We start from the raw sequence: 124,160 nt of genomic DNA on the forward strand, positions 1-124,160 counted from the left end.
AAACAAAAAAAAAACAGCCCTTTTCAGGGCTACCCCAATACTCTAGAAAAGAAATAACGATCGATTTGCCAATGTGTGTAGGTAGAGTAGTGTGAAAATAAACACTAACTCTTTTTTTTTAAAATGTGAGGGTATGTGTTTGTGTGTTTGTGTTTGTAAGTGCTTAAGTAAGTTGGTATGGATAGTAGATTAAAATGATGTCTTTTTTTGGTGTTTGAGGTGTAGATTTGGGGTTAGATTGGATTGCTTTGCGTATGTAAATAGTCTATTGAAGTGATTTATAAAAAATTTTAAAATAGTGATGGGTAGCATAAAAAAAGTGAGTGAGTGTTTCTTTTAGGTCCGCGCGTTGTTTCTTTTGGTCATGATCTAGGTAAGATCAATTTTATGTTTCTTAGGGGATGTTTTCCTTCACGTCCGCGCTTTCACTATAAATTGAAACTCGCTGGGCAGTCTAGCTACCCTTGTTGATTGATCAATACCAAAAATGAACACGAGACTGTCTAAACTGTTGTAACTTCATGTGCATCTGGAATATGCCAGGCGCCTGTTGAATGAACTGGCCGCGGAAGCCATTGTGGAAGACGTAAGGATGAGAGAGGAGGAGGAAAGAAGAAATAAAGAAGAGGAGAGAAGATATAAAGAAGAAGAGGAAAGAAGATACAAAGAGGAGGAGAGAAGATACAAAGAAGAGGAGGAGGAAAAGGAGGGAAGAAGAAAAAATTTCAGAATCCCAGAAACCGAAAATTGGGATTCTGAAGCCACATATCCTGCCTCTGCTCTCTCCCCCCAAAAGGTAAAAAGTAACTGGGGGACAAGATGTGTATGTGGCGCCAGGCCTGGAAGGTGTCACCATTAACCAGGTGTCCATGAAGTTCCAAAAAGAAAACAGCCCTTTTCAGGGCTACCCAATACTCTAGAAAAGAAATAACGATCGATTTGCCAATGTGTGTAGGTAGAGTAGTGTGAATATAAACACTAACTCTTTATTAATAGTGGGAGTGTATGTGTTTGTGTGTTTGTGTTAGTAACTGTTCACGTAAGTTTGTGTGAATAGTAGATTATGGGTTTCTTAGAGTAGGTGGAGAGTATAGTTTGGGTTTTCTTATATGAAATGAGAAAAGTAGGGGATGTTTTCCTTCACGTCCGCGCGTTGCTGTTTCTTTGGTCATGATCTAGGTAAGATCAATTTTATGTTTTAGGGGGATGTTTTCCTTCACGTCCGCGCTTTCACTATAAGAACCCACAGTATTCGTCGTTCAAACCATTCTACAAAGAAGATGGCTTCTAACCAAATGGACAAAATACAAACATTGCAAGACGTTTTAGACAACTTAGGAATGATGGAACAGATGTTAATAAGACTCGTTGAAGACCATTATTCCTATAGTCCCCATCGTGTAAAGATGGAAATTAATAACTTAAAAAAGGTAAAGGACAAGATTAGTGGTGTCATGAAAGAGATAAAGGAGGAGAAGGAGGATGAAGAGGAAAGAATAAGAATAAGCAAATGGAACGAAAAAATTGAAAAAGAAGAAAATGAGAAGAGGAAGAAAGAAGAGGAGGAAGAGAAGAAGAAAGAAGAGCAGGAGAAAAAAAAAGAAAGAGAAGAAGAGAAAGAGTGTAGGAGACAAAATAAGAACTTGGTGGAGAAAAAGAAGAACTTAGAAGCAGAAGAAGAAGAAGAAAACCCAAAGGCCCTTTTCAGGGCCAGCCATATTTCTCGAAAAGAGATAGCCTTTCAATTGCCTACCCCTTTTTTAAATTTAAATTTAAATTTAAAAAAATTTAAAAAAAAAAAAATCCCATGTTCAATTCCCTTGAGGCTATAGTGGCCCAAGACTTTTTTCCCATATTCAATTCCCCTTGAGGCTATAGTGGCCCAAGACTATTTCCCATGTTAAATTCCCCTTGAGGCTATATTTGCCCACGATTTTTCTCCATGTTAAATTTCCATTGAGGCTATATTTGCCCAGGGGTCTCTGTAATGCTAATTCCCATTGAGGCTCTAGTGCCCCACCTTACTACTTATGTATTGAGTTACAATTGTTCGATAATGTGTTAAGTTACACCTGTTAGATATGCATTAAATTAAATCTGTCAGATGTGTATTAATTGACATTTGTTAAATACGTATTGAGTTAGACCTGAACCGCTCCGGTGGCCAAGCAGTTTGAGCATCCACCTTGGATGTGGGAGGTCATGGATTTGAACCCTGACCAAGTCATATCAAAGACTTATAAAAATGGTACTAATCACTGCCATTCTTAGCACTCTGCATTAAGAGGCTAGTGTTAGGACTGGTCGGCCTGGTGTCAGGATAATGTGACTGGTTGGGACATCTTGCTACATGTCTGCAGCGTGATGCCTCACTGCAAGACATCACTTTAAACTTCCACACTGTAGACATCATATCGATATATGACTGCAAAAATTGTTAAATCTATGTTGAAACAGATCACACACACAGTTACACCTGTTATATATGTAACGAGTTACACCTGTTATATTTGTATCTAGTTACACTTGTTAGATATGTATTGAATTACATCTGTTAGATACATACTGAGTTACAACCAACCATACTGTATAATATCATAATATTTCAACTGCTGAGTCTGAGGATCATCCATGAAATGAATTGGAATAATGTCAGGATTCATTCTTTAAATAGAGCAGTGATTTTACATTAAAGTAATTGTGACCATCTTTTGCTATCAAATAATGACTAATGTTGATGTTGGGGGCTTTGTATTGGCTATATCTTGCCAAGTACATGAGAAATATTTGCCTTTCTCAAAACACTCCGATGCAGCTGATTTGAGCCGGTCTGAGAAGCTGATTTGAGCTGGTCTGGGCAGGTATCCAACTCGCAACTGATGGTTTATGATTCCAATAATACACCAGATGAGCTACCATGGGCACCAAAAGCAGTAAGTATTTAAGCATTTAATTCTTTAAATAAAGAGCAAGTCTGCAAATAGAGTACGTCTGACATGCAAGTACAGTACGTCTGACATGCAAGTTGAGTACGTCTGACATGCAAGTACAGTACGTCTGACATGCACGTAGAGTACGTCTGACATGCAAGTACAGTACGTCTGACATATTAAAGTATTACTGACTACATTATGTACCTAACTACTGTCTACCTTACATACATGTACCAAACTGCCATACAGCAAGGCACTGCTAACTGTATGATGTACACAAACTGCCATACAGCAAGGCACTGCTAACTGTATGATGTACACAAACTGCCATACAGCTTGTTACCACAGACTATATTATTATGTTCTTTACTACCGTAACTACCAGATGTGCTACTGACTGCAATATGTCCCTAACTGCCATAGAGAACGGTACTGCCAACAGGATCATGGCTGCCGTATATTTAGTGAGATACTGCCGACTGCATCATGACTACCACCACATAGCGAGATAATGTCGACTGCATCATTACTACCACATAGCGAGATAATGTCGACTGCATCATTACTACCACATAGCGAGATAATGTCGACTGTATCATGACTACCACATAGCGAGATAATGTCGACTGCATCATGACTACCACATAGCGAGGTACTACCAACTGCATCATAACTACCACATAGCAAGGTACCACCAACTGCATCATGACTATCACATAGCGAGGTAGTACCCACTGCAACATATACCTAACTGCTGTATATCGAAGTACTGTCAACTGCATCGCATCCTAACTGATCATACAGTATGAATGATCAATTGGGTGAATGTACTAGTGGGTGGGAGCTGGGGGGGGGGGGGGCAGAGAAAATATAAATAGACCACCGATCGAATGTACAATAATGATATATCACCTCATTGTATGTGTTCATTCAATCTTATGAAATAATGACGTTTTAAAAAGGAAAAAATAATGCACAACAAAAGCTTTATAATGTATTCTTTCAATCCATATTAATACAAACATTTGATTTCAGTGACATGCAAAAATGAACCTTAAAACCCAACTCCTGCTCCACTACAGGCCAACACCTACTCAAATGACTTAGCACAGTGTACAGCACAAATTCAGCAATTTTAAAGCACTAACAAAAATCTCATGCAATTTATGTCATATTTAAATCCAATGATGCCAAAATCAGTTATATTTAAAAATAAAACTGCTAATGCAAATATAAAATAAGGACTGTGCTCATTTAGCGGACTGTGTATTTCTGACTTCCATAATGTAATTCATTAATCCGCACGAATACGATATTAACTAATAACTCGACAGAGATTCTCAATTCACTCTTAAATCATCCTTAATGCATGCTTCTATGTGGGGAAAATCATATATCTTGAGGCACAGTTTTCTTTGTCTACATGTATTTGAAACCAACTCCTAATATGAGTAATAAGTGTTCTGAAGTAAAGCCTGTAAAATCGTCTGAAATTCCATCAATAAAACAGTCTCCATATTTTTAGTTACAAACAGGATAAGCTCTCAAAAGATTCTTATAGTCAAAATTCGATTTTACATGATTAACATATATATATATATATATATACACACATACACACACATCCATTTCTGGACTGATTCCCATTTTGTAATCTTGTTTGTAACGAATACAATACCATAACTTAATACAAGATTAGCTTATTGCTGTTTATACTTGTTTATAAGAGGAGTTTAATAACAAACAACACAGACTCTGATATACTAGCATATAATGTGCTGGAAGATCAGGGTCAATGCCGATTGTTTTATCCATTACTCCTGAGAAGCTGCAGAGATTCAGATATGCTGGTGCATTATGTGATGTCATATCTGGGTTTGTGCAGCCTGAGGTTGCACTCATAAGCAATTACATATAATATGCAGAATGAAATGGCTTCGACTTAAGTTACTTTACTCATGGATGTTGAAAATTCTAAATAATTTGATTATTTTCTTTCAATATTTATAATTTTTGACAACAACATCCATAGTTCTACCATGCTATATCCTCAGTTGTAGTATTATGAAGGGTGTTATAATGAATCAGACCTATACTATAATAAAGGGTGATATAATGAATTAGACCTATACTGTAATAAAGGGTGTTATAATGAATTAGACCTATACTACAATGAAGTGTGCTATATTGAATCAGACCTATACTAATACGAAGGGTGTTATAATGAATCAGACCTATACTACAATGAAGGGTGTTATAATGAATCAGACCTATACTTACAATTTTTCCATATAAATTTAATCCAACTACAACTCCTTTGCCAGTAGCTACTTCTTCAATTTTGTACAAGTTTTATAACTGCAATTTTACCTTGAAACTTAATGTTTTCAATGTAACAAAGTAACAGAATAAAATACAAATCCACCTCAAAAGTCTAAAAAAATAATTGGTAAAATTGAAGATGAATAAGCTCCCACAACATGCGAACATAAAGCAACGTCATGCAAAAAGTTGGGTTTGAATATAAATATAAATTAGTTCATATAGAAATAAAAACTTAGATTAAAAGATCCATCAAAATATTTAATAATTTTACCCTAATTTTAATACCTAACAGTAGCATATTGTATGTGCTAAGATCCACCCATCCATCACATGTACATACTTCATAACAAGGTTCAGTTCTAAAAATGTATTGATACAAAACTGGCAAACAAAATTAGGAACAGGAAACTCTCCCCACCCCCAATGTTTACATCCTACAAGATAAAAGTAAACCGGTAAATCTGTTATAATTAATTAAAATGTATATTCATCAAAATATACAGATTAAAATGTAAACCCCTGAAAATACAGACAAAACATTTCATATAAATCATGTTCATTTAAAAAGTCCAATTTTTTTATGGCGATAGGTACAGTTTTATAAGTTTTCTTATTGAGTTCATATACAAAATGTTTGTTATCACTGGTTGTTAAGTCAGTACACTCAACAAAAAATGTGTTCCACTGTCACTGAACACTGGCATGGTATGCATTCTGATGTTCACCCTTCAGGAGATTTGCAGGAAGCAGGCAGGTACCCTAGATCATGCAACACCACCTCATCTATGCAATTTGTTCGATATGATGAAGGATGCCACTCTCCAGTGTTGAATGTTCTGAAGCATGTTTGTTTAATTTTGATTCTACTTATTTGGCAAAGTATATGGCAACATGCCAATGTATGCATCTTAAGTCAGCATATGCAATCTTCCATTGAAGAATTTGGCTCCATGGCAGGATTATCTGCCCTTTATTACCCAAATACCAATCTGACTAAGCAGCCAATAGTATGGAATACCTTTCTATATTTTATGAGCAAATTATTTTTCTGTAAGACTTGGGATATTGTTGGGTTGTTAAATTAATGGTTTTAGAGGCTTTTGGTGTGAAATGGGATATTTGTATATCATTTTACGAGGCATTCAGTGTCAAAGGGACATCGTTGGGTTGTTACATTAATCAGTTTACAAGGCTTTTGGTGACGAAAGGGACATTGATGACATGGCTTTGATTGTGGTAAGGGATATTGTTGGGTTGTTAATCATTGTACATGGTTTTGATTGTGGTAAGGGATATTGTTGGGTTGTTAATCATTGTACAAGGCTTTTATTGTGGTAAGGGATATTGTTGGGTTGTTAATCATTGTACAAGGCTTTGATTGTGGTAAGGGATATTGTTGGGTTGTTAATCATTGTATAAGGCTTTCATTGTGGTAATGGATATTGTTGGGTTGTTAATCATTGTACAAGGCATTCACTGTGGTAAGGGATATGGTTGGGTTGTTAATCATTGTACAAGGCTTTGACTGTGGTAAGGGATAGTGTTGGGTTGTTAATCATTGTATAAGGCTTTCATTGTGGTAAGGGATAGTGTTGGGTTGTTAATCATTGTACAAGGCGTTCATTGTGGTATGGGATATTGTTGGGTTGACAAATTAATGGTTTTATGAGGCTTAATTAATTACAAGGTTTTCAGTGTGGATAAGGATATTGAAATGGTGGTGAAATTGGTTTTTGTAAGGAACTTCAAAGATTTATGCATGGCTGCAATTTAGTACGGAAAAGATGGTTTTATCTTTTAACCAATGTGACAAAGTATTGTATGGTGCTCCATGGAAAGGAAGTTTCTCCCACATCTTGACCTTTGAAATGTGTATATCATGAATGTGATGATTTTAAGAGAATGTCAGGAATATGTGAATTACCTCTGCTTGGTATAGGGCTAACTCTCATGGCAAAGATCTGCCATAACTGGGTGTGGGGCAATTTACTTACCAATGTGGCAATGGATTTTTGCTGCTTTTACACGAGGATTAAACTTTACAGCAAACAGTGATAGATGATTTCTGAGAGTACAAAATTTTGTATATGGAGAAAAATAAAAAAATCGTGGAATACAATAATTCTGAGAGAAAGTGATGGTTCAGTTGCCTTAAAACAGATGCTCCCAAAATCCAGTCCATCACTATGTATCAGATCAGATATTTTCTGGTAAGGGGCCTTCCATTTAGTATGCATGCATGGAGGGTGGCGTTAACCCAAATGCATACGCTTGCATGGGGGGGGGGGACTGACAATGTACGTACGCATAGGAAATGGGGATGGGTGGTGAAACCTTGATAATAATGTGTCTAATACTTAACCTGTTCATCTGGGTTCAGTCAGCATTTGAATTTTAGCAGACACTAGACAAACTTTTTAAAGTTACACAGCTTATTTCTTTGATGCAGCCAGGCATTCAATGCCAGTTGATTGTTTTATTAAACATGTTATTATTATTAATCCTTGATTGTTTCTGCGTGGATTAAATATAGGTCATTCTATAGAATTCAGGGGGTGGGGTGCGTCAAGTGTATGTACACAGATGGAGGGTGTAAAAAAGTATGCATGTGTACAGGGAGGGATCAAGCTTTGCCAGATTTTTGCGTACATAATAAATGGATGTCCCGTAAGACTTGTGAGCTGATCAATACCTAATCAAGCCATTGCTCAGGTTAGATCTAAACTAAATTTATATGTAATGAGGACATTCTGGTATGCTTGTCAAATTGTCAACCTTAAAGTTTGTAAATCCTGGGCATTTTGACATATATCTTAGATATCTCTAATATATTAAATCTTGGAGATTTTGACACATACACCAGAGTAATATTAAATCTTGGACATTTTGGCATATATTCCAGAGGTATATAATATTAAATCCTGGGCATTTTGGCATATATCCAAGAGGTATGTAATATTAAATCCTGGGCATTTTGGCATATATTCCAGAAGTATGTAATATTAAATCCTGGTCATTTTGCCATGTATTACAGAAGTATGTAATATTAAATCCTGGGCATTTTGGCATATATCCAAGAGGTATGTAATATTAAATCCTGGGCATTTTGGCATATATTCCAGAAGTATGTAATATTAAATCCTGGGCTTTTGACATGTATCAAAGGGTAGGTAAAAAGAAGAAAATGTAATTTACAGCCAAAAAATGTCCTAAAATGATTAAAAGTATGGTATAAATAAATAAGAACTGCATACATGGTTTTTAAATGAATATGACAGCCAGTAAAAAGAATTAAGAATAAATAGGAGTCATGGACTGTTTATTTTGATAAATCTATAAAAATGGCATGACCTTCTAATTTAGATTCAGTAAACAATGAACATCTTTAGCATTCAAGCCTCCATTAAACTTTTATAATAACCCAGTACACATTTTATTCCCTGTACCATGCACACAAATATCAACAATTTCGAAGTAACAATCAATGATTTGAGTCCAAAATAAAAGTTTCATATTTTCTTATTATTGTTGATAAAAACCATGACATTTTTTTTTCCAGTCGGATTTTGACTTTGGATCAACCAATTATTCGATGATGTTGTGAGCATTCAGTTTGTACATTAACACCAGCAAATGTTATGAATACATAAAAGACAACTGTTTATATGGAATACAATCCAAGACTAAAATATATAACATTTATAAATGTACACCATGGCATTATAGTATACTGTATTTTCTATGTAGTTACATGTTTCTGAATAACACATTTTAAGATTAATAGCTACCATATACACTCACTTGTAAGTCACGTCCAACTGCAAACAAAATAGACATTGATCTGCAATGACATTATGTGCCTGCAGATCTGGGTTTATGTTGTTTGCTGTACTGATTACTCTTAACTGCATACACCCAGATCTGGCACATTATGTGACAGCAGATCAGGGTCTACAATGTTTTCAGTTGGACTGGACTTGTAATGAGTTTGTACTATACATTACGTTCCTTTGCAATAACCGATCAGATTGACCAATTGCACCCTGATATATCAAACAACCAAAGCTACTTCTATAAACCACACCTAACAAAATGTTAATTTCTTTAAATCATTGTGGAATATTATATGCAACAAAAATAGCATGTATGTATGTATGTATGTATGCATGTACGTACATATGTATGTATGTATGTGTGGCACATCAGCACAATCCTGACTATATGGTGCAGGTTAAATTCAAGTCTTCCAGAAGACTTCTAAAACATATAGGCAAAAGAGCATAAATATTATTGCAAATAGACTCAAACATTTTTGTCTTAATTTGAGATTATGGTTAGTTTATTTTCTGCATGTCGTTTCAAAGTTAACTGCTATGCAAGCCTGATGGAATTAACCATATCTGTGTACATTGTGATTATGGGTCTGTTTATTTACACGAGTTTATCTATGCCAACCCATAGCACTATTCCAACAAAAGTAAAATGCCTTCCACTTACAAAACATTCGCAATGCCAATTTTCGTATTTACAGAAAGCTTCTTTTCACAACAAGGATTATGTTCATGCCAATCCAGTAATACTACTATAAACTCAAATATCAACTTTGAGAAAATTCTTCCCCGATAGTCAAAATTAGCTTCAAAAATCAAATCCATTACTAACAGAATGTGTCTCAATTGCAGCATTCATCAAAGAATGGAAAAAGCTGCTAACATCAATCTACAACAATAATTTTCTTGTTAATTGCAACTACTTATGATCCGTCTTTCACTACCATTTAACTTTGCAACTGATGACCAGTAAAACAGAACAAAAAGAATCTTATATGTGGACTTGTGTATTATTTTTACCTGTATACTAATTGTTATGATCTTTTAAAGACATCCAACTCTTTCTCAGAAGTAGCTGAAATTATTTTTTATGTCCTATAGGTTATGTAGCCATGGTGGTTCAGTGGTTAGTGTGCCTGACTCACAACTGATAGGGTGCAGGTTCAAATCCCTCCAATGGACCAGACTTGGTCGGCTACCCTGGTGTGTCCTTGAGCAAGGCACTTTATTCCCATTGCCTTGGCACTAAATAACCTACTTTTATTTCTGTGCCATAAAGCTCCAAACCAAAATAAAACCAAACCTATTGGTTACACACAGAATAATACTGGTGTAAAAAACAAAAAATAAAACAGCTGTATTATCTCTTTTCTTGTTTGTTTTTATATCTAACACCTTGTTGCTAATCACTGCATGAATTGCTTTGCAAAGATAATCTCACCTACCCCTTTATTTTGGCTACTGATTATATAAAGGGTTCTTTTATCATTAGGACAGGTGTAATTTCATTACAAAACTATTAAGTGCATTCTACAAAGAAAAGTTAGAGACAGAATCCAACATCATACATTTGAAGAAAAAAACCTATATTAAAGGTCAAATATGGATTGCAACAATTTGTTAATTTTGTGATATTTTATATAAGCATCAGATATTTTGATATCTGGTTTGGCATGGAAAGATTGAAAATATAAAGGTTAAACAAAAGCCTAGTTGTGATTAAAACTGATATCACTATAATACTGGGACAAGACAAAACAATGATCCTTTTTGCAATAGTTTGTTTGCCAAGATAATCTTCCATTACAAGACAATGTGCATCCATACAATTTTCCAAGGCATAACTGACAGAGATTACACCAGGCTAAACTGTCTGACGTTTGCTGTAGAACACAATGACTTTGGATTAAACTGTGCTTTAAGATGTTTTATTTTTAATAACATATCTGATATTTACAAATATTTATCTCTTGGTTCCTAAAGGACACATTCCATCAAAAACTCGACTGGTGTAACCACATTACATAAAACTTTTTAATTCTGCTAGCCACTTTGCTCCGGCCACCCCATCCACCACTCTGTGATCACAACTGAGGGTGACAGACATCATTGTAGCTTGTCTGTATCTGAAAAATGAAAACAAATATGGAAACTGAATATGAATTTCTTTTATCAGTTTAAGTAGTTTTCACTACAACCATCTATTTGTTATTTCTTACTTAGCATCGATGTATGTCAGAAATTTTTTCTTTTAAAACTGTCCACATGCACTAATGTCATAACATAATAGCACAATTATGGTAAAAGCTTAACTGATGGTGTTCATAAGATACAATGTAATTCTGTGTATAAATCTCATTATTTTCCTTATCATACACTGTTGCACCTTTCTCACACTGGAGTTCAAAAGGGTGCAAGTAAACATCAGTAACTTGTCATACCAGGTATGCAGATATAACATGTCTGTATCATTTGCTACTTGTACTCTGTGTCATGTCTTTCAGGCATACCCACTAAATAATCAAAACACTTGATTTTAACATGTGGTTAATTCTGAAAGCTTCTCATTGATCAAGACCATTTTGTTCTTTGAAAGAATAGAAAGCAAGAAAATTGTTAAGAATGAAAGAATGTCTAACGTTTTCATGCTGAATACTTGTCATTGAAGGTAAGTATGTGAGGAGTCTGACAGAAATCCAAGTACTGCGTCAACTGGGAAAAAATGAATTCAGATTAATGATGACAACCATGGGAACTTTGCCTCAACATCTGCTACCAGTACTGGGAACACTTCTTTAACCAATCATGCTTAAAGAATACACAAACTAAATAAGCACAATGCTTACATTCACAATAAAAAGGTTGTCCAAATATAAAAAAATATGTTTTATTTCGTTAGCAATTGCACGGCAATGTAAAATAAAACACTGATGATTGGGTATACAATATTATTCCAATTCCAATGTATCAATACTGTACAAGTTTCTACACCACAGGTTTCTTAATGCAAGAGTAGAAAGGAATGAAATAATAAACTCATCACCATGATCAGAATTCCAGCCCACAAGCTTTGGTTGCATGTGTCAACCTTCTAGGCAAATCGGCTGTGGACACTCATTGGAACACATAATGTACACATGGATAAACAAAGCCAATCTTACAAACCATCTGCAATGCGACATATAGCAAGGAAAATGGATTGTCACTCCCATAAAACTAAATGTATCCAGTAATCTTACCCCTTATCACTTGATTCATCCACCACTAGCTGCTTCTCCGCTGATCCCACAGCAAGAATACAGGCCTGAAATTATACTCATGAGAATATAATCTGGAATCTTACTGATGAAAAGATTTTATCCGTTCAAGTATTCTCTCTCTCTCTCTCTCTTTGGCTCATGTTCTCAAAGCTGAAAATCAAATAAAATGTTGTTCAATAAATACATATTATAGTTTGTTGTTTAACGGATACATATCCTGAGCTGTTTTTAAAACATACATTCTGGGCTGTTGTTTAATAGATGCATATTCTGGGCTGCCATTTTATGCACACTTTCTTGGCTGTCATAATGGAATAATTTCAACCATCATGTTCAAAATCAAACTAAAATGAAACTTTGCTTCATAATTTGTACTCAGAATATTTCACTGCCATAATCTTCTGATCCCTGGGTCAACTGAGCCTAAGTTCTTCATCTTCATGGAGCAATATACGACAAGCAAAGAAGGTAAAGTTTAAAGGGTAACTTATTCCAATTAGTTTACTTTTTATAAAAACTTTCTAATCTACATCATGCATAAAAAAATGCAAGCAACTAAAGTTCAGAATGATTTTCTTTTAAAGTAATCAACAAGGCAGAATAAGAAAAATCAAAGGTTGTCAAGTTTCAACATATATTACAATGAACCTCACAACTCGTACTCATTATGTATTAGTACTTGAAAAGATGGACTGGTTCCATCAACTGTTCCCTGCTCTTTTCAATTTGCTCTGCAGAGACATTATCAAAAGAACTAGAAAATCACTATAAGGAGAGGATATTCATTAAGGGGCCATAACTCTTATAGAGACTTATGTGGAAAGCTGAAAATCCAGCTCATGTAAGGTGTCATCAATGTAGTATGTATCGAAACTTCGGCTTAAATACAACATTCCTTAGCAAATTTTGAAAGATATGAAAGTTATTTAGGGGTCATAACTCTTCCAATGTGGAACACTTGAAATTTAAATCACTAGGGTTTATCAAAATAAAGCTGTATGCCAATTATTTTGTTGAAATCCAGCTAAGCTTAGGAAAGATGGCTGGAGATCATGCTCACTCAAGGTTTCATCAATCTGAAGCTACATGCCAAATCTGGTTAAAATCAACAGTGAGATTATCCGACCGAAAACAAACATGTCAGCAGGATGAGCAACCAGGGGTCAATAATTCTTATAAAGTATAACATTTATCAAACAGAAGCTGACAAAATGAACGGCACATCGTGAGCTATCAGACAATCCATGCATCAAACTTTGAATGGTTTCTGAGTTATGAAAGAATATGGAGAAGCATTTCTACAATTGTTCTTCCACAAAGATTTAATGAAGTACCTTCTATTGGTAAAAGTGATCATTTAATCATTTTACCACACCTTCTGTTGGTAACGGTGATTATTTAATCATTTTACCAGACCTTCTATTGGTAAAAGTGATCATTTAATCATTTTACCAGACCTTCTGTTGGTAACAGTGATCATATAATCATTTTACCAGACCTTCTGATGGTAACAGTGATTATTTAATCATTTTACCTGACCCATATATGGTAAAGCTTTCATGCAGTGATGTGAAAGTATGATTGAATGAGGGGGTGTTCTTTATACAAAGGTCTCACTATATCTATTCCACCAATTACTAAAACTATGCAAATGGTGTATAATATAAACCCTACTACTACCAATATACCATTTGGGCACATTCACATACCTTTGGTGGGTTGATAACAGCTGAGAATGACTTGATTCCATACATTCCTAGGTTAGATATTGTAAATGTGCTTCCCTGAAAAGAAAAGACGGATCAATGTATTAAAATAACATTGCAATAACAAAAGAACACTATGAAATGTAATATAACAGATTTTTGCTGAATGTAACTTTCAACAACTACATGATGATTCACACATTACTTGTGATAAGACTGGTAAATGGTCCTTTGGAATTTCAAGCATGAGAGAACCCAGTGGTTGATCAGAACTGACTAAAATGACAACTTATATTTTGCTGCAATTCAGTATTCATCAATAAACCATGAATATTTTATACTTCATACTGGTACGAGGCCAAACAAAACTACCTGGATCAATTTAGAAAACAAAGTATTCATGTACACACTTATTCTGTACATTCATGTATTCACATACACCAATGACTACCACAACCTTATTCTGTACATTAATGAATTCATGTACACCACTCTAACTACGACAACCTTATTCTGTACATTAATGAATTCATGTACAACACTCTGATTACCACAACCTTATTCTGTACATTAATGCATTCATGTACAACACTCTGATTACCACAACCTTATTCTGTACATTAATGAATTCATGTGCACCACTGACTACCAAAATTATATTTGTACACTAGTTCTTCTTGTTTAGAACCTACAAATACATATGCACAATTGCCGGCTAGTAAAACAAAATCAATAAAGATACTGAATTGAGGGATGCATATTGACAAGAACCCCAAGCTGGTCACAGACTACTCACCATGCTTAAATCAACAAATTAAATAAAATATATCAGCAACAAGCCAAGTAATCTATTTTAAAGGATGCTGATAAATTGAAGTGAACTTGGATAAAGTCATTTTAATGATCTTATATTTCTTGCATGGACAACCAATATTTCTGATCAGACTGCATGACCTTTATAATCCATGTTGCTGGGATGCTATCACATAAATATGCTAAAAACCTTCAAGCAGACATTTAGATGCTGCTCAAAGATTTTTCTATTTTAGTTGTGGTGGCAATATTTTATGCCTAGGTGTGCTAAAAAGGAACACACGAAATCAGAATTTGTATATATGTATCTATGCTATCTTTCAAATGTAACATCTTACATACATTAAAAAGTTTGGACAAGATGCTGATGATAAATTTATATATTCTTATAACCACAATGACATGCATGACAACATATTGATATGGATAAACCAATGAAAAGTAACTATCAAATAATATGTTTACACTCTAATATGGACTGCTGAAAATGGTAATGTTAAAAAAGATCTGTATCCCATCTTTTGTAATTACATCTACTCTTTGCAGACATACTACCTTCATGTGGAAGACGATTTTCTTCTCTTGCCTTTTCAGCTAGTGTCATAACATCATAATTGGTTGATAAAAGGCCCTGAAATTTAAATTAATTATGGTTTAAATGCTTGCTATTTCCAAGTAGGTATGTCAGCTAGTGTCACAACATCATAATTTATCGATGAAAGGCCCTGGACTTTAAAAGAATTATGGTGTAACTGTGAGCTGTATTGATGACATTTACCTTCACAAATTCAGCCTTTCAATACAGCAAAAGAACCGATCTCCATATTCTTATCACTATCAATCACTATGAAATTTAAAAGAATTAATGGTGTAACTGCTTGCTATTTTCAAGTAAGTCTGTCTCTGAGTGCTAGTAGCAGGACTCTTTAAATGTCTATGAATTTTGCTATATTCCTTGTAACAGTACATAATGTCTATGATCAAAGTCTTATTGTTTTGTTTGTACCAATACATAACGTCTGTGTATCTAGCAATATTCATTGTAACAATACATAACGTCTGTGGATCTAGCAATATTCATTGTAACAATACATAATGTCAATGACCAAAGTCTTACTGTTTTGTTTGTACCAATACATACCATCTGTGTATCTAGCAATATTCATTATAACAATACATAATGTATGTGGATCTAACAATATTCCTTGTAACAATACATAATGTCAAATGTTGTTTCTTATGCATTATTAGAACTCAGATCAGCTCCATTTTCATCCAGCACCAACAACATATAAGAAGTCTTCCGGTGAAAATCCTATGATATTATAACTTTTCTGTTCGGGAGGAGCAGCTAATACATGATTTTCAATATGGCTGCCATGTTAGCCCTGCTGGACGTCATATCTACACCTTTTCCAGCTGTGAGCAACCATACATGATAAAACGTCTTTTAACAAAATCACATGTTGATATTATCATTGATTCAGAAGAGTAGCAATATCAAGCTTTTCAGGATGGACACTATTGTGGCCATATTAGACATCAGACTGACACCATTTTCATTTAGGACTAACAAGACGATGGAATGAATGTGTGTGTAAAGTTTCATGGCAATTCTACAAGTAGTTTAAGAGAAGTAATGATAAGAAACTAGTGCTAGCGGATGGATGAATGATGCATGACAGATAAAAGATCATCCCATAAGCTTTACATGTTTAAGCACAGTTGAGATAAAAACCTACAAGTGCTGAATGTTGACACAGTCATATTGTTGACCAAAAGAGTTGCAAAACAGTAAGGAGTGACAATATCTTAGTGTTAATCAATTTTGTTGTCAATGAAGAATATGTTTTAAAAAAAGGAAATTCACGATTACTTAAAGAAATGAATAATTACTCAAAGAAATGAATAATTACTCAAAGAAATGCATAACTGCTCAAAGAAATGGATAATTAGTCAAAGAAATGCATGATTACTTAAAGAAATGGATAATTACTCAAAGAAATGGATAACTGCTCAAAAATATATAACTGCACAGAGAAATGGAGGATTACTTGAAGAAATGCATAATTACTAAACAAAAGGCATGATTGAAGCAATATAGATGCTTTATTCATAAATCAAGAAAGAGTTCTAATTGCAGCCATGAAAGCTTTACTGGCAGCACAATGTGACAGTTCCAAATTATGTGATACTATAAAAAATATGTCCATACTGAGAATTTACAATGGGAGGAATATTTTTAAAATGTATTTCCTTGAAGAAAAAGACTTATAAGTTACAAGATTATGTTTATGTTCTAATGATGACCGTACAAAATAATTCTTTATATTTCTGTATTTCATTAAAGTTCATAAAAAAGGTTCTGAATCTGTACTAATAGATAATGAGTAGACACATGTGTTGCTTTGGTAATGATACATGCAAACTCATTGGTAACTTGTACTGTTTTTCTCTGCTGTGTGTAATTCATCTTTGCTGCTACCTTCATTAAAATGCCTTCTCTGAGTCAGAATACATTAACACAAGAATACCATCTTTCAAGACAGTCTTCCCATGCAGTGGTTTTTAATCCAGGCCTGACCTTTTAAGGCAGTCTTCCCATGCTGTGGTCTTTAATCCAGGCCTGATCTTTCAAGACAGTCTTCCCATACATTGGTCTTTATCCTCGTCTGATCTTTCAAGACAGACTCCCATGCAGTGGTCCTTAATCCAGACCTGATCTTTCAAGGCAGACTCCCATGCAGTGGTCTTTAATCCAGGCCTGATCTTTCAAGGCAGTCTTCCCACACAGTGGTCTTTAATCCAGGCCTGATCTTTCAAGGCAGTCTTCCCATACAGTGGTCTTTAATCCAGGCCTGACCTTTCAAGATAGTCTTCCCAAGCAGTTGTCATCAAAGTTAGATTCTAATGACTTAATTTTCAGGGAACTCATTATGACACAAGAAATTAAGTCACAGTGACACAAATTAACTGCCACAAGTTCATCTCAAGATGCAACCAAACTGCAAGTTTGGTTTCATTGAGAGATGCAAGGGCCCACAAAGACTGGTTTTATTTAGTGGTCTGAAATATAGGCTTATCACAAAGCTGAGAGATGAATATACACTAAAACAGATGCACACTTTATATCTTATATATACACTGCAAGTTTGGTTTCAATAAATATATTGATACATGGGCTCATCAATCACCCACACGAAAACTTGTTTTTAAGTGTATTGAAATATAGGCTTATCAGAATGACAAAGCAGACCGACGAATGTACACAAAAACAGATGAACAATGTAAATTCTATATACACCTCCATTTGTTGAAGTGGCCACAAAACTTAAAATACCCAACCAGGACAGTACTCTTTTACTATAATGTATGTCATGGCTGGAGTATGGTCACTTCTCAAGTATGATAATATGGTAACTTATCAAGTATAAGACTATGTTCACTTATCAGTTATCAGGCTGGTCACTTTCAGATAAGAGATTATGGTCATTTATCAGGTATAAGACTATGGTCACTTATCAGTTATCAGACTGGTCACTATCAGATAAGAGATTATTGTCATTTATCAGGTATGAGACTATGACAATTCATACATAACCTTTGATAGGACAGGTATGTGGTCCTTTGAGATTTAAAAAATGAATATCCCTTAGGTGGATAGAGTTAGCAATTTATCAGGATTGACTAGAATGACAACTTCTCTTTTGCTGCAATTCCTTATTCAACAATAAAACTTAAATACCATAAACTTCATAATTCACGGATCGATTAAGAAAACATTCATGCATTCATGTATAGCATTATGACTAACTCAATCATATTCCTTACATTAATGTATTCATGTGCACTACTTGGACTACCACCATATTATTCTGTACATTAATGTATTCATGTGCACTACTTGAACTACCACCATATTATTCTGTACATTAATGTATTCATGTGCACTACTTGGACTACCACCATATTATCGTGTACATTAATGTATTCATGTACACCACTTGGACTACCACAACTGAATCCTGTACATTAATATATTCATGTACACTACTTGGACTACCACAACCTAATTCTGTACATTAATGTATTCATGTGCACTACATGGACTACCACCATATTATTCTCTACATTAATGTATTCATGTGCGCTACTTGGACTACCACAACCTAATTCTGTACATTAATGTATTCATGTGCACTACTTGGACTACCACAACCTAATTCTGTACATTAATGTATTCATGTGCACTACTTGGACTACCACAATCTTATTCTGTACATTAATGTATTCATGCGCACAATAGGACTACCACCATATTATTCTGTACATTAATGTATTCATGTGCACTACTTGGACTACCACAATCTTATTCTGTACATTAATGTATTCATGTGCACTATTTGGACTACCACCATATTATTCTGTACATTAATGTATTCATGTACACTACTTGAACTACCACCATATTATTCTGTACATTAATGTATTCATGTGCACTACTTGGACTACCACCATATTATCCTGTACATTAATGTATTCATGTGCACTACTTGGACTACCACAACCTAATTCTGTACATTAATGTATTCATGTGCACTACTTGGACTACCACCATATTATTCTGTACATTAAGGTATTCACGTGCACTACATGGACTACCACAATCGTATTCTGTACATTAATGTATTCATGTGCACTACTTGGACTACCACCATATTATTCTGTACATTAAGGTATTCATGTGCACTACTAGGACTACCACAATGTTATTCTGTACATTAATGTATTCATGTGCACTACTTGGACTACCACCATATTATTCTGTACATTAATATATTCATCTGCACTACTTGAACTACCACAATCTTATTCTGTACATTAATGTATTCATGTACACTATTTGGACTACCACCAGATTATTCTGTACATTAATGTATTCATGTACACTACTTTGACTACCACAACCTATTTCTGTACATTAACATATTCATGTTCACTACTTGGACTACCACAACTGAATTCTGTATATTAAAGCATTCATGTATACCACTTTGTCTACCATAATCTTAATCTTTACATCACAGCCTATTCTGCACAGAAGTTCTTTTTGTTCAGGACCTACAATTCATATACAGAATTTCCTGCTAGTACAAAATATCAACAAACATTAAATGAGAGATGCATTTGAACAAGAACCCCAAGCAGGTAATAGATTGCTCACCAGGCTTAAATCAGCTAATGAGGCAGAATGTATAAGCAGGTAATCTGTATTACAGGATGCTGTCTAATTTGATTAAATTCTGTTGGGTTTTTTTGGTGGGGGGGGGCTTTTGATATAAAGTCATTTTAACGATTTTATATTTCTTGCATGGACTGCCGTATTTTAGATAGAGAGGCATCATTTGCATAAACCTGAAAACCCAGGTTGCTGAGATCCTATCAATGTATTTTTAGTTGTCATGGGAAAAGTGTATGACCAGGTGTTCTGAAATGAACATGAACTTAGAATTTATCTAGATTATCTTTCAGATGTAAGAAGTTACATTCATTAAATTGCTCTCACAAGATGCTGATGATAAATACATTATATTTTCTGATCATCACATAGACATGACAACATACTGATAGAAAACAAAAAATAAATATAGCAATCAAATAACATGTCTATACTCTAGTACAGACTGATGACAAGGGTAGCATTGGAAAAGAAATGTATCTGACCTTTTAAATTTATATTTATTTCTTTCAGACATGCTACCTGAAATTCATGTGGAAGAAGTTTCCCCCTCTCTTGCCTTTTCAGCTAGTGTCACAACATCATACTTGATCGATGAAAGACCCTGAAATTTAATTGAACTATGGTGCAACTGATATGTTCAAGTAATTTCAACGTGGTGCAATCTATTAATGACATTTTCTTTCAAAAAATCTAATGTCTTTCAATACATCAAAAGAACTGGTCTCCATATTCCTATCACTATCAATCACTATGATGCTCTAAACTTACAATCAAGTTCTCACACCTATACTGTGATAATTATGTCAGAGTGTGGAAGCAGTGGGACTCAAGTCAAGAAAATCCAATTATGACTCAGAGTGCTTGAGGTGGGAATCCTTAAATATCTATGAATATAGCTATGTTATCTGGAACAACATATAATGTCAATGAATCTAGCTATATTATTTGTAGCAAGACATAATGTAAATGAATCAAGCCTTACTATCTCTACCAATGCATAATGTCTATGGATCTAACTATATTCATTGCAACAATATATGGTCTCAGATTTTGGCTGTTATCTAATATTTTAGATCAGATTGCCATCATTTTCTTTAAGCACAAACTAGATTTAAGAAGTCTTCTGGTGACAACACTATGTTGAAAGAGCGGTCCGCCTCTTGATTGCTCCCCCTCACCACCACCACCCAACCAGCAGCCACCCCCATTTGATGGCCAGAGACTCTTGGCACCAATAAGGTTCTTTTTAAAAGTACCCCTCAAGAACAGCCACAACTCTAACGCAACAAATGGCCAGCATATAAGTGCATAAATGTTAAATATACCCATCACAAGTGGCTACATTTCATTTTAATGTGTCCAGAACCACTATTTAATCCATATGGTAAGGCAAGTCATTGGATTATCTCTACCTATGTATGTTTCCCAATGGCAGGTTTTTGCTACTGGAAAAAGTGTTGGCTAAAAGTACATGTACCAATAAGATTAATTTTATATTATTATCCAATATTTACAAAAAATGGGCTCAACAAAGTTTTGATAGAGTTTTGGGCTTCACACATCTGTTGAGTTCTTCCATTTGATGATTACAACTGGACATTAATTATCAAGATCATAACATGGTCAACATTGGCTAAACTTACATTTTGTGGATTAACACACTGAGAGAAATTAACCCTCGACAAACAGGTATGAGATAAAGAAGAAAAAATCATGTGAGAGGTACATGTATCACTTTCTTAATAAGCATGACATTTCATTCGCTCTACACAAGTTTCATCTGCATCATTAAATTGCAGTACTGTACAATTAACTGCACATAAATAAATCATTACACGACTCGAACATGTAAAGAGAGACTTGTTAGTTTAGATGAAAAGTGAATGTTATTTGAATCAACATCGGGTGTGAGGGCTGGGGATGGTGAGCATGTGGTTGTCAAACAAATTTACATTGGTAAGACTCAAATGAACAACATCATAACAGATAAGGAGAAAATTCAGTAGCAGTGGGGAAATGGAATAAAAGGAAATTTTTCGAATTATCAAGAAATATATGTACCGAAATTTTAAATGAAGCTTTTGAATGGTTTTGCAATGTGTATGACAATACCCAGCTCCCATTTCACGCTTCAGTGAGGAATAATAACTATTACTGTAATGTTTGTTCAACTGAAGTCTATTCTTAAGATAGAAATAACCTTTTAATACTTAATGTTACTTTCAAAAGAAGCTATTTAAATGCTTTGAAGTTATTTGTAGCTTTCTTACTACATACATTCCAGATACTTTTCACAAAACTTTGGTCCCCCTATGGAAGGCCACCCATCTTATAAGGTCACTTTCCCTGTATGTGTATGAGAACACCCCACTCCCATTTCACGCTTCAGTAAGGAATATGAACTATTACTGTAATGTATGTTCACTTGAAGTCCATTCGGATAGAAATAACCTTTTAATACTAATGTTACTTTTAAATGAAGCTGTTAAATGCTTTGAAGTTTTATGGAACTTTCTTACTACATACACTACATATACGTTTCACAAAACTTTGGTCCTCTTCTGGAAAGGCCACCAATGTTGTAAGGCCACTTTCCCTGTGCATAACGGATGGCTATACAAAATAGAGACTCTACTGTATACATTCAGCATCAGCTATAACATAATTTCTAAGATGCCTGCCATGGTAGCCATACTGGATATCACATCTGCACCATAACAATTTATAATCAACTAAACATCATAAAAAGTCTTCAAGTGAAAATCCCATGTTAATATGATCGTCCATTCAAGATGGACACTATGGAGGCAATATTAGACATCGAACTGACATTTTCATTTAAGACCCAAACAACCATGGGATGAATGTGTATGTAAAGTTTCATGGTAATTCCCTAAATAAATGAAACTACAGTTGCTTCCCAGGTATGACAAAAGAAAATGTATTTATTTAAGACACGTTTACTTCAGTAGCATTGTGTCAATCAAAAATGATCTACCTATTTATCACTATAGACAACTGGAATTATCAAACTAGCTGGAGTGGCCACTGCAACTTTCACTTCTATTGTGTTAGACCTAATAAAAAAATAGTGATGATGGAGTTTTCTTCTGCTAAAATTCTGCACAATAATGAATTCCTATTACACATATGAATATTTTCCAAACTTTGAGGTTACATATCTTTATTCCAAAGATAGTGTGTGTGTGTGTGTGTGTGTGTGTGTGTGATTTGGATTTTTAACGTAGCTTTAACAATTTTTCAGTCATATCGCTACGATGTCTGCAGTGTGACAGTTTATAGTGACGTCTAGCACTGGGGCATCATGCCGCAGACATGTGGCATGATATCCCACCCAGTCACATTATCCTGACACCAGGCCGAACAGTCCTAACACTAACCTCCTAATGCTGAGCACCAAGCGAGTCAGGTGTTAGTACCATTTTTGTAAGTCTTTGGTATGACTCTGCCGGGGATTGAACCCACAACATCCCGCATCAGAGGTGGATGCTCTAACCACTAGGCCACTGGAGCAGTTATATTCCAAGGATAGGAGTTTCATCTAGATAATGAATGTCAAAATCATTTGCTATGGCAGGATGGATTTTGATATAAATATACTTCACTCGAGCCATATGAGTCATGAACTATGATAATCATCCAAATTTGACACTAATAAGAGAACTGGTCTGCAAGCCAGACTAATTAGTCTGATTGGACGTATGTTTGACACCCCTGATGTACATCATGCAAATAGTAAACTTAGGTAATGTCTCTATTATATTGTAATAACAGGATCCCCAAGTAGGCATAAAACCACTCAACTGGCTGACATTTGCCTGTTAAAAGTTTTATCTATACCATGTAAATAGTAAATTTATGTCAAGTCTCCCCTTAAAATGTAATAATAAGAGGCCCAAGTAGGCCTATGACCACTCCCCTGACTAACTTTGCCTCATAGCAAATGAACGAGAAGTTGGTGAAGAATGATTTTTAATTTTTTTGCTGCTGGTTATGTATGTAATGAAAAGAACTGTTTCAATGATTCTCTACTTATTTTCTCTTCATCCATGATTTGTTATTCAATACTGAAAGGCCACTGTGCCAAGAAGCTTAGAGTATGCCAGAATACATTCTCCAAATTGGTCAAATTCAGCTGGATAGTTTTGAGAAGTCATTTAAATGTTTCACTAATTTTAAAAATGGTGGCTATATCTGATGCATCATTTCTATAAACAGAAAGTTCAACATGCATGGATGCTTCCTATTAAAATTGATATGATTTGTATTGCAGTCATTTTGGAGAAGCAATGGCTGATTTGTATCAATCTGAAACATCTTCATGACAGAATGTTTTTTGTCAAATATCAGATTCTGTTAAGTAGTTTTTTAAATGTGATTTCAAGGTTTTTCCATTTTTTTATAATACCTGTCATATTTAATGGTGGATCTGCATCATTTGTTAAAATTTGACAGCGGTAAAAAAAAGATGATTCCAGTCCAATTTTATCAAATTCTGTTCAGTGGCTTTTGCTATCTTATTAGAAGGGCCCTGAGTGGCCGAGTGGTCTAAAGCGCTCTTCGTTACGGATCACTGCCATCGCACCTCTGTCTGTGGCGTTTCGAGTCTAAGATTCAGCCAATGTGGGCATGTGAGAAAGCTTGCCAGTAGCTTCTTGTGGGTCGGTGGTTCTTTCCGGGGTTTTCCAGGGTTCATCCTCCATCATTAATACTGGACGCCTTGTATAGCCTATCGTGTGCTGAAAAATGGCGTTAAACCCCACAACAACAACAACAAAAGCTATGTCATTAAAAGGTTGTTTATATTTAGTAATGGTCAGTATTTACTATTATTTGTAAAATTTCTGTTCAATGGTTATTGAGAAATCGTTAAATGGCTTTTATTTTTTATAGTAATGGCAGCTATATTAGATTGTGGATAGGCATCATTTTTATAATGTGGCTTAGTGACTTTTAAAAGGAAGTTTAAATAGCAAATGCTGACATACATTTCTTTGGAGGCAACAGAGAGTAGTTCCCAATGTTAATGTGATAGGGTAAATATTTTTGAAGAAATATAATTTATATTCTTTTTCTAAAATTCCTTTTCATAGATGAAAATGCATACTCATGCGTCTTAGTCCATCTTGTCATATAAGAATGCTTAATATGTACATACACTGACATGTGTCATAAATATTGGAATTCAAAGAATGCACTCTTATAATATATTACCTTCAGAAGCTATGTCGTTAGGATTACTTGCATGTTTCACCTCTCTATGAAGGACCCTTGTCCATAGAGGACAAGACTTTGCAATCTTTTTTTAATTAATTTTCCTTTAAAGACATTTGTCAGTATCTATACCCACTAGTTTACAATATCAAAGAAATCCGGTAATCTATAGCTGCATCTGTCATGTACTGTGTTACCTTCTGACATCATACTGCCAATAACAACTGGTAAAAAATTTACAATATGTGAATAAATTTATCAGGAACAGACAGAAATATATTTTTTATGTCTTTCAGGGCATGCTATATTCGAGGAAGAATTCCCCAATATTATTGTGGTCAGGCAATGCATTTCAGGCAATGCATTTGGTGACAAAAGGTAATGTGTATATGATGTTGGTCAGTAAGACTTATACAATGCAATCAATTAGGTTTTGGAGGATATATATATATATACTCATATAGAGACAGATGAACAAACCTAAAGAAAATGGACAATCTGAATTGGCATAAGAATGACAGAGGGATTATACCAGAGTAATAAACTCAGAAGTCTCTTCAAACTTACGTTGGTACGTACTGTCTAACGAATGCACCCATCCATGACGAACTGGCTTCTGGTACCTTTCTATTGGCAAGGGCTGATGCTTTGATGACAAAATCATTCACTGACAACTTCTGATTTCTTGGATAACATCTAATTAAATTCCTTCCTTATCCTGAGTATGAAAGAGAAAACAAAGATGAACGTACACAAACTGTAGAACAAAAAGCATGAGGTAAACATCACTACAGCTGCTAACATTTTGTCATTATCCATTAAATAGTTTTATCCTTTGAGAACATTTTCTCAATATATGAGATTTCTCAAATGCAACAATTGCCATATTTGATCCTGCATTATGTTAATTTCACCAGACTGAGTGTAAGTTTTACCATTTTTCAGGGATGAAAACAGCCTCCCAAAAAAGCCAGTACATTTTCCATGCATTTCCAGGGCACATGTAAAGTGAGGAATTTCACAAGTAACTGAAGACATGCACAGCAATTTCAAAATTGGCGAAATATGTAAGAAAAGATTAACTATTGTCATGATTTATTAACTTGAATACTCTTCAATTGTTTTCACAAGTCACTTGTCAATAGCTGTTGATACCGCTTCTTTCAGCTTGAATGAAACTGTTTACCGGAAGGCATGTGGTACCTGCTGTGAGGTAAAAAAAATGTGTGTTTCCTAATGCATTGGTTTTAAACTTAGGGAAGGCAGTTTTCTTCTATAAAATATATATATATATATATATATATATAGCACTAAACACTTCAATTAATAGACTATTGTACAACTTAACAAGTCACATGTGTCACATATGCATGCTGGGAGTGCTCACCAGTTATCATGTACTTTCGAGAGAGTGACGTATGCAAGGTGAGTTGTTTGCATTTAAAACATGTACATTTGAGAGAATGTTGGCATCCCTCTATGCTATTTTAATGTAATATGGCTGACATTTCTTTGGATAGTGTACGTTTGGAAATTGTACATGATCTAAGCATGCTGGTAACTAAAATGACTGCTCCCTTGAGCTAAAAACATCAGAATGAATTAGTCTAAAGTACACTATCCACAGAAGCTATTAAATAGAAAAAATGAATTTTGCCAGACTAGACAATACCAGCTTCTGAAAGTGCATTTAATGAATTACAAAATATATAAAATGTAAAAATAGTTATCAGCTCTTTTTATACAATTTACCTCTAAGTTCAGGAAGTGAAAATGATCAAGTAGCGCTAACACCAATCATACATCAAAATACACTGTAAAAGGAATGAAAGGTTCTTTGAACTATACCCAAGATATACAAGGTCTTTTTTAAATAGCCAGTATAACCAGTGAGGAAAGACAGGGAAATTCTTTGTCTTTACAATTCTAACCCAATGCCAAATAGGAGACTGTAGAGTGCCACCATTTACTCATTTTTAATTAAATATAAATTTTTCTTTTAAAATGTAACACTACTTTTCTTTAACCCAAGTCTAATCAATCCTGATTATTGAATGCTCTGCACTTTAGCTGTCACGAAACTTCCAGACAAAAATTATGTATCACTATGGACTTTTACAATGGTGGCCAAGTAATGAACTTGGGTCAAAATAAGAGCATGTAACCGGTATTGATAAAGGTTATGACAAGAATGAGTATCCAGTTACTGCAATCGTGTGTAGTATTTATGTGATAAATGAGCACGCATCTGATCACATAATGCGATTGCATGATAGTGTGATAAAGTATTATTGAGCATTTTATAAACGTTCCTGATTGACTGAATATCGAGTGAAAATTATTCAGCAACAGGACCAGCATGTTTATTGCTACGGTGCAAAACTCTCAGATTTTGCTTGTTGGAGTATGTACTCAAAATGCCCTATCACTGATAAGATTTTTATTTTATTGATATGAAACTGACCAAATATATCTTATAATAAAATTCTAAAACAGCAACTGTTATTTACTAAATTGTGATTTCAGATCAATGTATATTATGTACAAAACACTGTAATGAACATGTGCTATTGGTTTTAAGAGTAACATACAATTTCAACTTGGTATGACTCATGATTATGCTATTTTATGCAAAAATGTTTGGGGGCGTATGATAAAAAGGCACAGAAAGTCTTCAGAAGTACATGGAACATAGAAAAAGTGAATTTATTCTTGAAGCTGAATGTTCACAACACATATATATATAATCATATGTAAAAGATATGCAACTTTCAGCATGAAATAGCATGAGGTCAAGAATTTGCAAAAATTGCCAAAGACCAATATTAAAAATGGTGGACGGTACATGTTTCAATGCTTCCTGTGAATTAATTTGAAAAGATATCATAAAGATGGTTAATTTTCTTAAATCTGTACACTCAAATTATGCAGAAAACATTATATTTTTATATATTGTATAATTATGAAAACAATCATCCCCTGCTGCTAATAAAATCAATGACAAAAGAACAAACAAAACTAAACATGAACATTTTAATTTTAATACAAGTGTCTCTAGATAAGAATCATACCTAGAACAGATGACATGACATTGATAATATCTCAGTGATCAAAATCACATACATATTATCAATACGTCTAGTATCATTGAGTCAGTAATGATACTCCGTCGAGTCTCTAACCTCGAAAATATATTGCACAACAAAAGTCGTACAGATATTTTGTAACAAGTTTGGTATAATGAATGACAGTACATCTGTATAAACCGAGTCCTTGCTATAAACGTCTGCCTTTTGATACAATCAAGTTTTCGTGTGTTTTTGAACCCAAATTATGTCGTATTGTTGTCATTGTTTACATCTTGTACGTACCCATGTGCCGAGAAGAGTTACCATTCTTGCACGCAGGGGTGACCTTTGAAAAAGACGTAATTCGTGGGTTTTCCACAAAAATATTCGCACACATTTTACCATTATTCTCGTAAAAAGAACTCCAAAGTATTTAAAAATTAGGCGTAGGTGAGCGTATATGTTCGTTTGTGTAGTTTTTCAGCGTTTTGAAAAATTCGGTTTTCGTTTTTTTCCGCAGAAGAAGTTGTAGAAATGGCCCAATGTCATATACGCTAAATATAGACATTTGACCTTTCAACCATGAATACATTCGGATGTAATAATGTCGGCTTTTTACATATTAAAGCGGAAGAAGTACCGGGTGTAATGAGGTTGACGTTTTGAGAAAACGTTAATCTTGATCGCCAGTGCCCTCTAGCGGCGTCCCCTGTTGCTAATAAGAGACATTTATGAATGAATGTGATAAACACCGACGCTGCTGCGTTATGGAGCAGATCAAACGCAACACACAAGCCTGTTTGCCTGAACTGCAATTTCCAGCAAAAGTCACAATCAGATTTTATCAAGGTTAAGTTTTCCAAGCCATCGCCGACATTGTTACATATAATCATATAATCGAAACACCTATGACATCTATGTAACTCCGTAGTATGCAGGGATCCGGAAATTCATCCACGACAACGACAGCGCCAATATGCTAATGATGTTTAACAGACGCACGCATTAATAACATCTATGGCACTCTGGCGCATGGATCAGAGTCGTTTCCAACACTTCTTCGCATATACACTGGCGATCTCAAACTTATTTTTCGCCATAAATTAATCTGATGTACGCGTTGCAAACTTTAGTGCTGCTGATAATACCTACGTGAGAAATCAGCAATGTTGTTACTTAGCTCGACATGATAGAGGATATCCTTGGCGATGTTACTTCCCTGTTGGGTGTCGTCCTCAATTTCACTGCTGAAATACAATGGCACACGACCATATATTGGTGTTATTGAGACCCGTAGAGAATATATATATATATATAGATATCCACGTGTTATTCACGTTGTCATACACACCTGGTCGAGAAAAGCGAGTGACAAGAATTTTAATTAACAGATCTAAAGAGAAAAGAGAATTGCGTTTACAGAATCAAGATGATGTTCATGTCGTGATTAATATCAAATATAGGAAACATTCACCATGAAGTAAGCGTTTGTTACTGAACCACCCACTGGTCATTTTTTTGTGTGGTCAGCTTTTATACAGCAAATCAAGTCTGTAATTATAATATCATTATAAAACGTATCATCTCATATATGATCTTCAACACAATTTCTAGCAAAAGTCACAATCAGATTCTATCACGGTTAAGGCAGTTCATAGCAGAAATCCAGTTGAAGGTAAAAAGCATATCACCGGCTTGGCTTTTGATAAGCACGTACCATAAAACAACTACTGCAGAAGCTAAGTCTGTCCATCAAAGTCACTCTCTTGTGCACTTAGATCAGAATGAGTATCTGGATGAGATTGAAGCTATTGTTTCTTTCAGCATGACTAACCGATTAATCCTAATCTCTTACTATGCAAACTGACACCTGCAAAAAGAAAAGAAACAAGTGATATTGATGTACTTTTAACATTCAGTGAAAACATAAGACTTTCAGAGGAGAAACTGTATGTGCATTGTCAAATGCATGAAGCTGCCACTTAATTTTAAGCTTTTCCCTCTTTGTTAACTGAACCGAGAAATTTCAAGACATATACATAACACTGAAATATTTTCTATTATCACCCAAGTGTGAGATATGATTCTCTTATGTCAACTTCAGAGTGGGATCATGAAGGTAGAAACTATGTTGGTGTGCTAAAACTTTCATTCTTTTCACCAAAATATAGCAAGTAATATGCCATATGCATCATTATTTCTAAGATCGTTCAACTGGTGACATTCAATATTCACAACAGTATGTTTATGTATGATTCCTTTGAATTCTATCTGCTCCTATGGAGTTAAATTACTTTAAAGAATACATGTTGACATGCTATGCAATTGTTTAGGTGTGTCTGTATTGAAATGTGAATATTATTCATAAAAATAGGGGTGCAAAACCTTGACAGCTACAGAAAATGCAAGACAATACATTATGGTTACCATTTTGTTCCCCTATTTAGTAAGTTAAGTCCAAAAGATGCTACTTTGTCATGATGTAAACAGTTCTCACATGGAGGTACAAAACACAGTTACCTCCCTCTCCAAAGAGCATTACATACAACACTAAGTGATATATGGAAAAAGGAAGGAGATATAATAAAGTTAATGCATACAAATTATTTAAATAAACACAAAGAAACCAAAAAGTATAACAGATGTGGCTGACTGCACCATCAAAAAATTATCAATTTTCCTTAATTAAGAATTTGGCTACAAATGGTTTATGTCAAAAGTTGTGTACATATCACATATTTAGACATGATCTAGTACAATGGCATAAAGGAAAACTTTTTGTGCACAAAACTAAAAATGGCATTATGCTTTTGAAAAAGTTAGCTCTTTGCGGCAAAAAGCACTGCATTATTTACATTGTGAATTATGACTGACTGCATTTCTTGAAAGATTTCAAATTGTTTGCAACCTACAATGCTCTTGGTCTTTGTTTACCACCATAACATCAGTACAAAATCAAAATTCCTTTACAATGTTTCATGAATGTCAAGAAGAGATCTGGAAGTTATAAATTTTAGGAGGGAATAACATAAATGCTATGTTAGGTGTCAGTGACAGAAGTGAAAAGTTTCTCAAAACTCTTCTAGCAAACTTAAAGAAATCACACATTTAAGTAAATCATGTGCTTTAGAAGTACTCTTAGACTGATATAAAAGAAGTGGTTCCTAACATTTCATTATCATTCTGGTGATGCTAATAGCAATATCAGTGTTGTGTCAGTGTATATTGTGGGGGGGGGGTAATCGCAACACAAGTCTAGCTAGTCTGGAAAAGTCCAAGTTTAATCAACTAACATTAGACAATGCTGGAATATTGATATACTGATGTGTTGGACCCTAAAACTTACAAAGAGTGACATATCAAAGAAATTCATTGATACATAGAAAATGAAATTGACCATACATATACAAATTACTCAATACAATTTAAAAGAGAAATTTCTTCTCAGACACCAATTTACTTACAACTGACTTTAATGTTTTCTGGAGTTTACAAAATCATAGTAAATAATAAGATAAGGTATAGAACAAATATTTATAGTGGAAAATCCAGTTCAAGGTATAAAGCATATTACCGGCTTGGCTTTTGATAAGCACGTACCATAAAACAACTCCTGCAGAAGCTAAATCTGTCTGTCAAAGTCGCTCTCTAATGTGCACTTAGATCAGACTGAGTATCTGGATGAGATTGAAGCTATCGTTTCTTTCAGCATGACTAACCGATTAATCCTAATCTCTTTCCATGCAAACTGACACCTGCAAAAAGAAAAGAAACAAGTGATATTGATGTACTTTTAACATTCAGTGAAAACATAAGACTTTCAGAGGAGAAACTGTATGTGCATTGTCAAATGCATGAAGCTGCCACTTAATTTTAAGCTTTTCCCCCTTTGTTAACTGAACCGAGAAATTTCAAGATATATACATAACACTTAAATATTTTCTATTATCACCCAAGTGTGAGATATGATTCTCTTATGTCAACTTCAGAGTGGGATCATGAAGGTAGAAACTATGTTGGTGTGCTAAAACTTTCATTCTTTTCACCAAAATATAGCAAGTAATATGCCATATGCATCATTATTTCTAAGATCGTTCAACTGGTGACATTCAATATTCACAACAGTATGTTTATGTATGATTCCTTTGAATTCTATCTGCTTCTACGGAGTTAAATTACTTTAAAGAATACATGTTGACATGCTATGCAATTGTTTAGGTGTGTCTGTATTGAAATGTGAATATTATTCATAAAAATAGGGGTGCAAAACCTTGACAGCTACAGAAAATGCAAGACAATACATTATGGTTACCATTTTGTTCCCCTATTTAGTAAGTTAAGTCCAAAAGATGCTACTTTGTCATGATGTAAACAGTTCTCACATGGAGGTACAAAACACAGTTACCTCCCTCTCCAAAGAGCATTACATACAACACTAAGTGATATATGGAAAAAGGAAGGAGATATAATAAAGTTAATGCATACAAATTATTTAAATAAACACAAAGAAACCAAAAAGTATAACAGATGTGGCTGACTGCACCATCAAAAAATTATCAATTTTCCTTAATTAAGAATTTGGCTACAAATGGTTTATGTCAAAAGTTGTGTACATATCACATATTTAGACATGATCTAGTACAATGGAGCAGCAGAGAGGGCGAACAGACCAAATGATTCCGACAAACAAAAAAAACAAAAACAAAAAAATAAAATCTGTAGAAAGGTCCAGATTTTCACCAATAAACGTTTCCTGGGAGGTTTTTATTTTTTGTTGAAACCAACCCCATCAATAAAACCTAGTTCGAAAAGGTAGCTGAAAAATAAAGTACTCTACGTGTTTATTTATTTTTTTGTTTAATTACTGGACGACCAACATTGGTAGGTGCCCTCTCTGCTGCTATTAATTAAAAGATTTTATCAAGACCCACACGGTATCTTGTTCTTGGATCATGTAAATTTATTGTTATAAATCCATGCGGAGTAGCTTGCGCTCGTGAGAAGAAATTTCTGAATTTAATTATATCCATGTCACCACCACACCAAGTTTGATGAATATTTCGCAGCGTGTGTGTGTCTACACCATTAAACACAACTAAAATGTTGCAGTTGTCTCTAATCACCTTCGGAATTTGTGTATATCGTTGAGTAACATAGATCACATCTGTATTTTTATGTCTACCTCGGGAAAATATTCTGGCTGGATTTGATTGTTTATCTAGCATCACATCGTCGTATACAACTAAATTATTGATAAATCCGTCTAAAACATCTACGGACGGTGCTTCATCAATATCGGTTATAAACTCTATAACATCATTACCCTCGTCCAGTAATCGCGTGTTTTCACTAAAATCTTTAAGTACATCATAACATTGTTGATCAGCGGATGGTGCTACTAAATATAATTTATCCCATTTCAACCATCTCATTATCAGATTAAGTAATAACTGCGTCTTACCCGATCCAGATGGTCCTATGATAATCATTCTGATGGAGTTCGGTAGCGCAGGATGATGTTTAACTGGCTCTCATTTTCTTGTTGCTGAGAAATCAATTATATCCATATATATTATATCATGAGTTTATATTGTTTACGCTGTAGATTTAAAACTCCAACTGTTGATTTAGCTACGGTTACAACAAAAAATAAAAAAATAGTGTATGGTGGAAAATGTTCTGTGTGCGGTAGGAAGAAATTTTCGTTTTTACCTAATAAGCGTGGTGGTGATATTGCTAATTTGATGTCAAAGTTTCCAGGTACTCCATGGGCTAAATACTCAGGAGAAAAACATCTACCAGGATATAATTATTGCGGTCCTGGTACTCGACTTGATATCAGGCTCGATAATCAAGATCAACCAAAACCAGGTGAGGAACCAATAAATGCTATTGATCGAGCTTGTCACGCTCATGATGTTGAGTATAAAAGTAAAAATCTACAAGATAGGCATATTGCAGATGTGAAATTAATTCACACGCTAGATTCCATAAAAAATAAAAATATCAAAGAAAAATTAGCTAATTGGTTAGTAAGATCCGCGATGAAAAGTAAATTAGCGCTTGGGGCTGGTAATATATAAATGGAATCGATTTATTATTCACCGAGAGGATACTGGAGAGGCAAAGCAGCAATTGGTAAACTTGCTGATGCAGCAGCGGTTAAACATTCTGCTGCTAAAACGTGGTTATCTAAACAAGCAATATGGCAAATTTATCTACCACGTCCTAAACAAATTCAGTACGCGTATTTCGATGTCAGTGTTCCTAATGAAGTTCATCAAGCTGATATTCTGTTTTTACCGCATGATACTGTGCGTGGAAAAACATACAAATACGCGTTAACCGTAGTTGATGTTGCAAGTAGATATAAAGAAGCAGAGCCGCTATCAGCGAAAACATCATCTGAAGTAGCCGATGCGTTTGAACGAATTTATCAACGAGGTGGTGGACCACGAGGTGGTCTACGATGGCCACAGCTACTACAGGTTGATCCTGGTAAGGAATTTCTTGGTCCAGTATCATCGTTGATGAAACAACATAATACCAAAATACGACGAGGTCATACTGCAATTCACCGTGATCAGGCAATTGTTGAGCGATTTAATCGAACACTCGCTGAGCGGTTATTTGGATATCAATACGCGAGGGAATTTATTCAGGATAAAAGATCTCGCGAGTGGGTTGCAAGATTACCAAGCGTGATAGCTGCATTAAATAATGAGATTACACGAACAACCAACATGAAACCCATTAGCGCGGTCACAAAAAAAAATATACCAACACAACGAAAAGATGTTGAAAAACAGAAAATATTGGGTGATGTCACAGTCAGATATTTATATGAGCCTGGTGAACTTGAAGGTGGTAAAGCGAGAGCGACTGATCCTATTTGGAGTGTTACCACACACAAGATATCCACCGTGACAAGATCGCCAGGTAGACCTGCAATCTACAGATTAGATTCGGCTGCTCCTCAACGCGGATTTGTACGTGAACAACTACAAATAATCCCCACGGATACACAACTACCACCGTGATCACTTAACTAGCGCTAGTGCCTGCACCCTGACGTCGATTACACTCAAGACAGGTCAGCATGATATTTTCTCGTGCATGACCGCGACTATTATCTTTTCTATCTACGGTAAATTGTCTTGAATCATCACTCGAATACCGCCATAACATTATACAATTGCAACTTGTGCAATGATTATTCTGCTGCTGTTTTAACTCCATAATAAATTCAACATCAAGATCAAAGTCGCATTTATTTTTTTTATCAGATTGTTTATATCCGATTAATTTTTTTCTTATTATATCATCATCGATGATGTTAAATTTATCAACGATTTCAGGAATTATAATTCTACGTAATTGAGATATCTTTCTGACCCTCAATACCGCTAAATAGACTAAATTTGACCACTCGATGTGATCGTCTACAATCCAGACTCGTGTGTCAGAAATGGTTAATCGCTGAGACGAGTGGATCGTCATAGCGTATCCCAATACCCATGGAGATTTGTCAGCGCGCAATGCATCTTCGACTACACTGATATCAACGGCGACAATATCATTTAATACGAGATTCTGTTTCTCAGTCTGCCCTGGAATATCAACATTAATATTTTGTTTTCGTGTATCTGATGGTCTATAACACAACAGTACGGGTAATTCTGAATATTTTTCTTTATGTAGTTGAAATAACTGCTGTTGTAAATCGTCTCTGATTATTTTTCTGCTTGCTACGATCAAATCGTTGGGTCTCCATAAATTTAAAAAATCGCTCATTGAGGTCTCTGAGATTACTCTGAGTAATATTTCACACTGAATTTTGTTTGATTGTAATCTGATTAATTTTTTAAACTCCTTCAAATTTGCATCGAGAGCTCTATGATCATCATCTATTTCTTCGTAATAATCAACGAAACTTTTTAACCAATCATGTGGAAATGGTCCAACAAAAGGCGGTGGTTGACCATGATCGCCACACATTATTATAGCGGTATTTTTTGTCAGCAACCAATCAAGAAACGTTTTTAATGTATCCAATGACACCGTACATATCTCATCCCAAATAATTATTTTAGGTATATATTTTTCTCCCATTCGTTCAGGAGTCCATGTATCCCCGCGCCACCGAAAGAAACTATGATACGTGCAAGATTGTACTTGTCGTTGTTTCATCTCGCGTGCAAGTCTATGTGTGGGTGTCAGCACGATCATATCCGAATTTCTAAAAACATTAATTGCTCGAGTCGTTTTGCCGCATCCACCAGGTCCATTGAGATATACTGTCTTATATCTGGTTATTGGATCACTCACCGGCGGCGCTTTCGACATTTCTGATATTTTATTACCCTTACGATAAAAATCTCTCATTGGAACATCTGCTGATTCTGTGTAATTGTGTACTATTTCTTTTTTTATTCTCCACGAACCCCATCGTTCATCATTACTTGTGAATTTCATAACAGATTTTAAATATTTACTCGAAATATAAAACGAATCTGTTGCGACTCTGACTGCGGTCTTAGGAAATCTATTAATCATCGATAATAAATTTATGGAAACATAAGCCAACATGGAAGATCTTAGATGAGTATACTGTGCGGAGACGTCATTTATGTAACTAACGATCGTGCCCAATTTTGTTCCGTCGGATAAATAAACATTTTCTCGATTTACAAATATATTTCTCGCTGTTGTATCAGCGATTATAAAATCGTACTCGGCATCATCTAAAATTAATCGTGTGTGATGTCTTTTATGATCATATGCACCACCTTGAGTAAATTTATCTATAATTCTTCTACCGAGATCTTTTGCGGTTTTGAGTTTAATCTCGAGAATTTTAGGAGCTTCTTTGATAATATCATCTTCGGAAACATCAGGACATTTTTCCTTAAACTCGCTAATAACTTCATCGAGATTGATATAATCTGGCATGGGCAACCAAACTTCGGTCTGCGCGTGATATGATATAATTGCCTCACTGACCACCAACGATGTCAGTATCGCACAATCTAGCATATATCGTAACAAAACTATAGGTGCCCAACGTTTTTCACAAAAATGTCTGCCAAACCAAACATAACAAATCTTGTGAAGATTTTCGTTAAACTCGAATGATTCAACACAAGCAAATCCAGTCAGATCAAAATCAGGTAATGGTCCATTAATTGCCACTCGAGTCATCTCGTTTGTGGGGTGACCAAATCTTTTAAAGTACACAGAACAATCTCCGTATCCTAGGAAACTTCCCGGATAACATGCAACCATATCAACCGAAATAACATCGTTGTAATTATACTTGGTATTCCATAATCCGCCATGTCCGTATTCGACGCAACTTGCGCGTACGTCCTCGAGTAAATCAAATCGTGTTGGTTTCCATGAATTTCGTTCTCTGGCGAAATGAGCCGCAACAGATGGAACGGTAAAACAATTAGTAATTTGTCAGTATTTTCCGCGAAAAACATCCACGAGATTTTTCATCTCGTCATGGAGAGATTCTGTTCGATATATTTCACCATTTGGTCTAACAAACTGATCAAATTCACCTTCCTCATCACTTTTAAATAACCATACCGATACAGGATCGTTTTTACTTATTTCGTTGATAAAATCAAACATGTCTGGGGGGTAAAATCTAACAGTTCGATCACGTGGAAATATTGTTACTGCGCTGGTCCATGCGTGTGCGTTGTGATCAATAATATTTATTGAAGCTCCTTTCGATTTATATTTAGATTCGTACAGTACCTCTCCCGTTATTGTCGCTACAGTTATTGGAAATTTTAATAGTTTTCCTAACTCAGCAACATCTTTTATTGTAGCACCTGTATCCTTAACTGAATCAGCCCACGAGTTTATTTTTTTACGTCTTAAATCAGTTAATCCATTTCCACGCATCGCGTTTGTAAAGTGTTCTATTACTCGTTCGGCTACACAATTTAACCTTGAAAATTTCATTGGTGCCAGTTTATCAACGTTGGGTTTTTTATTTATCTCATAGATTCCATAAATAACCGCTGTTACAGGATACGCTCTCTCATAATACGGTTTGTCAATACCCGTCAGTAGACCCGGTCTGGAATTTTTACTTAATATAACAGTTTTATTATTACCAAGAACAGGATCATATTTGTCACGGATAATCCAACTACCTGTTTCTGTTAATACAATAAATTTTACTTTGAGGAAACATTTTTGATTGCCCTCGTATTCATTGATGTAGTTAATGATAGTAGCCGCTCGCTTGTCATTCATTGTGGCGTCCTTGACAGTATTGCGAATAATCTTGAACGTTGACCATGTATGAGATGCACCATCTGTGTAAAATTCCTTCTGGGCGTCGTGAATTTTCGAGATCAAACTTTTATTTTTCGGATCAACCAGATCTCGTACTGGCAAGTCAGAAGATAATCTGTCGAGGTTGAATTTATGCTTAACAGGCCTAGCTTGGGATAATTTCTCAAACTCGTTCATATAATTAAAACAAATATTTAAATAAAAAATATTATATATACAATGTCTCAATGCAGATGGTTGATGATCGGTTAAGTAAATCGATGCAACAAATCCTGTAGAGGTGAATTTTGTTGGATGCACTTACAGGGTATACGGCGAGGAAGTCTAGGACCAATACCGTGTCTGCGGTGTGGTGTTGGAGTGCGAGGAAAAACAAAATTATGTGGAAAGTGTGGGGGAAAACGGTTCAGAGAGCTTAAAAGATATTATGACAAAAAAAATAATAATGGTGAAAACGCTATAAAATCCGTGGAGGATTATATATCAAGATTTCAGACAAACAATGATTTAAACAAATAATATTATTATAATGGAGCAAAATATATTTATCCCACATCCTGTCGTAACAAACTATGAATCAGATCGTAATGGCATGATTAGAAATTGCAGGTTGAAGAGACCGGTTGGTAATGTTTCTAATACTGGCTATCTAAGGTTCAACGCTGGAGGGAAAGGGTATCATTGTCATAGATTTACGTACGAATGTTTCTTCGGAGTGATCAAAGACGGTTTTGTGATCGATCACATTGACGGGAACACTCAAAACAATAATTTATCCAATTTACAAGCTATCTCACACAGCGAGAATAATACACGTGGTAATACTGGAAGATGTAAGACAGTTTTTAGAAGGGTAGTAAAGTCTACAAACATAGAAACCGGTGAAGAAATTACATTTCAGTCTATGAACGCAGCTGCGAAATACTTTAATATTAATCCGCGTTTGGTACAATTAATCGCAGAAAATATAACCAGATCTGCTTTCTCAAAAAAATATAAACAGAGAATCACCTTTCAGTATCAATAATTATCATCACCACGTTGAATTACATTATTATTTTAGGAGACCCAGTACTGTATGTCCTCCATACACTACTGAATTTTTGATTATGCAAAAGGGAGATTACTTTGTAATATATAGTTTTCTTCGTAGATTTTTGATTTTTTATGATCGTAATTAGTCAGTTTAACTAATTACGTCGTAATTAATTACTCGTAGAAGCATATTTATGGTTTTTAAATATTTCCCATCATACAACATTACGAGAAATCAGGGCAATTTTACAACCGCTTTTATTGATCCGCAGGTAGCTGTATACAATCAGCTTAGAAGCCGTTGTTAGTGTACAGGTGCATTTCACAATCCGTTATTGATTTCTCAGGTATTTGCAGTCTGCATAATACAAATATATTCAGAAACCACTGTTATAATTCACAAGCCGTTATTTTAATGCAGGAGTAGTCATTTAAATGTAGAAATTATTATTATTCAGAAACCGCCATTTTAGTGTAAATATATTTGAAATTAGTTCCTTAGTTATATATTAACTTCTGAAACATATGTTTCTAACAAGATTTGATAGCTCAATCGGTATCGTATTGGACTGTGACGCTCGCGGTCCAGGATCGAATCCCATGACTGACAATTGGTCGGGTGGTTACGCATATTAGCGATTTTTATAATTAATTGGGGCACCGCCAGCCCCCCTCCGCTGTCAGAACACCATCCTGCCATGTCAAACGTGGTAGATACATGTTTTTGTATTTCCCACGGGTTGATTATTGTGGGTGGGTGTTCTGTTGAGCGGAGAAAATGGCCTCATTTCATTCATTACATCTCATTTCATTCATTCATTCATTACATCTCATTACATATATTTCATCTCATTATTTATATTTCATTTCATTGCATCTCATTACATACTTAATGAACCTGCTAAAAGACTCGAATAGAGGTTCCATTTCATAATATATGTTTGTGCCGTCCATGCATAATGAACCTGCTAGAAGACTCGAATAGAGGTTCCATTTCATAATATATGTTTGTGCCGTCCATGCATAATGAACCTGCTAGAAGACTCGAATAGAGGTTCCATTTCATAATATATGTTTGTGCCGTCCATGCATAATGAACCTGCTAAAAGACTCGAATAGAGGTTCCATTTCATAATATATGTGCCGTCCATGCATAATCTGAGCTCGCTAAAGACTCGATAGGGGCTCTTCATTCATTAAATGTTCTGTGTGCCTGGTGAACTTGGTAGAATGCGATGGCAATCTGCGAGTTCTTGGCTGTGCCGTCCATGCATAATCTGAGCTCGCTAAAGACTCGATAGGGGCTCTTCATTCATTAAATGTTCTGTGTGCCTGGTGAACTTGGTAGAATGCGATGGCAATCTGCGAGTTCTTGGCTGTACTGTCCTTGAAACATCCCGACGAACTCGCTAAAGACTCGATAGGGGTTCTAGGGATAATTTTTTTTTTATTTTAAAGATTTATATATTATATAATGAACCATGAAAATATCAATGACATTATTTCTGCTATCAAAAAACTAGAAGAAAACAGAATTAATATATCTGATGAACTAAATCCTGAAAAAATAATATCTGATTTTGAAACATTAGAAGAGCTTAAGAACGAAAATAAGTACGTTCTATCATCTCAATATAAGTTCATAAAGCGGATTCAGTCAGCTATGTTTCAGTCACTGGCTATGGTGAGCGATGATCAAGTAAATAAATTTGTTCCTCTTTCTGTCGCAGTAGAAAAGGTCAGATCGCTGTTATCACACGAGTACGAAACGAATAAAACAATCAGTACCCGCATAAGATACTTAAGAAAAATTATGTCAGCGGGTAACGACCAAAGCAACTCTGTCTGAATTATTATCTATTTATTCTGAGATTATATTTATTTCTGATTTATTATTTATTTATTCTGAGATTATATTTATTCTGAGATTATATTTATTTCTGAATTATTATTTATTTATTCTGAGATTATATTTATTCTGAGAATATATTTATTTTGAAATATTATATTTATTCTGAATTATTATGTTTATTCTGAAATTGATGGGCTGGTTGGTACTCAGAATCATGCAAACCAATCAATTTTGTAATTTTGATGGGTTAGTTGGTAGTCAGATTTATGTAAAATGATCAAATTTGCAATTTTGATGGGTTAGTTGGTACTCAGATTTATTATATTTTTTCTGAATTATTTTATTTATTCTGAATTATTATTTATTTTTTCTGAATTATTATTATTTATTCTGAATTATTATTTATTTCTAAAATTGATGGGTTAGTTGGTACTCAGATTTATGTAAAATGATCAAATTTGTAATTTTGATGGGTTGGTTGGTACTCAGATTTATTATATTTATTCTGAGATTATATTTATTCTGAAATATTATTTATTTTTTCTGAAATTGATGGGCTAGTTGGTACTCAGATTTATGTAAAATGATCAAAATTGCAAATTTGATGGGTTAGTTGGTACTCAGATTTATGTAAAATGATCAAAATTGCAAATTTGATGGGTTAGTTGGTACTCAGATTTATTATTTATTTTATTTTCTGAATTATCCATCAGATCGTGGGGGGGGGGGGGTAAGTTGCTTGATTCTCTAATTGATTTCAATTGAATAAAATGCCAAAACCAACAAAAATTAGAAAAAATCAGTAAAATTAGCTCAAATATCAGTAAAATTAGCTCAAATATCAGTAAAATTATCTCAAAAAATATGTAATTTTTTGCTGATTTATTGGTTTTTACTGGTTTTGATATTTTATTCAATTGAAATCAATTAGAGAATCAAGCAACTTACCCCTACGATCTAATGGACAAAATCACCCAAAATGGGTAAAATACCCATCAAAAACACGAAATTTGTTGATTTTTCACTGAAATTCAGAAAAAAGAAATATTTCTGATAAAATATAATAAAATATTTCTGATAAAATAAAAATAAAATAAAATAAAATATTTCTGATAAAATAAAATAAAATAAAATAAAATATTTCTTAATCCGCTCCTTATTTTATTCATTCTGGAATATTATTTTTTTAAGTTGATCGACTTTAATGCAGGAATGTGCATAATTTAGAATCTGATCTCTGCTACAAATAAGCTCGATAATATGTTTTTGACGGAGCTCATCTAACTGTTCTTGTGTTAATAAGAAATCCTCACCTCCGTATTCATCAATAACTAAATTAACGTTAAATTGCTCCATGTTTTGTGAAAACGCTGTTCTGATGGCGTTTTCAAGTACTTCTTTGTCGTGTATAAAAACCCTCACGTGCTGGTACATTATATAATATTTACTTGATTAATTAAGATTTCACATACAGATTTATCACAAGTTCTTCTCCACGTACGTCAATTAAGCGATTGAGATGGTCTGTGAGCTTAAAATTTATTCGTGTTAACATATTATTGTGACACCGCAGATAAACAGGATTAGTTGGTTCTTGCACGATTAAACTTCCGGGGGAAACTTGTGGTGTAAATGTATATAAGATATATCCTTGTTGAGCCTGATTTGATCTTCCGAGATCTATTTGATAGCTGCCATCGACTACGTCACAAACCAGATTGACCACGATCGTGCTGGTTATATTAACGATTCCCGGAGATACGTGTCTGCCGCCGCCATGTGGATCATTATTATGTCTGAGAACAGTTGGAGGTGGTGCTAGTTTTTTCCACGCATCGAGTATTTTAGGAAAATATTCATCAATGACATCACTGACAGATTTTCTTCGAGCGTCCGGGTTATAATTGGGAAATTTGAACGTCGGTATATCAGATTCCTTGATTTTATATTCATCAATTTAAAACTTTTTTGCAGCGGGAGACGATTTTAAAATTAGATCTATAATTTTGTTGTGAGTGCGTTCCATAGCTTCTGCGATATAATTCAGAATTTCTATTTGTTTGATAATTTCCCCTCGTGTCTCGTGGGACGTTATATCGAAAAGATACTCAGTGAGGCGTTCACGTAGTTTATTTAGCTGATCTTTATGATCAAGATTGGAAACGTCAATAGTCCTTTTAATTTCGTGTTCATGAATATGACCACTGAGTTTATCCTCCGGTAAAGCTGAAAATATGTCACCACCATAACCAATTAAATCATCCAAACTAATATCCCAAGTTCGAGGTCCACGCCACCACCACCAAATATCTGTCATTGTAGCTTCGTGACGAGAGCTGCTTGTCAGCGTAAAATCAGATTTTTTTGGTTCTGGTGGTCCTTCATACACCGGGGGAATTTCAGGCCAACCTAGTACGGATCTTATCGTGGATTGATAAATATCAACGACGTAATCGGGAGAATGTATCTCAACCGTCGAAGATAGCGTCGGTTCATGAACGTTAATTGATATTTTTGCTTCTTTTCCGGTTATTGATTTTATTCTACGCTGAAATTCCTCATTGATATCTTCAATCTCATAACTACCAGTGGGTATTCCAACATCTATCCAGTCAGGAGTACCATCTGGTTTGTTCTTGTTAGCAAATACAAGCAAATTATTTGCTGGTGTACCATTAAATGATTTTGATCTGATATTTGGCCAGTTGTAATATACCCGTAATTGAGCTAACGCTATTTCTTTTACTGGAATTGCAGTAGGAAAATTAATACTAAATTCAGGATCAGATGAACTTACCGAGATCATCGTTATCTTTGGCGGAGTTGTGTTAGTCACGATCTGCTGGAGTAATTCTGTCATTATTAATATTTGTATCTTTAATACCGATACCTTCGTCGTATATTTTAGTCATCATTGAAAACTCGAAATCGGATATAATTCCATCACCGAGACTCGCTGATAACAACGAGGATAATTTCGAGTATGCTACCGTCGTTATGTGTAATTTTATTATGTAATCGGATAATTTTTCGTTCGTGCAAGTACATATTTTTTTTGCGATGATATTGAGCACACCTGCAATCGTTGCCGCTGAAATACAAATAGTTACAGCTACTGGTGCCATCATTGTCACCGCTGATAATATAACACCCGTTCCAGCAACAGCAGCGGATACTGAATAAACAATTACATCAACGATAACTAATCGTCGTCGATATTTTTTTACTTTTACTGTATATTGATCGACTTGATCTTTTAGCGCCGCCTGTCATTCACGCGCTTGATTGTACCTGTATTGTGCACCGTCCATATATTTTTATGCAGTAACCAATTGAGGTGTTTCAGATACAAATTCCAAACACCACCAGTAAGATGTTGCGGTTAATTTCTTATCAGCTGCTTCCAGAATAAATATTTCTTCGGTTCCGCTATTTAATATAATAGATACATCCCCGGAAAACCTGTCGGTGGAATGACGCCATGGAAACGTTGTGAAGATCTCAAATCGCGCAGCACTGAACACGGACAGCCTGTACACGCCAGTGACTGTTGCGGTATATTTGATTGTATTATTTTGCTGCGACCATGTTGCAAATCCCGATGATACTGTGTATACGATGTTTGTGATATGTCCGGGAGTTATTCCAGCTGAAATTTTAATCAGACCGGTTTTGTTAACGATCTCAGGAATCCCCGCTACGATGTTTTGCTGTGTTTATTTGATCGTGTCAATGTTGGTCTTGATATCTTGCTGTGTTTGTTTGATCGTGTCAATGTTGGTTTTGATATCAACGAGTTTTATGTCAACGGAGTGCGGAGAACCAAAAAAATCTTCAGTGGTTTTTTGATGGTTTCTGCGAAATCTTCCAAAAGCGCGCACGTGAACATCATACTCAGCCCGTAACGTGGATAATTTATTATCTACGGTACCATAGCTAATGTCAACATACTTTTTCGTTGCAGCATCTTCACCGGATGTTGGATCTCTTAAAACTACTATTTTGTTTCCGTTCATGCTGAGTTCACCCGTCATTGTGTCGCCGGTGTTTTTCACGCGATTAGCAACGCTTATTCCAATTTCATCTCTGATGGTTGTAAATGATACACTTGAATCTCTGATTCTGCCGCCGTCAGTGAACACAGGAATATTATCTGTAACTGCACCGAGTACTCGTCGAACTATATCATTCCATTTAATATTGCTCGTTTTTAGTTTACCATATCGATCTTGAAAAATAACAACTTCATCTGGGTGAACTCCAGCCAGGTTCATAATATCAGCGAGGTCATCCTTAGTCGCATACTTCGACAGATCAACATCGCCGGATGTTCTCCTAGCACGCGAGAATCTTCTTCCGTAAATATCAACCATTATAATAAGATATGTTGTTTTAAACGCTTTACGCGAAACGAATCTGTTACTTGTATAATCATGCACGAATTTATGTGGTGGTTTGGATGATTTTGATATAGCGTTGAGTACATTAATTACTTCACGGCCGCATATTGGCGGATCTGTCATTGTTTGTGTGGGTAGTGTTGAATACCAAACTTTACAACCGGTTCTAGCGTGGAGTGGTGCGACATACTTGATAAATTCAACGGGTGGAGCTAACCCGTACGAATCAAAATAAACGATTCCACGTGGATCAACCGCGTATGATACCCAATGAGTACCGGGTCCAGAACGTTCATCGAGATTAATAATACCTGTTTCGAGTTTATTCGGTTGTTTTGGTAATTGATCTCGCATAAAAACACCTCTAAAGGCTTTTATTTTTAATTTTTTAGCGGCATCAAGTAAATCAAAATTTGATGCTGGAGTATCTAACATGGAAGCCTCAGACCGCTTCCCCAACGAGATCCCGGTAATCTCAGACCGCGTCCTTTTTTTTTTGTTATATCGTCCACCAGTAATTTTATCAAAAACTTTTTTACCCGCCTCTCCAGCAGCACCTAACGCAACTGCTTTTGCTACGGCTGGAGCAGCAGCAGCTATTAACGCTGGAATAGCAGCAAGAAGTGGAAATATACCACCCGTTTTAACCATGTCTTTGATGGCGCTCGGGGAAAGATGAAATTGAACTCCAGTTTTTGATTCCAGGGCTTTATTGAAATGTTTAATCTGATTATTTGTCAACGATAATTTGTTTGGACCACCACCAATCTGATCTCGTTTTAGTGATATTTTAGTTCCGCATTTGTTGGTGGTTTTTGATTGAAGCTTTTTTACCTGACCAGGAGTCAGAGTAACATTAACATGACCATACGACATTTTTATATAAAATATATTTTACTAAATAACATGATTAAATATTTTCCACCGGTGCATCAACGACCCTCATTCGACCACTGCCGCCTTCAAGTAACATGGCTTTATCGCTAAGTATGACCGCAATTGCTCTATAATCAACACCACCTGTATTCAATGTTGCTTTAAGATGTATATCAACGACAGATTGTTTTGATAGATCAAGATGCTCCAATGAAAAATAATAAATTGGATATAGTTTTGAAAAATCTAATTGTGATATTTGCAACCCATTATCCACGTTTTGATCACGTCCCATGAATGACATTAAACGATGATATGCACGTCCTATACGATTTTGTTCATAATTTAGTTGTATATTCTCTGTTGGTTCTTGTTGTCCGTTTATCCGTAAAGAAATATCTGTGACACCTAGTTTATCAAATATCATATGAGAGCGAACTTGTGAACCTAATCGATTAGTTTCCTGAAACGCAATAAAAATATGTCGCGGTGCAGAAACACCCTGTTTTGATGCTATATGCCATGTAAACTGACCGTTAACGTTAGTTTGCATACTATCTGTGCTTGTTGTTAACCATGACAATAAGGATTTACCACCAGTGTCCATGAAAGAAATTAATTTTTGTTCTACTGCGATCGTTGGAGTCATTACCGGCATCCATAGTGAAAGTTTCGATATTACTACTTTACCAGCACCACCAGCAGGTCTCCACAGAGCATCGTTATCATCACCTTTTCGCACAAGAACAACCGTGTGTCTAGCTCCAAAAAAAACCTTCCTAAAATTTCGACAAAATCCAAAAATATGTGATAGTGGAATTGCACATGAGAATCTTCTATTGCCAGTAGACAACATATTTCTACGTGCTGCAAATCCCAAGTTGAAATTTTCGCCAGAACCATGAACCACTGGCCACACATCAGCATCAGCGCTATCGGCAAAATTTCTTGGTCGTCTCGTATTATACGGATCGCTTTCAGGGTGATTGGAGTTATCTTTCACAAACATCATTGTAGGACCTGCTGATCTTGTATAATCATCAGAATATCTTGCTAATCCTATTATTGTTGTAGCAATGTCGACATCTTTCTGAATCAATTCGATATTTTTTCCATCGATCATATAAGTGGCGCTATCAAACAGTGCCATGATCCCGTTGTTGACAAAACCAATTTTTACTGCATCTGCATAATTAGTGTCATCCGTTTTTATAATTGTACCTTCTACCTCAAGAAAAGCCTCAGCGGGTAAAAAGTATCTACTTGTATCATGAACTTGTAGTTCAATTCTTCCACGTTGATTTGGTATTCGTGCTTCATAAGAATAAAACTGATAATCACGTACCGATTCATCTTTAAGGACAGGTGCTTCCATGTCAAATGCTGTGTCTGATTCACGCTTAAACATTTTATTATAATTATTTTCGTCTAACACGAAAACCGGGTTTAGAAATTCCACTCCCTGATATCATGGTTGAAATATTATTCCCTGGTTCACTGAGTCTTTGATCTGCTATCAAATTTCTTTCTGCTTCTTCAGATATCGCCGCTAGTTTTTGATTTGCAGCCTGATTTATTATTTTACTTACGTCTGCTGGCATCACCTCAGTACTTGCCAGTTTCACCGGTGATTGTTGTTTTCGTCGCAATAATCGTGCTAGTCTTTCTTTGATCGCCGAGAATGCCTTACCAGCAACATTGACAATTGCACCAGGTGCTTTATCACGAACAATATCAATAGCTTTCATCGATAATTGTTTTGTAACGGGTGATACTTTTGGGGCTGTCCTTGTAAATAATCCCTGAATAACATCACCAAGTCCATCTCCGTAAGTAGCTCTGTAGATTGGTAATCGTGAGTTTACCGCTCTGACCTGTACAGGTTTGCGATGATTATTATGTATGATCATCTTATTTTTATTTACCATTTATTTAACAACTAGTCATCAGCAAGTTCATCGATAAGTTCTCGGTAAACACCGATATCCATGATACCACCTTGAAATAATCGCCGACACATATCAGATGCTTCATGAATTATTTCCGGCACGTTTTCCTCCTATGAGAACCTCTAACCGTGACACATCATTAATGATATTATCAGGACAAATAAAATTATTTCCCATACCACTGCCAGTAGCTCCTTCGTCTGATTTCTTAGATGGTGAGTATAATCCTTTCATTCGTCTAATTTCACCCAATTCCAGATCTTCCCGTTCCATTTGTTTTCCTGCTTGCTCAATTGCTTTAAATTTTGACATCAACCTCTGCTGCGGCGAAGAAGATTGTTGTTGTTCTATTTGTCGCATAGGTGGAGGAAGCTGATACTGGAAGAGTTCTCCTTGTTTCTCTCTCTCTCTATAAAGTCTTTTTACTTCTTCGTAAAGAGCTTTATATTTCAAATCATCCTTTCTAACTCGTCCTTTATTTGCATATATGCGATATATCCATTTAATAAAATCATAATCTTTCGTTTTTTCATAAGGGGGGTTTAAAACAGCAGATTTGTTAGATATATAATCTAATATTTTTTCGGGTAATTTTTCTCTTTTAGTATTTATAATATCTTCGACAAACCCTTCCTTAAAATTTGTAATTAATTTTATATTTTCCTTTGTTGGCCAGGGTCCAGGTGTACGTTCTTCCTCCTCGCTGGTGACTTCAGTATAAAGTTGTCCAATTTCTTCAAGTATTTCCTCACCAACAGGTGGAGGTTGAGCCGCAGCTATTTCCCTGGCTATGCCAGGTGGAAGATCTCGTAAAATATTCTTTGTCTGTTTAGTTCTTCTTGCTATTTTTTCAGCTTGTTCTGCTGTTTGTTTTGATACCGGAAGAAGATCCTCTTTGATGACTGTTTTAACTTGTTCAGTAGCTGCAGTGACGGGTTTAAACAGTTTTTTAGTGTCTTCTTCGTACTCAACTTCTGCTTCTTGTTGCGCTTGTAGATTTTTTTCTAAATGAATCTCGCATGGGAAGAAATTTTTTAATTGCTTCTAATCGTTCTCGTGCTGTTCTTGCAGTATGAGATTCTGGATGTACCATTATTTTTAATATAACAATCTTTTAATTAATAGCAGCAGAGAGGGCACCTACCAATGTTGGTCGTCCAGTAATTAAACAAAAAAATAAATAAACACGTAGAGTACTTTATTTTTCAGCTACCTTTTCGAACTAGGTTTTATTGATGGGGTTGGTTTCAACAAAAAATAAAAATCTCCCAGGAAACGTTTATTTGTGAAGATCTGGACCTTTCTACAGATTTTATTTTTTTGTTTTTGTTTTTTTTTGTTTGTCGGAATCATTTGGTCTGTTCGCCCTCTCTGCTGCTAATGGCATAAAGGAAAACGTTTTGTGCACAAAACTAAAAATGGCATTATGCTTTTGAAAAAGTTACCTCTTTGCGGCAAAAAGCACTGCATTATTTACATTGTGAATTTTGACTGACTGCATATTTCTTGAAAGATTTCAAATTGTTTGCAACCTACAATGCTCTTGGTCTTTGTTTACCACCATAACATCAGTACAAAATCAAAATTCCTTTACAATGTTTCATGAATGTCAAGAAGAGATCTGGAAGTTATAAATTTTAGGAGGGAATAACAGAAATGCTATGTTAGGTGTCAGTGACAGAAGTGACAAGTTTCTCTAAACTCTTCTAGCAAACTTAAAGAAATCACACATTTAAGTAAATCATGTGCTTTAGAAGTACTCTTAGACTGATATAAAAGAAGTGGTTCTTAACATTTCATTATCATTCTGGAGATGCTAATAGCAACATCAGTGTTGTGTCAGTGTATATTGTGTGTGTGTGTGTGTGTGGGGTAATCGCAACACAAGTCTACCTAGTCTGGAAAAGTCCAAGTTTAATCAACTAACATTAGACAATGCCGAAATATTGATATACTGATGTGTTGGACCCTAAAACTTACAAAGAGTGACATAGCAAAGAAATTCATTGATACATAGCCAATGAAATTGACCATACATATACAAATTACTCAATACAATTTAAAAGAGAAATTTCTTCTCAGACACCAATTTACTTACAACTGACTTTAATGTTTTCTGGAGTTTACAAAATCATAGTAAATAATAAGATAAGGTATAGAACAAATATTTATAGTGGAAAATCCAGTTCAAGGTATAAAGCATATCACCGGCTTGGCTTTTGATAAGCACGTACCATAAAACAACTCCTGCAGAAGCTAAATCTGTCTGTCAAAGTCACTCTCTAATGTGCACTTAGATCAGACTGAGTATCTGGATGAGATTGAAGCTATTGTTTCTTTCAGCATGACTAACCGATTAATCCTAATCTCTTTCCATGCAAACTGACACCTGCAAAAAGAAAAGAAGCAAGTGATATTGATGTACTTTTAACATTCAGTGAAAACAATAAGACTTTCAGAGGAGAAACTGTATGTGCATTGTCAAATGCATGAAGCTGCCACTTAATTTTAAGCTTTTCCCCCTTTGTTAACTGAACCTAGAAATTTCAAGATATATACATAACATTGAAACATTTTCTATTATCACCCAAGAGTGAGATATGAATCTCTTATGTCAATTTAATATTGGGGTCATGAATGTAGAAACTATGTCAGCCTCCCATAGCAGTAGACACGTGGGTTCAAGGCAAGCCGAGTATCTCAAAAACGGCTTGGATGACAACTATTCTGAATTGCATCAAACTATTTAGTAGACAATGTTTTTCAAAATTTTCATCCAGGGAAAGGGCTTGCGTTTGCACTGTGAGCACTATATGCTGTCAAAAATGGTATTTGGATGTGAAAAATGCAGGTATAAAATAGGGGTTGGGGTGCATAAACCTCTTCTGCTATGAACTGCCATTGACTTCTCTGGTCAAGTGAATACTATTCTTATGCTTTGTTTTAATATAGATATCTAAAAATATGGACCTTTTTGACCTCACTTGTGTATTTGACTTTTTATGATTTTTATACTAGGTCGCTGATTGCGGCATTAAATTTGTACATAAAAACTGGACCCTGCCTCCTTAGAATTTACAAAAGTAAAGACGCCGATTAATGTGGAATTCCAAGTTGTTGCACGCAATTTCTCGAGAAATGGCTATTTCAAGTTAGAGACAACTACCCCGCAATTTCTCGAGAAAGAGCGCAACAATTAGAAATTCCAAGTTGTTGCTCGTAATTTCTCGAGAAATGGTGTATTCCAAGTTGGAGCCCAATACCTGCACTTCAGAGGTAAATTCTTAGGGAAAAAAATACCTTTTTTACGTGTCATATATTTGGTAATTCATTCATTGCACTTTCATAAGTTAATATTGTCTACTCTGGAAAAATTCGTTTTTCTATTTTAATAACTCGTAGAGATAGTGTACTTTTGACTAGGTTTCATATTTTCAGCGCAAGGGAGCAGTCATTACAGTAAGTGGAGTGCTTAGATCATTTATGATTTCCACGAGTACGATATTCAAAGAAATTTCAGCAACAGGACATGAAAGTAGAATAGACTTATACTAACATTTTCTATATTGTACATGTTGCTAATATAAAGAACTTTACCTTACACCCGCCACTGTCGGAAGTTCATAATAAATGTAGAGCGCCACCTATTTGGGACTATATAAGACACCGCCCACGACCGCTTCGTGGGCATGACCCATCACCAATCCGAGAGGTAGGTAATGATAGGTTAGATAGTTCTGATGATTACTGATTAAGGATAAATGCACATGTATTTAAATGTTCTCCGTATATCTATGGGTGTATACACATGAATCATTATTTGTTTATCTTTGAATAATAATATAAAGCAACATAAAATATGATTTGTGTTTTTTGATATGAATTATTTTGTATTCCTATTTTATTGTTAAATTCATGTACACAGTAATGGCGTCACTCGGTCGTACATGATTCGGCAGATAAATAGATAAAAGTTACAATACATGCACAGAATGGGAGTGAGAATAATCAAACGTTTTCGCCGACATTATATTATATATTTACTTTAACGTTTTGAGCAGTATGAATTAAACCGACATGCACCGTCTGTTCTAGAGATTACCATTAATACTGGCCGCCATGTATACATAGTTCCCACTTCGTTCGCCTGTGACCGGAAGCAGTTTCCGGTCGCCATTTTGTGGGTCAAGCTCATTGTGTTGAATACTTGCTGCCAAGCGTGACGACGAAACCTGATTTAATTTTCAAGGAATCAATTCAGAAGTACAAATGGCTTCAAAGTCAGTCAAGATGAAGTACAAAAATGGACTGGAAAAACTAGTGCTGGAAAGATACGAGTTAAAATTAAGCTTAATTGGTGGAATTGATCGTATGAAATGGAAAAAAGAAAAATGACGACTAACGTCCAGTGCCTACCGGAGATAACTTGTATTGACATTTTAAATTATTTGGTAAACACGAAAAGTGCTTACACGTTAGATGATTTGAAAGCTTACAACCAGTTTGTCAATGGTTGGGTCAAAGACGTCCTTGCCGTTGAAGTGAGCAACAAGGTGTTGGTTACTGCGAGGGTGAGTTCATTACATTTGTTACTTCATGCCATTTCGTATAGAGCATTACAAAAGTAGATAAGAGTTATACCGGTATATATTTTATGGGGTTAATTTGTGAAGTATTAAATTACATTATACCACTGACACAATATTGTTGTCATCCTTGTATATCTGATAAATTTAATGGTATTTTTATAAACCATGGTAGAGTGGTGGTGCTAGGGTTGGCAAGGAAAAACAGGGATGGAGGGGAGACCGTAAACAAACGTATATTCGCTTTCGTATGCATATGTTGCAAAAGTTTACATATGCACATATTCCATTTAAAAATGCTCAAAATAAGCGAAGAACTGGAAGTCTGTTTGCATTTTTAGGTACGACACTCACAGCGTATGAATAACACAGCACTAAAGCCATGGATAATTGAAGTAAAAACAGGAATTGTTTAGGCAGCCCATTGTAATTGTATGGCTGGCCTTGGGGAGGCATGCAGTCATATTGGTGCACTTCTTTTTTTACATTGAGACAGCCGTGCGCATAGAAAATGCAAAGACAGTTACTCAAGAAAAGGCCTACTGGTTACTACCATCAAGCATTGACAAGGTCGACTATGCGGAAATTTCCCAAATTGATTTCACGTCAGCTGAAATTGAGAAAAGGAACCTGGAAAATGCCATCTGTGGAACCACCCAAAACAAGGAAAAGAAACCGAAGCCAACTCTCCCACATGTTCCTGCACCAACAGATGCTGAATTCGATGACTTCACATCAAAGTTATTTTTAACAAAAACCAAACCTGTGGTGCTTTCAATCATGCCTAAGTATGCGAAACACTTTATTCCAAGAATAATATCAAATGATCTTCCCAAGCCTCTCTGTGAACTCAGAGATGACAAATGTACTCTAATGTCTAAACATGAGCTTGTAAACTATTGTGAAAATCTGTTCAGTGCCATTAATGTTACTGCAGAACAGGCAAAACATGCAGAGAGGCTGACTTGTGGACAAGCTGAGTGTAAAGATTGGCACCGGTTAAGAACGGGAAGAATAACAGCATCAAGAATGAAAGCTGTGTGCACATCTTCCATTGATAAGCCATCGATTTCCACCATACGAGACATATGGTACCCAGTGAAGTTTTCTAATAAGGCAACAAGGTGGGGATGTCAGCATGAAAAAGATGCAGTGAATGCATACAGGAGAAAAATAGGGCCTCTCCATGACAATCTCATAGTTGATGAATGTGGTCTCATAATCAACCCTGAATTTCCCCATATTGGAGCATCTTCCGATGGTCTTGTTTCATGTAACTGTTGTGGAGAGGGAACAGTGGAAATGAAGTGTCCATATTGTGTGAGAGATACACAGATTAAAAATGAAAGTATTTCATACCTGGACAAAGACAAGCTATTAAAAACATGCCATCAGTATTATTATCAGGTGCAAACACAAATCTTTCTAAGCAATAAGAAGTTTTGTGACTTTGTTATCTGGACAGAGAAGGACATGTCTGTGGAAAGGATTCTGCCAAACCCCAAGCTATGGCAAGATATGGAAGCAACGTCAGCATCATTCTTCGTTCGTGTTATTCTGCCTGAACTGACAGGGAAATTATTCACCAGACCACAGTCCGCAAACACTGAACCTGTTGCACAAATGGAAAGGAAGCTGCATGCATCTGTGTTGCAACCCTCTCTCACCAACAATGATAAACAGACTGTGCCAGGAAATAACACTGACCTCATTTGTTTATGTCAAGTACCCAATGATGAAACATTTGATAATGTTGTTGGTTGTGACAATGAAAACTGCAGACTGATATGGCTTCACTTTAAGTGCATTAATATGACTAAAGCACCAAAAGGATCATACTATTGTCCAGAATGTTGTCCAGTATATGGCAGTAAAGCAAAAAGGCCTAAAAAGTGTTAGAAGGCTATTCTCAGGACATTTGCATGTAAAAAAAAACAACAGGATACAAACGTATTGTGGTTGTTGTACTTTTTATCTTCACACATACTTATCTATTAATTAAAAGTGAATAAATCATTCCCCTGTACAAATGTGTTTTTTTTTTATTCTGTCTGTATTCTATATATCTTGCTTATTTTATAGCACACCTTGTTATGACCATCTATGCAGAGTAGTAATAACAAGATTTTCATGACGGCTACAGTGGCAACCATATTGACTATCCCCCAGCTTGTTTAGAATGAGTGGCGTTCACCGACTAATGGTAACAGATGGACAGACTATTCATAGCATCTTCTTATCAATAACCAGTAGAACTAAAGTAAAGAACACAAGTCAAAAAGTTTAGAATTAAGAACACAAGATAATGATTTGTAATTGACAAATATTTAATGGTGACACAATTATGTAAGAATATTTTGTATGCAAAGTTATGAGATGTACAAAAATAAAGACTAAATCTCATATATATGTAATAAATCTATGATTATTTCACAAATCCTTACTAGTCAAATGGAACAACAGACTCGCACATATTTATAAGACACCATGCAACACTAACAATTTTGTCAACAACTGGAATTTCTCCTTTCTCATTCATGAGGAAATCAATTGGGAGCTTTCCTGAAGCATGGTATACTTATTTTGCACTAGACCAATTACACGTTCCACATGAATTCGCAAGTGTGCAATTTTTCTACTATTTTCTACATCAATAGGAGACAATTGTGATTTCCCCTTAGTAAAACTAGGGGTAATTACTTTAGCACAGTACATTCCAATACTGTCTGAAATATTAAATCCCCTGTCTGCTAACACAATATCTCCAGGCAATAAATCTGATAAAAATCCAGTTTTCAGTTATGTATTTGTCACTTGCCCTACCTCCCCATGCTCTGGAAAGAAAAGAAATAGATCCCTGAGGTGTAATGCCAATAAGAAATTTTATGGTGTTGTTGTGCTTGTATGATGGCCAAGTCTGAGCTTGTGCCATTAGGCTTTTAGGTCTCTGTATAAATATTTCAAAACAGTCAATAATGACGGCCACTTTTCCACCAAAATCTTGCCTAAATTCCATGGGCATGGTAAGCTGAAGCTCCTCCCTCTCGGGCCAAAACAAAAGAGGCTTTAATCTAATATACAAAACATGAATAACATTTAAAAATGTCCTTGACACGGTTGATGTTGATATCTGAAATCTGTATGCAATATCTTGCAAGGGGAGGTTGATCTTAAGTCTCATTAGTGTCATTATGATTTTTTCAAACTTCCCAACTTCTAGTCCACTACTGGTTTGAATGTATGGAGCAACAAATTCAATCAGGGTCATTAGGGTCATGTAGGTCGGCATTCCAGTGTAATACTTAACTTTCTCGTTAAGCAGCAGGGAAGTTTAACAGACCATTTTTTCCGAGCAAAATAAACGTTCCTATGCGAACTTTCTCCGTAGAAGCCTCGGAATTAGAAAATAAAGCCTTCCACGAGATCTAATTTTCGCGTATTCCAGACTTGGTGCATCTGGTGTGTATGCCGAGTGTGTCATAAAACATAGCATCCGAGACAGGAAATAAATTATTCGGGATAAATTTTTTGTTTTTGTTGTCACGCGGGGCTGCTTTTTCATGAATAAATTTGATCAAGACCGATACGATACCGACTACGTGGATCATGAAGATTTATCGTGATAAAACCATGCGGAGTCATCTGAGCGCGGCTGAACAAATTTTTAAATTTATTCATATCCATGTCACCGTTGCACCAGGTCTGATGGATATTTCTCAACGTGTGCGTATCTACGCCATTGAATACCGATAAGATATTACAATTGTCTCTGATCACCTTTGGAATCTGCGTGTATCTCTGTGTCACGTAAATAACATCGGTATTCTTGTGTCTGCCACGCGAAAATATTCTAGCCGGGTTGGTCTGCTTTTCCAGCATAACATCGTCGAATACAACAAGATTATTAGTATCACCGTCCAAATTCTCCACGGATGGAGCTTCGTTGATATCCGTGATGAATTCGATCGTGCCCTCATCGGTATTGTCGCTAAATTCCTTCAGCACTTGGTAACAACGCTGATCATCGACGGATGGTGCAACCAAGTACAACCTGTCCCATTTCAGCCATCTCATAATCAAATTCAGCAATAATTGCGTTTTACCTGATCCTGATGGACCAATGATTATCATTCTAATCGAATTCGGTAATGCAGCATGATGTTTCACTTGTTCGCGTCGTTTCGTGGCTGAAAAATCAATTACATTCATGTTAATAAAATACATGGATCTATATTGTGTTAAGTGTCGCACGCACACAGCTACGATAAATCCGACCGAAATCGTCACACGCAAAAACAGAAACGCAATCGCAGGAGAGTGCGAAGTTTGTAAGACACGCAAGTTTAGATTTGTAAAAAAAAAAGTAGAAGAACCGGAGGAGATATCGCAGCCTCCTTGACAAATCTACCTGAATTACCCTGGGCGAAATATCCCGGAGAGAAGCATCTACCAGGGTACAATTATTGCGGACCTGGAACAAGACTCGATATCAGACTTGATAATAATAAACAACCAAAGCAAGGCGAAAATCCAATAAACGCCATCGATGGAGCTTGTTATGATCACGACCTCGCACATCGCAGCGGAGATTTACAACAAAGGCATCTTGCTGATATCAAGCTAATTCACGCACTAAACGCGATTCCTAACAAAAAAATTCAAAGAGAAATTAGCATCCTGGCTGATCAAAGGCGCGATGAAAGGCAAATTAGTATTCGGCGCTGGTAAATAATATGGAACAGATATATTATTCTCCGCGAGGATTCTGGCGAGGAAAATCAGCGATCGCCAAACTCGCCAAGGCCGCATCGGTAAAACAATCCGTCGCTGAATCGTGGCTATCAAAACAGGCAATTTGGCAAATATATCTTCCTCCACCTAAAAAAATACCATACGCGAGTTTCACCGTCAGTGTCCCCAATGAGGTCCATCAAGCGGATCTAATGTTTCTTCCTCACGATACCGTCGACGGAGTCACATATAAATACGTCCTGACTATTGTCGATATCGCCAGCAGGTACAAAGAAGCAGAGCCATTATCAAACAAAACAGCAACGGAAATTGCTAAAGCATTTAACGAAATTTATTCACGATCCCCATTAACATGGCCAAATCTTCTCCAGGTTGATCCAGGTCGAGAATTTCTCGGTGCGGTTACTTCATTGATGAAAAAAAATAACGTTAAAATCCGACGCGGTATCGTAGGTGTTCATCGCAATCAAGCTATCATTGAAAGATTTAATAAAACGCTCGCAGAACGATTATTCGGATACCAATACGCGCGTGAATTTATTCAGGATAATCGATCACACGATTGGGTATCGAGATTGCCTCATGTAATCAGCGCGTTAAATAACGAGACGACTCGAACAATATCGATGAAACCCGCGATTGCAATTACAAAATCGAATATACCTTTGAAGCGAGATTCCACAATTCAGCCTGTACTAGGTACGGTCACAGTTAGATATTTATATAAAGAAGGCGAGGCTGAAGGAGGAAGAAAAAGAGCAACCGACCCAACCTGGAGTGTCACAACGCACAAAATATCCGCCGTAACAAGATCGTCAGGAAGACCAGCGATTTATATTCTAGATTCGTTAGCGCCACAACGCGGATTTACCAAAGAAGAATTACAGATAGTACCTGAAGATACTCAATTACCACCAGCGTCATTAATGTAGTTTATTCGAATTCGCCCTAGCTGAGATAGTTTTCTTACTCTCGACACGGCCAAATATACCAAATTTGACCAAGATATTCTATCATCGACGATCCAAACTTGACCATCTACGGTCAATCCCTGCGACGAGTGTATTGTTGTTGCGTAGCCTAATTTCCATGGCGATTTTTCTGCATTTAGCGTATCATTAACAAGATTAATATCAACAAAGATAATATCATTCAGGACTAGGTTTTTTTCTTCTCCGCATGGCAGAGTAACATTAATATTTTGTTGTCGAGTATTAGCGGGCCTGTAGCATAACGGTACCTGCAGCGTTGGAAATTTCTCACAATGCAGCTTGAATAACATTTCCTGAATAATATCACAAATAATTTTCCTACTAGTGACAATCAAATGATCAGGACGCCACAAATTTAGAAAATCGCTCATCGGAGTTTCATCGATTATTCTTCTCATGACGTCACATTGAATCTTATTCGGTTGTAATCGAATTAATTTTTTAAACTCGGTCAATAAAATATCTGTCGATCTATAATCGGCGTCGATTTCCTCGTAATAATCAACGAAGCTTCTAAGCCATTCGTGAGGCGATTCACCATCAATCGGATTAGGTTGGCCATGATCGCCGCACATTATTACGGTGGTATTTTTTCCCCCCAGCCAAGTTAATATCGATTTTAATATAGCTAAATTCACCGTGCAAATTTCATCGAAGATTATAATCTTGTTGATATATTTATCGCCCATGCGCACCGAGTCCCATGATCCACCGCTGTACTTGAAATAGCTATGGTACGTGCAAGAATTAACGCCACGCTGCCTTATTTCTCGCGCTAATCTATGTGTCGGAGTCAGTACGATCATATCGGAGTTCGCAAATAAATTTATCACTCGCGTTGTTTTACCGCTACCGCCAGGTCCATTTAGGTAAATGAATTTGCTGCGTGAAATTGGATCAAATGCAGATGCGGCTGTCGAAAATTCCAGAATCAAAGATTCTATCGAAGATTCTCCAAATCTACCTCGATGAAATTCATCGCAATCTTCAACGTCAGCGTCCTCACAATAATCTAGAATATCTTCGTTTTTTATTCTCCAAGTTCCCCATGAGCTACCGTCGGTAATTAAATTTTCCAGCCTACATTGGTATTTTTTATCGATATAAAACGAATCCGTCGCGACCCTTACTGCGATATCGGAAAATTTGTTTATCATCGATAGCAAATTTATACTCACATAAGTGAGCATCGATGATCGCAAATGCGTATATTGCGCTGATTCTCCATCAAGATAACTAATCACGGTACCTAACTTTGCTCCATCAATTATAATATTCTTTCTGTTACAAAATATTCCTCGTGATACCGTATCGGCGATTATAAAATCCATCTCAGCGTCATTGATAAACAATCTAGCGTGTCGATGCTTGTGATCAACGGATCCACCTTGAGTGAATTTGCCGATTATTTTTCTTTCTATATCTTTCGCGTTATCACAGTCTGTCGGCAACCACACATCGGTCTGTTTCCTGTACGATATAATCGCCTCACTCACTGTCAACGACACTAACATCGATGAATCTAGCATATATCTCAACAATACCGTAGGAACCCAACGACGCTGAGAGAAATGCCTGCCGAACCAAATATAGCAGATTTTATGTAAATTTTCAGCAAATTCAAACGACGTGACACAAGCGAATCCTGTCATGACAAAATCAGGCAACGGTCCGTTAATTGCTACCCTTGTCATTTCGCTGGTAGGATGGCTGAATTTAGCAAAATACTCGGCACAATTGCCATATCCAAGAAAACTTCCAGGATAACACGCGCTCATGTCAACGGAAATCATATCCTCGAAATCATACCTGGTATTCCACAATCCGCCATGGCCATACTCGATACAGCTACGTTGAATATCAGCAAGATATTCGTTTCTTGTTGGCCTCCATGAGTTTTTCTCTCTAGCGGCATGAGCGGCCACAGACGAAATTGTAAAACAATTCGTTAGTAATTGATCGGGATTTGACGAATATTTCACCGCGAGTTTTTTCATTGATTCATGTAATATTTCGTTCCTGTAAATATCACCGCATGGTAGGATAAATTGATCGTATTTTTCCTCGCTCGAGAATAACCATATCGATATTGGATCAGATGCGCTTATTTTTTTGATAAATCTGAACATGTCATCGGAATTATTATTCTCCGTGGAATTTTCCGCAGATTTACTATCTGCAGGATAAAATTTAACTATTTTATCCCGCGGAAATATCATTACCGAATGCGACCACGCATGAGAATTATGATCGATTGGCGCTCCTCGGGATCTATACGGCGACGAGTATAATATTTCTCCCGATAACGTTTTCACCGTGATAGGAAATTTTAGTTTTTTACTCAACGCAGCCACGTCATCTACCGATGCACCATCAGCGACGGTCCTTGCCCACACATTAATTTTATCCAACCTTAATTGAGTCAAACCAGATCCACGTCGAGCGTTTTTCATGTGCTCGATTACGCGCTCAGCCACGCAATTTATCATCGGTGATTCTTTCATCGCAGGTAGGTTTTTTATATCCGGGTTGTTATTTAGCCGATAAATTCCATAAACAACAGCGCTGGCAGGATTTTACCTGGCATAATAAGGGCCATCGATTCCCAATAACAATCCTGGTTTAGAATTTTTATCGAGAATAACATTTTTCTTACCGCCACGCACTGGATCTCGTTTATCGCGAATAATCCAAGTATCATCAGGCATTTGTGCGATAAATTTTATTCCAAAAATAAATCTCTCCCCGGGGTGCTCAGTTTTTATATGCTCGATTATTTTCTTAGCTCGCTCCAGATTCATCGTAGCATCGATGGAATTTGTTTTCCAGGTCGACCAAGTGTGAACTGCTCCATCGTCGAAGAATTCTTTCTTCGCTCGATCAACCTCAGGAATTATATATTCTGCCTCATCAAGATCAAATGTATCCATGATTATATTTTAGACAAATATCTAAATTAATAATGCATTGCAAATGGCTATTAATCGGCTCAGTAAATAACTGTGACAAATCCTGCAGAGGTGATTATTGCGGCGCTCACATACATGCGATTAGGCGTGGTAGTAAAGGACCACAGCGGTGCTTAGTTTGTCAAGTTGGCACGCGAGGGAAAACTCGATTGTGTCTGGCGTGTGCAGGAAAGAATTATCGGGAATTGCGGCGATATTATGAAAAAAAATCCTCGTCCGTGATAACATGTGAAGAAGATTATATTAATCGATTTCAAGCTAATAACGATTTAGACAAATAGATATTCCTATATGAATCCAAAATCAGCGATTCCAGAATCAACAGTTCTAGAGAAGATGACATACGAGTTTAAATCTCATCCTACGATCACAGGATACGAGGCGTCATCCGATGGTATCGTCAGGCATATCAGAACAAGAAATCAAGTCGGTAATATTTGTAATTCGGGTTATTTGATATGTACCTTCAGCGAGAATAAAAAAAGAAAAAAAACAAATTATATTCTTCACAGGTTCATATACGAGTGTTTTCACGGACCTATCAAGGGTGACCTTGTTATCGACCACATTGACGGAAATAAACTAAATAACAAATTATCTAATCTTCGCGCGGTAACTCCGAGTGAAAATTCAATTTGTGGTAATACCGGTAAATATCCGAAACATGCCAAGGCGGTTAAATCGATAAATCGAGAAACAAACGAGGAAATTATATTTACATCGATGAATGCCGCTGCAAGATATTTTAGTATTCACTCGGCATCGGTGTGGCGAGCAGCAGAAAGAATAATCAACGCAGCATTTTCCTATAAACTCGGCGAGTGGATCGAGTTTTACTATATTCCGATAATATCAGACTCGGAAAATTAATTGAAGATTACAAAGTATAATATAAATGAACGAGGAAAACGTAAACAATATCATCAAAGCTATCGAGAATTTGAAAAATAAAAATAAAAATTTATCTTCGGATTTGGACGCAGATAAAATCCGGTCCGAATTTGAGACGATTATCCAAGGAAAACTCGAATACAGGTACACGCTACCATCCGAATACAAATTCATAAAGAAAATCCAGATTGCGATTTATCAATCGCTTGCGTCTGTCAGCGATGATCAAATCGAGGATTTGTTAAATTATCGACGCTGGTAGAAAAAGTAAGGTCAAGTTTATCCGACGAATATGAATCGAGAAAAATTACTAGCTCACGCGTCAGGCAGCTAAAAAAGTTAGTCGATGAAAGTAAAAATTGAAGATTTTTAAAATTAGAATCGAAGATTCTCAAGATTCTTAAATATAACAAAATTTTTCAATTTTCTTGATTTTGACTACCAACTACCCCGTCAGAAACAAGAAAAATTGATATTTTATTTTAGAAAATACAAGAAAAATGTTCAATTTTCTTCATTTTGACTACCAATTACCCCATCAAAATCAGTAATTTCCAACTTTGTCAAATTATTTTTATTTTTTATAAATAAATTTTATTTGTTAAGAATATTATTTTTACTGAAGATTTATTTTTTTTGCTAAATAACAACGAAATTGTTCAATTTTCTTGATTTTGACTACCAACTACCCCGTCAAAAATAAGAAAATTGTACATTTTTCTTTGATTTTGACTACCAACTACCCCGTCAAAATCAAGTAATTTGTACATTTTTCTTGATTTTAGTAAAAAAAAATAAAATTTCAGTGAAAATTAATATTCTTAATAAATAAAATTAATTTATGAAAAATAAAAATAATTTGATAAGTTGGAAATTGCTTGATTTTGACTACCAACTACCCCGTCAAAATCAAGTAATTTGTACATTTTTCTTGTATTTTGTAAAATAAATATCAATTTTTTCTTATTTTTGACGGGGTAGTTGGTAGTCAAAATCGCGCATTTGTAAAAAAATATTATTTTTCCCTGATTTTTATTTTTTTTTTGGTCATTTTTCTCTGGTGGACAAATTTAAAAATCTTCGATTATTTCACAATCTCACCAGTAAATTTATACTAAGTGTTTCTCCGCGTATATCAAGTAAATTTCCATTTTGATCCGTCGGTTTGAAATTTATCCTCGACAATAATCGATTGTGACATCGCAGATAAAACGGATTTACTGGCTCTTTTATTATCAAAAATCCCGGAGAGGCGCTAGGTGAAAACGAATATAAAATGAATCCCTGCTGTGCCTGTTCTGACGTAGATGCATCTGCGTTGTAGCTACCTTCGACGACATCCGCGTGAAGATTAATCGCGACAACCTCCGTTATATTAACAATACCCGGCGAGATATGCCGTCCCTGCCCGGTTGGATCATTATTGTGTTTGAGAATCGATTCTGATTGTAATTTTTTAGTCCACGCGGCATGTCATTTCGGAAATAACTCATCGATGGTATCAACGACGGATTTTCTCATTTTATCAACGTCATAATCAGGAAATTTGAAATTTGGTAACGTTTCTTCGGTTAATCCGAATACTGTCATAAATTTTTGTTTTTCTCCTGAATTTTTGATCAACTTGAAGCTGCTAATAGGAAGAACATAATCGGCAATTGATATATCATCAATTATCGCACGAATGAACATACCGTGATAATATTCAATATCATTCGCAAGTTGATTTAAAATCTTCACGCGTTCGATAATTTCGCTGCATGAGCCTGATTTATTTACGATACATTCATGAAAGGATTCCCGCAGTAAATTTAACTGTAATTTATGTTCTTGATTAAATTCGTCGATGGTTCTTCTTATCAAGATACCGTCTATGGGGGCTATTATCCTGTTAATGTTGGTAGCGTCGAAGATTTCCACACCGGGGGGAATTTTGGGAAGAGGCAACCACGAGAGAATTCTTTTGTCCCTGAAAGTAAAAGCGAACATTACCAGGTTAAATTTGTAGCTGTTCATGAGACTGATGGCACTGCTGATTAGAGGTTTATGTCTGATAGTTCCGTACCATCCTTTATCGGTGATAAAATCTGATTTTTTTGGCTCCGGTAGCTCTGGAGGAGCTTCTTCGTGCCAACCTGGAATAATAAAATCAGATTTTTCTGGTTTTGCCAGAGGTGCGATTTCGGGCCAACCTAGAACTGTCCTAATCGATGACTGGTAAATATCGACGACATATGGCGATTTTACTTCGATTATCGATGACAGCGTTGGTTCGTGCGCGGATATTTTTATTCCCGGTTATATTCGATATTCTACCAGTAAGTTCCTTGTTAATTTGCTCAATTTCGTAACTGCCTGTTGGTATGCCAACGACGATCCAATCGGGAGTTCCATCGAGGCGGTTTTTATTGGCAAAAACAAGCGAATTGTTCGATAATAATCTACCGAATGATTTTGATCTAATATTGGGCCAGCTGTTATAGACGCGTAACTGTGACAGCGCAATTTCCTTGACGCTAATTGGTATTGGGAAATCAATACTAAATTCTGGCCTGGTTGAGCTTGCCGATATCAGCGTTGTTATCGGCGGCGTTGTGTTTGTCACGATTTGAGCTAGTTCCGACATTATTGATATTCATTTGTTCAATCTCAGAATAGATATTTACCATCATTGATAATTCTAGATCGGATATAACTCCGTCGTTGAGACTTTCAGAAAGCAGCGATGATAATTTCGAATACGCTTCGTTGACCTGGGATAGTTTACTCTTGTATAGGGACAATTTTTCACTCGTGCATGAGAATATTTTTTTTGCGATAATATTGAGAACACCTGCGATTGTTGTTGTTGATGATATTATTATCGTTGCTGCGATCGGCGCGATTGTTGTTACCGCGGATAAGATTATTCCCGCACCGGCGATAATTGCGCTTACCGAGTACACAGCAACATCGATGGCAACTAATCTACGCTGATATTTTTTTATTTTTGTTTGATACTCGTCTAGGAGTTTTTTTTAACGAATCCTGCCACGAACGCGCCTGATTGTATCGGTAATCCGATGCAGTCATTTATTAGTTAATTTATCTAACCAATTGCGTGCAGTGTACTGGATAAATATTTGATAATTACAACATAAATGGTTGGTCCCGTCGTGGTTCTATCTGGTGGTTCTAGCGTAAATGTTTCCTCGATATTTGCAATCATCAAAATATTAAAAAATTCGTCGTGGGTGTAACCCAAGGTTATTATCTTGAATCTTATCACGGAGAGAAAAAATATTCGATATACTCCAGTAATTGGCGCGGTAAAGCTAAATGTGTTATTCTCGGGTGTCCATGTACCTTTGTGTGTTTTTAACACAAATGGTACATGGCAGGGAAGATTTTTTGTTTCTACCTCCGCTGGTATTGAAATACGACTTAATATTTCAAGATTCACTGATGATATTTTTGTGTTAATATCGCTAATTTTTGTGGCTGAGTCGAGAAGTTTCGTGTTCAAATCTCGAATTTCTCCGTCGTACAATGATATATCAACCTTTTGACGCGCCAAATCATGTATCGCGTTAATATCCTCATTATTTTGATAATATCCTCGTTGATTTTTTTTTGTTTTCTCGTCGAGATAATGGTACGATGTTTTATCGCTTTTCTGACTCATTACGGTTTTTATCTCGGTAATATCGGTGAAAATGTTAGTAATATCCTTGCTGATTTTTCCTACCTTATCGCTAAGATTGTCGTGTGTGGCGGAGGAATTATCGCCGAACGTTTTTATATCTTCCTCAATTTTTTTACTAAGTTTAGCTAAGGTATCGTCGAGTTTTTTAAGATCGTTATTTAGCCTGTTAAGTCTCTTTGTCACTCTGTCCTGAAGATCGTCGTGTAATGTTTTATCGGCCTTCAGAAGCAACGTTGCTGATAATTCGCTATCTCTTTTTTCCATATCCGCGATATCAGCCTTCAGGGGTAACTTCGCTACAAAATCGGCGATATCAGCGATAGATTTTGATACCGACTCTGATAGGTGAGTAAATTGATCAATACGATTGTTATATTCGTCCCGCTTGATTATATCGGTTATTTTCACGTTACTTGTTTGTAATCTTCCTTCTTTGCTCTGAAAAACAGCAACTTCACCAGGATCTATCTCTGACAGCAATAAAAGATTATTAATATCATCCCTGGTGGCGAATTTTGATAGATCGACGTCAGCTACTTCCTTCTTCCTGTAGAGGAATCTTCCGTAAATATCAACCATGATACTTATCTGCGGCGTATTCAAATACGATTCTATGATACGGGCCGGATGATTTTGAAATTGCATCGAGGACGTTAATTGATTCAGGGCCGCATATCGGTGGATCCATTAGCGTCTGCGTCGGAAGTGTCGAGTACCAAATTGGAATATTTAACTTTGACACGTAATTGATAAATTCTTTTGGTGGAGCTAGTCCGTACGAGTCAAATTAAACAACTTCGCGAGGATTAATCGCGTAGGCGACCTAGTGTGTGCCAGGGCCGGTATTTGAATCGAGATTTATTATTCCTGTCTCGGTGGAATTTGGCTTTTCTGGTAGTTGATCCCGCATAAATACGCCTCTGAAAAATTTTATTTTTTTATTCTTGGCTTCGCTGAATAAATCTAAATTCGAAATAGGGCGCGCTAATCTCAGGCCGGATCCGTACGGAGGAGGGCGTCTTAGATAAAGGCCGCTTCCCTTTTTTTTACCGTATCGCCCTCCTATTTTTTCTAGTAGTTTTTTACCTGCGTATCCAGCCGCGCTTGATGCTAGACCGGTTGCTATTGACGGAGCAATTGCGGCTAATAATCCGGGAATAGCAGCTAGTAGAGGGAAAAATCCACCTGTTTTGACCATGTCTCTGATGGCACCTATACTAAGATTCACATGAACGCCGGAATTAGCTGATTTGGCTTTGGTAAAACGTCCATGTTGATTTTTAGTTAGCGATAGTTTGTTAGGTCCGCCCTGAATTTGGTCATTTTTCAGGGTTAATTTCATACCGCATCTCTTTGATATCGCTGTTTGGAGTTTTTTCATCTGACCCTGGGTCAGAGTTACGCTGACGTGTTCGTATGGCATATTAATAATCGTTTTAATCTAAATTTAGAAAATCTAGATTTTTTTTACATTTTCTGGACAGGTGCATCGATGACTCTCATTCTGCTGCTGATGCCTTCCAGAATCATTGTTCTATCACTGAGGATTACCGCGATTGCTCTGGCTGGTCCACCTGTGTTAATTTTGGCTTTGAAGTGAATATCAACGACAGATTGTTTTACTAAATCAAGATGTTCCAGGGAAAAATAGTAGATAGGATAAAATTTATTAAAATCCAACTGTGATATTTGTAATCCAGTATCGATATTTTGATCACGACCCATAAAACACAACAGGCGATGATATGCGCGGGCGGTGAAATTATTAGCAAAATCAATCGATATTTCCTCGGATGGTTCTTGTTGCCCGTTTATTCTTAGTGATACATTTGTCGCTTCGAATTTGTCGAATATCATGTGACTGTGTTCTTGATCGTATCTATTTGAGTTTTGAAGGGCCACAAAGATGTGTCTGGGCGCCGAGACGCCTTGTTGTGACGCAATTCGCCAGGTAAATATTCCGTTGATATCAACATCGATAGAGTCGGTCGTAGTTGTCAGCCAGGACATAACAGACTTACCACCTTGATTCATAAATGACAATAATTTTTCTTCCTCAATTATCGATGGGACTATCGCTGGCATCCACAAAGTAAATTTGGTTAGAAACACCTTACCTGGATCGCCTCCTGTTCGCCAAATAGCTCTGTCATTGCCTGTGTCATCTCGAACAAAGGAAATTGTGTGTTTTGCTCCGTAAATAACTTTCCTGAAATGCCTGCAAAATCCAAAAATGTGAGATAGCGGAATCGCACAGGAGAATATTAATTCATCGTCAGTCAACATGGATTTTCACGTGGCAAATCCAAGGTTGTAATTGGGATTTACCTTTATCATCACACTTTCGACGTCGGCATCATCGGCACCGGCAGTATGTTTTTTCGGTCTCCTGGTTTCATACTGGACATGATCAGCGGTATCGGAGTTATCTTTGGCAAACATCATACTAGGACCAGCTGATCTGGTAAAATCATCCGAGTATCTAGCTAGGCTTATTATCGTCATTGCTATATCAACGTTGCCCGTGATTGATTCAATTTCTCTTCCATCGATCATGTAAGTGGCACTCTTGAATAAAGCCATGTTTCCTTTGTTAACGAGTCCAACTTTAGTACCTGCTGCATAGGCGCTACCGTCATTTTTCGCAATTTTACCAGCAAATTCGATATATGCCTCAGACGGAAGAAAATATCTTGTCGTATCATGAACTTGAATTTCAACACGATTAGTCGCATTTGGTGTCACTGTGTCGTACGAGAAATACTGGAAATCACGCACGGAGGTGTCCCTGCCTACAGGTTCGTCCATGTCGAATACTTCGTTTGACACTTGTGCGAACATTTATTATTAAGAATTTCATCTAAAACGAAGACCGCTACCCGATATGAAACTTGTATTCGCGACTTCCTTTACTAGGTCATTTATTTTTTTATTTGTGAAACTTGTGTTTGCAACTTCCTGTGCTAGGTCATTTATTTTTTTATTTGCTGCGTCGTTTATAGCTTTACTGACATCGGCGGGCATTTCGCTGGTGCTAGGTAATTTGACAGGCTGCTTTTTTTTACGCATTAAGTTTGATATTTTACTTTTGACAAAATCAAAGCCTTTGCTGGCCAAATTACCAACGCCAGATATGACAGTCTCACCGATCTTTCCTATTGCCTTTGATGCAATTTGCTTAGCTGCAGGTCCAATTTTAGGGACTACCCTTGTAACGAGACTTTTAACGATATCGCCTAATCCGTTGCCGTGGACGTATTTGTATACGGGCAATCGAGAATTAGCTACGCGGACCTGTCTAGGTCTGCGTTGATGTTTATGAACGATCATGTTATTCAATTGTGTTGTTTTAATCGATGAGTTCGTCAACGAGCTCTTTATAAATGTAGGAATTAATAACACCACCGCGAAATAATCGCTGACAAATATCTGAGACCTCGTTGATTATTTCAGAAGAATTATTTCCGGCTTGTTTTCCTCCGATTAGTATTTCGAGGCGAGATACGTCGTTAACAACACTGTCAGGGCAAATGGTATATCCGCTTCCTGTTTTTGGTTCCGACGTTGATGGTTCACTAAACCACGCTGACAATACATCTTCCTCTTCCTCTTCTGGTTTTTCTTCTTTTTCTTTTTCTCTTTGTTTTATTTTTTCTTCTTTTTGTTTTACTTTTTTCACAAATTCAAGATATTTAGGATCATACAGGAAAGGGGGATCTTTGTGGACGAAATATATCCAATCGATCCACTTTGATTTGTCAATAGGTTTTCCGTGAAGTCTTGGTTTTAAATATTCATCCCTTTTATCATAATCTGCGGCAATATCGACTAATTCATCCTTGTCTTCGAGTTTTTTAAGAGCATCCTTGGTAAAATAACTGCTAATACGGAATTTAGGTTTTTCAACTTCGGATGTCGTTGTTTTTTCCTGTGGTTGAATTTCTTGTGGTTTTTCAGAAGATTTTTCTCTTGTCGGAGGTATTCCCATATTATACGCATATCTTTTATCTGCGATTTTCAAGAATCGGATATAAATCGGGTCAGCGCTCTTCGCCTGGGGTAAATTAAATCTAGCTCGAAATAGCGCATTATACCAAAGATCTCGTCTACTTCTTTTTTTTAATCCTTCCTTTGTTAAATAAACTTGTTTATTACTGAAAGAATCTTCCGCGAATGTAGCAAATTCAAAAATATCATCACCACCAGTTTCTCTAAATTTATCAAATTTTTTAAATTGTTCCATTAATGAGTTCCAACCGCTATCGGTAAAGTTTTCCATTAATTTCTCGCGAGGACTTTTCTTCTGGCCTTCTTCTTCTTCTTCTTCTTCTTCCAACCATTCTGCTTGCTGCGGTTCTTGCCACGCTTGTATTAGCCGGTCTGGCAATATTCGTGTGTGTTCCTCAATGTCTCTCAACACAGGGAGAATTCCGCGTTTTCTGATATCTGGATCTTTTTCTTCACCAAATAAGACTCGCTCGGTTGATTCGGTAACTGGCTTTAATAATTTCGACGATAATTCGGTAAATCCCTGTTCTGCGTGTTCGTGTTCACGAACTTTTTTCTTGAATAATTCTTTTGCTGGAATAAGTTTCTTTAATGCCGCTAATTGTTCTCGCGCTAATCTAGCAGAATGAGGTTCTCCAACTGTACTAGTTTTCCGACTCATATTATTTTTAATCATATTATTTTAATGCGACGTAAAATGGACAAAAGCAGCCCCACGTGACAACAAAAAACAAAAAATTATTCTGCCTCGTTTATTTCCTGTCTCGGATACTATATTTTATGACACACTTGGCACACACACCTGATGCACCAAGTCTGGAATGCGCGAAAATTAGATCTCGTGGAAGGCTTTATTTTTGGATTCCGAGGCTTCTACGGAGAACGTTCGCATAGGAACGTTTATTTTGCTTGGAAAAAATGGTCTGTTAAACTTCCCTGCTGCTCTCGTCATTATCACAAAATGATTCCTGATTCATTTTGTAGCTGCTTAATCAGTAATCAGGTGTTGAATTTCACTGTCAACTACACACTGGCTAATGGAGTTAGTCTCTGGTGTTAGTTCTTGATCTGGTTCCATCTTTTCATTGATTGTAAAAGAACAAACAGAGCTGCCCCTGTGACCAGCAGATTCATCGCCTTCCTTGGCAAAAGATGTTTCAGGAAAATGCTGCAAATCTAGCAACACTTTAGCTATATCATGGTCTTCTCTGGTCTTCTGTCTGTGTTGCATTCGGTTGCACCTATAACTCAAAAATATTTTAGCAGGAAGCTCTATCAAATAGAATATATGAGAGTAAAACCAGGTGTGTAGTGCTGGGGGAATGGCGTTCCCTTATCTATCTAGCACCCCACCACTGATTATACAACATATCAACTTTTGTAGGAAAAGCACATGTTAGTTTGTTTTATAAATGGAGTAATATGGTATCTTTAATATTAACAACGTAATTACTATTAGAAAAGTAAAACCTTATTAAATAAATATGAAATTACAGGATAGACTCTATCATGATAATTTTCTTATTTGGTTATGAATATAATTATCTGTATTAAACATTTGTCAAACTGAGGAAATGATACAATATATAAGGGAAACTACTTTGACATGCTAATGACTGATCAGTTTGTACCTTTCTGCTGTTTTCATTTTCTTCCTGGATTTCAAAGGTCCAGATAAGTCACCAAGTTTAAGGGTGGGAGCCCAATCTGGATGTGCTCGACTATACAAGTCTGCAGGTTTTCCTGAAAAAGAAAATAAAACAAAACAAAGTAAATAATTCAAAGTGACTAGGTACATAATATATGGCATTGATAAGATCTAGTTAGAATCGTGAATGCATATTTGAAATATCAACATACATTTTCTTAGAAAAACAATGGTAAGAACTGTAGTTCACATGCACTTTAAGATTTAAAACAAAGCGAAACCAGCCACAAATTTCTACGTTTATGTGTTATTCACTGTAAGAAATATACGGTATACTAATAATAATGATAGTAATCTATGAAACATTCAATGAAAGTACCTTGAATAAAGTGGTCTGAGCAGATTTTTGAATGCTTCGACGGCAGGTCCTTTCTGTTGATGTTGGCCAACCATGTCCGTCGTCGCTCTTCACTTAATGTTTTTGTTTGCTCTCCTTCAAATTTCCTGACAACAGGTATAGTGTAAAAGCCACGTTTCATGGAATCGTCTGCACGGTTTGAACAACCTTTAACCCAGCATGTATTAACCATTGTGCGATTGCAAATTTTATTCAGGTGATAAACAGTCACGCACATGAAACTCATTGACCCACAAAATGGTGGATGACCTTACGGTGCCCGTATGTTATGACGTCATATGATAACTATGTATAGCCTATCGTGTGCTGAACAATGGCGTTAGACCCTACAACAACAACAAAACATGCTGAGAATATTTAAGGTAGGAAACATTATTAGGTCTTTAGTTTTGTTCTTGCAGTTGAAATAAGTGAGCTTTGAGAGCCCTCTTGAATGTAATCACTGTCTTTGTGTCTAAGTTCAGTGGGCAATTCATTCCACGTTGCTGGGCCCTGGTATCCAAAAGAACACTGTCCATATGACTTTGTTTTCATAGTGGAAAAATTGAGTATACGATTGTCAGAAGAGTAGCATAAGTATCTTGATGGTGTGTACACATGGGTGAGGTCAGATAGGTATGTTGGACTAGAGTCAGACAGTGAAACGTAGTACAGAGAACAAATTTTGTTTGATTCTGGATCAAATGGATAGCCAGTGTAGGGTACAGAGCAGCGGGGAGGTGTACTCTGATCGTGGTACTCTAAGTATGATTCGCGTGGCTGTGTTTTGAAGTTAATGGAGCAGATATTGATATGAACCAGACAGAATTGAGTTACAATAGTCCAGTCTTGAAAGTACTAATGAAATCACAAGTGTTTTAGCGGCATCAACTGAAAGATATTTGCGAATGGAGCTGATACGTCTCAGCTCAAGATATGCTGCCTTGCATATGTTCATGACATGTTGGTGCAATGTGAGAGTACTGTCCAGAGTAACACCTAGGTTTCGTACTGATTGTGTGAATTTAATGTTGGTGTTGCTGATGTTTATTCTTTGTGTTGTGATCAGAATGGCCTCGGTTTTATCATCATTCATCTGCAGCTTGTTACATGTCATCCATGATTTCACATCAGAAATGCACCTCTCTACACCTTGGATGGTAGCATCAATTTCAGTTGGGTGGCTGGATTTGTATATTTGGGTGTCATCAGCGTACAATTGGTGAGACACTGGATGATGATCTATGACCCTTGGGAGTGGCTGAGTGTATAGAATCAAAGGTCCAAGAACAGACCCCTGTGGAACACCACAACAGAGATCAACTGGGCTGGAGTGTATTCCATTTGCAGACACAATTTGTGTCCCGTTGACCAAGTAGGACTTGAACCACAGTAAGGCTGTATCATGAATGCCAAATACATGCTGGAGACGGTGAAGTAATATATCATGGTCTGTTGTTTCGAATGCTGCAGATAAATCAAGGAGGGTGAGGACTAATCTTTCCACTATCCAACGCAGAGAGAATGTCATTAACTACTTTTAGAAGAGTAGTTTCAATACTGTGGCAAGGGCGATATGCAGATTGTACATTGCTAAAAAGACTGTTTGAATTCAGATGAGATACAAGCTGGGATAGAACAACCTTTTCGAAGATTTTTTGTATGAACAGGAGATTAGAAACTGGGCGGTAGTTCTTTAACTCGTTATGGTCCAGTGTTGGTTTCTTCAGCAGAGGCTTTACAGTGGTAGTTTTGAAAAATGATGGGAATTCCCCGGATGAGAGAGAGGTATTAATAATATCAGTTAATGAAGGCGATACTGGATCTAAGCACTCAGTCAGCAGTGATATTGGAATTGGATCAAGTTCACATGACTTTGGTGCACTCTTCATCAGGATTGTACGTACGAAATCCATAGAGACAGGTTCAAATGCTGCTAATGGTTGCCGCTCAGATTCTGTATACCAACTGTATGGGACGCCGAGTCAGTTAAAATTGTGGTGTCAAGCTTATCTGTAATGGTTTGTACTTTGTCACGGAAGTAATTTGCAAACAGATCCGGAAGGTCAACTGGAGAGAAGGTAGTTGGAAGTGGTGTAGATTTGTTCCTTGACATTAGCTTGTTAGTAATTTTGAAGAGCTCTTTGCAGCTGGAACTTTGCATGATCTTAGTAGTGTAATGGGCTGATTTCGCTGCATGGACTATATTTGTGACATTCTTCTTAGCAGCTTCATAGATTTGCTTATGAATAGCGAGTCTGGTGGAAAGCCAGAGCCTCTCAGCTTTATGGCGGTCTCTGTTAGCAGTGCGAAGCTGGTACCTAACACTGTATACCATTGAGAACACTTTTGAATTGATACTCTGCACTTGGTAGCTGGTGCATGGTTGCCAAGCAATGAACGCAGTCAGGTGTCGAGTTGTGTGGGAGGAGGTAAGCAAATTGTTAGGTTATCTTGGATGTCATGCATTAGTTTGGTTCTATTTATCATACGGAGGTTTCTCTTAGTAGCAGATAAAGGTGGAGGGTTAGGGTCTGATACATCAAGATGGCATATAATGCAGAGGTGATCTGATGCAAGGTCATGGGATACCAGGGAGGACCGTAGAATGTTATCGTCAGGTCTATGAAGAACCCAGTCTAAAATGTGACCATGTTTATGGGTGGGTTGATTAACTGACTGTTTGAGGTTGAAAACATTAATGGAATCTGAATTTTGATGTATTTGGGTTTCCGGGACAGTCAGAGTGAAAGTTGAAATCTCCAAGAATAATCAGGTTGCCACCTATCGAATTTCTATTGTCCAGGAGATTCGGAAACGGCTCCAAAAAAAGAGTCAGCCAGCTTGTTTTTTCTACTAGGAGGAGGGTGGTATAGGCAGAAACAATGGACTGACCTTTTCTCCAGTGTGAGTGTGGTTTGGACTAGTTCAAATGATGTGTGGTCGAAATTGAATGTTGTGGTGTGTTTAAGACGTTTTATCCTGGAGTTCTTTGTGATGACAGCAATTCCACCTCCGCGAGAATTACGGGTGAACAACTTGCTGGAATAACCAGTGGGTGTTAGATCCGCCCACTTGGGCTCATCGCCTGATGTTTTTAGCTGTGTTTCTGTCAGGAAAAAGACGTCATTATTCTGGTCGTTAATAAAATTAACTATTTCTGTGTTTTTCCTGTGGTCCTACTGACTGGGCATTGAATAATGCAATACGCAGAGGTATCTCCTGGATAGTTGACACAAAGGTTGACAGATTAATAGGGATTTCAATTAGGTTATCTAAAGTAATGGTCAAATTTGTTTAAAAATTGTTGAGCCGAAATAAGGGAGATAACTGGAATTCTTCCTGTTCTACGCCAGCCAGCTTTGAAACGTTTCTTTTTTCACTTCTGTTTACATTTCGGTAATGATGAATGTAGTCCCAGTTCATTTAGTCTTGAGCACAGTGTGTGGAGAGCCAAGGAGTGATCATTTAAAGCAATTAATGAGGGTCCATTGTAGCATAAACGGGTTGAAAGGTGAGTATCACATGATGGCGGTTTGTTCAAAAACAGTGGAGCAAGACAGCTGAGAAAAAGTCCAATTGTTCTCATTTCCAAAACAAGGAGATGAAGAAACACGTACGAATTGAACAGCCCATACATAATGAACACAATAACGTAGATTAAAACAGGCAACAAGCACAAATATCATGAAAACGGCAATAAAAAATGGAACAGCTGCTTCAAGCCGGTTAAGCGATAGCGGCCATCTTGTCTTGTTAATGGCAGTGAACCATAACAGAGAGCGCTTTTGACCACTCGGTAACTCGGGGCCTCCCAATAATAATATGAAGGCAAGATATTATTGTCATACTGTAGTTTCATTTCCCTGCTAGTTCAGTGACTGATGGTAAAAATACTGCACCTGAATGAGTCAGCTCATTTCATTGATGGATTGCAAGGGTTTGATATCTGATTCAAGATGAAATAATACAAATTAAAACACTCTTCATGGTTCACAGATGTTAATAAAAGGAATAGAAATTTATGCTTCATTAAAAGTACCTAAAAATGCCTGATTCATTTTAAATACTACATGTGAAACAAATCAGGTACTTTTAGATACATTTTGTGATTTGTACCTAAAAATATAGTGAGTAACAAATACAGTTCATGATGCTGTGTGGAAAGAACTATAGTGTCATGGTGTTTACTAGTGAGACACTGGCTATTACAAATGCATCACCTGTAAAGCCTTTGGCTAGAAACTCGTTCATTTATTCATTTGCATGCCTTAAAGAAATGTTTACAATATATGGTTTGGACTTGATGCAAGTGATGAACCCATGCATTGATGAGATCGGTTGATTAAATTTTTACCATCACAATTTTGTCTTGTATAGACTTTAGCACAACCCTAGTGGAAGCGGTGCTGATAAAGATTTTATTTGGATTTAATGATTAGAAAAAATTAGTGAAATTGAGCATTTTTTTTTCATTGTATGCCTGTTTTTTTTTTTTTGTTTTGTGTCAGACATGTTCAATGTAAACTAAAGTTCTGGTTATGACTTCATTGAGAGCTGAGTTATCCCGATAACCTAGCCAAAAGAGGGCATGGGTATACTGTTAGCTTTGTGCTCACCCTTGATGTGTGAACCATGTTTGTGGCAACCTCATACACTTGCACTGCTCCGGTGGCCTAGTGGTTAGAGCGTCCGCCTCGGATGCAGGAGGTCGTGGGTTCGATCCCCGGCCGAGTCATACCAAAGACTTACAAAAACAGTACTAACAGCTGCCTCGCTTGGCGCTCGGCATTAAGAGGTTAGTGTTAGGAGTGGTCGGCCTGGTGTCAGGATAATGTGACTGGGTGGGACATCATGCTACATCTCTGCGGCATGATGCCCCAGTGCTAGACATCACTATAAACTGCCATATTGCAGACATCGTGGCGATATGACTGAAAAATTGTTAAGGCTACGTTAAAAAAAAAATCCAAATCCAAATCATACACTTGCTCTTTGTGATTAAGAAATATCGAAATAAGATTTGAATATGTACTACAATTCAGATCAAAGAAAACATATTGCAAATGCCAAATTTAGCTAATGTTATATTAGACCAACAAGATTTTTTTGTACAGTTGGGAAGCGTGCTATCACAGGTTTCTCCCTGAACTGAGTGCCTGTGTTTTTCCACCATTGGTTTCTGACATTACTTTATAATTAAAAGTATTAAATGAAGGACAACAACCTTATTATGTTAATGTTTCTTAATTACATCATAAAGCAGTTCAGCAAAGTAAAGTTAAAATTTTTATCTCGCAATTGAAACAACTTGCCAATTTATGAATTTTCATTAGTTGCACTTGTTTCCTATGATAATCGTGCGTTTTGGTCATGTCTGATTCAGATATTGTGGAAGGTTATTTCAGTAAACAGCCAAATGCACTTTAAAAGAAGGAATATCATCCTGGAAAATTTGTTGAGGCTTTCTTGTAGTAATACAGCTATTTGTAATGTTTATTCTAGTGAGGTCAATCTAGTTATTACCGGTGGAGACCCGGATGTAAACCTGTGACATAGGCATCGTTTTCTAAAGCAGCCATGTCATTTTTTCTCATGACACAGTGTGACACAACCCAAACCAAGGTTTAAAGTTCGCATCTGGGAAATGTAATTTGATTGCAGTTTACACTTATGTAACTTTCTTTTACCATTCTACTATTGATTTCAGAAATTGTTTCTTTTCTTCGTAGCTTAAATACCAATTTACTCAAATATGGGGTACTGTACAACTATATTTTACATTTCAGAGATGATGATGCAGACTATCACAGTGACCCCACTCTTACAGGCCAAGTAAGAGCTGGGGTGAACTTGCAAGTGAGTAATAATTATGTAAGCAAGTTGCAAAAAAGCTGAGTCACTTAACACATTAACCCCTGAGCCAAACAGACATTCCCCTGCAGCATACTTGCAGAGATCACTTACAGCAGTGTTAGCCTTACCAGTGCCTGTATCCCTGAGACTTGATGAGAGCACTTGGCTTGCAGATTTTTATAGAGGGGGTTACTTGCAATAACTTTGTTATTATTTTATTTGTATTCGTTTAATTAAGCTGAAATTTGGCACAGCAGTTCTCAATAGAATTACATACTTAATGGTATAAATTTCATGCTACATGCAAAAATAAAAGTGAAAACAAATGATGTATTTGCCAATTTGCTTCTGTTGCCATGAATAATCCATAAAATCCATTATGAATTTACACAGAATTATTAACATATTCAACACATGAAATGATTCTATTTTATGTACACAGAAATTCCACTTGTCATCTCTTGCAAACTTAACATCCTGTGAATACTGTACACAGATGGGCATATTTCCTTGCTCTTTACTTACTTTTCTTCCTTATAATTCTCACTGAAATTTTAAAAATTAATAAAACACTTAACAAACCTTGAATTATGAACACTCATGCTAATAAAATTCATTTTCCAAACATTTTTTAACGATTCTTCAAAAGAACTAATGGTCCAAAAAATTAAATTCATTTACATCAGGGTCTAAATCCGTTGTTGGTCCCATGTATGGCGTCCTGTCAATGTGTGTTTTGTCATTTACGATCGATCGATCAGCTCTTTTCCTATTTTCTTCTTCTTCTCCATCCTCTTTAACATTCACATTCTCATCACTACCGCTGTTATCTCCAGTAGCTATTTTGATGTCACTATCAATCTCGTCTGATTAAAATCCTGAAAATTCTCCGTCAGAGTCTGCCAAGTAAACTTCTGCTCCCAGTGGCTTATTTTCCTTAATTTGCATCATTTTGAGATCTATATATTTTCACTATTCCTGCTATCAAAGTCAAAATTTTTTCTCTTTCTTTAGCAATGTTCACTCTATATATGTAAGCTAAAATTGTATTGGTTAAACTGCCTGCATAATTAGGAAGTGGCTTCAAATCAACCAATGGTTTGCGCCAATTTAACTCGTGTGGGATACAGGCCTAGACAAATACTGCCACTCAAACTTGGCGCACAGGATAGAAGCTGGGTAAACAAGGCCACGTTATCGAGGCACTCGGGAGATGAGGGAGGTAAAGTACGATAAATTATCGAGGCAGCAGGGGTTAATGTGTTAATAATGCTTGACTAGTAAATTTTCGTTTCATCCACTTATCCCAAAATGTCAATCTCTTGCCTAGGTTGGATAAGCGGTATGCATTTTAGTCCATATTAAAAGGGAAAGAAACCTATTTATTTCTTTAAAGGGCTTATTTGTTTACTTTTTAAATGTCAATATATCTTGTTTACTTTTTTCTCTAATATGACAGCACTAGTACTTGTACCAAGAATGGAAAAAAAACCCCTGGAATTCAGAACCTTCCAACTTCTTCTTTCAAGACTTGGTCATTTGATAGAAGAAAGTCACTTGCCCCAAGTCTGTTCCTTTAATTAACACAGAAGTTTATGTCTGTTCTCCATTAATGCACAGCAATTACATTTCAGAAAGTGGTTTTCCATACTGGGCTAGGGTTTGGACTTTAGTAAAGAGAGATCTCGTTTTACTTTATTTTTTCATTTAGTTCTCATTTTGTTTTAAAATGACCTTTTCTAGAGTAGTGTCAGCAACTTTAGCTTCATTGATTTTCTACACCCGGTTTACAAGGTCCAAAACGGCAGTTAGACTTGCTTCATTTAATCATGAATGCGTTAGTTCCAGATACCCTGACTGAATTTCCAACCAGTGCCAGTTTGGGATATTGTTTGCAAGAAATGCAAAACATTTCCTTAAAGTCTGTGAATTCAAGCTATGGTTTAACATCTGTCTCGTCATATTTGATATTTTTTGTAGGAAATGCATTTTGAAAGCTATTTCTGAATAGATCTGAAAACACCAAATCCCATGTGATCTGTCATTAACATACTGCCTAGTTGTGTTAGAAACATTGTTTTTCATTGGCTATTTGGCTCGCGCATGAGCAGAAGGTTAAAAGTTGGAGTTATTTATTTTTGCTAAATGGAGCCATTATATTTGTATCGAGACCACTCTTTATTCCAAATCCCCATATTATCCTATCATATAATAAAAGGTCGCATCATCAGATTAAAACTTTAGAGTTCTGTGACATAGTGTTTGAATTTTTAAAATCGTTTTCCCTTTATCATTAAAATGTCTTGATTTTCTGATTGTATCACATGTGCAGCATTATTTGTTGCACAACATTAATCCGTTAATTCTGAGAAATGCAGCCATGCATTTTGTATTAGTTCTTGACTGAGGTTATGGGTACCTCTGCTACTAACTGAATTTAGAGTGAAACAATTATGATAACAGTTTATAATAGTATTAATTAAAATACCTCCATCATGTACCATCAGCTATCATTATTTTTGCTTCTGTTGATGAGAGCAAAATAAATTTTTAAAAATTGTCTATTTGTATACCACCATTTTGTTAGCCATCATCTTCACCTTCCTTGAAGCAGCTATTTGTAATTTAGCAAAGTTAAGAGCAACAAAATGCATCATTAAGAACATATTAGAGACAAAATAACATATAATCAAAGGCTAGAAAAACATGCCTTTAAAAGTTTGCAAACTTTAAGACCCTGAAATATTAGGTCACTTGTATAACTCGTATCCACCAAACTTTGTACTATTTATTCTCTTGTATAGTTGCAACAAAGACACTGTGAATAAAATAATAGCTCACATATAATAAGCAATGCTATTATTACACATATACAGCTCATAATAAAGGTTCATAGTTTTGAAACGACAAGCCATAAAATGTACTGAATTCTGTGTCCACAGAGTTATGTGAAATTCATTGGTTCACATGGGGACCTTTTCTGTGGCACTCAAATAGTTCTCTAAACATCACCACTGGGGCACATGACAATACCTTATATCATTAAAACATGAACAGAAATTGCCATTTGACCACAAGCACTTGTGTGTTTGGTAACATGTGTTACTCCAGACAAAAACAGTCTTCAACATTGGAGTCTCAAAATTTGTGCAATGCTTCTGCCAGTCTAGGAATTCCTTAGGAAAGTAGTTAAACATTCCACCTTTTGGAATGCTGTGCCAAAATATTATGGATAGTATTGGAAAGAATGATGATCACTGTCAAAGGAACCAAAACTCTGATTTGGATAACATCCTTTTTTTAGCTGTTCTTCTAGTATATTCTCTCCTGCTCAAACTATGGCACCTTCCTTCATGCATGTTTACAGAACCATACATACCATAGAATTTTTATGAACTCTTTCAAAGACATTTTACATAATTGGTATATCAGGACATTCAAGTCTTTGAAACTCATTCTGTATTATTGGACTTGTAAAAGGACATTTAGAATTACACCTCTCACTCGATAACTCATGCACAATGGGATCCCAAAACACAGACTGCTCTATATGTGAGGGTGTGAGTTACCGAGGGACCTAAACAAATCTGATAAACATTGAGAAAACTGCGTGGGGTGGGTGGGTAGGGACTTGGTTGTTTGATGCAGAATCCTTGTTTAGCAAGCATGTTGATAATAATTGTTAATAAAGCACATTTTCTAATGAAGTTGTTTGTTTCAATGCATGAATTACATTTAGTTTTAAATTGTCCAACATCTAAAAGATCGTTAACTTTATTCGAACTGTTTTCAACAACCATCACATGTACGTGAAAACATTAGTGTATTATGTCACTGCTTTTTGATTCATTGATTAGTCTGGTTCATTGAGTGGTATGTAATAGTGTAGTGTGAAGCATGGGGTCTATGAAGCAGGGAACCAGACTAACTGTTGATACACTATCTAACAAAGTTCTTTTTTCCCCCAAAACTAGCAACATTTATTTTGTGAGACAATTGTCAATGTCGAAACTCAATATTTGTATTGTTCAGTTAGTACAATATTGATGCCATGATTTCATTTCGAGTAATAGTGAAAATGCTTGAGGATATCTCTAAGTGCCAATTCAGGAATTCTTTGAAACTTGTTTGCCCACATAGGTCCATATCAGTGAAACAAAGCTCTTTAGTTTATGAAGTATTAATTTCACTTGGTTGCCTTGCTGTCTATGATCAGTTATGAATGAGTCTTTAAGTACACAATAGCATTTGTAACAGTGATCAATTGATCAACTGACATAAGATCAGCTCCACTAGATCTTAAGCATGTAGGATTTACATGACTTTAACTTTTCTTTTATTCAACCTCAAGGATATCATAATTCAAAAAGGAGGCCAGTTTTTTATTCAGCAATACAACAAATACTTCTGCAAGTCAGAAATCAAAATGGTTGGCGATTTAATTAGGTTCTCAGAGAAACGCTCGTGGACATAGTTGTTACGGTAGATTGACACATTTTACCTTTAAATACATATTGAATTTATGATGATTACACTTAAAAGGAAATTAAAGATAAAACTAAAATAATTTGTCTAATGTCAAATTGGTCATATAATACAAAGTTAAATATTTAAAGGAACTTGGATTATTGACAATTAAATCCCAAATAGTCCTAAAAGTTATACCACAAATCCAGAGGTATGGAGTGTTCTGAATGATTTCCAGTATTGAATGTGCTACTGTGCCAATAGTCTTGGATGATGAACATAAGTACATGTACTTATCTTAATTTCGATAATTTTTATTTGAAGGCACTGAAGTTTTGTCAAGTTTATGCTATTTCAGAAAAACAGAGACTTTGGTGTGCATTGGACCAAAAATGATTTGTTGAAAGCAAAATCACTAATGGAAAAGAACCAGAGTGGCATGGTTCATTGTAATTTCATCGCACTGAAGGGGCGAATAGATGAAAACTTGTCACCTGATGCCATGAAGATTAAATCGACCCCAAATGCAGGGGGCAGCTCTGTGGTATCGGAAACAATGGCATTTGTAGTACTTCATGAGTCTTTCCAGGCCAGATTGATAAAGGTACATAGTTTCTGTATCACTGTTCCTCTTTATCTCTTATTTCTTGTCTATGTTATGCAATTTGTTGTTTTAATCTTGATGCCTCTATGTTTGTCTCCCTTGTTGATATTCAAAACTGTTAAGACTCTATGGTCTTAAACTAAGTAACAAAAAAGTGAAAACCAACAAGTCTTGTAAAGTTTAAAAATATAATTTATTTCCCTAATGTACTCTTATGTATATTTAATTTTCATTGTTAGATTCTTTTTAAATTCATTAGATGATGTGGTTTATGTAAAAGTATGCCTTTTCCTTGATTTTGGACATTATCTACCTCACCAAGATAACTGGTAGTCTTTAAAATTCTGTAAACGACTATGCATAGTTTATATTTCACTGCAAGTGCATGTTAAATCTTAGGATTATTATCTTAGTATGAGTCATGAACACTATGTTTATCATGTTCTTTATTATAATTTGATTAATAGATCTGGTTATAACTTAAATTGTTATAGACATTAACTTTTAGCCCTCATCAGGATTATTATTTTGTGTTATTTTTTATATATATAATATTGTTTACTGGAACAATTATTTATTCCTGTGAAAACATCTGGGCAGAAATCATTGTTGTGTTCAGTAGTTTGATTTGGGTCAAATTATTTAATTCAAATTATTCTTCTCTGGAAATACAAAGTGCTCTAACATTCTTGGAAAGAGACATGAACTTGGAAATAGAGTGAATTCAAACAAGGAAACCTTGGATTATACTATTTTCCAAAAAAGACTGTTGGCACATAATTACAATTCAGGCAATTGGTACTTTAGTATATTGGAGACTACAGGCACATCAGAACCTTCAGTGTTGGACATTATGTGGAATACCATTACAATTTATTCAAAACTATATTCATTTGGACTTGAATTGGTCATTCTAGGATTATTTGGGATTTAATTTACAATACCTTACATTCTTTGTACATCTTCACTATGTATTCAAGGAAAGTTGATTAGTTGTTGAATTTACAGATCTTGTTGCTTCTCACTCTTTTTTATTACTTATTTTAAGACCATAGAGTCGTAATAATACAAAGTGAAAAATTGAAAATGAATTATAGGATGGTGAGTTCAATCCGAAATAGCAATAAATGTTCTATCAAAAGTATTGAGTAATCCAAATGAGATCCAGCGTGTTACGAATTAAGTTGAATCTATTGTACTAATGTGCCCATAGCATTGATGAATCACAATGATTTAATCCTAACGTATTTAAATCACTTTACAGTAATTTCGAAACAGCTGTTAAATGCAAACCTGAGCACTTTATAATTCCAATGAATAATTGAATTAAATAAAATCCTCTAGCTGGAACACATATTATTCTGGAGACTGATTATTATGCTAGGAATACATAATTTCCATCAAATCATCTCTCGTATAGAAAGCTAGGATGCAACAGCTAAAATAGAAAGACGGTCAACGATTCATTTATATACTCAAACTTATAAACAATGACAGGTAAATTATCCAATAGCCAATCAGGAATTAGCCATTTTGTTTTGAGAAAACATGTGACCTGGAATTGCATCATAATTTTTATATAAATAAGAGTACATATATCTTCATTGAAGCTTCTGTGTTTATGAATATGTCCTCATCTTAAATTACAATCATAAAGGATAGTAGTATTTAATGTCGTAATTAGTAAATGACTCTTACAATTAATAAACATGAAATTTAACACACATGGTGTAAATATATACAACAACTACATGTGACAAAATACTGATGATAGCTCTGATATTGAAGGAATATGTTCATATATCACATCCAATGTCTTATCTCTTTATATTTCTGTGACTTTTTAATGACAGTTTCAAAACCACACAATACGGGGGAAAACATGGATCCATGTCTTCTATTTTACACCAGGAAAGCTCTTGATGAATAGAATTCCATAGAAGACTGGAACACAATTTAGTCTTTGATAAGTTCTTGTATTCTTATTGTGACCTAAAATGTGGCATGCCTTTAAATTTAAACCTCTAAGTGGGATGGCAGAAAGGGGGATAATCATTACAAATTTACTACACTGAGTCAAAAAACTGTAAAAACAGTCTTTACCTAATTCATGTTGATGGAATTAAATTTTCCCATTTTTGTTTATATTCTAAAAACAGAAATTTTCCCAGCTTGCATTGTCTTTGTGCAAGCTTTTCTTATGGCAGTAGCATGAAGGCCTTCACAAATTAAGCAATTGAAAGCAATTTGTGGACAAAAACAGTTGCAGTCCTGCCAACCCTTATGATTTTGCCATAAGTCTTACGAAAATTACCCTTAAAATTTGGACTTACGGAATTAAAGTATAAACTACGGAAAAATGATTGTTGCCGAAAAATCCAGATGGTTCATCTGTATTCTATTTGGTTCTGGGTTTTTTATTAGAATTAGTGGAATTAGTCAGGGAACCAGACTAACTTTACGGAAATGCCTCAGATGCTTTAAACTACACATATTTTTTAGAATTTTTAAAAATGGTGTCCAGCATGCAGTACACGTTGGAGACGAAACAGAACTAGGCCTCTTAAAAAATGTTAATAATCAGCACAGAAGAAAAAAGGTATATTCAGATTCTTGTGAATAAAAGCTGGAAGGACACAATTATGTTTATTGGACATGATGTGTCAATTTGAGATATGATTGTTGCATGAAATGGAGAAAAAAATATGAGTCTGACATCAGGTTGAGAAATAGCAACAAACCATTGAGCTGCACAGGGTTTGGAACTGACATTTGTGGAACTAGCGGTAAATAAGGTTTACATGTACTTTGCAAACTTTTCAGTTGAACATAATGTTTACCGTTGCTGCAGGTTTCAAATAATGAACTTTTAAAGACGTTTTTCAGTTTTACAATAGCAGTTTATGCTGCTTTGTTACACCTTACTGAAAACTGGTAAAACTTACGGACACAAATCAACTGCCTTACTGAAATGGTCTCATCAGGGTTGGCAGGTCTGCAGATATTTAAATATGTTAAATTCCCATCAAGCTACATGTGCCCAATAGCAGCAGAGGGTGTGACCAGACCATTGTTTATAAGGTCCATTTTGGAAAACTAAGGCTTCCATACAAAAACGAAAAGAAAAAAAAACGCTGATAATGTGAAACCAAAGCATCTAACTTTCCGAACGTGTGTCTCTCACTGGGTTAGTTGTTTTTGTTACGTTTCTTTTTGTGTTAGTGTTTTTCAAAAAGGTACGCGCCCGAGTTTACCCACCATGACACATATCTGTGGCTGCACCTCCTCTGCTGCTGTCAGTTAAAATAAAATTTGATAATGCCACCAGCGTTTGAATCTCATAAGCTAGAATAGCTCGAGAGCAACTAGAAACAATTAAGAAACATATTCCATTATTTGATTCTGTTAAACAGAAATTACAAGTGAGACAAAAATCCAAAGGTGAGTTTGCAGGAGGTGCAGAACAGTTATTTAGACCCGTTACAAAAGTTACTGAAAGAGTCGCAATGGCTACGGAAGGTCTTCTTCCAGCATTAAAACAAACTGCCGAACAAACTGGAAAAATAGCAGCGAGAACTAAAAAAAACAAAAAAGATTATACGAGATCTTCCAACTGAATTAGCTGTCGCACAAGCTCCACCCATCGATGAAGAAATACTTGAAGGTGTTGGCAAAATTTGTACTGAAATAAGTGATATCAAAGATCGTATAACAGAAACAGAAGAACAAGCAAGGGCCAAAGTTGATATAAACGATACATTTACCAAAGTCAGTATTAACAACATAAGAGTAATTGAGAACGTAGATTTAGCTGAGTTTGCGGTGAGAAGTTATGATACCCGAGAACAAATTTTAAAACCCGAGTATATCGATGATCATGTAAGTCGTGATAACCAGTACAAATGGATATTTCGTATATACTATGATGCTGATCAGGCCCGTGCCAATGATTCAAGATACATCAAATATCTTGATAACATAAAAAGATACAACATATCGTTACAAACTAAAAAATATCCCTCCTCCCTATTCACCACCACAATTACTTCCTCCTCAGAAGCAACAGATAAAACGACCACAGTCTCCAGAAGAATTTTACGATGCACCTGACACCGGTGTTACTGGCAGTGGTATTACAGGAAGTGGTCTTGCTACTTGTCCTAACAATATTCTTGATGATGTGTAACGATTAGAAATTCTCATAGGAGGAATACGAGCCGGTAATAATTCTCCAGAAATAATCAATGAAGCAGCTGATATTTGTCGACGATTATTTCAAGGTGGTATGATGTATATTAATGTTTATCGTGAATGTATTGATGAACTCGTTGATGACTATCATAGTGACTAGTTGTTACCATGATTAAACAAATAAATAACAAATAAGATGATCATACACAACAACGGTCACCATAGTTTCCCAAAATGGTCTTCGAAGGTCTATGCGATCGTGAATTAAAAAAATGAGCAGTATAATAAAGATGTTATAACGTTTATCCGACACAGCATCCAGTATGGATGAACCAGTTCACAAAAATTAATCCGTACGCAATTTCCAATTTTATTCTTATGATACAAGACAACCAAATCAACGAAGACGAATTAAATTGCATGTCCATGATACAAGCAGATATTTTCTACCCTCCGAGGCATTTATTGAGGTAAAAGATGAACTTGTAACAGATGTTTCTTTCAATACAGCATACAGAGCTGATGCCATAGCTGGTTTTGTTACTAATGGTATTATGGCGGTATTTGACAGCACCACATATATGATTGACTGTAAAAAACATCGAGACAGTTCAAAAGGAAGATGTTTCCACAACATTAGTAGGGTTAGCAAGATACTCCGACGATTATACAAGATCAATTGCTAATCATCCTGGTCACAAGCAATTTCTTCACGTACAATACTGCGACTGACCCACAACCAACTACAGCGATGGATAGACCTGGTGCTGAATTTTCGATGTTACAGAGTACCAACAACAATTACAATTATGGATCTGCTGCACGTAAATTAATGTTAAAAGGTGACCATAGAAGATTTTCATGTGCGATTCTCTGTCACATATCTTTGGATTTTGCAGACATGTCAGAAAAGTTATCTTTGGAGCGAAACACACAGTTGTGCTTGTACGAAAAGGTGATGACAATGATGCTATTGGCGTAGTGTTATCAGCGCTAACACCAGTGACAGCAGCAGTAGCAGTGACAATATGGGTTTCATCATTGGCGACAATTGCTGGTGTTTTTAGTATTATCGCAAAAAGATATCCACGTGCACAAGCACAAAACTGCATGATTAATCTGTAAAATTACACATGGCAACAAATGTGTACTCGAAATTGTCGTCGCTGATATCATCAAGCCATAATGATTCAACGATATCAGATTCTGAATTTGACCCAATGCTTAAGACATACATTGAAGTAATTGATTTAGAAAACCATATGGGTTTAAATAATGACAGAACTACTAAAGCAGATATTCGCAAATACAAGTTTGCTGAAAACCGTGATGATATCAGCAAGCTCAACCAACCTTGAATTCAATATTAATTTTACAACCACGATTCCAGTTAAAGAAATTGCCCTTGTGCAGTTGCGTGTATACTACAGTTGGCCCAATATCCTGTCAAAATCGTTTGGTGGATTGCCACCAAATAATTTGTTGGTATTTGCAAATAAAAATAAACCAGATGGAACACCCAATTGGCAGTTATTGAAATAGCCACAGGGCATTATCAAATCGAACAGATCAATGATAAATTCCAGCATAGTATTAATCTGTTACGGGCCTGGAATCTAAGGTAGCCATAACAGTCCATGAACCAACGCTATCATCCGCGATGGAGATAAATTCACCAGATATATGCAGTTGACATATATCAATCATCGATTAGATCAGTGCTAGGATGACCTGAAGTAGCTCCACCAGTGCCTCCACCAATACCTGAACCAACTCTGACTGATTTTACTTCAGTGGATCATTCATACAGGGTTATTGTTTCAAAATATTTAGATAAATATTATAAAGCATTGATTCTTATGGTATTGGTAAATTATTGCTCAGTGGAGGTAATTTATTATGGGAGTATAGTTATTTTACCATTGGAGTTGGTACTACACAAGTGGGTACCTCAGCAAGCAGTATTATTAATTTACTTGATAAAATTTTAAAAAAACACAATACCGAGAAAAATTAAAGTAAAAATTTTACAGAATATCTTCTTGAGTTGTCATCGCCGAGGGAAGAAATCATTAAACAAATAGATATTAAATCAGATTTTATTTGATTTTAGATTTATTCATGAAATTTTTGTAAAAACTGTAGTTGATGCAGAGGAAGAACCGAAGCTAGAGTTTCTTAGGCATTATTCGATAACAGAACTTAATTTACCAAAATTTAAACTCCTGGGTACAATCCAGGCGAGTAAAAAAAATCAGTCAACGATATCATTGATGAGTTTTATCCTAAAATACTTGCTGAATGGAGAAAAATATCCCCGCCATCAAGTATTCTCAGATAAAACAATAATCCACTCTGGGAATTGTAAATATAACCTCAACGATTGCGGTCAATCTTGTATGTGACGTAATTGATGGGAGCTATCAGACAAACACAGAAATATCAAGTCAAGCACAGCACGGATATATTCTGTATACTTTTACACCACAAGTACCACTCAGATATCTGATTGTGCAAGAACCGATCAATCCGGTCCAAAATTAAATTGATGCTGATCTGACATCCAATATAGCCACAGGCAGCCATTTTGAATCACTATTGCTCTTGAGTGGATGGACACATCAACGTAATAAATAACACCTGTGAAGTCTAGTTGGTCCTTTATAAAAATGGTGCCTATTGGACATCCAATATGGCCAACACAATTTTGAAAATCTTATCACTACTCTACCTGAAAAATGGTCATATCAGTATACAAATTTTCACAAAGTTTTATGGTGATGTTGGTCAACGATGAATGGATCAGAAGAGCTTTTCTGGTGGTCTTTTCTCCATTGTGACTGTTGGCACAAGTTTATCCCTACTCCTAAAATACTTAATGTTGCATTGAGACTTATCACATCTTGTTCCTCCTAAATGAAATCTTTTGCAGCTTAGACCAAATTGCCATCTTGATAACCATGTTGCTACTCCATCTCACTGGATGATCATATGGGCAAGGGGTTCTCACTAAAAAAGACATGTTATGATGTCTGGCTAATAGAAAATTATCACTGAAGACTATCACAGATAGTTTTAACACAAGACAAGACAGCTAAAAGAAAGAAAATGTTTTATCTTTCATTCATAGATTTTTTTTCCAGTAGTGCATCAGTCCTTTTCCAGGGACTCTTGCTGTTGTAGCTTTTATTATTAATATTATTATTATAATTTTAGACCGAGATGGAGATAGAATATTCCACAGACAATGGACCAAAACTGGACTTTGTTTGTGAAATATTTAACAAAAAATCTGGAGTCTCGGTCACAAGGAGTGATTTCTCCAGAAATCAAACAAGTAAGAAAGCCAAGAAAGCCAAGAAGACCCAGAAGACCCCGAAGACCCCAAAGATGAAATTGGCAGGTACATAAACACTCCAACTTCTGCCATCTTAACCCCAACCATCGTTTGTGCTTGCATGATTCCCACGCTATCGGGAAAAAGTCAGGAGAAATTATAATTTTTTTCCCGACTGAAAAATCCTTCAATTTTGCAAATATTGATGAAAGTTAGGAAAAACCTGGGAATTTTCTGCCAGCACCTCACAGCCGAAACAGTAACTTATTTGAGTCATAACTAAACTGATTTTGAGTTAAATTTATCGAGTTCTAACCAGAATTTTCGGAGGGTGCAGTATGGATTATTTGGGTGCTCGCAATAAACATATATGCTGAGTAAATCCAAACACTCATTGGATTAGATTCTTCTAGCAGACTTATATTTTCAAAGTCAGCTCAATATCCGTATCTTTTCTTGCATGGAAGGTATGAAAACCAGTGTAGCATCACAAGAGACCAACGTGGTGGTGGTAAAGCGTAGCCACTTACTGAATTTCCTAGCAAACGTTGAACTATGTTAGATCGAGTGATACATGCATGAAATCGATATGAAAAGTACCTATTTTCTCAGAAATTGTGATATTATAATCTTTGTCTTTAATCTGCTGAAGGACAAGATAAAATTACGCCGTTGATGAACTCTGACCTGTGATTTGCATTGTTAGTCGCTTGAGTATACAAATCTAACAACCCACATTTTTAAATGTTGTAGAGAATTTTTTTTAAAAGAGTATTACATGAAAGTGGTATACTGGTTGCAATAAAAATATAAAAATGAAAGAACACAAAATTTTTCATATTTATGTAATCCGAGAATAACTTATGGAGTTTTGTTGTGAAATGTGACTACCATGTTGACATGTGCTCTCTGCTTGATAAATCAGACTGGACAGATTGCTGGTTTGTACAAAAATGATCAGACTCTCATTTAATATAATTGAATTTCTGTACAACAACATTAAAAAGGAATTTGTTGTTGATATCACATCACTATTGGACTTCCGATTTCGTTGTTTGAGATTTATGAAGTCATGTGACTAGTTATGCAAATGGTGAGTACAGGATCAGGTTTTATCTATGCCGTAGTTTTGTCTAGTCTGTCAGCGGATTCTGCCAATGTGGGTATGTGAGAAAGCTTGCCAGTAGCTTCTCGTGGGTCGGTGGTTCTTTCTGGGGTTTTCCTTATTACTGACTGCCATGTATAGCCTATCGTATGCTGAAAAATTGCATTAAACCATACCACAACAACTGTCAGCGGATTAAAAACATAACGATTATAATACTTGCCATTTTTGAGAAAATAAATCATTTTCCTATCGATTTCTTACAGGTGTAAGTTGGTATAACAAACTTTTAAATTTTATTGGCCCGCTAGTCAGCAAATGCCATATGACGCTACCGCATGGTGGTAGTAAATTCCAAATTGTCTATATGCAGTTGCAATGACCCCACACCCCAATGTCCAGATATGAAAAATGAGTTGGGAGTATTCGGAAGAAACCCATAATGGACTGCTATTCGCTTTAAGCCAAATATGTAGTCCAGATTGTTGAATTTCGAAGCTGAAATGAGAAATTGTCGTCCCTTGTATTATATATTAAAAACGATACGAGCCTCTGTATCAAAACAGGCTTGGGGACTGGTTTAATGAATTACAAGAAGACAAGTTGCTTTTACAGAAAATTCAGTCCTTGTTTATACAACAGTATATAATTTGAAGGTCTTTTGTCAAAATTTAAGTCAACCCTTTTGAAAATGTTTTTTAAATGATGGATTTTTAACCAGATCATCTTAAGGAGATTAGGTTGTTTGAAAAATATATCTGTATATTGCTATAGGATTAGGTTTGAAAGGAAACAAAACTAATTTATGTTCATTATGTTGTTCCCACTTTGCAGGATAATGCAGGTCAGCAAAATCAAGTTAGAATTTTTATTCTGTACATTGAAATGACTACATGCCAGTTTATAGGAGTATAATCAAACTCCTTTTGTGTGATACATTTTGTGGTTTTGTATATGATCATCTTTTCTGACTTTGATGTTTTGGAGAGTCCTGAAAGAGAAAACATATTTAGATTTAGAAAATGCTTGCTTTATAATATAAAATGTTCTTTAATTCCATTCAGTGATGGTCATTTGTGAAATCTTGAAAAAATTAATTTCATCCTGGAAATTTATCTTTAGAAAAAGTTTGGGAACGATGCGCATGATTGTGACACGATATCTTTTAAACTGTTGTCATTGGCACTTTAGAGAGATACTCCTATACTTTATGCTGTCAAGACTTGGAATTTTGGCCATTTTATATACATAGACACAATATGCAGCATTATGATTAGTTGGACTTAGCTATGTGGCTGGATTATCAGAGTTACATAGTTTTATGTACTGTTGATGTTTATGGCCACTAAGTATCGGTCTTTTACTGACAAAGCATAATAAGCTATAATGACTTGTAACGAAGGTGTAGATAGATAGCAGTAAATGAAAAGCTGATAGGATGATCTGTTGTGTGTTGTCCTACATCTGTCCATCAATTAGCACAAGTTGTCGCTGCTCTCCTTCACGACTTGGATGATTGCCTGGAAACTTTAAACATACATTCATCACATGGTATCACAACATAAGCCATCAACACAATTTGTTTCATTTGTCACTTGAATATGTTCATTTCGTATGTGACATGACAATATAAAATCCCCACAGCTGCTCTTCTGCTGGTCTGTTTCCTTTTACCATTATGATAAATCAGTGATATACTCGGGGGTTAAGTGAACACTTTTTATTGTTGCATGACCATTTTGTGTAATCATACAGTACTGTATAACTCATTGATTCTTGTAACAGAACATTTGGTGAACTAATCAAACTAGCTATTATCAGAATTTTAACTATTACATCATTTCATTGCAAGGAGACTGTTGCAGAATTCAAGATATTTCAACTTCTTCATGTCTCCAATTAGCTAGCGGAAAGATCTTGGTAGTGCATCAACAAACCCTGCATCATGTATGATTTGTTTCATAGTTGCATTGTTTATACAAGTGCCAAAGACTGTCAGAGTTCTTTGACATCTGTGCTGGAACTAGTAATATCTTTAATCAATACATTTTCAGTGATTTGATTGTCATGATCTGAAATGTCATGCTGAAATTTACACAAACGCTTACAAGTTCAGTCCTCAAGAATTTATTGCAGATTACCACTCTTATTTTTATCCACTATTATATAAATATAGAATCCAAATCACTACTGCACAAGTTATCATAATTGATTGCATATTAGAAGCATATTTGTTTGTACATGCCAAGCTTTCAGCATCGTTCACCCCAAGGCAAAAACTTTTCTGGTATGAAAGATGTTCATTATAATGATAAATATAGAAAGGTTCAAAACTGAAACTTAGAAAGGATCATAAGTGGTAAGTAAATAAATGCCATACTAGATGTAGCATCTTGGGTGGAAAAGAAAGAATGAATATTCGTGCCAGTAGATGAGAACTTGCCTCTTGTTCTTGAGTCAAGTTTGCATGTCTTGCACTTTATTCAGTTGGCCACAGTAGCTAGCTCAAAGCAATATACCACATACATAAACATGCCAAATGCTATTCAATGAAATTAGTTGGGATGTTTGCTTCTGTCTTGATAGCCTATTGTATTGTCACAAACAGGAAACTGGATACTTTAATATCTGCATTAGAATAATTGTAAGAATTATATATTTGTTACAACTAAGTGATTGACACATCATTTCCACATAATTTTCTTCTTCTGTACTGATGAAACTTGTTTTCTTATTTACCCCTTACAAAAACGAGCAAATAATAAGATGGATACATCCACACAGAATGCATTGCATTTTTAGTTTTATTACCTTCTCATTGATTCCAGTCATATAAATTTGTGAATATTCTTTAAAAGGTGTCTACTGCATAAGAATAGCGTTGGAGTACTGTCCTTATTTGTTATTTATAGTATCTGTATCTTAACCCCATTTTTAAGGAAACAGACAGGTTTCTTCAAAAGTGATCTTTGCCTAACATTCATTTTATTGATAAGCTAGTTAGGTGTAGAACCAGCTTAAATTTTTAAAGATGTTAAGTGAAATGTTTTACAGTGTGAGTTTTGGATATTATATCACGGAAAATGTTAGAGCAGATGGATCTTTTCAAGGTTCAAAACATATCAGATCAGAAAAAGTGAACAATCAGCACCGCTTTACAAACCTTAAAAGAAGACTATGAGAATAATGTAATACAACACTCTGATCACCTGACCATGATAATTGCAGAATTCCAGTTCATAATCATTCAGCAAAAGTTGCTTAGTAGACTAGTTGAAGTGAGTACTGAATATAAATAATTTTCAATATATTTTGTGTTCTAATCAATATGGATTTTCCCTTTGTGACAAGAAGTTTGACAAGCTGCAAAACCAGGTTAGTAGTAAAAATGTATCTTTTTCATACATGCTGTAATTCTGGCATGTAATATATACATTAACCTTTTTAAGCCCAAATTATGCTTGTTTGCCACTTATAATAGCAATACTTATGCTTATACCTCATGGTATTTTTTTTTTGCATGTATGCATTGAGGTCAGTTTATTACTTTCGTCGTTAATAGAAGGACCATATTGGATCTGTCAGATACAATAAGCCAAGTCAGTTGGGTTTGTGTGATAGAAACACACTTTTTCCAAGCTGAAATTGACATCCTGGGATGCTAATATTTTGTAATGTTGGCAATAGTCGCTGCTTTGTTTTCTGCAGAACATCCACTGAAGTGCAGTCTTTATTAGAGAGATGTCATTTAATTTTTTAGGGGGATGATAAATGCTTGAAAACATTGTCTCACTCTGATTTGTACTGTACAAAATGGACAGAAATCCATTCCTTTCCTTACCTGAAACAAATTTATCTTGTGATGCATGAAGCAACCAAAAACATGCTGCATTTGGAAAGAACATTTATTAAATAACCAGTCCCTTACAGTACACAAGAGTTGAACTAATTGCAATTCTATGTTTTTTATTTTAAAGCAACCATTGGCAGGAAATTGGCTGTACCACAGATTAGCTTTCATATTTAAACATGTTAAGGAGAAGCTCAACAAGGAGAGCATTTCTTCAAGTCAGTGTTCACATTTCTTTGAATAAAGTAAGAGTCAGTTTCTTTTTAAGAAATGTCAATCAACCTTTCTAAATGTACAGAATATACAAGACTTGAAATTATGTATTGTCCAAATATATGATCAAAACAAAGATAACTTGATCTTTACATGGGTTATCTTCATTCAGTGGCTTTTCAAATGTTATTCTGCAATGTCGACCATACCCTCTACTGTGGAGTTACCATTGGTGTGCCTGCTGCAGCACAGTGATGATTTGTAGTTATTTATTGCTCTGTCTCGGAGGGGATTAAGTCCCCCACTGTGACATGTAAGATTTCAGAATATTGTTAACCTGCACTGTATTTGGTCCTAAATGAAAATGGTGTAGCTAGGACATTCAGTATGATCAACACTGTGACCGTCTTGAAATTCTTGAAAATCCTGAATGGCTGGTCATACTAACATGGGGTTTTCGCTGAGAAACTTCATGTGATATCTAGTTGGTCCTAAATGAAATTAGCCCAACCTGATGCCCAGTATATTGCTGCAAAAGCAAGCATCTTGAAAATCTTAGCATTGCTTTTCCTCTTAAATGTATGGTTGTATCAGCATGGGCATTTCACTAGTAGACTTCTTGTAACGGTACTAAATGAAAAAGGTACCTATCAGACATAGAATACTTCCATCTCAACTGTTATGTAGCAAATCTTTAATGCTGTTATGTCGACTTGGCTCCAAATGAAAATGGTGCTGGTCTGGGGTTTAATATGGCTGCCACAGTGGCTAGCTTGAAAGTATTATCACAGTGGCTAGCTTGAAAGTATTATCACAGTGCCTAGCTTGAAAGTATTATCACTACTTCTCCTGGCTGGTAATATCATCATGGGTATTTAACTAATGTAATGCTTGTTTGGCTTAATTAAAATGCTGCTGATCTGACGTTCAATATATGGCTATCTTGAAAATCTTGTTATAGCTTTTCCTTTTAAATAGTCATTTCGACATGGGATTTGGCATTAGAAGAGCTCCAGTGATGCTGTGTTGGTCCTGTATGAAACTGACAAACCCTCAATTTGGCCACAATGCTGGCTGTCTTGAAAATGATGATATCTGTACTCCTGAAAGGATGGCTTTATCAACATTACATGTCGTGAAAATGTTATTGTCACTACTACCACTGAATGGATGATCATGACATGGTGTTTTGACCAAAAAACTTATGACGATGTCTCCTTTGTACCAATCTGACACAAACATCCAATATAGCAGCTAATTTAAAAATGTTGTCATGGAAGAATATCAGGTGGTTTCAATACTCAGCACTTAAAATAAAGGAAGGGTCTTGTTTTAAATTCCTGGAAATTCTGTCCACCCAGTTGAACATCAGCCCCCTGAAGGGATTCATTTTAACTGTTCCCAAGTGACCCAAGATCATGCCAACGTCCTTTTGGAAGTATTGCTAAAGTATTACTTTCCTTGTTTCTTATATTGATTTTTGTGATAGATCATTGTTGATTATTTATTTCTAGATCTTGCCACATCTTGTGGGAATATTCTGGAGAAATGTGACCTGCAGCTTTTGGTTGTTTGGACTTCAGATGACCATATAGATACAGTTGCCATGGAGTTTGACACCCTCCCACCAAACACTTTGGTAATAATCATAACAACTGAGCAGTTCAACTTCATATGGGACAACACCTGGACAAACAAACAACTGCTGGCAAAGGGTGCATGATGGGCTGATCAGGTAAGGCCTGTTAAATTCTAGCAAATGCAGTACATTGTTTGATACAACCGTTCTGTTAGAACATTTCGCTTTAATTTCCCAGATCCTGGGTGGCCAAGTTGTGTTAGGCGCTCAATTATACCGATCACTGACATCTCACCTTCATCCAGATGGATTTGATTTTAAGGCTTAGCCAGCTTGGTTATGTGAGAAAGCTTTCCAAGCTTCCTGTGGGTGGTTCTTGGCAGTTCTTTCCCGTGCTGTTTTGTTGTTGTCAAAATATAGTGGTTGCCATGTACAATCTCGTGCTGAAAAATGGCTTTAAACCTATAACAACAATAATATCTACAACTTTAATTTTCCAGGCCAAAGTACTAATCACTAAATACCAAAGTCTTTATTGCAACATTTAATTAATTATATAAGTTGAATTGTATGGTTAGATTGGTAAAACAGCTCAGTAGTGACATTATATCACTGGACACACCAAAGCTAGAAGAAAATGGTTTACAAATGGTAACAAAGGCTTGATAGCAAAGACGCCATGTAGAAAAACTTTCATAATTACATACCATTTATAATTTTTAAATAACAAAAGCCTAAGAAAGACGCTGGGTAACAATGAGATGATAATCAACCCCTGTTCATTATTAGTAACTGAGAATCACAGGTTGCTGTTTTATTGCAAGTTACTTTTGAATTTTTTTTTTAAAGTGAATAATTTAGAAATATCCTTTGGCTACCAATCTGTACCTGTTTGTTGACTGAGTGCAGCTTGAAGTAAATCTCTTCATGTGTTCAGTTTAAATATTGACTGTTGTGAAAATGTTTGAAACTTTGTTGGTCAGAAAAAGATAAATCTACAAATGCAAAATGATTGAAATGATGTCAAGGTACCAATGTACATTAATTCAAAGATGAGGAAAAAACCAAACATGATCATGAAATCAATGTTTGGTCTGCATGATCAGTATGATTGATCATGCACGGCATGATTTTTGTACAGATGGTAAACTGTTCTGAGGGCAGGGTATAGCGAGCCTGCAGGTCAGTCATACCTATCTTAGATTCTGGTTTCTCTGGAATCATTTGATTTTGGAACCAAAAATTCCACATTCCAAATATGCTGTTAAACATTCCAATTTTAATGTCTCGAAGTTAAAACATTTACTTTATAATCTGAAAGTTGCTCGCTAAACTAACTAGTTTTGCATGGCCATTACTTTTCATAGCAAAAGCTGTGGAATCTGGTAGTAGAATGAATTCATATGTTACAACTTTCACAGAAGTATTGTAATAAATGCTGAAGTATTGTTTGCAGAATTTATTGTGGAACATGGACTTTCAATATTTGTGGCAGATCATGCCTTGAAACTCCTTCAAAAACTGTTCCTGGATTCTCCATGTGGAGCTTACAGAACCAAATTAACTTGAGTCATCCACACTTGAGGAAATAACAGATACTAGATTGTTTAAAGAATAGACCATTCGGTATTGCCATAAATTGTAGTAATGAGTATTAAGATATAAAATTGTATCCAGTATTTGTGAGATGATGAAGAATTGTTACAGGTATTATCTCTGTTGTTATGCGTAAGGGGATGTATGAAAGCCTCCAATGGTGAAACCATTTTATAAATTCTTGTAGAAGGGATGGAGAATTTTAAATTCCATGGAAAAATGTAAAATGCTTTTCAACAGGCAATTCATCAATAATGATTGGAATGTAAAAGGCCATTGCAGTTTTACTTCGGCAGAAATCACCTTGTATTTGTATTGTGGGCGAGTGTCTGTACTATACTTTATGATCTTAATTTTAAATAAACTTAAAAGAAATTATAAAAGTAATTTTCAGAAAAGAATTTCTGATTGTATAATCACAAAATGTTAGCTTTTCATCCAGCCTTTATTTTTGCGTATAATACTGTCTATATTTTGGTAACATTTGATTTTTTTCTCTTATACAGTCAGTTAGAAAAATGATATTGTGCAATATATTTGTATGCTTTCCATCAATCATTTTAAAACATTAAATCTGGTATTATCAGATTGCCTTTGGACCTTTTTGTTTCTGTTTTATTTTTTATTTTTGGCTTACTGCCACTTTTAGCTTCAACTGTTCCAATTTTTGAGAATTGTTTGCAGAAACATGAACATAGTATTAATCTGCATCATCATTTTTTAATGGGACAACCTATCATTTACAACCACAATCACAATGCATGGATTGTTTTTATTATATGAACTCTGTCATGAGCGATCAATTACTGAATAAAATATGCATGTCGACACTGCTGTGAACGCCCACATCACAAAAATGGGGATAAACCCTACAGACATTTAATCCTTCTAACAATGACCGCTTACACTGTTAAACAAAACAACAGAAAATTAGGTTGACTAGGGAGTTTATTGTGTTTAATATTTTTTTTGGTAAACAAGACTGAGGGCTGCTCCTGTAAAACATATATCACCCCCCACCCCCACCCCGGGAGGGCACTTAAAAAAAAAAACTTCTGTAGGAGGTTGTGTTTCAAACTATTTTGATTCTGACAGTGGAAGGTTGGTTAGGAAAATCACTTCTGTTGTGGGTTCTGTTAACAAATTGAGAAATCACTGGTGGGGCTGTCAGAAAAAAACGAATATATATTTAAAATCGCAGCTAACCCCCTCCTAGTGGTCTAACATGAATAAAACATTGGGTCAGAAAATGATGCCAGTACACATGATTGTACGTAATTTGTACGAATTCATGTACTTTTAAAGCAGTGATACGAGTTCTGCAAATTACGTCACTGTCACGGATATTAAATATGTGCTTTGCACAGTATGCAATTATTATTAAACTTTGAACTTTAAAAGTGCATTTTGTAATGTAATTTGCACTGCCAGTAGCGGTCTTGTAGCACTTGATGCGACATCCAGATGGCTGGATACTTCGGTTCGACATGAAAGTCTATTAAACAAAATTTGATTGGTTCATTTTAACCCTGGAACAAGCATTAATGGTAGTTTTAACCTTATTTTCATCATGGAAGTTTTACAGATGCGTGTTTCGATTAAGGGCCACACAGAAAACCAAAATGGCTGAATTACAACATGGTTTGTCTTCAGACGACGTTTTCAGTCGGCAAATACTGGCTGGTGATACCTTTGATGACAATGAATTTCATGTATATCGGTCTGTTGGACATTGGGAAAATGTCACTGGAAATACCAGTGTGTGATTCCGAGCCCAAAAGTTAAGCTGAGTGTGAGTCCGATGTACGTGTTGGAGGGACAATATGCCAGTCATATTTGTTCAAGATACCCATGTTTGAACAAGAAGACTATGCGAATGTTGGACTTAAAACCCTAATACAGCATTATTGAAGAGAAAAGTTCTGGCATAAGAGGCAGCAATGCACTGATTCAAGGAAGTGAATCTTTGGCAGAGTTCACGTTAGTGAAAACTCAGAGGTCTTGGAAATGCTTAATCACGCATATTTGGATGCCAATTTTTGTATTGGGGATGCAGAAAATCACTTAGGCGAAAGTCCTCCATACACATGTAATAGGTGGGTGGCAAAATTCAAAGACTTGCCAGTCATGCTTTAGCCACCTGCTTATTGGGAAAATGTGTTGATCAATTAGCTTTGCAATATTTACAATGACAGAATTTAGTGGCTGAAAGCCCCCCCCCCCATGTACATGTCACCATTATAAGAGTTCATCAAAAGAACATGCTGCAATAGCTGGGCGGCAAGATCAAAGGCTTTGACTGGGAGCTGGATGGTAAAATCTACTGATATTTACAGTGCTTGAATTCAGAGGCAAAAGGACCCAGATATGTACATGTGGTCATTTATAACAGTACATCAAATAAACAACTTTAACTTTCATTCTTGTGTTCATTTCCAAATGTAGCGGAGTAATCAGTGCACTTGACCTCGGAATCATGACATGTTGAGACTTAGACTTGAATGAGTATTTGGGGGTTCAGAGGCAAACTGACAAAGATTGTAACGAGATTCAGGAGAGTGCTAAATTTGTTAGAACTGATACTTTTGATGGGACAGTAGCCAAGTGTAAGAAAGTGCGTGATGCCTAGCTTGGTGCTTTGAATAAGATCTTCCTTGGATTGACAAAATTCAGACTGATGGACAAACAAGAGCTATGTTAGTGTTATGAAAAAATGTAGAAATTAAACTCAATGGCAACCAATAGTTCTTATAATTTGCATAGTTTTCTGGGAGGGGACTGCAACTTTTGCTGGTGGGACTCATATTTGTACCAAAATGGGAGTCCTGGACTCCTGTTTAAAATCCTAGTGAGACCTCTGTAAAACTTTTCTATTTGGAACAGAGATATCCAAGATAGAATACCAGTGGGGCCATACCTGTGAGTTGTTGAAAATTGCACAACCATAAAGAACAGTAACTTGTTCAAGCTAGTTATGCATATGCGTTTCAGACAGCAGGCAATGAAAGGAGTTCACAGCGCAGAATAATATTCGTACAGAGGAGGAGGATCATATTAAATTCAGAAACATTTAACAGATTAATGCTCATAGGGAACATCAGATAATCCCCATACAATATAATTACGTGTGTGTAGATCTCTAGTTGGCAGAACCACTATGGCAACAAAAGAATAACGAGACAAACATTCATATCATGCAGATGTATTACCAAATGAAGTACATGCTCTCCATGTGCAAAAATTAAATGACATTAAACATAAGAGATTGACTGATCTGTGTAAACTCAAAGCAAGATGGCTAAAATTTGTCCTGTTTGTGTTATTTTCTGCAGACCTTTGGCATTTAGTTCCAGGCCATCATTTGGTATTTGTATTAAAATTGGATTACTATTATCTAGTACACAACATTTTGAAGCAGTGTCATTAACTAATCATGAAATTGATGCAAAAATACTTGATGTCATTCTGATATATGAATTCTTTACTACACTACTAATCTGTTGATCCTGATTTATTTTTTTTACTGGTACCAGTACTTTTAATAAAATTGTAACTTCTATTTTCTTGCAATCTAAATATGTGTAATCAAGTATTATTGTCAAAAGGTAAAATGTGCTTAGTTTTGTTGTAAAATCTAACACTATTAATTAGCAAGGGACTAAAGTAAAAAGTGGGTCAACTTTATGTGTGCAGAAATTATTGCCATATTACAGTGGTGTACAAGATGCATTTTGCAAAGTTGTAGAATCAGCACTCGTATTGTCACCACATATTCCATTTAAATAATATCATTATTTCTGTATATTCGGGGCCCCAAGTGGTCTAAAGCGCTCTCCGTTGCGGATCACTGCCATCTCACCTCTGTCTGCATGGGTTCGAGTCTCGGATTCGGCTAATGTGGGTATGTGAGAAAGCTTGCTAGTAGCTTCTCGTGGGTTGGTGGTTCTTTCCGTGGTTTTCCCGGGTTCTTCCTCCACCATTAATACTGGCCGCCATTAATAGCCTATCATGTGCTGAAAAATGGCGTTAAGTGAGGCAGCTGTTAGTACCATTTTGTAAGTCTTTGGTATGACTCGACTGGGGATGAAACCCATGACCTCCCGCATCCGAGGCAGACTCTCTAACCACTAGGCCACCGGAGCAGTCTGAAACTATGAGTTCTGCCTTTAAAGTCTCACATTAGATAACATTTGAAGTAGCCATGATAGTAATTTGGGATGCATCTGTACTAATTTCACCTCTGGTATATTCAAATCATGAATGTGATGGAGGAACATGTCTCCAGAATAAACACATCAATTTTAGAACCTGTTCATTGAATACAAATCAAGTGTATAATCCGGGTCCAGCTGGATTGTTAGAAATTTTTAATTCTTTTGACAACATTATAATTAGCTGTCAAATATGGAGTAAGCCTATGGTCTTTCTGCCATCCTAACCAAGACCCCACCACAACCAGATGACCATGCTCAGTGACATCACAGTAATAATCACTTTACAACTAGAGATGACATCTGAGTATTTTGATTTCAGTAGAGCCTTAACAGAGTGGAAGAGTAAGAAAGAGTGACAGATATTTAAGTATTAGGGAGATATTTAACAATGGTTATTCCTCCCCCCACCACTTCCTCATTGGAGATCACACACACACACAACTTAGTAAATCCTGAAATTCTGGCAGCATCCATGCAGGGGAGATAACTTGACTATTTTATTTGATTGTATTGGTCTTTGGTTATCCCATGGTATTTCTGTTACGTGAACATTATCTTACAGTGTGTCCAGTCAGCATGGTCAAAAAAGGTTTATGACCATTGAGAGTTGTTGAAGGACACACATTACTAGATATGAAAGTACAAGAACCATGCTATAAATCAGTGAAGATAAAATAGAGTCTATATGGATTTGACTATCCCTGATTGGATTGATAATGAAAGTAAGATTTTAGTAAAAAGAATCTTTTGAGAGCTTGTCCTACTAGTAACTGGAAAAAGTGAGGGACAATGTTTTATTAACATAATTTCCCTCACTTGACAGGCTTGAGTTTGGAAGACTCATTACTGAAATCAGTAGCTGGCTCTTTGGTGCAGTATTGAAAGCACACATTTCAAATTTGTGTAGGTCCAGAAAATGGTGCAGCTGTTACAGTTTTCTTTTCACAAAAGCTTTTGTCATAGTTGTGCTTATGCTGATATAAATTTGATCATGAGCACTTAAAATTTTAAGCTATTGAATTTTAATATTATGGTGTTTGCACAGGTTTACAGGGAGAACTGAATTAGTACAGCAAGTCTTTAATTCTTGAGTTTTGTGCAGAAACGTGGAATCCAAACACAATACATCCAGAAATGTAGAGGTTTTCAATCTTGGATTTAGAGTCCCATTTCATTTCACATCTGATATGCATATTCACAGACAATTAGTATAGAAGTAGGAAAAGTAAGTGACAAATTTAGATACATATCATAGACAAGACAAGCAGTATGTGGGGGGACAAGATCATAAGAACAGGCTGGAATGGAGAATTATACTAAAAGCAATAAAGAGTAAAAGCGTGACTCTTTATTTAATGTGCAACATTATTTTGTCAGCTTCAATAAAAAATTACATCAAAGAGAAGACAAAATGTATACAGTTAACTAAACCAATGTGAATTTAGCTACTTAAAAGATGTATCAAATTGATTTTAACTTTCTGTTTATATCTGTTCTGGTCTGTTCCTGTCCATTCTGGTGATTATGTCCAATGAATCAGTATGGTTGAAATAAATATGGCAGATTATGATTACTGGTATACACTGTACTTCTGCCTGAGAGATGTGAATAATTTTATTTCTTGGTTTGTTGATTCTGGTTGTTGCTCATTTAAAATGCATCATTGAAAAACATAGATGCATTCTCATTCTTTGTTACAAATATTTATTACAGATGCATATCTCCAGAAATTGGTGAATACATCTTAAATAAGTTATAAATATTTCTAGTTGGAACACTGGACATTATTAGAGAAACTTTAAGTGAGCTAAACTGTAAACTTTTCGGCAGCATGTGATGCAGGATTGCTTAAAACTTCTCCATCTCATATGCTCACCATAAAAAATCCATTTGTACAAACTGATGATAACTTTTTGGTAACTGTCAGAAAGGCATAATTGACGATATTCAAAGGTCTACAAAAATTACTATAGTCAAAATTTATAAACTCGTACAGCTGTGGCAGAAATGATGGATTGGTACCTTTGCTGTTGTTGCCACAGTTGATTAGTTGGTTGATTTAGTTTGGTTTGTTTTTTTTTTTGGCGGGGGGGGGGTAACGATATGTTAGGTGGAGGAAGAACCCAGAAAGACCACAAACCCAAATTGGTTGATCTGTGACAAAAAATCGCTGTGTGAGATGTGCAAGTGATGTAAAAGCAAGCACCTTAGTACACTTGGGCATATGGAGCCTCTGTTGATTTGGTGTTTATCTTCAACAGCCGAAGTCATTTAGACATGAGATCTCGAGTTTCGGTAGATCATTATGGCCTTTACACTATTTTCAGATGAAGAGAATCTATATATGGCAGCCAGAAGAAAATCCAAGTACTTTTGAGACACCAAACACCACTTATGTAGAACCACTGACCTTCCACAAGTAACTGACAACATTCTCATTTGCACATAGGAGGCAAGTAATGACATGACAAACATCTTGTACCACTTGAACATGGAAGCCCCTCAGATCTTTATCACATACTAGCATCTTATACCACACTGCCGTGAAAGCCCCTCTGGCCATAGGTACAAGTCTCATATGAAAGACTATAAGTGGGAGATAGAACCTGTGACAACTGGATTGAAAGTGTAGAATGTTACTGCTAGGCCATCAGTGATGCTGATGATGCTGTTGACAATACAGTTAACTGCAATAACATTGATTTTACGAGTACTCTGGGAAAAATTATTCCTTGACTTTCATCCATGTTTTAAAATATAATTAATGATATAAAAATGTTAGACTTGCTATATTTCTTTTGTTTTTTTAAAACTTTATATTACTCATGCAACAAGCATCAAAATAAGACATCAGTAACTGAAATATATGTTCTTACAAGAGATGATATAGTGTAAAAGTAGCGATCTCATAGCACTTGATGCGACATCCAGATGGCTGGATACTTCGGTTCAACATGAAAGTCTGTTAAACTATATTTGATTGGTTTATTGGACCCTGGAACAAGCATTTATGGTAGTTTTAACCTTATTTTCATCATGGAAGCCACACAGAAAACCAAAATGGCTGAATTACAACAGGGTTTGTCTTCAGACGACGTTTTCATTCGGCGAATACTGGCTGGTGATACCTTTGATGATAATGAATTTCATGTATATTGGTCTTTTGGACATTGGGAAAATGTCACTGGAAATACCAGTGTGCGATTCCGAGCCCAAAAGTGATGTTGAGTGCGAGTCCGATGTACCTGTTGGAGGGACAATAGCCCGTTATATGTATTCAAGATACCCATGTCTGAACAAGCAGACTATAAGAATGTTGGACTTAAAACCCTAATACAGCATTGTTGAAGAGAAATCTCTGGCATAAGAGGCAGCAAAGCAATGATTCAAGGAAGTGAATCTTTGTCAGTAACTGAAATATATGTTCTTACAAGAGATGATATAGTGTAAAAGTAGGCAGAAATAATGTAGCAACACGTCCACAGGCATAACATGTATTATAAGTTTACCAAAACATTTATTGAAAAAAAATAATAACAAGGAGTCAAAGAATTTGACCACACATTTAAAGCAATACAAGATTCAACTATTATTCTAATCAAAAGCAGCATGTATGAGAACAAAGAAAAATAGCAAAACATAGTGATCACTTTAGGAAATCAGAGTTTAGTAAGGATACAAATTCATGTATTCTGTATTAGAATATAAATCCCTATTATAAAACCTGTATCCATGGATATTATGTTAGTAGGTATTAAGGACTGATCAATGACATGTACAAATAATAAGCCACCATGAAAATTTGTGATTTCACGGTATCCGAGACATACATGGCTGACAGACAAACAAACAAAAGGACAAAAGATTGATTATAATGAATGAATACAAATACAAATATGCAGTAAAATATATGATCTATAAGAATTCAGTAGATTACTTCCAGCCAGCTGTCATTTAAATTGCTTCTGTCCCCAATCCAACGTTAAAATCGCTTCTACTGCCCACTAACCCATAGCCAGAAATTATGTTTTAAAAAATATGCTTCTGTAGGAGCAGTGTTCTTCGATTAAAACAAATCTGACGGTGGATCATAATTTTTTTATATTGCTTCTGTTGTGGGTTGGTTGAATTTGAAAGTGCCTTCCCCTCTGGGGGTATATGTTTTACTGGAATAGCCCTGAAGTATACGTAGATTGTTCCAGTACTTAGCATGGTTCCATGCCTTATGTAGATACTGCCCATATTTAAAGTAAGGCAGGAACCAGTCTATCGAGACAGATGAACGACTGTATTGCGAGAACACAGACAGACACCAATAACCTTTATGTAATCATTTGTGACAACGACCACTTGAATAGTAAAGATTGTTCTGAAAAAAGCAAACATAAAACGAACACAAAAGAAGGAAGCCTGGCTACTGCTTTGTAAATTTGGCAAGTCAGATATACAGTGAAATATATGACAAACTGTAAACCAGGTTAGTATACATGTCACGAATTGCCGTTGTATTGCCAAACTAAAGGTAGTGGTCGCGTATATTGTTTGTTTTTAGAGTTAATCTGTATTGCCTGGGGGTGAATAAGGTCTTTGTCTATTAAACCAGCTAGTGAAAATCGTTTCCGGGATTCGATTGATATTGTTAAAAGCTTGTACATGTGATCTTTGAATGTAAATGAGATTAATGTTTAATGATAGAAGTATATCCTTATTGTTATGTAATTTGTTTTTAGATAAATGCATGCAATATTTTAGCGAGATCTATTAATAAAGAATAGAATATATGTACAGTGATTGTTGTTATTGTCATTTAAATAATTCTGAAACAAGACCTTGGTACTGGTCTTTATGAGCAAACCTGTTATGAGAGAACACCTGTCTTGAGAGACTTTTTTTATTGGCAGAAGGGGCAGTCTTTCATAACAGGTTTCACTGTACAGAGGCTCGGTTTAAGAATTCTGCACTCAAGTTCATCACAAAAGGAAAACATATTTACGTGCAGCACTGTAACAAGCATGCACATCATTATAAAATTATGCTTCATTACATTTTGACTCTTTCTGCTTTATGTGTAAGTTCTATAAGAATGATCAGTTTTAGCCCAAGAAAGGCCTGCATGAGTTAAGGATAAGCAGTATGAAAGAAGACCATGCAAGTTGAATAATTTCCCACTTGATCTACACTGATGGAGCACCTAACAAAATTCTTAGTTTTTCACATTATAACTGAATATTTGTAGAAAATCTTGGAACACCATGAAAACCCTGGTCCAAAAATACCATTTCTGACACACGTACACACATTGCAAATGTTTTCAGCAATCTCATCATTAATTCTCATTTTTCCAACTTTTGTTTTGATGAGATAAAAGGGACATAAATAAAAGCAGCAGGCAAAAGATTTTGTAGAACAACTGAATAATTTTTAGCTTGTCAGCCAGATCTTAAAAGATGGTCTGTCAGTTTTTCATCCATCCCTTAGCTTCAGTTTATCACTACTCATCCTAAACTGCTTGAAGAATGCTACGAACTTTACTCAGATTAATCCCATGGTCTGGATGGTCCTGAATACAAATGGTGCTACTTGGACACCTAGTGAGGCTAGTTTGAAAATCATTATCATTAATCCTCAATGGATGTCTAAAAGACATCTAATCATATCTAGATTTGGTCCTAATTAAAAATGGTGCAGATCTGATGTCCAATATGGCCAGCACAACTGCCATTGAAAATATTGTTGCTGCTCCTGAATAGGTTGTCATATCAGCAGGGAGTATTTTCTGCAAGACAGGCTTTGATATGTACTTATTCCTCAATGAAAAGGGTGCTTATCTATTATCCAGTATGGCCATCACTGCAGGTATCTTACATTTCTGTCTCTACTTCTCCTATATGGATGGTCATATCAACTTGAATTTTCAAAAAGTTATGTTAAGTTGTTCCTTAATTAACATAGTACCATTCTGATGTCCAAATAATGGCACCATAGTGTGGTATGTTGTGCGTTTGAACCCTGGCCATAACAAAGAATTATAAAAATGGTTCCAGCAGCTGCTTCACTAGGCGATCAGCATTAACAGGTTAGTGTTAGGACTGGTTGGCCTGGTGTCAGGAAAAATGTGTCTGGGTGGAACATGATGTTATGTGTCTGCTGCATGATGCCCGAGTGGTAGACATCACTATAAGCTACCACATGCAGACGTCATAGCGATATCACTGAAAAATTGTTAAAGTTACTTTAAAAATGCAAATCACACACACTAGCAGAAAGACTTGGAATTTCTTAAATACCTTCATGCTTCATCTCAGACATTATGAATGATCATTATGACATGGGGATTTAACCCATTGACCTTGTCTACTTTGTCCTAAATCGAAATGATGATATACCAGTAGGTATAATTTGAAAGTATTGCTATCACTGAAAAGTATCAGAGATGGTTTTAACACTGGACAGTTAAGGGAAAGATATAGTCATAACTTCATCTCTGGAAATACCTTTTGCCTGGTGGAGCAGAAGTTCATTTGAGGAACTTCTGTTATATTTCTTTCTAATATTTGTATGTTTACCTTACTGCACTTTTTATTTGCTGCATTTAATTTTTATATTCATATAATCAATATTTGAATGCACAATAGGTTGATATAAAATCATACATGCCAACCATTACATTTCTCACGTGATCATTACTCTGATTTTCACTAAATTATGCCTTACGCTTGATGGTATATGGATTACACTGTTTCGATGTATTGCCCCCGCCCCCCCCCCCCCATCATTGAGTTGTTTTCTCATTTTTTTTAACATCCCATTAACCCCACAGATCATATTCTAGAAATGTTGGTTTCTACGTAGCTATGACATAAACAGTACACTTGTCTGTAGACTTGCGTGCACTTTCCTAATGGTATTAATATCTACTATTTATAGCAGCTGTCGTGTTTCCTAGATGAAATTTAGATGAATATGTTCGCTAAGAATAGCTGTTTCTTTTCTTTCCAGCCCACCTTTTTTGGGGACGACGATTTGTTCAGACTGGGAACAGGTGATAAGTTGAATTTTAACTATTCCTTCAGACAATGGTAACTATTGTTTTTATTACCTTGAAAAAAGTTCTATAGTCTTTTCTGATGCTGACATTGAGTTTATTAATTGTACCCCCATTAACATTCTATGAAACATCTCTGGAAAATGTTTTCACTGCATACAAATCTTGTTAACACAATATTTATTGGTGTAATTTTCTGTCATTGGATTGGTCAAGATAAATACATGCATTTTTTGGTTCAGACATCATCGAACTTGATCTGATTCAGTTCACTGGATCTTGAATGATAAGAATATTTTGTTGAGTATGAAATATGCCAAGTGTAATTGTTGCTTAGATTGATTTCAACCTTCATCATCAATGTTCTTTTCTTTGACATTTATTGTAGTCATTCATCTAACAACTTGTGCGTGCACGTAGCAAGCTGTAATAACCATCATAAATTCAAATCTCCATTGTCTCATTGTTGTCTTTGATGTAACCAAAGATGTAAAGTGGATTGGAATTGTTTTAATATCCAACACCAAAAAAATCTTTAATTAAATGGGCAGTTTTTCATTTTTTCGACAAATTTGATTTACAAATTAAATTCACAAAAAGAGCATGTTAAGTGTAACAAGGATTGCTTGTAATGTGGTTCTCATGTCTTGCAGAGTGTGTTGTTATAGTTGTTTTGATACTATTTTGCAGTCTTCTTTGGTGTCCCACAAACTTACTTCATATCACTTGTGTCACGTTATCTCAATGTATCAGTCCCTAACCCTCCATCCTGGTTTGCTACTAAGAGTAACCTTCATACGATAAATAGAACCCAGCTAATGCATGACATCCAAGCAAACCGTAACAAATACATTACCTTCTACATCAGTACTACTTGATAAGTGCTTGACTTTATTGGTTAACAAATGTGCCCTAGCAACCAAATGCAGAGTATCAATTCAAACATATTATCTGTGTATAGTAGTGTTAGGGTCCTTACTATTAAGCAGATCAATGAAGCTGCTAAGGAGCATGTCACACAGTTCATGCAGCAAAATCAGCCTTCTAAAATCACTAAAAGCTCAAGCTACAAAGAGATTGTGAACCAGCTGATGTCAGGGAATAAATGTAAACCACTTCCATTGACCTACTCTGTGGTCAACATTCCAGACCTGTTTCAGTGTTTTGGTAGGGGTGTAATAAAACCAGTACTTTGTATCGGCAAGTACAGAAAAGGTCTGCACAAGACCAGAATTTACCGGTACAAATGCAAATCAATGAATCTCATCAATGCATAGTTCATCACTTGCACAGAGTGGAGAAATTACGTTGTACAGAATACTTTAGGGTAAGAAACTAAACAATCAATGAGTTTCTGACCTTACAGGAGCTGCGTTTGTGATGGACATTGTCAAAAGTCCACACCAATATACTTTTGTTCTACACAACATCACAAAAGTTATCTCTGTAAATTATCAGGTCAGTGTCATTAAATGTAGCTTAAAGTACCTAATTTGTTTCACACAAAATGTTTACAGCGAATCAGGTACTTTAAGGAACATTTAATGTCGTTGATCAGAAATTTTATCGAGTTTCAGATAGGATAACTTGGTGTAAGTGAAAGACTTCAACATCAAAATGTCTGCTTCAAAAATGAGTCACTTGCATACTATTCTGACAATATAAATGATGATGCTTTGCATTTTATATATGCAGTAAAATCTGACTTCAAATAAACATTTCCGCTGTTCACAAACTTGTCAAAAATCTATAATACATATGGCTTCAACATTCACATTCATAGCAATTATATGTAATAACTTTTGTTCTCCTACATGTATCTGGCATCTCTTCGATTTACCTATTTTGGGTTGTTCAACATCCTGATTGTATCTATGCAAATTACCACAACGGGCTCACCCACTGCAGTCTTAAAACAAATGGCACTAGCTCTTATCAGCTAACCAAGTAATACGTGAAATGGTAGATTAGAACTGGTGTGCATTTATCATTATTACCTTTTTTTTAAAAAATTAATGACTTGTTGATCACTGTGCCAATGTTGCTGATTCTGCAATAAAAACTGAATGAAGGAGAATGTGACTGTCTGGATTTGTATCTTTGCTTTAATTTGTATTATTCTGTCTTGAATTAAATATCAAACCCTTGCAATCCATCAAATAAATAAACCAACTCTCCTTCTTTGTTGTTTGCGGACAATCACTCGTCAAAGCTGGCAGGGATGTGGGACCTCAAATGTAGTTGTATGTAAAGAACAAGTTGGCTATTTACAGACTCTGATGTTGAAATGCTTAACCTTCAAGACTTCAAACAGGTTTTACAGTTTGTTGGTACATAATTCTGAGTCTCGTCTTTTTCTGGTACAAACGCAAATGTTATTGGTCAAAACCAGCATATACTGGTGTAACGGAACCTCAGATTTCTTCCGTGACAATGTACAATACATTAAACCTGAGCTTGAGAACACTTTACGTTAACTATTATTATACAGTTATGATACAGAATGTCAGCGGCAAGTTTTCTTAATGGATTTTGTAATTACAGTTGTGATGAAGAGCGCCCCAGAGTCATGTAAACTCTATCAGACTCCATTTGCTGCTTGAGTGCTTTGATTTAATATTGGCTTCACTAATCAATGTTACTAATATTTTCCTCATATCTGGGAAATTCCCATTATTTTTCCAAACTGCCATTTTAAAGACTGTTGATGAAACTGACACTTGACCATAACAATTTAAAGACCGGTTTCTGACCTCCCATTCATGTAAGAAATCTTAAGAAATGTTGTTCTATCCCAGCACATATCTCATCAGAATTCATTGTTTTTAGCATTGTACACTCCAAATATTGCCCTCGCCACATTACTGAAGATGCCCTTCTGAGAGTAGTTAAAAACGGTCTATCCACTGTGGATAGCAGAACTATTTCAGTCCTCACCCTCCTTGACTTGTGTGCATCATTTGACACAATCGACGATGATGCATTACTTTACTGTTCCGAGATCCCATTACACCTGTAAATGCCAGATTTTACTGGTAGAATTTGCCCTTGTACTGAAAACATACTATATTTGTGAACTGACAAACTCTATAATGTGTCTTAAATCTTGAACGTTAATTGTATCAACATCAAAAACCTGTTGGAAATTGATCTGTTCTTTCATGCAGTTGTAGTCCCATATTCTAACCGACGTGGATCAGTGATTGACAAGTTGCAGATGAATGATGAAACAGAAGCCATCTGATCACCAAGCAAAGCCTTTTTTGTTCACATCCTTTACCTCAAACAATAGGTATCGACAATACCAACATTAAATTCAGTCAGTATGAAACCCCCAACTGTACACATTACACTAAAATGTCATGAACATGTGCAGTGTTGTACGTCTGGAGCTCCATTCACAATTTTATTTCAGTGATATGACTGAATTTTTTTTTAAAACTACACTAAAACACTTGTGTGTTGCTTATACCCTCCCAAACATGCGTGCATTTCTGGTCAGCCAACTGTCTCGGTTTCTCATTGCCGACCCATGCACTTATTCCACAATGGCAAAAAAAACAAAAACAAATGAACACATTTCCAAAATCGATTGGTGTGTCTAATTGAGATGGTTTATCTTCAGTACTTTGAAGCGCTTAGTACGTTATATATACCAATCAGTATAATATATAATTCGTACCTACCATAATTTTAAAACCAATGCATAGGAAATGTACATTTTTTAGGTCTTGGTACTTTCAAGACTGTACTATTGTAATTCACTTCTGTCTAGTTCATCTCTGTATTTACTTTAGAAACTTCAAAAAGTTCAAAACGGTGCTGTTTGGACTATCATTAGAGTACAAAGAACTAAGCACACCCAGAGCTGCCACTTGTCCCTATTTACTCAGGATCACTAACTTCCTTCAAAGAGAGTAAGAGTGATACAGAAATTCTGCAAGTTATACAATAAAACATGGCCCTTTATTGTATAGCTTGATGAATATCACACCAGATGTACTTTTTGTTACATCTGAGTGTATTATGGTTGAAAAGTCAACTGTATATTTATCGTATGCCATTGGACCTTTTGTATTTCTTATTTGGCTTAAACGAGAACATTATATTTTAAAATAACTTAATAAAGCAATATATATGCTGACCTACAACAACTTTTTAAATACCATTGGAGAACTGCATAAACATTTTTTGTCTTTCATAAAGATCACTCATGCTAGCAAGAACGATAACTCTTTCCAGCACATCCATACATAAAAAAAATAAAATTAATGACACCAATATGACATAAATTGAGTTCAAAAACATACAGAAACTTCATTTTAGGAAAAAGCAGACTTTTATATGAAGGAATTAGATCATACAAATGTGTTGTTTTGCATTCAACTAAATGTATTACAAAATGTTGGTATAGCTTGTGGAGTGTAATGTATTTTCAACATTAGACTATGATTATCGGATGACCCCAATCCTAGTGACAATTGTAACGATGTGTTTGTGATCAACTTTACTTTATAACTATCAGATCATCCACTTTAGGTAAGAGACTTTGGTATTTAAATTGAAATTTAGATGTTTATTATAGGCAAAAAGAGGTGCCATTTAAACTATTTTGAATACTTTTGAGGAAAACCATTTCATCTGTTCATATAATTTCTTGTGAATATCAATCTGAATGTATATCATCATTGTACAGAATGGAAAATCTGTATGTAGCATTTCTGGCTTTTACTTTCGTAATGATATATTTTTATGTGTTATCTAATATTGTTAGGCTCTTAAAGCTCTACATTATTATTATTCTTATCATTTATCTAGCAGTAAAGGCTGCTTGAAGACTAAGATAAATCTCATAAGCAATAGAAATTGACGATCAAGATTAAGTTGCACCTTTGACTAGTGCTACTGCCATTAAAGTGTTCCATTTTAGACTTGTTTTTTGTACATTTCCCAGAGACAATTTTATTCTTCATTTCTCCCTTATTATTGTTTTCTAATTATGTTTTCTTTATTGGTGAAGAAAATAAACTCTTAATGGTTTACTTCTTTTTCCTTGTTGCTTTGCTTAAAATATTTATGTCTGTATATTTCACTTCTGTGATGCCTATTTGATCATATTTTAAGACCAATTCTTTTACAAATAATTTAATCATTCATCATATAACTCTGTCATTCTCCGTCTCTTAACTTTTGTCCATAAAGATGTGTGATAGCACATTGAAACGGAAAAGTGTAGCACCTAGAATACTGAAAGGTACAGCTCTAAATGGTTCTAATTCCTCTCCCCCTTGCCAGTTCCATGCTAATTTCATCCAGTCAGCATGTTCAGATCAGCCTTTGATAACATACATTAATGTGAAGGAGACATTTCAGACTTGTTACATGAGATAAATACTTTACTGATTATGTGATAACCACTTTTAATCTTGTCACTATGATTGAATTTGAATGCTACACTGGCAGTGTGTCATGCGGTTGCATTCAGTTTTGATTGGTGGTTATTGTTTAAGTTCATGGTAAAACAAGAACCACTGATCATAACTGGGACTTGTTCACTGCTTGATACACTGGAATCACTGCATCAAGACACGATATAGATACAAAGCAACATATAAGTTTCTTCCAAAAGTGGCTATTAAATGACCTTTGAGTATCCAAGTCGTACATGGGGACAAAGTTTGAAATGTCTACTTTTACACTGATATATGCAATCAGCGAATGACCATGCCGACGGGATAAAAAATATTAGCAAAGAATTGGCAAGTGAACAATTTTAAACCACAAGTTTCATTTACTGTATTTATGTTAGGATGGATTTCATTGTTTACAATGTCCACTCCCCCCACACTGAGACTTGATCAAGACAAAACTTTGTGGGTAAAGAAGAAATAACACTATTTCTTAAGTTTTGAAGACAAGAACATAATGTCTTCCAAATGATCAAATGACCATCACTTTGATGTGTGTTGAGAATACTGTGTCATAGGCTGTGTATTGTAAATTATGTCAATATGTGGCACAGATATATTGTTTCTTTCCTTAAGGCTTTTTGTGTCACATTTGAAATCGACAAATCTTTTATTTGCTTCTTTGTTTTGTAATTCAACTAACTTGTGTCTCGTCTATTGATGCAGAGATTGCTATATTACCTCTTGTAACTGTTAGAGTTATTATACTATGTATATGGTTTTGTGCCATGATTTATTTTATCAAAAATTATTTCATTTAATATACTTGATTTTTTCGGAAGACATTACTGTGATCTAAAGGAAACAAAGTGTATTATATAAAAAAAAATGAGTCCCCTTGCATTGTCAAAGGTATGATGTAGTTGCTAGTGAAATTCCTTGTACTGTTTTTAATAATGGCACTTGAAAGACTTCTAAATGTGTTTGAAACAAATCCTTTACCATGTACATGATGGCAAATGCACACCTGTCTCTTGATGTTAGTGTTCTTTCTAAAACATTACCGTAACTATTCATACATAACACACTTAAATGCATAACATTTAAACATGGTTCCTTTTGTTGGTAAATTAACTAAACCCTTCATTCCAGCCAAATCAGCATAGACATACAAGTCCATCTATTTTTTAGAAAGTTTTTGTAATGTAACCACTCACTTTATATAGCGTCATTACAACAGTTCATTGATATGATTGCAAATTTATGGTTTTATTATTTGTCTACATACTTCTGGTAATATTAGGCTTTGGATAAATAACATTTTCTTCTCTTTTATCCGTATTTTCACAAATACAAGTCCTGTCAGAAAACATGCTTGACGTTGCAGTGCTTCTAGCAATTTCCAAATGATAGCATTGCCCCATATGTTTCTGACTACATAGTTGCATTTTAAAGCTAAATCTTCAATCACTTTCTACCTTGGTTTTGCTTTTCATGAATTCTACCTTTTTTCTGAATATATTTGGCCATTGGTTTATGAAAACACAATCTAATAAGCTGGTACTTCCCAGACACAGGGATGTCCACCATTATTCACTGTTACAGGTTCACTTATAGTTGGATACTAATTTCATGACAAAATAGTGTACAAGAGGCAGTTGAAGTATACGGTTGACCGCTTCTGTTCTTACAACACAAATTGCTTTTTACATACTATTGTTACAGTTTCGAAACTCAAGTTTGTATATTTTTATCATCAAAGAATAACATGCGGACATTGGGAAGTGATAGTTGCTAACTTACTCGGGAAAGGGCTAACGGTCATTTGCCTTTCAAAACACATGCCTGTGAATGAGCAAGAGTTTGTTGTATAATTGATATCAACACTAGCTACTTGATGGCTTGATGAATACATTTTGCTAAAACAACACTAGAACAAACCTGGTGAAGGCGAGGGGTCATATTAAAAAAAATATGGTTAGTCATTTTACTTCTAAACAAAATCACAGGGTGAAATCGTTTTTCGCTTTCCAAATTTAATGACGAAGTTTACATTTTTAGGTGACTTATTCGCCCACTTTGCATGGTAGCGTGACACCTGATTGTGGAATCTTGCTCTCATAATAGTCTCACAAAAGTTTTGCATAAATTGACTGTTGTGTATATTTTTCCAAATGCATCAATTTGTCTTCATGCAACCACTCATACATCAATGTTTTTATACCCTTATTTTTCAGAACGATGCCCACGATTGCAGTCCAGAAGACACGTTGTACACGCGATTCAAGTTTTGGCCCTTGTCCATGTACAATGTCTTGCTTTTTGCAAGAAAATAAATTTTGCTCAACACCATATTTTCAAAGCTTTGTTATTGCTATTCCTATTGGCTATCAACATAACGTTTTAACTAAAATACTTTGTCATATGTAATTGGGCTTAAATGAGAATGGTGCCAATCTAATGTCCAATATGGTCACAACAGCTGCCATCTTGACAATATTGTTATTGTTGCTGCACCTGACTGGGATGTCTTATCTTGAAAATGTATCTACACTTTCACCCTCTGATCTAGGTGCATTGAAATTCCCAATGACAGTCGTTTCTGTTTAAAAAAAGCAACAAAACAGAAAACACAAAATGTACAGTTCAATACAAATGCGTTTAGTCCTTGTAAAGTATACAAATACACCACTACGAACTTTAGTTCAATTCTGACTGCATTTATACTGTATGGAACTGGTCATTTAATATATTGTTGTTTCTTCCCGGGGTAATTATTTTATAATTGGCTTGAGCAGATGTTCTGCAGAAATAAAGCCAGTGACAATTGCAAACACTGTCGTAACATTTTAGCATCACATTTCAAATTTTCAGCGTGGGAAAGGTGCATTTCTAACACGAAGCCATTTGATTTGGAGCATTGTACTTTACAACTCGTATTATCTTCCTGTCATTAACAGCAGAAGTTTGGTAGTTGCATGTAATTAATCTAACCTGTGTATTGTTAGAAAGAATAATGATGTTGGAAATTGTCCAACCTTAATGTTCAACAATTTAAGGCATTCTACATGGTTGTATCTACATGTGTCCTATTATTTATTTGTTCTTGTAAGGAAAAATATAAAAACAAAATTTTGATATGGTAGGAAAAAATTAATATGTCATATTGTCATGATGAATCAATAATCTAATCGTAATTTAGATTTTTTAATTATTTCATTGCAGTTCCCTGCTTGTGGCTATTGGTGATTTTGGCTAATGCGACAAAAAAATTCAAACATGCAAACAAAGTACAATAGTACTTAGCGGATTTCTGTATTTGGTATACTGCTCTGCAGCTAAAATGTATTAAGTGGAAGACATTGGATTGATTCCTCGTCTCGCGATTGGTCGATAAAATGACAGCAGTTAAATTTACATTTCTTTAACATGATGTAATGACTTTATGCAAATAAAAAGGCCTATGAGTAGCATTAATACCAAGTCTGATCTCTGCAGTTATCACAAACTGGCTTAGTGCTTACTGAATATTATAAAACAAAAACTTTTAAAAAAGTGTTAATTGATCTATTTTGAGAACATTCAGTGAAATTTATCTGCTTTTTTAAATTCTCAGTATTATCTTATCGGAATGTTGTTGTTGTTGTTGTGGGGTTTAATGCCATTTTTCAGCACACGATAGGCTTTGCATGGCGGCCAGTATTAATGGTGGAGGAAGAACCCGGCAAAACCCCGGGAAGAACCACCGACCCACAAGAAGCTACTGGCATGCTTTCTCACATACCCACATTAGCCGAATCGGAATGTACAGATGCACTTATTTCCTTATTTCTGTTGCAGTTCCTGCAATATTCTTGAAGTATCATATGAAATTCAATAGTATTCCGACAAAAAAATTTCTCCGTTTTAAAGCGGAATTCTGTTTTTCTCCTAAGTTAAATGCAATTTTTCTTGATATAGTCCGTGTTTTTTTTATCATTTCTGATCTGGTTTTTCAACGCTCGGTTTGGTCCCATTCCGCAATGACCCTTGTAACGTATTCATTGCATATAGCCCACGACTCTCATAAAGAGTATTCTGATTGGTCAAAAGTTTAAATTCATCCAATGGATCTTCTTATAAAGGAAAGTGATGGCAATGGAAAGAAGAAGCATGCTTGCAAAAAATGGCGTCCCGAGTTGTTGAGAGAGACCATGACACAAGTTTATATAAAGATTTAAAAAACACATGGAAATGGGAATGGCTGGAGTGAAAAGTCAACGAAAATTTAGTTGGTCAGTTTATAAGAAAACTGAACGCTTGAGGACTAGCATATTGTGACCTATGCAATAAAGATACATAAATTACTGAAGTCGTTTCTTTAATGAGTTGCTAGAAACTGTCATTATATTTATCAATGGGTATGCTCACTATATATATATACATATATATATATATATATATATATATATATATATATATATATATATATATATATATATATATATATATATACATGTATATCATTGCCTGATCTGCATAACACAGAAAAAAGTTAAATATCCAGTTGCTTACATTCGAAATTAACTCTGCAATGAAAGAATAAAAACAATTTGTCTATATTAAAATCTGCCATAAACTGGTTTACACACACACACACACACATATATATATAGTTGTGTGTATGTATGGATGTATGCATGTAATAAGAATGGTCAAAAGGGAAGAGGACAAATTTCACTATATTTCACTTATAAAATGTGTACATGATAAAAGTGTTGAGCGACACTAATTTCATTCACAGATGATAATCATTTGTTCAAACCTCTGAGGTGGCCAGGGTGTCTTAGTAATGCATTGATTATGTAGCACTTTGGTAGAGTAATTATAACTGTGCGGTAACGAAAATGCAGTTGTCAGCGCATTTTATGCAATAATGGAATCTGCAATAAAAGAAAAAGACATATTCATGGTGTTCAATGTATGAAATAAATATTAAGTCAGTATAAAGTGTAACTAATTTTTAAAACACAAGTTTTGTTAAGTAGCACAAATGGCACTACTCTTGTATGTAGATATACATGCATGTACGTAAGTATGAATGGGTGGATGGATGGATGCATACAAGTTGTGGATTGTTGGAGGGTGTACGGTAAGAGGTTGTGTGATTGCCTGTTTGTCTTTTGAGCCTGTGTGTGTGTGTGTGTGTGTGTGTGTGTGTAATGCTATATTGAGTGATCAATTTTGTTTCCACCATTTTTTGGACATTGCTTTTAAACAGTTTGTAATAATCTGTCTTTGAGTGCGCTATGAATCCATTAAATAAACAGAAAATGAGGTACAGTGGTGGAATTATATTTATGATAAGTACACATTTATGCACTGAACTCAGTTGCTACATTTATATTCTAACTTATTTGGTAACAGTTTATGAACATCCAATTATATTATTTTTTAAAATATAACACATACCAATTTATGCAATACGTTTATAGAAGAATGCTTGGACAGAGCATTTGATGGCAGGAATGAACAAGAAGATGTGAACTAAAACGGGAATAATACTACTATAAACATTCGACATCTATTTGGTAAAAAAGAAGAAAAAAAAACAACCCGAAGAGAATAGATAGATAGAAGAATTCTGAAACTTGGTAGTAAATAGTTTATTTCATCAATAGTTATGAGGATATGTGTTTCTATTTGTCTGCATATTGCCTGTGTTTATATTGGTAATTTGTTGCACCTGGTCAATTGTGCAATTAACTTAAATAACCTTGCTGATAGAATAATCCATTTGACATGAATAATGCATTGATAGCCATCAGCTTCTCTCTGGACACTGCTTCAGAAAATGCACCTGAAAAGAGGTGATTCATTTATGTCGTAACATAGCCGTTTTTAAATTTCTCTACGAGTAGCACATATTCATTAATTTATCATGGAGGTATTGATGTACTTCAAATATTAGTGGTCTGTCTGCAATACATCATATTTTCCGTTTATAAACTTGCATACAACTGTTCTTCAATTCCTGTCAGTGTTTAACTGCGACTAGACCTCTACATTACAGCAAAACACATTTGATTTCTCCTCTTAACATCTTTTGGTTAATAATTACATAAATCCTACAATGTATGCGTCATAAAGAATATGTGATTTCAGATATAGCAGCAGAGAGGGCAAACAGACAATAATTGACTCACCCTGGAATTGCAAAATTAAGCCTTCCTGAAAATTGATAATAAAATCACAAAAAAGGGATCGCGGTTACTGGGTGCCGAGTATGAGACTTTGCCCTCTCTGCTGCTATTCATTAAAATTTTTATCAAAACCGACTCGGTATCGTGATCGAGGATCGTGTAAATTTATCGTCACTAATCCATGCGAGGTTGATTGAACTCGACTAAAGAATTTTTTTAATTTATTTATGTCCATATCACCACAACACCAAGTCTGATGAATCTTACGCAACGTATGTGTATCAACACCATTAAACACAGCAAAAATATTACACTTATCTTTGAATACTTTTGGTATTTGTGTATATCGCTGAGTAACATAAATCACATCTGTGTTTTTGTCTTTCCCGCTGGATTTGATTGTTTGTCCAGCATCACATCATCATACATGACTAAATTGTTAACAGACCCATCAAGATCATCCACGGATGGTGATTCATTGATATCAGTAATATAATCAATAACATCCTCATCATTTATCATCATTGACTGCATTATGTCCATTCAAGACTGAATATTTATCTCAGATGTAAAATACACCCTTAATATGGACAAGAAAGTGAAATTGATGAGAGGGCACACAGATGCAAAAGAAAAGGTCAGATTGAGAAGATCATGTTACATTGTGGACATGGAAAACAGAATTGGGCAAAATGATTGACTCTTCACCAGATAACTAAGCTGGAATGATCTAACAACATCGGAATTATTGACCATGATGTCCTGGGCAGGCCAGATTTATGAATTTGGTTGCATATTTTTTGTAATTAACAAGAGAAGAATCACTAACGAATAACGTGTGTTTGATAATACCCCCCCCCCCCAATATATTGTGTTCAGTTCATAAGCTTTATACTGAATTTAATGGAATTCCATAATGGATTTGGAAGTAAGAATAAAAACAATAACAATAACAACAACAACACCTTCACATGTTTTCTTGTAGTTTGGATGTGCTAAACTTAATACAGAATTTTTTGAAATTCCATAACAGAATTGTCAATAACAAAAACAACAATAATAACAACAACAACAACAAATACCTCTACATCTGTATTCAATAGCAATGGGCAGTTGGCAAGTTCCTTACAAAGTACATCACGAGAGGTTAATAGGGAATACTAAAGGGGAATTATTATAATGGCTACAGGCAGAGGTACACCTACCTCTTTAATCTGTTCATTGGTGACTCTTGTTGCCATTGCCACCTACTGATGCGAGGCAGAGAAAACTTGTGGATGAGGACAGTAACATCCAGTTCCTAGCTGTTAATGCTGAGTGCCTAGCGAGGCAGCTGTTAGTACCATTTTTGTAAGTCTTTGGTATGATGCGGCGCCGAGGTTCAAACACACAACCTCCTGCTTCCAAGGTGGACACACTAACTCCAAGGCCACCAGAGCAATTCTCTAATTTGATTCTGAGTTAAGTGATAGCAGATGCTTTTCAATACTGAAAAATTTATGGGATTGATCATGTGCACTGTTAAGACAGGAAATGTTTACAAGTTCTTGTTTGCTGAGTAGAAGCAGATCTCGTAAATTAGAATGTTTTTTGGTTTGTGCTGTAAGAGAAGCGAAGGTCCTGCCCTTAGAGTTAGCTGTTAATATTAGGAGGTAAAATGATCTTAACTCTTAAATTCGCATTTTGATCTTGAAATAATTCCAATCTGTTATTTTATATAGATGAAACGTGTTTCAGTAAATGG

General features: G+C 35.6%; 2 protein-coding genes and 1 pseudogene across 5 annotated transcripts; 1 reads left to right on the forward strand and 2 right to left on the reverse strand.

Moving 5' to 3' along the window:
• Positions 1-8,824: 8,824 nt before the first annotated feature.
• On the reverse strand, positions 8,825-28,957 carry LOC149786907 (dihydrolipoyllysine-residue acetyltransferase component of pyruvate dehydrogenase complex, mitochondrial-like). Its single transcript, XM_089978287.1, has 7 exons — positions 28,716-28,957; positions 25,912-26,062; positions 20,629-20,710; positions 15,423-15,498; positions 14,058-14,132; positions 12,328-12,392; positions 8,825-11,214 (listed from the first exon to the last, which is right to left on the reverse strand). The coding sequence occupies exons 4-7, from the start codon at positions 15,426-15,428 to the stop codon at positions 11,109-11,111; spliced, it is 252 nt and encodes an 83-aa protein (XP_089834413.1). The 5' UTR covers positions 15,429-15,498; positions 20,629-20,710; positions 25,912-26,062; positions 28,716-28,957; the 3' UTR covers positions 8,825-11,108.
• A 23,463-nt stretch (positions 28,958-52,420) lies between these two features.
• On the forward strand, positions 52,421-118,588 carry LOC149786908 (AAC-rich mRNA AAC4 protein-like). Of its 4 annotated transcripts, XM_089977434.1 has the most exons (9): positions 52,422-52,553; positions 78,559-78,628; positions 83,451-83,696; positions 91,104-91,290; positions 97,907-98,127; positions 106,109-106,233; positions 110,781-110,860; positions 113,994-114,118; positions 118,472-118,588. In XM_089977434.1, exons 1-5 carry the CDS (start codon positions 52,531-52,533, stop codon positions 98,113-98,115), a joined length of 735 nt encoding a protein of 244 aa, XP_089833560.1. In that variant the 5' UTR covers positions 52,422-52,530; the 3' UTR covers positions 98,116-98,127; positions 106,109-106,233; positions 110,781-110,860; positions 113,994-114,118; positions 118,472-118,588. The 4 variants fall into 4 exon arrangements, with proteins under 4 accessions (XP_089833561.1, XP_089833559.1, XP_089833560.1 ...); XM_089977435.1 differs by lacking the exon at positions 106,109-106,233 and having other exon boundaries at positions 52,421-52,553; XM_089977432.1 differs by lacking the exon at positions 113,994-114,118.
• On the reverse strand, positions 55,711-73,143 carry LOC149786909 (uncharacterized; annotated as a pseudogene).
• Positions 118,589-124,160: the final 5,572 nt, after the last annotated feature.

This window comes from Sinohyriopsis cumingii, chromosome 12 (assembly GCF_028554795.1).
Source record: "Sinohyriopsis cumingii isolate HCF-2022 chromosome 12, ASM2855479v2, whole genome shotgun sequence".
NCBI lineage: Eukaryota > Metazoa > Mollusca > Bivalvia > Unionida > Unionidae > Sinohyriopsis > Sinohyriopsis cumingii.

Excerpts from the sequence above, each read along its gene's own strand:
- LOC149786907 (XM_089978287.1), bottom strand. Across the intron at positions 12,393-14,057 it reads CTGTTATCAACCCACCAAAG|GCCTGTATTCTTGCTGTGGG; the intron begins GTATGTGAATGT and ends GTATAATTTCAG. Across the intron at positions 11,215-12,327 it reads GATGAATCAAGTGATAAGGG|ATACAGACAAGCTACAATGA; the intron begins GTAAGATTACTG and ends TTCATTTTTCAG.
- LOC149786908 (XM_089977435.1), top strand. The coding sequence starts at position 52,531 with ATGACCCATCACCAATCCGAGAG. Across the intron at positions 83,697-91,103 it reads TCCAGGCCAGATTGATAAAG|ACCGAGATGGAGATAGAATA; the intron begins GTACATAGTTTC and ends TTATAATTTTAG. Across the intron at positions 91,291-97,906 it reads CCCAAAGATGAAATTGGCAG|ATCTTGCCACATCTTGTGGG; the intron begins GTACATAAACAC and ends ATTTATTTCTAG.